The 143,529-nt window shown below is 36.9% G+C and overlaps 1 protein-coding gene across 1 annotated transcript; it reads left to right on the forward strand.

Moving 5' to 3' along the window:
* The first annotated feature begins 21,973 nt into the window (after positions 1–21,973).
* On the forward strand, positions 21,974–120,113 carry LOC149836665 (uncharacterized). The gene is made up of 16 exons (XM_090005507.1): positions 21,974–22,268; positions 30,237–30,309; positions 80,691–80,756; positions 84,935–85,000; positions 85,106–85,188; positions 85,339–85,390; positions 85,627–85,698; positions 101,488–101,555; positions 101,633–101,681; positions 101,806–101,890; positions 101,971–102,072; positions 116,562–116,613; positions 116,718–116,769; positions 116,897–117,013; positions 117,098–118,069; positions 119,004–120,113. Exons 1-16 carry the CDS (start codon positions 22,099–22,101, stop codon positions 119,772–119,774), a joined length of 2,850 nt encoding a protein of 949 aa, XP_089861633.1. The 5' UTR covers positions 21,974–22,098; the 3' UTR covers positions 119,775–120,113.
* Positions 120,114–143,529: the final 23,416 nt, after the last annotated feature.

Here is a 143,529-nt window from a genome sequence, read left to right on the forward strand (position 1 = left end):
GGGGTTTGATGTTGATAATGTAGTTATTTCACGCCATATGGAAAGATCTATATAATCTTCGATGATGATTATGTTGGTTATCTTCCGTGTATATATTGATATATTCATGACATGTAAGACTGTGGCATATTTATTGTGATGTATATCAAAATTTACGCAGAATATAAGGACCATAATCATCCTCAATCGTTGTTGTCATACCAGAGCAAACACAGATATTCTGCATGATAGACAAAGGGTGATGTTGATGACCATCTATTTGATCTATTCCTACTGTCGGACCCTCCATCGTTCGTAAATCATACATCGCAGTTAGAAAAATATATGCTTAATCTTCAATATACTTCAAGACAAATATGATGCAGTCGTGTGAGGTTCATCTTCTCTATGTGTTGGTATCCCATATAATCTGCAGTTTCGAAGCATATCACTATTTGGACGTGAGTTTCATACTGGTGATGATATCTATTTTCTTTGATGATGATGGTCATGTATTGTATTTAAGCCAAACCATTGGTCATGATGTATTGTAACTAAATACTAATATTTTTTGTAAATAAATGTAGTTGTAAATCATGTGGATTTGTAATTAAAAACTTACTGCGACAACAATATGTCTTTGCTTGTCTTTGTGAACAAAATTGATTTGTATTTAAGAAGTTAACTCGATTTGTATCGTTGAAGTTACCATGATTTATACTTTACTAATTCTAAATGGGACATCAATTTGTATCGTTGAAGCAGTCATTTTGTAAATCGTGATAGAAAATATTGTTGATAGAGACATAGTCCGTAAAAGCAAATCGCGATAGCACATAACCTTCATAGGTATAAATTATTTCAACATTTTATCAATCATTGTGTAAATCATGATAGGAAGACCGTAAAAGCAAATCATAATTTTCATTGTACACAACGCTAATCGCTTTGAAGGTCAAACATTACAATGATTTGTTTAGTAGCACTAGTGTTTTACACTTATTAAAAAAAGAATTATACAATTATAGAATTTCATGAAATATTGTGAACGAAATATAAAATATCAATTGTTACTTAAATTAATTTGCACTTTGCTAATTATAGAATGTCCTATCGCAATTTACAACCACAAATGTTTCATAGATACATCATGACCAATGGTTTGACTTTGATACAATACATGACCATCATCATCACCGACCCGACCCATTGTCCAGGTCTAAAACCCTAATCTATTTAACCTCTCTTCCTCTTTTCTGCGGCAATGCATCTTCTTCTTTTTTCTCATCTGCCTTCTTCTTCTTTCTTGTATTTTTTTTCTTCTTCTTCAATCATTGTTTTTATACTGGAGCAAGCACAGATATTATGCATGATAGACAGGGGGTGATGCTGATGACCATTTATTTGATCTATTTCTACTATCGGACCCTCCACCGTTCTTAAATCATCATTCGCAGTTGTTTGTTGGTCATGCGAAGCCTTGTATGTGCTAGATCTAAAATAAGCGAGGAGACCACGATTGGGGTGTATTTGTCATGAAGTATATCAAAGCTTATGCAAAATATAAATACCATAATCATCCTCAATCGTTATCGTTATACCAGAGATATTCTGTATGATAGACAGGGATTGATGTTGATGACCATCTATATGATCAATTCCTACTGTTGAACCCTCCATCGTTCGCAAACCATACTTCATAGTTGAAAAAATATCTGCATAATCTTCGATATACTTTATGACAAATATGCTACATTCGTGTGAGCTTCATCTTCTCCACGTGTTCGTATCTTATACATTCTGCAGCTTCGTCAGCTAAGCCTCGAAGCTTTATGCATAAGCAAGTTGTATTTCATGCGCACTTGGATTGCATTAGAAGCACATCACTATTTGGATGTATCCTCAGTTGCACACAGAATCGCTTTGCAGCAGGAAATAAACTCGACGATAAACGATATGGATGCTTTGGTAATCTCTTCTGTAAAAATAGGAGTCTCTAAAAGATAGATATGTGTTTGACGGAAATATCCTCCCATAAATAGCTGTCCACATTCTTGCGAGTCTACATTCTGGATCACCTTTTGACAATGCACCATCTGCTTTAATAGGAGTTCCCTTTGATGATGCACCCTTTGTCGTCGACTACAACGATTTACAGCATAGATAATGGTGGCAACGTCGAACCGAGTAGACAGAGAGTAGCGATTTACAGTAGAAATCAGATTGTAGTTGGAAAAATATTTGCCTAATCTTCGATATACTTCATGACAAATATGCTACAGTCGTGCCAGCTTCTTCTTCTCCACGTGTTGCTATCCCATACATTCTGCAGCTTCATCAGCTATGCCTCAAAACTTTCTGCACTAGCAAGTTGTATTTCATACGCACCTGGATTGCATTAGAAGTACATCACTATTTTGACATGGGTTTCATAACAGTGATGATATCTATTTTCTTTGATGAAGATGGTCATGTATTGTAACTAAATACTAATATTTTTTTGTAAATGAATATGGTTGTAAATCATGTGGATTTGTATTTATGAAGTTACCGCGACAACGATATGTCTTTGTGAACGAAATCGATTTGTACTTAAGAAGTTAACTCGATTTGTACTTTATTAATTCTAAATGGGACATTGACTTGTACCGTTGAAGCAGTCATTGTGTAAATCACTATAGAACATATCGTTGACATAGACAAAGCTTGTAAATGCAAATCGCGATAGGACAAATCTTTTTTGCTTTATGTTTGTTGTTGTACATGTCGTGATCAGACACTTCCTCTATGAAAAAAAATTCATGATTTGTTATAGAAAGAATTATATAATCATAAATATTATGTTACATAATGAATTATAATTGGTTACAAGTCAATCGGTGTCAAACAAATTACGATGGCATGTAGCCTTCATACGTACAAATCGTTTCAACCTTTAATCAATCATTGTGTAAATCACGATAGGAATATCGTAAAACCAAATCATAATTTCTATTGTATACAATGCTAATCACTTTTATGGTTTTTATTTTTGAAGGTCGAACATTACAATAATTTGTTCAGTGGCACTAGTGTTTTACACTTATTGAAAAAAGAATACATTGTCCAGGCCTAAAACTTGTTGTCCAAGTTGTCCATCATCACCGACCTGACTCGTTGTCCAGGTCTAAATCCTTAGTCTATTTAACCTCTCTTACTCTTTTCTGCGGCAACGCATCTTCTTCTTCATCTTTTTTTTCCTCATCCGCCTTCATCTTCTGCTTCTTCTTTTTCTTTTTTCTTGTATTTTTTTCCTTTTTCTTCAATCATTGCCGCCATACCGTAGCAAGCACAGATATTCTGCATGATAGACAGGGAGTGAAGATGATGACCATCTATTTTATCTATTCCTACTGTTAGACCCTCCATCGTTCGCAAACCATTATTCGCTTTTGGAAAAATATCTGCCTAATTTTCGATATACTTCATGACAAATATGCTACAGTCGTGCGGGCTCTATCATCTCTGCGTGTTGGGATCCATACCTTATGCAGCTTTGCCAGCTCTGCCTCAAAGCTTTCTGCACTAGCTCGCTTGCATGAACGAAGGGCTTGGTTGCATGTTGGTCATGCAAAGCCTTATATATGCTCGATCTAAAACAAACGAGGAGACCAAGACTGTGGCGTATTTATCATGAAGTATATCAAAGTTTACGTAGAATATAACAATGACAAATATGCTACAATCGCGTGGTTCCATCTTCCCTACCTATAGAAACATATCGAAAATGATGGGATCCCATACATTCTGGAGCTTCGTCAGCTCTGCCTTGAAGCTTTCTGCACTATCAAGTTTTCCTCGATTTATATCATTGAAGTTACCTCGATTTGTATCGTTTGTGTTACCTCGATTTATAGTTTACTGAGTCTAAACATCATGTTGATTTATTTATTGTTTTTCTTTTCCGTCTTTTATGAATCATTCATTATGCAAATCGTGATAGGACATATATTTCACATAGAAAAAGATCATAAAAGCAAATTGTGATAGGACAAATAATGTTAATCTATGAAACTTAAAGAATTATGGTTGTAAGTCGTTTGTATTTATCAAGTTACCTGGATTTGTAATTTATCAATAAACATTGTGTCGATTTGTTTTTTTTTTCTCTCTTTTTCACCTTTTATCAGTCATTGTGTAAATCATGATACGATAAATCATTATACATATATTATATTTTAATCGTTATACCAGATAGTATCCTATCGCGATTTACACAATGACGTCTATGTCACGTGACAACAATTTTTGTTTGCTACAAATAACAGTCTAACCTATTGACATGTTTGGTCAAATCGAGGTAATTATTGAATTTTTATTTCAACCTAGAGAGGTTTACATAATTTTTATACACAGTCATACAAAATTTGTATACAGCCTTATAAATTTTGTATACATAGTCTACAAAATCTGTTACAAATCTTTTTACATCATATTACTCCTGGGGGTCGCGTCGTTGATTGCCTTCTAGGTATTCTTTCTGTTTGAGATTTTTTCTCTTCTACAATTAGAAACTCCATCATTTTTTTTGAATAGTTCTGTGTGGAATCTTGGTATATCATCTTACAACAAAAATGTAATGTGAGACTAATATATAAATTGAGTCCCCAATAATATAGGAGAATAAAACATGTTTAAGTGTAGAGCATACAACATCAAAATCAGGTTCTCGTCCATTGTATATTGCTTCAATATACTTTATTACAAATCTGCCATAATCGATGCCATTATTTTGTAAAGGAGCATCGTGTACGCAGTAAAACCTTCACTCATCAATGTTGACACCCAAGACTTTTTTGACGAATCTCTCCTGTGGTTAATGCAGAAGCAAGTAAAGTCTGAGCCACCGTACAAGATACGATACACTTATAGATAGAAACTTACCAAATGAATAATGTCACATTGTATACCAATGTGAAAATCCAATGAGTTGTATCACCATATTTATTTTCTTCATAAATCCATCACGTATAAGACCCAATGCTAACAAGATTGCCACAATGTAGGAATCAATATCTGCAAATCGATAATAAAATATCTTACAAATTGATCTAGAATTTTATATTGATAGCTTAGAATGAACATACAAATCGATATTAAGAATCAAAACAATGTCTTAAATCAATATAATATCTTGGACAACAGGTTTCTTCACTTACCTTTTCACTTGATTAAAAGTCTATGCAGTGATCATCGTTAGCCTAACATTGTAGTCCATCTTGAAATCCAATGGTGTATGGCAATCAACGGATAAAACTCTGTTGAACAAAACATTGATAATAGTAAGGTTAAAATATGAAGCAACAAGAGTAAATCAAAAAAGAAAATAAACATATAAGAGAACTGATATAATATGAAATAAGGGGTGACGACGTGTCTAGTATTGGTTGTTGCGTTGCTTTGAATATACATGACGAAATCGTATACAGTCTGTTTGTAACAAATATGCACATGTTAACATACATACCCATGACATAAGTAAATATATAACTGATAGTGGTTTCATACGTACAAAATTACTGATAGTGTTTCCTTCTGCAAATGTATCTTGCAGCCGGTTCATGTTATCTTGGAGCCCTTTGCTGAGTTTTCGGGCACCTTTTTTTATGGATGTTCCACTAACATTAGCAGAATATTCAATAAACGATATTGTAATTTTTTTCTACAGTAGACAACACAAATCAAATATATGCCATAAAAGATATAATTTTTGAAGAAACTTGTCATGAGGTTTAGAAAATATACGCCTGATTCACCATCGCTGGTCGTGTAGCTGTCGTCGTCTCTTTCCTCACCATCGATACCCCCTTTGCGATGAAGCAGGTTATAAAAGAAACATTGGTTCATATGTTTCTTACTCATGAAGCAAAGCGAAGTGACACCCTCCTAAACTTGTGTGATGTGTCAACCATTTATAAAGAAACGTCATTTCATATACCGCTCATTTTAAAAAATCAGGCGCAAATAAATTACATTGCACATTAATAAAATTAAAAAACATTGTTTCATCGGTCTTTTACAAAAAAGAATTATAACTGGTTTCAAACCAATCGGTATCAAGCAAATCGCGATAGCACGTATCGCTACAGTGAAATCAATTTGAATTGTTACTTAAATTGATATTAAGTTATAAATCGATTTGTATTTTTAAAGTTACCTCAATTTTTATTTTATCTAGTCTAAACGTTGCCTCAATTTTTTTATTGTTTTTCTTTGTTTTCTTTTATGAATCAATCATTATGTAAATCGTGATAGGACGTATCATTCACTTAGATAAAGCTCATAAAGGCAAATCAGAATAGGATATTCAAACAAATTTGGTGAGATGGGATGTATTCGATTGCTGGATGGGTTTAGGTGGGGGAGTGATTTGATTGGGTTGGTTGTGAGACCCATTTAGCTCTCATCAAATCCAAACTCAATCTAAACTATTATATATATATATATATAGAGAGAGAGAGATTTACATATATATTTTTTATTTAATTTTATTTGTTTATCAAATAAACCCAAATTATATTTATTTAAGAGGATCCATTTGGAATTTAGATAAATCTAAAACTTAAAACCTAAACCCTAAATCTAAAACCCTAAACCATAAAACCTTAAAACCCAAAAACCTAAACCTTAAACCCTAAACCCTTAAAACCCAAAAACCTAAACCCTATAGCCTAAACCCTAAACACTAAACCCTAAACATTAAATCCTAAATTCTAAAACCCTAAACCCTTAAAATCCAAAAACCTAAAACTGAAACCCTAAACCCTAAACCCTAAACCCTGAACCCTAAACCCTAAAACCCTAAACCCTAAACGAAAAACCCTAAACCCTAAATTCTAAAACCCTAAACCATAAACCCAAAAACCTAAACCCTAAACCCTAAAACCCTAAACCCTAAATTCTAAAACCCTAAACCGTAAACCCTAAACCCTAAACCCTAAATTCTAAAACCTTAAACCCTTAAAACCCTAAACCCTAAACCCTAAACCCTAATCGCGATAGGACATATCATTCACATAGATAAAGCTCGTAAACTCAAATAGCGATAGGATAAATTATTTTTGCTTTATGTCTATTGTTTTATAGATCGTGCTAGCACACTTCTATAAATCATGATAGGAAATATCATTGACATAGACATAGCCCGTAAAAGCAAATCATGAAAGCAAGTAGCCTTCATACGTACAAATTGTTTCAACCTTTTATCAATGATTGTGTAAATCGTGATAGAAAGATCATAAAAGCAAATCATAACTTCCATTGTACACAATGATAATCGCTTCTACGATTTTTATTTACGAAGGCCGAACATTGCAAGAGCCATTTTGTAGAAACTCATCACGAGGCTTAGAAAATATATGCCTGAATCACCATCGTTGGCCGTGTAGTTGTCGTTGTCTCCTTCATCGCCATTGATACCCCCTTTACGATGAAGCAAGTTATATGTTCGACCCACGAACACATCATTTATAAAGGAAACGTTGGTTCGTCTATTCCTTACTGACGATGAAAAAAGAAGCGACACCCTATTGAACTTGTGCGACGTGTCATTCATTTACAAAGGAAATGTCGTTTCACATAACGCTCATTTTAAAAAACCGTGCAACAAAAAATTACAATTTTCATTAATTAAAAAATATCATTTCATTTGCCATTTATAAAGAAGAATTATAACTGGTGTTGATCTATAGTTTACTAAGTCTAAACATCGTGACAATTTGTTTATTGTTTTTCTTTTCCGCCTTTTATGAATCAGTCATTATATAATCGTGATATGACATATCATTCACATAGACAAAGCTCGAATAGGCAAATCGCAATAGGATTACACTTGAAGCACATCACTATTTGGACATGGGGGTGATGTTGGTGATGATGCCTATTTTCTTTGATGATGATAGTCATCTATTGTATCTAAGTCAAACCATTGGTCATGATGTATTGTAACTAAACACTCATATTTTTTATAAATAAATGTGGTTATAAATCATGTTGATTTGTAGTTATGAAGTTATCGTGACAATGATATGTCATTGTTTGTCTTTGTGAAGGATGTCAATTTGTATTTATGAAGTTATGTCGATTTGTATTTATTAAGTTACCTCGATTTATAGTTTACTAAGTCTAAAAATTGTGTATATTTATTTATTTTTTTTTATGCCTTTTATGAATCAGTATTTGTGTAAATTGTGATACGACATATCGTTCACATAGACAACTCTCGTAAATGCAAATCGAGATAGGACAATAAAGGACTTATACACTTATAGATTGTCATGTTACACAAAAGAATTATAGAATTATAAAAAACAATTATTGGGATGTCGATTTGTATTTGTGAAGTTTCTGCGAGAACGATATATCTTTGTTCGTATTTGTGAAAGATATTAATATGTAATATCGCAATTTAATCATAATTTTTGTAGTACACAATGCTAAACTCTTCTTCAAATTTTTTATGAAGGTCGAACATTACAATGATTTGTTCAGTGGTACTTGTGTGTTACACTTATTAAAAAAAGAATTACACATTTATAGAATGTTATGTTATAATTTTTTTTTATAAAATTACAATAAAGAATTATAGAATTACAATAAATAATTATCAGGATAAAAAATTTATATAATGTTTATTCAATGGCACTTGACGACTCATATGGACCATGACATACAAATCGTCTCTTTTTTTTCCTTGGTGAACTCTTTTTTCTCGGTGGCCTCTTGGTTCCATCGATCTTATTAAAACCACTGGTAATCATCTCTACCAATGTACCATATTATGATCACATTTGTCTCCCCAAATTTCTCAACTGCTTTTGTAACTCCTTATTCTCCCTCTCCAACATCTGTAACCTCTTGGCAGAGACTAGCTTCTTTTTTGTGAGTTGTGTTTGCTCCTTATCGTATACTGCAACTGAAGAAATCGTTATTGTAGCTGGAGGGAAACGATGTATATTTTTTATATGCCGGGAGACGACATGATGGGGAACAGGAGGGACACATGGGTTCCTAATATTTTCATGTTGCTTCTTCTCAATCTCCAGATTTTGACGCATGAGTTCTTAATATTTTTTGAAATAATTGGGGTCATATTGTCATTATTTATAATCATATGCTATGGCACGAACACCTCCTTTGTACCAGCTATCCAATTATTTTCAGAAGTGTTCATGCCAATTCACGTTCCTAGCCCCACCACTATTCATCATCCTTCTCACTTCCACAGGTTGATTTTGGGTAGACTGTCTCAAGCCAGCTTGTAGAAGAACTCAACTACCATGTTGCAACTCGGCTTTGGATTTGTTAAACAGACAAATATCGCGGGCAGACACTCTCACAGCCTCAACAACAAGTTCTTGGTCATCGTCCTCCCCATCTCCATACGGTCTCCACACAACCTATACATTAGAGATTATGGTTTAGGTATGGACATAATTATTCATGCTAATGAATGTTAAATATTAAAATGACTTATAATAACGAGTGCAAAATATATTATGACTGTTACTAATGAGTAATGTATATTAAAATGATTTACACTAATGAACGCTACATATTACTACGATTTACAATAGCGAATGCTAAAACGATAACGCTTTGTACTAACGAAGATAAAATTCTACAAAGATCATTACTTAAGAATGCTAAAGATTATAATGATTCACACTATTGAAAATAAATGCTAGAGTGATAACGATTTGCACTAAGGAATACAAAATCTGACAACACTCATTACTTAAGAATGTTAAACATTAGAATGATTTATACTATTTAATGCTAATGCAATAACGATTTATACTAATGAAGATGAAATCCTGCAACGATGATTATTAAAGAATGCTAAACATTTCAACGATTTATACTAATGAATGATAAATACTGAAATGATTGTAAATGATTTTAAACCATTTACCTCATTTAATTGCAGACCATCTAAAATGAACTTAGCATTATCCTCCTTGATATTTATTCTAGACCACCGAATGATCTTGGGAAAACCATAAATCACAGGGCCACACTGAGGACGCAAGGAGACAATATGTTCCCACGCTCAGGCCTACAAAATTGATATATTAGTAAGACTATAACCTTCAACAATCTTAGTCTACAACTACCAAATATGTAATAAACAATTACCTAGACAAATGGTCAAAACCCTCCGATGGTTTTTGTACACTTACTCGCACGGCAAAGTTGTTTGTACAAATGTACGAGCATAGCAGCACTTAATGCATAGTTGTCGACTTCATCTAAGTCTTTCAAGAACTGCAGCCACAGGTAACTTAACCTCGAACCAGACAATTCCAAAAATAAAATAAGTCCAAAGAAATAAACAAGGAAGCCACGCAACTCTTGGTCAGTTCTTTCAGATGCACATGTAGCAGAACAACCTTCCCATTTATAATGAAAAGAAGAAACTTTCATCGATATGGAATTGCTTACACCAGAAATACATTGATCCCAATCATCGACATTTCTAGAAGGGTTGTCCACTTGTCCCTTGCGTTATAGTTTGAATCTCCTAATAGGACAATATTTTCATAACACTTAAGACCCGTAATCCGTGCCACATCTTCTAGGGTCTTGGTGATCTCAAAATAATCAAACTAGAATGTATTCGTCTTATGATTCCACTTATTTACCAGGTGGGTCATAGTGTTCTAGCACGTTTTAAAATAATGCTGGTCAACAAGGCCGCCAAAGTGCATATTTTGTAATCGATCTTTCTGATATTCACTCAGTTGTACATACCAGGACAGAACTATAGGCCACTAACACCACCCTTTAAGCTTTTCACCTGGTGCTCTGTTTTTCTTCTGGCCTCTCTATAACACAAAATAACATATTATTCGTATCAAATCAAAATTAGTCTTATTTGTACTTTTAAATATCGTTATATACAATAATCGCTATATATAATAATCGTTGGACAATCGCTATCACAGTAATTGCTATACATAATAATGCCTATCACAGTAAATCGTTTACAATAATCACTATCACAGTAATCACTTTATATAATAATACCCATCATAATAAATCATTCCTAGTAATCTCTATCACAATAATCGTTATACATAGTAATCGCTATCACAGTAATCACTATACATAATAATATCTATAATAGTAAATCATGACAGACATGAGCGATTTACATACCTTGGTCATACTTTTCTTCTCTTCATCCCCTCCCTCCATCCTTTGTCTTTCTTGTTGCAACATCAATCGTTCTTCCTCCTCCCTTCTCTACCTTTCTTTTTCCTGTGATCGTTGAAAAAAATTCTTTCTTTTTGGGGAAAGAAAAAACTCTCGCAAGGTCCACTTGACCTTTTGAAAATATTTTGAAAAATAACTCATCATTGTTTTTAGAAAATACAGGAAAATGGGGAGATAGGGCTCGCTCCTTGGTATAAGGTTCAACCATTTCTGGCGCCTTTACCAGGGGTAATTGAACCAAGGATCAAATTTATGCCTTTAACTTACTTCAATTTACCCAAGAAACTATTATAGGTCCTAAAATGCACATAGAATCATGCTTGTGCTATGATTTTGAACTTTGAAAATATGTATGCTTTTGGAAAGATTTTAGAAATCCAAGTGATTTTGAATTGGATTTGAAAATATCCTTTAGGAAATAGAAGAATTTGTACTTGAGTTGGGAAGTTGAAATTAAGTTCGAATTGAAAACTTGAAGTTGCATTTGATTTTGAATTGAATTTGAGTTTGGAAATTAAATTTGAATTTGAAATGGATTTTGAAATTGAATGTCAAAATGGAAATGAGAGTTTGAAATTTGGAAAATGAAATTGAAAGTTGAAATTGAATTTAAAATTAAGTTTTAAAATATGAAATCGCAATTGATTAAAAATCAAATTTGGAATTGATTTTTGAATTTAAAAATCAAATCTAGAATTTTGAAATTATATTTTGAATTTTAGAATTGAAATTGAAAATCATAATTAGATTTAAAATTAGAAATTAAAATAGAATTTTGATTTGAAATTGAAGAATTAAAATCAAAAATTGGAAATAAAATTGAATTTGAAAGTTAAATTTAAAATTAAAAATTGAAATTGAAATTAAAATTTGGAAACAAAATTGGAATTTAGAATTAGGAATTCAAATGAAATTCAAAATTTAATTTGGAATCAAAATTGAGAATTGAAATGAAATTCAAAATTTAAGAATTGGAATTTAAAAATGGAAAATTTAAAATTGACATTTGAATTTGAAATGAAAATAAAATTCCAAATTTGGAATTAGAGAGAAATAGAAAATTTGAAATTGATATTTGAAATGAAATTCGAAGTTGAAATTTGAAATTCAAAAATGAAAGTTTAAAATTAAAATAAAAATCAATATTTAAAATTGGAATAGGAAATTAAAAATAATATTTGGAATTGAAATAGAATTTTAAGAATTGATATTTACTTTTCCTTTTGTTTTGGCAAAACATTTTAAAAAGAAAATTGGAAAATATTTGAAAATATTTACAACTTGAGAATGATTTTGAAAATATTTTGAATTTGTAAATGGTTTTGAATTTTGAAAATAACTTTGAATTTGAAAATGGAAATAAAAAATGACTTTGAATTTTGAAAAGAATTTTATTTTGGGAAAATCATTTCAAAAATCACTTAGAAATATGAAAATAACTTAAATAAATAAAAAATTTGATGCAATTCTATCTTAAATGATTAATATGCTCTTTTTGAAAAATCATTTGAATTTTAAGAAGAATTTTATACTTTATAGAATTAAAACAAGATTAATTTTCATATATTCATGTCTAGGGTCACAAATATACTTTAAATTAATCTTTAGTTAATATTTTAATAAAGAAAAAGAAATTTTGTGCCTTTATAGAATTAAAACAAAATTATTTTTTAATATATTCATGACTAGGGCCATAAATATATTTTAAACTAATCTTTATTTTAATTCAAATAAAGAAAGAAAAGAGACCTAGTTTTAAAAGAAATGATGATTTTCAAAATTGACCTAAAAATGTAGGTCAAATTTTTATTTAATAAAGAATAATAACTCTAAGTATTATTCGCATTCCGACTAAGGTCATAAATACAAACTTTACTTAGTTTTATTTATTCTTCATTAGATGGTGCACGTGCCATTCATGCTTTCAATAGTGTATTAAAAATAAAATGCAATAAATCAATTATAGAATTAAGCTATATGTGCATTCATTCTAAACTAAGCATAAAATAAAAATTCCTATTAATGTAATTATTTTAACCTTTGAATAAATTGAAATAATTGAAAACAAAGAAAGAAAAAAATAAAATCCTACAAAATGAGCAAACATGATAGAATGTAGGCATTTATAGATCTGCTTCAACTATTGAAAATTTGAAGAAAAACTAAAATTTAGCCTTTATATGCCCCCAAAATAAGGGAAAAATCCAAAAACAAAATAAGAGTTTATAAAATTTGATGTGAATTCCTAATAACCATAGAAATGTTTTAGAATCAGAAAATGCAGAAAAATATTAGAGAAAAAACCGATTTTTGGTTTTTTATCCAATCAAAACAAGATTTTTCAAAATGAGGATATGCAAACAGACTCTGTTTGAGAACTTTGAATGAATGAAAGTTTAAAACAACTCAAATTGAGTTAAAAATGAACCCATGGATTCCTAACTCATCAAGAAAATATTTTCTTTTTACAGATTTTGAAAATCATTTTTAAAACTCGAGTTATGACTGAAACAACAGAACCTAATTTTTAGAAACAGAGAATTGGATTTTAACAAACAAGTTTCCGTAATTTTAGAGTTTGAAAGGCTAGTCCGAATTAATTTCTCCCAAATTTATAGGAGAAGTTGCTCAATTCGACCATAAAACGACTCCAGTTTACATAATTAGAAAATCAATTCTGGTTTGGAAATAGTGACTTTAGAAAGTCACTGTTTCCCAATAGGAAATGGACTTGTTACAAAATTTGAAATTTTGTAATCAGTCTTGGTTTTTGAAAGAATTGAAATATCAAAATAGCATAAAAGTTTAGGAAATTTAACATGGATAAACTAGACACATAAAGAAAGAAAACTCTTTTACAGATCTGAAAAATGATCTTTCGTTGAGGAGATATGATTTTGGCAAAATGGATTAAAATCTTTGCAACTCAAATGATGTAGAATGATAAGAATCTGGTTTTCAATCAAAATCAGGCATGAAATGACCATAGAAATCGCTAAAAATTAGCAAAAATAAACTAGATTCAATTACAAAGATACCACTTTTTACGGATTGGATAGATCGTCTTCTATTGAAGAGATATCACTTGGGTAAGTTGATCCTTATTCGAGTAGCTATTTGCCCAAATCTAATAACAATTTGCTGAAAGACACTATAAATCGCAATAGTGATTTACTGAAGGACACTGCAAATGAAATAACAATTTGCTGAATGATACTATAAATTATAATAGCAATTTATTGAAAGACATCATAAATCGCAATAGCGATTTGTTGAAGGACATCATAAATCACAATAGCGATTTGCTAAAGAACACCGCAAACCGAACAACAATTTATTGAATGACACCATAAATCACAATAGTAATTTGTTGAAAGACACCGCAAATCGTAATAGCGATTTGTTGAAGGATGTCGCAAATTGAATGATAATTTATTGAAGGACACTACAAATCATAATAGCGATTTGCTGAAGGATACCACAAATCAAATGTCGATTTACTAAAGGATATTACAAATTGAATGACAATTTGTTGAAGTAGTTCAACATCTATAATATGGGGCCATAATCAAAATACGTACAGAATTATCCATATAGAATTAGAATATAAGGTTCTAGTATTTAATCAAAATAAAATAAAAATTAACTATAAAAATTTCTAAAAATTGACAAAGATGAACTAGAAATATAAGTGAAGAGAACCCTTTTTACAAAATTAGAAAATGATCTCCCATTAGGAAGATATGATTGCAACAATTTGATCTTGGATCTAAGCAACGTCTGGGGTTGCAGACAGATATAGTTTTAGTTTTAAATATAAATGAAATAGAAATCGACCATTGAAATTGTTAAAATTTTGCATGAACAAACTAGATTCAATCTTTGAGACATTACTTTTTACGGATCGGAGAGATCATCTTTGGTTAGGGAGATATCACTCCGGCAAGTCGATCCTGATTTTATTAAAATTTTGATGGTGCATAATAAAAGGTTTTGAATTTTAATTTTTAAAGTGGGTCAAACGGCCTCAGAACGATCTAATTTTTTGTGGAAATCCCGAAAACATATGCAGAAAGTTGCAGTAAAAATTTTAAATCAAAATGAGCTCTAATTACATACGAATTGATGAATCTAAAATGCACCAGAATTTAATATGCATCTAAAGGCAATTGAACATGATGAAAATAAATTACACATGCGTGGACGATCAAACGTGAGATCTAATATTTTAGATAATGAATGAATGCATGGATGATGAAAATTTAAGATAAATGCATTCATAAATATAATCAAAGTGTTGGAGCATAAATTGAGATTAATTTGGCCAATTGAATATGAGGTTTGATCTATAGAAGTTCAAATCTCATAATTCTAATGGCTAAAATGAAATTGCGTAAATCAAAAAGCAAATTGAATAGATAAAAAAATATAAAATCAAAAATTAATACAGAAATGAAGTAGATCTACATTGCTACATATGAAATTAGAAAGAAATTGAAAGAAGAAAAAGAGAGGAGGGGAGCAACACTTAGAGAAATAAAAAAATGAAAAAAAAACTTGTTGATAGAAGGGAGGAGAGCTTACCTTAAGGCTGAGGAACAAACTCCTTCTTCGTCACTCTAGCCACAAAGCAAAACTAATATTATCAAATATGAGAAGAGAGGAGAATTCAATATGATTGACCCCTCCCTTTTGGCTTCTATTTATAGCCTAAGGTGGGGATAGTTTAGGCATTGAAAGTTTAATAATCGGTTAGGATAGGATTGATGTAGAAAGGCCTCTGGAAGGCTCTTGCCACATGGCATTAAAAGGAGACACAAGGAGGGGAGGGGGCGGGCGCGACCTCCCCATGTGGGCATTTTAAAAATTTTGAGATGGGTAAAGTGGGTATTTTGCTAAAATATTGACACATGACACCATCTCCAAGTGTGTGCACATATGAGCTTTTAAAAACAAAGAGTGATGCTAAAATTAAGTAAAAAATAAGGTTTTTAAAGCTAGAGCAAAGTTTAAAATGAAAATCCACTTTAAATTTTGAAAAATGCCAAGCGGCGCCCCCTTTACAAAAGAGTTTTTTTTTTTCTTTTTAGAACTAACAAATATATGAGAATGAAAAAAATAAAAAGGGAAAATCTGATTTTTGAAAATGGATCTTGACTGGATCGAGGATCCATTTTGATTCTTGAAATCCAAGTTGAATTATAAATTGGATCCAGGATATTTTTTAAAAGATTTCACAAAATGTTGGATTTTGAAATCCAAGAATTGATTTTGAAATTAGGATAAAAATTGGACTTTGAAATTGGATCTGGATATGGATTCAGTTTGATATTTAAAAATCCAAATCAAGGTTTCAAAATGGATCAAGTTTTGAAATATCGATTTTGAAATAAGGAAAATACTGGATTTATTTTTGGAATAAGATGATTAGTTTTGAAAATTAAATCTTAAAAAGAATCTGGATTCGAGGTTTTAAATAAAAATTGGATTTGGATCTCGATTGAAGATAAAAATGAAGAAAATTGGTCTGAAATGGTAATCAAACCCTCAATATGGATTTTTGAAGAATTCGAAAATGAAAAACCCCAAATTCATAATAAAAATTGGTATTTGGATTTGAATCTTGGATCCAGCTCAGAGAATAGAATTGGATCTTGGATCTGAATTAGAATCTAATAAGAGAAATTGAATATCAAATGTTAGATGAATATGAGTTTAGAAATTGATTCAATTAACCTTATGAATGGATCAGAAGGTGGATCTAGACTGAAATATATCCAAAATGATTAATTGGATCTTAGATATCTGGTGAGATATTCTAGGTTAAATGAATAAATTGGACTCTAGACATGGATTTATGATTACATCAGATGAAAAATCTAGGCCCGGGATGGAAATTGGACACCAGATCCAGCATTGGATGGACTATCCAAATTGAAATGGATTGGATCTCAATGTTGATGAAATATCAGATGAAAAAATTGATCCAAGTCCGAGTTTGGCTCTAGTCCCAATTCAGAAATGGTTAGAAATGATGTTCTGAAGATTTTTTTTTTCGCCCTGAAGTGGTAGAAACACGGTAATAGACTGGTTTGGACTAGTTTGAATTTAGTTGGATTGGAATGAACTGAATTAAAAGCCAGTTATACTCATATGAACTAAATTCAGAGTTAAGACACTAGCTCAACCAACTGAAGTTAGCTCAATTTAGACTTAATTGAGCTCAAATGAGCTAAAACAAAGGTCTGGGTGTGTAAAAAGTGGCTTTGAACTGAAACTGGGTCATTCGAACTTCTGGTGAACCCAAATTAGACTCAATGGAATAAGATCTACTGGATTTGTCTGACTTGGGGATAGTCTGGCTAAAATTCGAGTTAAAAACGAGCTTATTTCGTGAGAAATAAACTAATTTTAGCTTAAATGGTCAGAAATGATTAGGATTCGCTCATCGTGAGCTTAGGGAAGCTAGAAATGACAGACATTCTAACTGTTTTGAACTTAAAAATAAACTTGATCTGGTCTGACTGACAAAAAGTCTAAGGGTGACTTAGGGATAAAATGATACTTTTATTGACAAGATGATGACAGACTGATCTCTAGACTGGGGTGGACCTAGGGGTGAGACTTGACACTATCCTGCAGGGGATTGGATCTGTGAAATGAAGGTGTCCGGAATGGACCTGAAAATTTTGGGATGTTTATTGTTCTCGATTCATTCTCTCATCCTCTGCCTTTCTTGTTGCAAACTCACTTCGCCGCCTCCCTCCTCTGCTTTTCTACTTCTTCATTCCTTTCCCTTTTCTTTGCTTCCTCCTCCTGCTTTTTCCTTTATCTGCCTCCTCCTGATTCTTCCTTTATCTTTCCTTATCTTCTTTGTCCTCCTTCTGCTTCCTTTGTTTTTCCTTCTCTTCCTCGTCCTCCTTCTAATTCTCCTTTCTTTGCCTTTCTTTCGCTTCCTCGTCCTCTTTCTCCTTCTCATTTCTTTGCCTTTCATTCTCTTGGTCATCCTCCTTCTCTTTCCTTTGCATTTCCTTCTCTTCCTCATCCTCCTCATTTTCCTTCCTTTGCCTTTTTATTTTCTTTCTCATCCTTGTGCTTTTTCCTTTGCCTTTCCTCTTCCATCTTCATCATTTGACTTTCCTTCTCTTCCTCATTTTCCCTATTCTTTCTTTGCCTTTCCCACTCCTCCTTTTTCTTTATTTGCCTTTTCTTCTTTTGCTTTTCATTCTCCTCCTCCTTTTTTCTTTGCCTTTCCCTCTCCTCCTCCTTCTCCATGTGCCTTTTCTTCATTTGCTTTTCATTTTCCTCCTCTTTCTTCCTTTGCTTTTCCTTCTCTTCATTATTCTTCTTCTTTTTCTTCTTTAGTTCTTTCTCATCCTTTTTCCTTTACTCTTTAGCCTCAATGTCTGATGGATAATGCTCTGTATTATACAATTCCAGCGCTTTGTCCTTATCTTTATCATTCTCAATCTTCATTATATTTTGGTATCTTTCATAACGCTCATATATATGGGACTGACTTATAATTTCTACAATAGTCATCACATCGAACGATAGGGGCTTTCTTGTCTTACGAGCTTTAGTCATTGCTAACATGTACAATACATAAATTTAGTCGCATCATTATATGTTAAACCGCCTCCCAAATTATATAATATTACAAATTATCTCATTCATTAAACAATCACTAACATTACAAATCATCGCAATATTTGACTTCATAAGTAAACAACATTATAAAATTTGGCAAACTTAAGTACAAATCGAGATAACTTCATAAATACACATCGATACTTCTTTAAATATATAAATTGTTGTTGCTTCAAACTTACAAATCATTGTAGAATTTGTAACCTTAATAAATACATATCGTTGTAATGTTTGGGTTTCGTAAGTAAACATCGTTGTACGATTTAACAAACTTAATTACAAATCATGGTAAACACATAAATCATAAATACTCATCGTCACTGCTTCAAACGTATAAATCGTTGCTGCATCGAACGTACAAGGCGTTACTGCATTAAATGTATAAATCATTGTTGCATTCCAACGTACAAATCATTGTTGAAATTTAGCCTTCATAAGTACGTATCATTGTAATATTTGTCCTTCATAAGAACAAATTGTGCTAACTATTTTTTGATGCCCAGAAGGTAGATAGGTACAAATCGATTTGTTTCGGTATGAAAATAAGTGTTATTTAGCATAAATAGTACAACAAATTGTAAGATTTAACATCCAGATTTACAAATTGATTTGTTTACATAACGAAAGCTTAAATGAAACTCACCGAATTGCCATGGGTTTTGGTAATCCGACTGTGAAGGAGAAACACTCAGAAGGTAGATGCAACCGATGGTGGCAATAATACTCCTACTGCGCAGACGATGGCAAATGATGCTCTCGTGACAATAGACGATGACAAAGGGTGTGTCGTCAGAGGAAACTCTTGTTATAGCAGATGGTGCAAACGTTTACTACTTAGGGCGAAAACAAAATATTTAGACTTTAAAGAGTTAACATCATCTTCTTTTTTTCTGCATGGAGAATATTTTTGTCTTTTTTTAGATGGAGTATCTTGAATTGTCATTTCACTTTTTTAGATAGAGTATCTTGAACTGTCATTTCACTTTTCACTTTTTTAGATAAAAGTCATTTTTGTCTTTTTTTTAAACCATCATTTCATGACGAGAATGACAAAAAAGGATACTCAAGTCTTTGCAACCGCATCATACTCCCATGCTAAGTGATGCAGATACACACAGAGATACAAACCCCATGTGCTTATACATGTGACACTCATTCGAACCCTTGAATACACAATGTTTGCTACAGTGTATTCTCAGGGGAGAACATATAACTTGCTTAGGTAAATATGTACCTTTCAACTTTAAAGGTCAACAATGCAATACAGAAAACCCAAGATATTCACATTTGGGGGCAGTGCCGTTGAGTATGTTAACAAATTCAGAAAAGTTAAGATCATTTTTTGAAATTACAGCTAAGATGTTGGCCTAAATGAAAATTTCCCTGTTTATAAAGCTTATTGCATCATCCGACCGACTTCCAAATAAAAAGAAGTACAAGAGACGGGAGCTCCTTTCTCAATTTGATATTCACTAGGCAGCCTGCCAAACACGTGTCAGCAGTCTCATTTGATTCGCATGTCTATAAAAGACATCCTAGTGATGGGCATTGGTTAATGGATCCGTTACTCTTCGTGATGGTATATATATATATATATATATATATATATGAGTTAATATTTTGTATTATTGAAAGTACTAAATTATATGAAATTATTGAATTAGAAATCATATGTTCAAGCTTTATCAACTTAATTTGACTACATAGATGTGTTGGGAAAGGTGTGTTTGCCATGGATCAAACATTGAATCATGTTATTCGATCCGAAAATACGATTTTTTGAGTTATAAGATTTGAGTGCATTGCAAACTGTTTAATTTTTCAAATCTCTTAAAAAATCTGCTTGTGTCACAATCATATCATTCAAAACTCATTTTCCACTAAATAAACATTGTAGATCACATAAGATTTAATTTACAAACATAAATGTAAAACTTATGATTTTCAGTTCAATAGTTCCATATAATTTGGTGCTTAATAACACCAAATATCTACTTACACACATTTGACCCCCATTATGTAACAATGTATACGTTTAGTATAAACAAGCCCGCATTTCCAATGAGCATGTCTGATTTTAAGTGGGTTAAAAATTTACCATCCACAGTGTACTGAAATTTCAACCTTCTAAACATCATATTTTTACACTGAAAAACTACTATCTAAGGACCAATTCATACTCTCTTTACCATGTTAAACACGTCCATAGCATCAGATTTCTTCAAAACAGTCACCTCCTATGAATTCCAACTAAAGCTCCTTACCCACGATAAGGGTATCAACGGGTCCGGTTTGGTTCACACCCAGGTGAAACCGGACCTGACCCTAATTTTCAGGTATGGTATCGGGTCCGGATTTGGGTCTAATCAAACCCTCCATAAGAGAAGTTATACTCAGACTCGATAAGAACTACATGAACCAGACTTGGTAAAACTAAGGTTGGGTATACCCGAACCCGACCCAAACCAAATTCTATAGGGTCTGGGTATGGTAATAAATAATAAGACCTGGTCCAAGCCCGAAGGTATGATTAATATATGGACCCATGTATAGTTTATGAAATTTGATACCAAACCTGGACCCGAGCCAAGTTCCTATTAAGACCCACAAATTCACCTGGGTTCAAACCAAACCCGACCGGTTGACATCCTTAGGTAAAACCATATTTTTTTTATCATTTTTACATTGAAAAATTGTGGGTCTTAATTAGAACTTGGGTCGGGTTAGGGTCTGGTATAAAATTTTACAAACTATACCCGGGTTGATGTATTAATAGGATCGTCGGATCCAGACTTGGGTCTTCTTATTTATCATCATATCCGGACCATATAGAGTTTGGTTCGGTCGGGTCTAGATAAGCCGACCCGTTGACACCCCTAAATATGGTCCATATCCATTGCGAGATCCCACGAAATTCCCTTTGACGAGACTCATGAGTCATGACATTGTCATGCCCGTGAGAGAAAGTTTTCGGTAATTCAAAACTTCGTCCGCGTCCTCTCGTAATAAGCGGGAACCCGACCACCGACAGAAAATAAACTTAAAAATTATTAAAGTCAGGTTTAAATGAGGAGAGAGAGAGAGAGAGAGAGAGAGAGAGAGAGGGAGAGGCGGTTGGACAGAGAGGGAGCTCTGAGCGAGCAATCGAACCGTGTCCGTACGACGCCGGTGAGGGATCGGGCGCGGTTGCCGGAGAGAGAGAGAGAGAGAGCGATGATGAGCGTCACGCCTCATCCAGCCGGCGGCGGCGCGCCGGAGAAGCGGCCGCAGATAAGTGGCAGAGAGGCGGTGCGGCTCTTCATGGATCGGATGGTGCACCAGCTCCGCGAGGGAATCTCCCTGCAGGGCGGAGATTTCTTCCAACTCTGCCTTTGGTTCTCCAAGTAAACATCCTCGTCCTCTTCTTCTTCTTCTTGGCCTTCATCATCAATTTTCTTTTTCTTATCAATGTGAATTTAGTGGAATGCGGTTCTGATAGGGGTTCGCTTTTTTCGGGGAGTTTTTTTTTTGTCGTCTTTGAATTTATGGTTCTTTTGTAGTCTTCGTGTTTTTCGTCCGGTAGCGGGGGGAAAGGGAATGAAGAGAATGCAGAATTTGGAGCGGAGTGAGGGAGCTCTTTGTCATGGATGATGGATTAGGGTTTCTGTCTCTTTGTTATGCGTTTGGAAAGAATAATTTTGGAGGAGTTTTGTTTGATAGTGGAAATTGAGGAGTGAGGAGTGCCTGGCGGGAGGGATGGTCGGTCTGATTCTCAATAGTGGTGGATAATGGAAAATGGTATGCAGAGGTTTTGGGCTTTTCACGTCTTTGCGGTCGTTGGAATTTTATTTAGGCGGGGGAATGAACGTAGGGTGCGGGGATGGCTGGGGGTTTTGTAGGTGGATGAAGGTGTGTTTTGTTGTAGGAACTTTGATGAGGCTCTAGAGTTCCGTTTGCTCTATTGAGGACTTCAGTTGCGATCTTAATGTGTATTTTTGATGGTATGATGTGTTCGTGCCTTTTCAATGTTGTCTTGTTCATCCGCATTTGTTGTTTCACATGCATGTGATGATGAACACTTAGGTGAAAAGGATCATCCTGGAAGAAACGAGAGAAAAAGAACAATGATTCAATAATATTGGGCACATTTTCTAGGTTTTTCTTCACTTAACGCCTTCATGTAGTAATACGCTACCACAACCACCACTTACTCCAAAATGTTCTATAACAACTTTGTCACCACCACTGGCTGTTCATGATGGTACTGTTGCACCACCACCATTAAGATGGTGGTTTCCATGTTGATACAACCACTTCTAGTCCTAACTTTGACATTTGATTGGAACTTTTAGGGCTCCAACTTTATCTCTCCTTTTTCCCATGTGCCCTTGTCAAATTCGCTTTTCAGATATTTTTTTAGTGTGAGATCCTTCAATTTTCTTAGATATGTTCACAAATTTCAGTAGACGGATATGGCATGCCTTCTTTGTACTAGAGGATGGTGGGGTTGGGAGGGATAACATCTTCACCCCCTCCAATTATAAAATTTATCTATTCATTTGAAATTTTGATCCTCGTACATCTCTCTTGTTTTGTTTTCCATATCGTGTTAGTCATCCAAATATTTTAAGCAAGTTTCTACATGCTTCTACAACTTTAGATGAGAATGCTTATTATAAATAGTTAGTGCCTTCTGGTGGTTTACAACAGAATTTTTAATGTTCTTAATGTCATTCTCTAGCTCCTGAATCCATGAACACAACTCATAAGCAATAGGATCTTGCTCCTTGTGTGGTGGATTGAGTATACTCTTAAGAGCTAAATTTAAACTATGTGCCACTCAAGGAGTCCAAAATATGTGAGGATATGCTGTCTCCATAGCTATACCTGCTTCTCTACGTTATTGGTGCATTGTTAGTAATCATTTGAACAACTTTGTCTTTTCTCCAACTTCCTTGGTGCATTATAAAAGCAGTCCTTTCATTTACTCTGTATTCTTGTACTCTCCGGATGTGTCTATTGATTTAAAAGACATTGACCCCTTTATTGAAGCTGCAATGAAATTTATCAAAGGGCGTCTCTGTATATTCGTCCACCCATCAGACACTATAGAAACACCACTTTTAGCCCAAGATTTTTTTTTGTATTCCAATAATTTATCGACATTTGCTCTCTCCTCTCTCAAAATGATTGTTCTTAACTTCTCAAAACCGGGATGCACATACCCACTCAAGTTAAAATTTGCCAAGGATGTAACTAGATCCTTTTAATAAGAATTTCTATCTATGTTGAATAGTGTGAAACTTGAAAAAAAAATCTTCCCCTTTGCTATCAATTTCCTCCCTTCTATGTTCATTAAATGCGCCTTCAATTGTTTTTTGGCTAACATCTAATCTCCTTCTCTTCATAGCCTCACAACTCTTATGGCTGGATAGTGGTATGTTAATACAACTCGATGCCTCCATAGACTTTCTTTTATCAACATTTTCTTGTTCCTTCCTAAACTGCTTAAGTGTGGTATCATCAACATGAGAGCACAACCTAATACGGTAATACCTTGTTTTTTTATCTTCAAGAGATGGGCTTTTACTCTTGTGGAGGATCCATTAAACTCTACAATACAAAAATTACATTTAAATTGCATATTCCCCTTCCCCCTGGTACATTTACCCAACTCTGTTACGCGGGCCCACAAACAATTCAAAGCAAAAATACCACATAAGAATAAATCAACAAACCATAGATGACAAAATCAAGAACTAACCTATGTAAACTCATATAAACTGAAAATATAAATTGAATATATCTAAATTAAATATATATTGAATACAAACTGAATATAAACTGAAAATTAGAAACTGAATATATCTAAAATATAAATTGGAATTTGAAAATATATACTGAATAGATACAAACTGAATATAAAGTTTATCCAAATCTTCTAAGTGCAAATTAATTTCCTAGTCAATCTTACAAGTAGGTACTGGTTAAAGGTCCATACAACTGTATTATACAACAAAATGATAAAACAGGTAACTTCAAAATCCCCATGTTCAACAATAAGAAAACCAATTTTTTTTCTTACGAAATAGCACACTTTTAGTAATCAAAGGAAAATAACAAAAAGTACCTCTTCACCGCCCGTTAGGGGTCGTCGAAATGTCGTCGGAGGTGAGCCATGAATATCGCCGTCGTCGACATAGAGAAGGGGAAAATGAGACTGACAATCAAAGAGGGTGGAATAAGAGGGGGGTGGGGGAGAAATGAGATGGTGAAGACGAAGGCGAGTTAGACATACGGGAAAAATGAGAGAGGGAGAGAGGGGGGGGGGGGTCGAGGGTTTCGGGGGGCTGTTTTGTTTTGTTTTGTTTTTTCTGATTCCGGTCTAAATTAGACCCGACCTGAACTGGTGCTGCGCTGGACCCGATCTATGGCGTACCCACACTGCGTTCGGTACTCGTGTCGACACGGGTACATCAGCCCGGATGCCATGTCATTGTTACATAGTTAACTACATTCTTCTTTCTTTTATACTTTTTTACTTATTTCTTGTATTATATGTATATTTTATTCTCTAAACATGTTATTTTTCTTACTTATTTCTACTATATACATATATTTTAAGTTTTTAAGCACCCATTTTTTCTCGAGATTTATCAACTAAACCTAGTCTTGATATAGCCGAGACCGATTTTTGTGACTATGATTAGTCATAGTTACCATAAGTGCTCTTACTATGTAGGAATCACGATTCTTAGGAAGATGTCCGGAATCATGCTTCCTAGTGTTAAAATGTAAAACTGTACATATATGTATATATAATAATATTATATTATTATATATATAAATACATTTTTAATTTCTTTCTTTTCTGTATTTTTTTTCCTTTATTTTTATTTTTTGTCTTTATGTCATCTAGTTCAGTTTGAACTAGAATGACTGTTGCTAGTCAAGTCCTGTCCAGACTTGACTAGCAATAGAGCTGTTGGACTGACACAGTCCAACAGCTCTTAATAGAGCTGTTGGACTGACACATTCCAACAGCTCTAAATAGAGCTGTTGGACTGTGCCCAACAGCTCTATTGAGTCCTCTTTCAGCTGTGTATATAAAGGGGTGCAGCCCCTCTTGTATTTCACTCCAATGCTTCTTAAGCAATTGGTTTTTCATATCAATAAAGAATACATTTTTATTTTTATTTTGTTTCCAGTTATACCCTTTTTAAGGGTTATGCTTTAGTGTCATTCTTGACACTTGCTCTTGTTAATCAAAGCTCGTGTTTCGAAGATCCCCATTTCATTTCACCTAGCCATGGGAATTGTGATTCCCTAACAAGGGATTTACACTTCCCATCATATGGGAATCATGATTTCCAACCATGGGAATCCTGATTCTCTTGATTGTGAGCTCTATTTCCTCCAATGCCTAGGAATTTTAATTCTTGGTTATGGGAATTCCAAATCCCAAGTTGCGGACTTTCAATTCCTCATATATAGGGATTCTAATTTCTAAAACTAAGATTAACTATTTTCCATGTGCTAAATTGAAAACTTTAAAGACATAAGAAAGTAACCATTTTCTATGTATGCCCTTTATTCTCATGAAAATCATTTCAAAAGTAATTGTGGGTTTGGAGTTGGGTCTTAGTTGGACCCGACCCAACCCACTGGCCCACATAACCATGTTGTGCCCGGTGCCCATACGTGTGTCGGGCCATGTCGATACGGGTACATGGCCTCCTATGCCGTGCCCTGCTGACAGATTGAATCCGGTCTTTCGGAATCAACTGCCTTGTTGGAGGAAGGATTATACATTGAGCAGGAATGAGAGCAGAATGAGCCTAAGAATGTACCTTCAACTCGAAAGTCTAAGCCAATAAGAGTGAGCTGTCTCCTTCCGTGTGAAAGAAGTCTCTTATCTTGTGAACGGATCCCCTGCGTGGTTTACCTTGTCAGGCTTAGTTGAAGTTCCTTAGAATTGTAATATATGTGATAACTTATGCATTAATTGCTGCACAATTTCTTTTATTATTTCAATGTTTTGTATTCAAACTCCAAAATAAATTTATTAAGTTGTTTTTAATTGTCTTGGACTTCTGTTGAATGTATATTAGTGTGTTATTCTTTTAAATGATCTAGATATTTTTTCTAATAAAATGATATAATTGTTTGTTGTAAATGTCATTTCTTAATTATTCATTAATATATTTCTCTCCTCAAAAAACTTCAATTCTTAAATTTTTTTTTCTTGCATCCATCATTTTATTAGTATTTCTCGCAATTTCATATACCACTTCCTAAACAATTCCCCCAACCGTTTGCTACTCGCTTCTCGCTCATTGAATCCTCTAAAAATTGTGAATAACCACTTCCCGATTCTGATTCCCGTTCTGACAACTATATTAATAGATCTCGTGCTACCCTTCTACTCTTGTACATATGATTATTTTAGAGAGGTATTTTTGTACTTAGTCATGAGGTCATGTAATAAACTATTTTTGTCTTTTGTGTAAGCTAAGGGGGTCGACCCCTAATTGTTGTATTTCTTCTCATTCCTTAGTTTTCAATGAAGCTACGGGTTATTCCTTCATCGTGGTTCTTCTTGTTTTTTTTTTGAAAGGCATTTTTTTGAAAGGTGATTCTTCTTCTTGCATGTTTCCATGGATTTCTGAATGCCTTTAGTCATTATTGTCACGTATAGAACCACAACACTGACACATGTTCGTCTTAGGAGAAGGTAACAAGTCACGACCACCATAGGGATTATTGAAACCACCTCTATTATAACTGCTCCTATTATTGAAACTATTTTTTGAAGTACAACAGTTTCGACCAGCATCATTGTTATAACCTTGATTATTAGACCTTCATGCATAGTTGTTATTACCAAAATATCCATTTCTTGCACGAACTTTGCCACAGTCAAAATTATTGCAAATAACACTTCTCCCTTATGCGTGTCCATCACAACCAAAATTATTGGTATTTATTATTACTATTATTATTATTAGTAGTAGTTGTAGTAGTATTGTTATTATTTGTAATTAATGCTTTATGACCATTGCTTGGGGAGGTTACTTCAGACATCTGGGGGTCAAGAAAAAGTGACTCATATTGAAGGAACATGGGCTTCAACTGGACTAAATAGGGATATAGTGGCATAGTAGTAGTCACAAAGCTATATGATAATGGTTACTCAAGCCGCTGAGTACATGATAAACTTTTTCTGAATCTGTTACCATCTGTTAAATTGAAATGAACTGATCGTATATTCACTTGATCTCAACAAAGTACTTAGGCATGGACTTGTTCACTTTCTTGCACGAACTGCTCTTTCAGATGCATAATAGTTGCGTGAGATACATTGAAATAGGAATCATGAAGTTTGTGCCATAGTTCAGCTGCATTGCCAATATCAATCACCTGGGTTAGTATCTCTTGTGATGGCACTGATTTGATCCAGCCAATCCTTGATCTTTAGCAATCTAATCTTTGAGTTCCAAATTCCAAATCAACTTGATCTTGGTCTGTCCTTTTTTAACTCTCTATTCGAGTCAGACTCATATTTGGGTGGTATTGGTGTTCCATCATCACAATTTCCCATCTTTAGGTACCTAATATACGGTACCATACATCTTTTCCTACTGAAGAAATTTGGAGTTAACTTGATGCCGACCTTGGAAAAAGGGATATGATGACTCACCCTAACATTGTTTAATGAAGATGAAGGGTTCATAGTTAAGGAGATTTACACCCAAAACAAAACGAACACTGTATGCGAAATTAGGGTCATATCAAAGGAAAACGGTGTTGCAAGGTACAGTACTACTGATGTTAGGAGGTGGTAAGGCGACTTCAGCAGGATGACATCAACAGCACGGGTTATGATGTCAGCAAACTGATGAAACCTAATCAATGTGGAGATCAACAAGAATGAGAAAGAGAGAAAGAAAAAGAGAGGAAATAAGGAAAGGAATAAGAAAGAAAAAGATGCCACTCATGTGCCATCCCATAATACTAACAAGTGAAGAGATCAACACACCACCCATTAGAAAGAAAAGAAGAAAAATGAAGAAGAGTGCTCAAGCAAACCTGTGATCCCAAATGTGTTCTCAATGGTGAGAGGTCAGCACCATTTAGATTCTTATTTATTAAAATGGTCCTAGCCATGATGAGCAGTTACAAAAGAATATAGCAAAAGGGTAAATAAAAATGAAAATTGCGTACATACCACCCATATGGCATTCCATAATAATAACAGAGTTACCATAATTACAAAATTGTCACCTATAGGACCATAGTCACAAATCTCTCTGATATTTTGAATATCGTGCGAAAAAACATGAAATATTACTAAAACGAAAAGTAAACATTTAAAATGCTGTATTTCCAAAAAAATGCTAAATTTTAATTTCTCACAATTTTATCACGACTTCTTGATAAATACATGATCAAATACATGCTCCTAATTTTCTCATGAAGGGGTTTTTTGTCAATAGACAAAATGCCCCTTAAATTTTCACGATTCTCAATAAAAAAGAACCTTGAAAATGAAAGAGTTTTTGAATTAATTCAAAAGCAGCTTTTTTTTTGTGTTTTCATGGTTCCCAGTAAAGATAACCATGCTATTTGTGAATGGAAAGAAGGGAATGGGAGGCTTTTTATAAATCATTATAGGGTGCTCTTTTTTCCTCATTGATATGGGACTAAAACTTGTCTTTTTACATAAACTACAACACATTCTAATAAAGCCAAAGCCTTACTTTAATTCATAGTTAGATTGTAATGGAATAGAAAACCTTATATTTGTTCTTAAATGACCCCATCATGATTTTAATGAATTTGTAAGCAACTATTTTTTTAAAATTTCAATGTGTTTAATAAGTTTTTCAATATGCTTCATATTTTTTCAGATCATGAATGTGCCGAGATTTTTCCGAGAAAAATATGAAACTTGAATTTCTTGTGAGATTTTCACTTGCCAGGAAAAACCCGATAACGAGATTTGTGACTATGTATTCGACGACTACTCAAGAATGACAAAAAATATAAAGAACAATACAAAAAATTTGAAATGTGCCACTGCGTGATCCTTAATTAAAAGGACTTGCTGTTTTTCAAAGCAATTAAAAATGGAAAATAAAAAGTTTGCCTCATTGTTGGTGCATATTGTATTCATGGTTCCAGAGATCATAGTGTCGCATATGACCTGAATTTTATTTTTTTGGTTTCTTTCATCTTTGCTTATTTATATGACTGGTTTACTTTGAAAAGAATGTTTGCTATGATTGCATCATCATCGTCATCATCAGACCTTATCCCAACTACATGGGTCGGCTTTGCTATCATTGCACTTCTAATAAATGAAATTTCAGGGCTATTGATGCTGCAGTTGCAAATAATGACCTGCCTGCTAAAGTTCATGATCTACCTCAGCTACTAAAAAAGGTATACACTTTAAACACACATACTGTAGATATTACCAAATCTTTGTTGCATTCTCATCTGGTTAGGAATTGTTTATTTTTGTCTCATTACCTTCCCAAAGGTTTCAGCAGCTGTTTGTGCATTTTACACAATCCAACACTTAATTGGGGCCTATTTGTTGTGATTCTATGAGTTAATTCTTTTCATTTTGGGTAGGTTCATGCAAAATTTCTATCCAATAATTACTGGTTTATACAATAATAACTAATGTCAAATGGATTAGTTGTAATATTTAGTGATGGAGGCGAAAATAGCTTTTTTCTCATCTGAAAATTTGCGACCTTGGTAAGTGTGCCTTTCCTATGGGTGGGTGATTACTCAAATGTGGGTATGGGCAACTCTCACACTTTTCATTTTTTGGGGGAGGGGATTGGCTACCAGCCATATCACATGGGTGCAATTGAGGATGGTGGGTGCAACACATAAATTTCTAAAAACATAGGCACAAGGGTGCAGCCATATATATATATATATGTGTGTGTGTGTGTGTGTGCGCGCGAGAGAGAGAGAGAGAGAGAGAGAGAGAGAGAGAGAGAGAGAGAGAGAGAGAGAGTTGCTACAAATGGGCCTTTGGATCATCATAGTGCAGGTTGTTTTTATCCAACCAGACCTCTAAGATGGATTCAACATGTCTAAAGATGTTCAATTGTGTTTTTTTATGAAAAAACACGATTTTATGACCTGATAAAGTATCACACCTTTTAGGCCATTGATTTTTGAAGCATTATTAAAACCTGCCTACATGTTGTAATCAAATGATCTAAGAGCCGACTCTTGGTAAAATTGTATATACAACAACAACTACTACGCCTTCATCCCAAAACAGTATGTATATGCACTAGGTACATATATAAATATATATACATATATTTATGTATTCTCTATATATACATATATATTGTAATGTAACTAGGATAGCTATATTTTTACTTTTTGGTTTCTTTTGAACTAGTCAACACAAGGTTGACTAGTCAACAAGAGACGTTGGGGCTGGCCCAACGGCTCTAAATAGAGCCGTTGGACTTGCTCCAACGTCTCTATGAGACTCATTTGATGTATATAAATAGGGGACGATTCCTCTCTTCAATGTAATGCTTCTTGCACGAGTGTGACTTCAATAAAATATTATTTTTATAATTTGTGGGCATCTTTTGTTTGCCCCTTTGTGGGTTTTGTAAGTGAACCTATTTTGTGGTTCTTTGTGTGATCACTTTGGTGATTTGGTAGATCTTGTTGTGGCTCTTTTATGTGTACACCTTGGTGATTTTGTGAACTTTGTTGGAGGCTCTCATTTATTTACACGGTATCAGAGCTTGGTGGTTCCAAGCTTGTTGATGTTCGTGTGATTGTGGTTGCACACTTTAAGATTCAAATCCAAGTGGTCATGTGATCTTTTAGTGGTGCTTGATCGGTGTTGCCTCTACTTCAAAGTTTTTGTGGAGGAATGATCATGCTTGCTTTCTCTTTTGTTCTTTTCCTCTCTATCTATGTCTTTTCTCTCTATATTTCTATTCTCTTTCTCACCCTTGTAAAATGGATGACAAAGAAAGTGTCACTATTGTGCCCATGAAACATAATGATTCTAACTATGTAACATGGTCTTCATTCATGAAGCGCCATATTTGGGGGGAAAGGGTTGTGGGGAATAGTGGATGGGTCCGATCCGAAGCCTCTAAATTAGTCCTCACTAAAGTAGAAAAGGAGAAGGAAGTTTCCTCTTACAGCGGATGACAAATCCAAAGCTTTAGCTACTTATGAGAAAAAATGGAAACAATAGAGGATGGGACATACCAAGATCATGTCTTGGCTTATTAGTAGCATTGATATAAAAAAATTCTCAAAGCTCTCAAAGTTTAAGAATATCTTAAGAAAATGTATTAACTTGAGGATATTGCATATATGTGCAATTTACAAGATAAAATTCGTACTATGACTCTAGAGGAAAGAAGTATTAGAGAAAATTATAATTATTCGATCTTTGGGAGGAGTTGACTCTTCTTAAGCCTAGATGGCATTGTCCTAAGGACATAGAACTCCGCCAAAAACAAATGGATGTGGAGAACTTTGCTCAATTTGTGAATGGTCTAAGACTGGAATTTGAGTCCACAAAGTCAGATCTCCTATATAGAGGGAAAGTCCCTTCTATTGAAGACACAATTGAGGAGTTAAGTACGGAGGAAAATAGGCTTAAGAAGTGGACTTCTAAGAGTGATGATGACTCTGTTCTAGCAGTATTTAGGCCACAAAACTATGTTTATATTTATAAACCACCACAATTGTAACGACCCCAACTCATACCCCTTGAAAACTGCGATTTTTTTTAAACCATTGCAGAAAACTTCTCAGAGACCTGGGGTTCTTACAGTTCCAATTTCAGCTGGATAACCACACACCACAAACGAACTTACATTTATCATCCATAACCAAACAACCAAACTCTTTATTAATGAATCAATAACGGTCTCATACTCAAGTCAAAAGTGGAGTAACAACTGCAGGAAGTAAAAAGAACTAAAAGAAGCAAAAGTAGAGACACTCTGTCTGTAGGTGAAGCAGTCTGATGCAAGTGTGACCCTCGTATACTCTTAGAAATTAGTCGACTTCACTGATCATCTGCAGGTGCGAAAAACTATAGAAGTAGGGTGTCAGAACCGAAATCCTGAGCACATGTACTTCTAATGAAACAAGTGAGCTAAAGAATACATATAAGACTTTATACAATAATTTAGAGAAATGCAATGATGACAAGTATATAATTCGATTTAAGCATTCATGTAAAAGTGAACAATTTCTAAGCATGAAGAAACATTTAAGCAATAACAGAGATCACAATTTAAATAAGCCAGGCATTAGTGATTAAACATCATGCATTCACCAACATATAACAATTAAGAGAACAAATAACATATGCATGTTATAATGAATAACAGGAATATGCATGATTTATATGCATTTCATGGACATTTCATTATCTTTCATTAAAGTTTCTTTTTTTTTCTTCATATGCATGCCCTATTAAATGCATATAATTTAAGTTCATTTTTTTAATTACCGTTGCCCGCGGATACACCAAACAGGTAAAATCTCCGAGGTCAAGTTAGGTTTTCTGGGTAGCTTAACACACAATTTGTATTTTATTACTGGATTTCAAACTTAGCCCTCGATCGATATCAGGAAACAACACAATCCATCGAAACATTGGAAAACAACATCCAATGTTGGGGACACTATGGAAAACAATATCCACTGGTGCCACTTTCTTGGTATACCAAAATAACAACAGCTGTGTCAAACACACCACCTCCAGGCAAAGTGGCAGACTCTCCCTAAAACCATGATCATGATAAGAACCTCAATATCAGGTTCAGGAGCAATAACAACGCACACAGTTTTTATATCCTGAAGGTTTTTCCCAAACCGCAACCTCCAAGATTCCCACACTAAAGAAGGGACATCAAGCAAACATAAATTACACTGTTTTTTACTTTTTTTTATCTTGTTATTAATTCATCTCTTTTACATTTGCAAATCAACATGCAAAATTAATAACATAAGTTTGCAAATCAACATGCAACCATAAGCTCGCAAATCAGCATGCGTAGCTCTTCACTATTTACCACCCATGGCAACAATAGAACAACACAATTAAAACCATAATATAAATATGATTTTTATGATGCATTTAAACAATTAAAGAAAGAGCAACCAAAGCTTAAGGCTCTCCAGGCCTGTGATGATTCATTTAGACCATCGATGCATCATACGCAAAAACCATAACAACTTGCAATCATGCTTACAAATGCATATTTATATATGTCAATTTAACCATGTGCATGATATGTCACATTCATATGCATGTGCTCACCATTCATGTGCTTGTTCCTTTACGAAATCATTCCACGTACATGCATTCACTCATGAATCATCTCAATTGGGACAAGTGAATAACTTATGCATTTATGTACATGCGAAACACACTTCAATGTATGTATGCACATGCATTTGAAATAAACTTTCTATAGTATGATGCTTAAGCACGTCACATCAAGTCAAAACATATAAATAATTTCAAATCTTGACATGTCTCAAGAACCAAAATACGTGCACATGTCCATACATTCATGTGCGTAGAAAGAAAAACTAAATCTTTAACACATATAAACCAGGGGATAACAAGAACACTTTTCATATGAGAATATGTATATAGCCATATGCAATTTGCTGAGTCAATGAACTTAAAAACAAATTTGGCAATCCTAATCACCACCTAAGCATTGATCATGTCATTCAAACTATATCCAGCATGAAGCCAATTCAAGAACAGAAAACGCAGATTAAGGTATATATATATATATATATATATATATAAGCATAAATCTTGATCATAACAAACAGAAATAAATCTCGATCATAACTCAATATGAGTCCGTTTTTATATAAAAACCCTGTACACAAAATTTTTACGTGTAAAAGAACCAAATACACATATAAAAGAGGGTCTATGGATCCTCATCCATGTAATCTAGAGTGAACACATAAAATCACTCTTTAACCATGGATTTGCACTAAATATTGCATGGAAATCGAATCAGTATTCGATTTCTCATATGATTCAAAAGAAAGAACCCGTACCTCAAAATCGATGCTTGGGAAAAGCTCAGGGATGCCGATGGAGAGGAATGACTCAATCAAGGGTCGTCGGAGGTGTCAACCGAACATAGAGAGAAAATCACAGCTAACGTAACAAGTAGATCTTGAGTTTGATTTAGAGAGATCATTTTAACAGCAAGACTTCGTGCCCAAAAACAAATGCAAGTTGGTCCGTCATAGGGTCTGGACCTGGTACAAAAATAAAATTTTTTTGGCAGAAAAATGAAGAAAAACCAGAGTTGCCAGTCGAGGAAGCGGGAGCGGGAAGCGATACGGGAAGCGGAAGCGGGAAGCGAGGCACTTTCAAAAATTTCGGAAGCGGGAAGCGTGGGACCACTCGGAAGTGACATAGGAAGCGTCTCGGAAGCGTCTCGGAAGCGAACCGGAAGCGACCTAAGAAGCTATAAATTTCTAAATTGTAAATTATAAGCTACAAAGTTCTAAACTCTAAGTCTAACCTTAAAATTAACATAATCCACTACTTCACTTCATCATGCAAGATTCAAAATAAAAGTATACCAAAAAAATATTATAAAACCATGACAAAAAAGTAACATAAAAGTTTTTAAGTTGGATTACTCCAACTACATCATAAAAAAAAATAATAATTCAAGAGTTCATTAATCTGTCATCTTTCTCTTCCCCTTCAAGTCAGCAATAGATCGCGAACTTTCTGCATCATCACGTGCATCTTGTCCTCCACGACCATGTCTTCTGCTCCTTCCTTCATTTCCTATAATGAATACGTTAAAAAGTTAAAATGTTCAAAAACCATAATTTAAAATATAAAAAACACAATATCAACATACCTTGCCTAGGTCTCCGGCTAAAGAAACGATCAATCCGACCATGAGGAACTGATGGTCGCTCTTGTATATCTGCAGTTCTACTAGCTCTGATGGATTGATTTGTATCCTCTTCAACTTCATTTGTACGTATAATTATTGGAGGTAATGGAGCTCTTGGTTGTGCATCTTTATGTTTGGATTTGGAAATAGTGCTTGATTGTTGTGCACTTTCATCCAAATTTCTCCATCGCATATCCTCTAATCTCAACGTATTTTCTTCTACAATAGGAAGTTCTGGATTGATATCCCATTTTCGACTAGGCCCTTCTTTATAGCGATTGTTGCACCTTTTATAACAAGAATATAAAATATGAATGTTAATAAACAATCAATGATAAAAAAAGAGAAAAAAAATACCAAAACAAAAGTACAACACAGTTTAATTATACCTGTCAATCAATCGAAGATTGGAATGAATATACACTAAGGTATCAGCACGATCTTCATTGAGCCTATTTCTTTTAACATTGTGAATGTAAGTATAGGTGCTCCACGCTCTTTCTGCAGAAGATGTGCTAATAGGTTGAGATAAAACCTTAATGGCTAATGCTCTCAACTCCGGTGTATCACCACCATAAAAACGCCACCAATTAAGCACTGACATTGTAGGATTCAGTGCATCTATTCGTGCTGCATTTCGGCTAAATCTTCCACTTCTTGATGCAAAAGCCACAAGTTGTGACCTATAAAGTGTAGATAACTCTTCATTTCCAGAAGATATGACTTCAAGCGCAAGCATTGTGCCGTCTAAGATATCATTATCCTTTTCTGCAAAAAAAAATGTTTAGTAACTATAACAAGAGAAATGCAAATGAAATAATAAAATAATTAAATCATTTAACTTTAAACTTTATTAAATAGATAGAATTAAATTTTTACCAGGAGAAACTCGTTTGACCCCTCCTGCTGCTGGGATTTTGAGATACTCCGACTCGTAATATTTTGGAGTAAGCATGTGGGCTAGACTATGGAGAGGCACATTCATTCTATCCATCTATTTGAGACAATCTTATGAATCTTTTCATATAAATCTGGTTGTCCTTTTAGATTGTCTTTGATTTCCCCCAACATGTTGTCCATGCCTTCATACACTTCACCAATTATAGGGCCTTCCTGATCACAAAATTTAATCATCTTATAGATGGGTTTTGTAATCAATAATGCTAAACGTACAGAATCCCAATATTCTTCATCAAGAACAGTTGTTTCTGTTGTAACAACCCTTTTTTTCATAATTTCATCCGTGCATGATTGCTTCCAATCGCTCCATCTATCTGAAATTACTGTGAGCCTTAAACTCTCCCTCACATCAAGCAAGCGTTTCAAAGTAGTATAATGTGAAGCAAACCTTGTTTTTGCAATCTTTATTAATTCTAATTTTTCATTGCTTCTAAAGATTGCTAGTGCTTTTGAATGATTTGTGATATACTTCACAATTTCTTTACTCTGCAAATATGTTTCTCCCAACCAATGAAACTCATGTGCCAAATCCTTGAAGATCAAATTAAGTGTGTGCACAACACAAGGTGACCAAAAAATATACTTGTACGTTTGTTTTAATTCTTCACCTGCTAACTTGCAATTTGCTGCATTGTCTGTAATCACTTGCACTACATTAGAAGGCCCCACAAGTTTAAATCCCGTCTTAAAAAACTCGGCAATGTTTGCAGCTGACTGTTGCACATTAGAAAAATCGCTTGCATATAAGAACATCGAGCCAAAACAGTTTGAGGCAAGTATATTTATCAAGTGTTTGTTCTTGATATTTGTCCAACCGTCTGAGACAATGGAAACTCCAAACTCCTCAAACTTTTCTCGAAATTCATTTAACTCCCTGTGAACACACTCTTTCTCACTGTCAAGCAACATTGTTCGCGCTTTTTCATATGATGGGGGTTTATATTCGGGCACTTTACTAACTGCAGATATCATCCCTTCCCAATATGGTGATCGAAGCACATTGAAAGGTATGCCATTTGCACACAAAAATCTGATAATTTTGTGATCTACATCATCTCTTTCTACCTTTTTAAAGGTATCACGAATATCAACTGTTTTTCGGCTTCCACTAGATGATGTAGTCATACTAATAGGCTTCTTTGGAGTATCAATTCTTGATCTCATCAACTCAAATGCACTTGATGAAACCTCCACTCGACGAACTTGCCTCTTAATTTTTTTTGCCAATTCTGCATTTTTTGCAACTACAGGGCAAAAGGCAATCCCAACACTTTGTCCCTTTGGAGATCCCATGGGATGTGCAAAAACTCGAGTATATGACCCATGATAAATATTTTTTGCAGTGCCTGCACATAAAAACTTGGGTTCCACCTTGCTTTCCTTGCCCACTCTTCTTTTGTTTCAATACATGGCGCCATAGCACTGTTGTTTTATGCATGCTAGGTGGTTCATCATCTTGGTCATCTTCAGAATAGTAGTCATCCAAGTCATATTCTTCTTCATCTTCCTCATCAAAACAATTTTCGTTTCGGTCCTCAAACTGATATGGACAAGCAGAAGACCTCTTCTTGCCCTTCCCAACACCACTAGATGATTCATGCTCCAAATTGTACAAAGAATCATCATCGTCATCAGAATTATCGTGATCATAGCTTGAGATGGTCATTAATGAAGCAAAGAACATGCAAATATATTTGCATCATAAAAGTATCAGAATCAACCTAAAACACTTTAAAGAAGCTATTATTAACAGTAAATATTGGAGAGTGAAGAACACAAATCATTACTCATAATTTACCAATTACTAAAACAAAAAAATAAACATCATTTAAGGAGGTGAAAGATCTATGATTCTATAATATACTATGATAAAGCAAACAAAATTTTAAAAAAAAAAGTTCTTTCAAAAGTTTGCATTTATGAAAAAAATGCCAAAATAAGATAACATAACAACAAAGAAAAACAAAATTCATATTGGCCGACTGTTACTAGCAATAATGATATTTATTTAAAATTTTAAACAACTAGCTACAACATACTAGTTGCCCCACTCTTCTGATAGAGTAAATGAGCCGAGCTTGGGTGTGCCCACGCTCAGTATATCAAAGAATTCATACTTAATAGGGATGATAAGCTCAATCATGCTTGGTATACATTTTGTATAATATGTTTTTATAATATGAATTCAAGAATTTTCCTATAATATATTTTTTATATATTATAGGATACTTATAAGTATCTCTTTTGTTTTGTTTCTTTTATCATGCTTGGTTCACTTGATCAACATGTAAGTTCAGAATTCACATAAAGCAAAATCACTTCAAGAGATCAAGGAGAGAATAGATTCTAGAAGTCTGCAAGATCAAACACCATAATGAAACCATAAGACAACTTGTGGAGGCAGAACATGTTTTTCATTGACTTTGAAATTTAAAACAATAAATCAATAATCCATATATATCCAACAGTAAAAGAATAATAAAAGTGATACAGTCAATCTGATCAGGAATCATGATTCAAGCAATCGTCAAAATGACTTAAAAGTTAAAACCTACAAGAATGATAAAAAAATACTTCATTAACCCTTATTTCTAAAAAAGACGACCAAATAAACTCAGTTAAACAACCACAAAATGTGAAATGTTTCTCAACCAATATACTGTTCATTCATGGGTCTCAAATAAGAATATAAATGATCATCATATGATAACACAAAACAAAAGATAAAGACCATCATGTTATTGCAACGAAAAAATGAAACAAATAGTCTCTAACAATCCCCTGTTCCTTAAATGTACTTTCTAGAGAGAATGAAGGAATCAAACCTCTGCTCACGAGCTGAACCTCCACCACACAAGTCAGACACCAGCCCTATATCACTCGAAAACTCTTCATCAAAGCAAAATATGGGCCTCCCAGTCCAGTTAAAAAAAAAATTTAAAAGCCCAGTATTAGCCCAACTCCGATTCCATATGAAATAGATTTTTATCCATTTTGTAGCCCAACCCTGACTGCAGCAAATAGTTTGATTTGTCCATATGAAATAGATTTTTATTAATAATTGTAGCCATTTTTATTTTATCTAAAAAAAAAGGAGGATGCTGCCCCTGAACCCCTATCACACCAATTTTTTTTCTTGCTACACCCCTATTTGCGCCCCCGAACCCCTATCAACAAAGTTTTGTTCATTTCTGGGTTGACCCAGTAAATGCCTGAGTGAAACCGAGTCACTAGGTTGACTCGGCCAGTTTTTAAACCATGCAATTTCATTAGATAGCGTATCATGGAGACAATAAAAAACAACCCACTGCTTCATGCAGAATGAATAAAAAAACCCGCTGCGATAATGAATCAGAAACTAAAAAAACTACAAACAAACCCTTGATCTACAGGAACAAAAAAACCCTTGATATACACCCAGAAAAAGAATCTTACACCTAGCAACCCCTGCGATAGATCTACACCGAGAAAGAAAAAACCCTTGATCACTTTCCCCAAAACTACCCTATTGGATCCCACTGGTGTTGCTGACGGGAGGGGAGCTCGCACGACAGAGAGATAGAGAGAGTGACAGAGCGTGAGAGAGGGGGGTAAGAGAAGATAGCGTACCTGAAGGTGAACATCTTCATCTTCGGAACTCGGTGGAGGCCATCAGAATTTTTTGAGGTCGCCGTAACTCGGAGCTCGCCGAAAACTCGAGAGAGAGAGAGAGAGGAGTCAGAAGATACACGTGAAAAAACAAAACCCTAAGCCCCTTTCGATTTTATTTTTTCACGGGTTTTATAAAATACCCATTTTAACCTCAGTAAAAAATAAATTCATGTGTAAAAAAAAAAATTTAAGGGCAAATTCGACCTTTCCATAATAGCGTCCCCCTTTAAAGGGGTACGCGTACCCCTTTAAAGAGGTACGCGTCTCCCATTAAAGAGGTACGCGTCTCCCTTTAAAGGGGTACGCGTCCCCCTTTAAAGGGGTACGCGTACCCCTTTAAAGAGGTACGCGCTTCCCTTTAAAGGGGGACGCACTTCCCTTTAAAGGGGGACGCGCTTCCTCAATTGAACCTGCGCTTCCCCTCGCATTTCGGAAGCGCTGCGTTTCGCGCTTCCGAAGCGCATCCCGGGGAAGCGCGCTTCCCCTATTCTATAGGCGTTTCCGGTAACTCTGAGAAAAACTGACTCAAGAAGACTCAGCTTGTGAGAAGTTCCATGAAATGCTTTCAGATCCAAGATCAGCAGTAGCAACAGAAAATCCAGACATGGAAATCAAGAACTTTCCACCTAATAAAAGTGATTCCATTGACCTGGCTTCTGTTGCAGAAACTGCAGAAGGAATCATCAGTTTGAAAGAGGTACAAGTTGAGACGAATGAAAAAGTCATGGAAGCAGAAACTTTGATCAGTACAAAATGAGTATTTAGAAATGAAGGAGAAAAAAAACATTTTGAAGGTGATGATTTTTATAAAACACCTTCAAAAGCAAAGGTGGTTTCTGTTATAGGTGCTGATGAATGTGATCCATCCTAAACTCTGGATATAAACTTGGAAGAAACTAAAGCAGAAATTTATGTCTCTGTTTTAGCTACTAAGCAGGCACCAGGGACAGAGGCCCAAATACAAAAAGAACAGAAGGAACCTGGAGCAGAGATATCTGAGATCTCAGCAGTGGGATTTCCACAGATTGCAGTGATGCAAGATGAGAATCTCGGCGGTTTAGTTGTCAAAGAGACCTCAATAGAGAGGGCCAGTGGGAAACAGCAGAAGATGACAACCTTGTGGACCCCTCTGACTGCAAAATATGAAAAGAGATGAAGGATCTGAGGAGAAATATTCTAAAGGAGTTGACACCAGTCAGAAAATCGAACAGATGAATTTGGAAGACGAGAAACCGAAGGATGTTGGGCCTTCTAGTCCAGATGCAACAGCAGAGTCCATATTACATGAAGAACAAAATTATTACAAAGAAATTAGTTTGGTGTTTGAGAATCCTACACTAAAAAAAAACAAGATGAAGGAGGGAACTTGGACACAGACCACTCATCCTCTTTGCAAAACCTGACATGGGTGAGCCAAGAAAAGTGTGAAATAGAAGATGAGGAGACCAACAAAGCCTCTGACATGGTGTTTAATAAACAGCCTCTCGAAGACAGCAGAAGAGTAGCAGATGAAGGGATGGGCAAACCTTTCAAAGAACTGCAACAAGAACACATTTTTTGAAACATCTGATGCTAGCTTACTTGCAGTGAGACCAAAAGACCACAAAATCATAGCAAAACCTTACTGTAATCCGAAATTCCCATGCTTCGACGTTTTGGGGTTTCCGACGCCTTAACCCCAAAACTGATTCCCTTTTTATCAGAAATCGGAAACCACAAAGAAGTTTGATTGGGGGAAATCCCCCAAATCGGTTTATTGGGGAGGGTTCGGACAACCCTTCAAGCCAAAATCCAAAACCCACATAGCATGCTCGACAATCCGGTATACCCGAAGAAAAGAGACAGTAGGACCTACCTGTTCCGGCGAGATGAAGGTGGTTGCAGCAAGCTGGAGGATGCTTCCACCGGCTTCGGCTGCTCTGGCGCCGTGAAGGAGTTCGAGAGGGAGGTGAGAAAAGATGGGAGAGACAGAGAGAAGGAGAACGAGGAGAGGAGAGTGGGAGAAAAGAGATTCGGGCCCCCCTTTTTTTAGGAGGTCGGCCTCCGAAAAGGAAGGGTCGTTACCCCTCTCCCCGGCGGTTGTGCAATCCCACCCCCCATCGCTACCTCCTCTGTTAGGGTTCTGAGAGAACCCTAACACCTGTCCTTATCGGGCAACCCTGTAGCGGCCTTTAACAAATTTTTTTTTAAAACCAGAAAATGGGGTGTGGATCGGGTCTGAGTCCGAGACCTGCGAGCCGATCTCGGTCCGATGCTTATTAGGGTCTGAAATTTGGACCCACGACCATTTTTGCGATGTGGATCCACAAGTTGGGTCCAAATGGATCCAACCGTGGATCCCTTACATATTTTTATTAATTTTATTTATTTATTATCTAATTTATATATATATATATATTATAATATATATGATATTATTTACACATGAATCCTGGATCCAGAGTATGGATCTCAGGCCCATATCAAATAATTTCCGCATTATGATAATAAAAAAAATTCAAACAAATAACAAAAAATACGGTTATTACACCAATATGGAAGGTCAAACAATGAGCATTATGAAAAACATGACAATGACTATGAGAAAAAAAATTGTTATTATTGTCATGAATTGGGACAAGTCAAAACCCATTGTCCTATGTTGAAAAGGTCGTATGAGAATATAGTTGCCTCAGTTGGCTATCTACAAGAGTCAAATGATGTCAAAACTGCACAAGATTCATCTATGGGGAACATGTCCTTGACACAACTAGTGGAGGTTCTTTAACCTCTACTCAAAGGAGCGTCTTCATCAACCGGAGACATGGTCTCAGTAAATCTCTTTGGCTTCTTGACTCAGATGCCTCGTTTTACATGGCACTAAATGGTGATATTTTATTCGAATGTCGTAACTCAAGTAGGTCAAATGTGTTTACTGTTGATGAGATATCTCTTGAGATAAAAGGAATAAAGAATTTTAAAAATATTTTTTAAAGTTCAAAAAAAATTTCTATTCTAAAAATTAGATATATTGCTAAATTAAATTTAAATCTTTTGTCAGTTTCTCAATTATTTGACCATGGATGGAATGTTTTCTTCTCTTCTAATGGTTGTCGGGTGCAAGATCGCTAGTTAGGAAAGCTGATTGGGGAAGGCCATAGAGAAGAATGCTTATAGTACATGAATTTTTTAGAAATACCCAAAAATACTTTTTATTGTAGTACCCAAGATTCAATATTTTTCAAAGATGAAAAACTTTTGTACTTATGAAAACTTTACATGTGAAGATTGTATTCTTGGCAAAATGAAGAGATTATCATTTCAAGAAAGAACCTTTGTTTCTTCTCAACTGCTTGAGTTAATATATTATATAATTTTTGTTGATGATTTTACTAGACATACTTGGATCTATTTCCTTAAACACAAATTTGCAGTTTTCTTACATTTTCAAATATTTCGTAATTTGGTCAAAAATAAATTCAAAGATGATATTTCTATCTTTCGCGCTGATTTATGGGGAGAATTTTTTCCAAAAGAATTTAAAGATTACCTTGCTTTAAATGCTATTACACATCAAAAATCTTGTCCTTACACTCTACAACATAATGGTTTGGCTGAAAGAAATCATAGACATATCATAAAAACAACAAGAACTTTGCTTATTACAAACAAAGTATTTAAAGTTTTTTGGGCTAAAGCCACATTGATTGTGGTTTATCTAATTATCAGAATGCCATCCTCTTCTTTGAAAAATGTAAAATTGATTGAAAAACTTTTTAAACTAATTCCTGATTATTCTAGATTGAGTCTTTGGGTGTAAATGCTTTGTTTTTACTAATAAGAATGGTAAACTTTCTCCCCATGCTATTCCTTGTGTTTTTTTGGGGTATACAAATAACTAAAAATGCTATAGATGCTTTGATTTTAAAAATAAAAAGCTATATGTTTAAAGAAATGTGTCTTCCTTAGAAAATGAAAGTTTTTTTTGAAATTGAAAAATCTAAGGAAATAACCGAGTATTTCTTTTCATTGGATCTAATTCCAAAATATGACGATTGTGATCTTGATCTTGATGAAGATCAAGAACTTAGAGATGATATAGTGAGTAACGAACATTCTCGTGATAATGAGATTAAAGTAGAGAAATCCTATAAGGATTAAAGTTGTATACAATAATCCATGCATAGTGATTCTAAACGTCTATATGCACTTGAAAGATATAATGAAAATAAAATGAAAATACAAACTAGATGATTATCTAGAGTATCAAAACTTGCTAGAAAATTTGTGTCTGATGACTCGTTTTTACTTAAGTACTAAGCTTACATTGCATTAATACATTTTTATGTATAACCCTCGACGTATGCTCAAGCAAAATAACATTCTGAATGGGTATGAGCCATGAGGGTAGAGCTAAACATCTTAGAAAGAATAAATGCTTGGACTATTCAAGACATTTTTTTAGGAAAAAAACCTATAGGTTGTAGATGAGTGTATAATGTAAAAACCAAGAGTGATGAAACTCTTGAAAAATACAAAGCTAGATTAGTTGCCAAGAGATATTTTCAAGAATATGAAATAAATTATGAATAAACTTTTGCCCCAGTTGTTAGGATGACCACAATTTGGACCTTAGTAACCCTGACCTTTGTGAGAAGATGACCCATATATCAGATGGACGTTAAGAATGCATTTCTTAATGGGGATTTAGCTGAAGAAGCTTATATGAAAGTAACACCTGGTATAACTATTTCTAGAGGAAAAATTCTTCGTTTGGATAAAGCCCTTTATGGTCTTAAACAAGCACCGAAGGCTTGGTATAGCAAATTTAGTCAAGTTATACTTGATATTGGATTTCAATCTTGTCTGACTGATACAATTTTGTTTGCTAAGTTTTTTGGTGCAAGTATGGTTATTCTTTTCCTCTATGTGGACGACATGAGTATCACAGGAGAGCACATTAAAAAACTTCTCAAAAGTCACTTTGAAATGATTGATTTGAGTTTTTTAAAATATTTTGTTGGAATTGAAGTAGCTTATTTTTCTAGAGGTTATCTATGTAAATCAGAGATCATCCAAGAATACAAGAGGAAGAGAATATTAGAGAGAGGAGAGGCTGCTGCAGACTACCCAAAAACATCAATAACAAGGACATCTAGGGTTTATATCTTTTATCATTAAGATCTGTAACTAATTACATTGCAAATGTAAATTATTGCCCCTAATCTCTAATATACAATATGACATAATGGGGGTAAAATGGATAGATAAAATACAATAATCATAACATGTTTTACAATGGATATGGATCTTCGATATGGATCTTCGATATGGATCCAGATCCGATTCCAAGATATATCACGTCCCAATAGCCTCCAAGTTGTGCATGGTCAAGATCATGGACAACTTGCCTTTGAGGAACAAAAACTGATGTTTGCTAAGCCCTTTGTAAACAGGTCAGCCACTTGTTCTTCTTTTCCTATGAATCTAGTTTTAATTTCACCATTCTCTATTTTGTTCCTGATAAAGTGATGATCTATTTTAATATACTTTGTTCTTCCATGCTGAATTGGATTGAGAGAAATTTTGATTTCTCTTTGGTTGTCACAGAACACTGAACACGATATTTTCTTATCCAATTCACCCAACAAATATCTAATCCATGTCACTTCTGAAGATGCTGCAGCCATGGCTCTATATTCGGCCTCTGTGCTAGATCGAGCTACTGTTTTTTTGTTTCTTTAGTCTCCATGAGACTAAGTTTCTTCCGACAAAAACACTGGACCTTGAAATTGACCTTCGTTTATCCGGCTCACCTACCCAATCCACATAAGAGAAGGCCATTATGGTAAACACATCTTCATGCTCATCTCTTTTCTTATAGTAAAGACCATCTCCAAGTGTACCTTTGAGATACCTAAGGATTCTCTTGACAACCTCTGCATGGTTCTCTCACAATGCATATATTGGGATACTTGATTTACTGCATAAACTACATCTGGCCGAGTAAATGTGAGGTATTGAAGCATACCTATAATCCTGTACTTAATAGGGTCTTCATATACTTCTCCTTCGTCACAACTAAGCTTTTGATTCAGAGGACTAGGAGTCAGTAGAGGTTTGCAATCTCTCTGCCAGCCTTATTCAATATGTCAATAGTGTATTTGTGTTGCATCATCAATAGCGTATCTTTTCCTTTATCAACCTCCACTCCCAAAAAATATTTGAGCTTTCCCAAGTCCATTTTGAATCTGCGACTCAGAACTTCTTTAATTTCAAGGATGTGCTTCTCTGAGTTACTTGCAACTATGATATCATCCACGTAAATGAGTAATACAGTTAACCATCGTTTACCTTCGTACATAAAAAGTGAATGATCGAGATGAGATTTGGTAAATCCATGTTTTTGAATTTCAAGGGAGAAACTTTCGAACCATGATATGGAGGCTTTCTTAAACCCTTATATAGCCCTGTTTAGCTTGCACACGTATTGGCTTGTATCCTTCTCACTTTATCCCTGAGGTTGTTCCATGTAAACTTCTTCCTTTAGATCTCTATGCAAAAACACATTTTTGACATGCAATTGACATTGTATCCATCCGTGATCTATAGCTAAAAACAAAATAATACGTATTGTTGCCATTTTGCTACGGGACTAAAAACAAACCATGTTCCTGGGTAAACCCTTTTGCTACAAGCTGAGCCTTATATCACTCTACGCTGTCATCTAGTTTATATTTAATTTTGTACACCCACTTTGATCCCACAATATTCTTATCAAAAGGCCTTAGAACAATCTCTCATGTTTGACACTCATAAAGTGCCTTCATCTATTCATTCATAGCTTCAATCCATCGATTTCACCTTAATGCATGGTTGTGGGTTTTGGGTTCTTCTTGTTTTGAGACAACCGTAAAAAATAATTGATGATATGTGCTATAATTTTCATAACTTATCCATCTTTCAACTGGTGTCTGAGTCGTCCAGGCCTTATATTTGGAGCAGTGTTGTTAAAAACGCGCCTTAGGCGCAAAAGGCGAGGCACTCTGCACCTCAAGGCGCCAGAATAAGGAATGAAGAAGAAGAATTTTTATTTCTTATTGTTTGTTGCTTCATCAATAAAGCATTTTATTTATTTATTTGTATTTTTAGATAATTTTTATATTTTTTTTGTTTATAATTTTTTAATCAATTTTTGTTTTTTCATAGCTATATAATTTGTTTCTAAGTTATATAATCAGTTTCTCAGTTACTTTTAGTATTTATTTGAGATTTTCTATTTCATATTGGTTGTTGCTTCATCAATAAAGCATTTTATTTATTTATTTGTATTTTTACATATTTTTTTAGTTTTTTTAAACTTTTCAAAAAAAAAAAAGTTTCTTAGTTGTATAATCAATTTCTCAATTGCTTTTAGTATTTATTTGAGATTTTCTATTTCTTATTGGTTGTTTCATCAATAAAGCATTTTTTTTTGTATTTTTAGATATTTTTTTTAATGTTTTCACAAAATTTTGTTTAGGTTTACGCTTTACGCATCGAGGCTTATGCCTTGCCTCAGTTTTTGGTAGAGCGCCTCGCTACGCTTTAATGCTTTTTACAACATTGCTCTTGAAGTTGTCAATTCTAAGATGAGAATTGATGATGGAGAACCGCTTGAAAATTCGATGCCGTACATATAGCTTGTCTGGGTATTTTCTTATCTTTCAATTACGAGACCTGATATATTTCTCTCACAAGATTGCTAGATGATTTGGGAGTTCAAATTGAAGGAGCATCACAAATGTGCTATAGCAAAAAAAGTTTCATACATTGCCATGAACCAAACATTTTACAAGCGTACCAAACATATTGAGATGAACTGTCACTACCTACAAGAGGAGTAGCTATATGGCACTATCGATCTTCCCTATGTTACCTCAAAATATCAGTTGACGGATTTCTTCAATAAAACTCTCACTGCTCCTAGATTTTACTTTCTCTTAGACAAACTTTCTGTTATCCAACCATAAGTTTGAGTGGGTGTTAAATTGTGTGTGTATATATATATGCATTATTTACATCTATAAATATATTTACATATATGTATGTATTCTCTCTCTAGGATAGTTTTCTTTTTACTTGGTTTCTTTTGAACTAGTCAACACAAGGTTGACTAGTCAACAAGATAAAGTCTCTATGAGACTCATTTGACGTAGGATGATTCCCCCTCTTCAATGTAATGCTTTTTGCTTGAGTGTGACTTCAATACAATATTATTTTTATAATTTGTGAGCCTCTTTTGTTTGCCCCTTTTAAGTTTTGTGAGTGAACCTGTTTTGTGATTCTTTGTGTGTTCACTTTGCTGATTTGGTGGATCTTGTTGCGGCTCTTTTGTGTGTCTACCTTGGTGATTTGGTGAACTTTGTTGGAGGCTCTCGTTTCCTTACAACTCTCACTAAGAAAAACATGTAGATCACATTTACAAGGCTAGTTACGTGGAAAATAACAAAAAAATAAAAAAAATGTGATGCATGTTTACCTACAAACATTTGTAGCTAATATACTCCTATATGCGAGTTTGTGTGTGCGTGCACACGTGTGTATTCCACAAAATGAATCTTAAAAAAAATGGCCCTAGGTGAGGTTTGATAAAACATGGGTGCAAATAGATACAACTATCACTAGACCCTGAACCACCAAGAACAAACCCAATTCTCATGAGCCTGGTTAGACTTGGGTTTGATCGTATTGATCAACCATGCTCAGACTGAGGTCTGAATCGTCTGATCAAACTCAGGTTAGATCCCAGTTCTAATCAGACCTTGAGAGAGAAAATTATCGAGAGAGATCGAGAGGGGGTGTAACGAAGTATGCAGAATTACAAATAACAAAGTGCAAAACACTTACAAGTCCAATAATGGACAATTACAAAGAAGATAGACAAGCACTCAAGTGCACACAAAAGTCCACTAAGGGACAATGCCAAAAGACTAACAAAAATTTAGTATTATTGAATATTGAGAGAAAAGGAATGGAATACATGTAGGGGTGGGGGACAAGCCTATTTGTATACAAAAGTGAGAGCGAGACCCTTGGGAACTCCCCAAATCACATAAAGGAAAAAAATCAAAGAAAAAAAGAAAGAAAGAAAAGAAACAAAAAATAGTTGTTTCTAATAAACAACTATTAACACATGTAAAAAGACAAAAATGCCCCTATTTTGTGTGTGTGTGTGTGTATATATATATATATATATATATATATATATATATATATATATATATATATATATATATATATATATATATATATATATATATGGTTCCACGTGACCTAGGTCCTGGGTTCCAGGTTAATTATCTAGAGTGAGCTCACAGGTCCAATTGGATGAGAGAGAGAGAGAGGGTTTTTTTGGGGGAGGGGGGTCTTTTCTTTTCTTTTTGGTTTCATAATTTATATCACAAAAAAGTTAAGCAAATTTATTCATGTCAGAATCGGCCTAATTATGTCTAAATGACAAAATTGGTTGAATCAACCACTTTGTTTTGTTAAGAGGCCAATTTGAAATTAATGTGCCAATTCAAATCAATTTTAATAGCATTGTCCCTACCTATGATTTATAATCCATCTTCTGCAACACAAAAAGATAAAGGTAGGGATGTCAATGGTACGGATTTATGATGGATATCTGATCGACCCTAATCAGTTTGATCAAGTTTGGTAGAAAATATGCATTTAAATATGTGCATGAGTTTGATTCATCACTGCATGCTGTAATCTGATTAGATTTGGATTTTGATGTGGTTTTACATACTGATCCGATCAGATTTTTATGGGTTGGAAATATTCCTTTGAAAATGCATGACATAAAAAGACATTTAGATAAGTGGATATCTATGTGTCCAAGGTCACTAAAATTCAATCAGTGCAGCTTTGGCCACATGGTGAGGAGTATCCACACTCTTATGCTGCCATAAATGCCGCAACAATATTTTAATAAGGTTTAACAACCTTTTCTCGCATCTTTGAATGGGGTTTGGCCACTTCATCCAGCCACTTTTTACTTTTTAAAAGCAATTGTATCCAATGGAATCCCATATTTTGATTAAGTTTCGGATTTTATTCTATTAATCAGTCCAGATTCAGTTTGAACGATTTCACATTTGACTCTGACTCCGAATTCAAATCCCATTAATTAGATTTGGTATGGCTTATATCCCAAGCAGATCCGACCCGTTTACATCCTTAGGAAATAAATCACATAAAAAAAGAAATTCTAAATTGAACATGCTAGCAGCTAGTGAGAGGAATCCAGGAAGAATATGAGAGAGAGAGAGTATTGTTTAAGGCATCCAAAGAAAATATGTTTTACATAGGCCAAGTGATTGGGAGAGTGGAATGGGGAAGTTTGATAGCAAATTGTGGAGTTTGAGACAGATTGTATTTTGATGTCAGTGATTTGCACACTTAATAGGTGGAAAGATGGGGAGGTCATAAAAGATAAGGTTGATAACTGTCAAAATTTTTTGGGTTTCATCAAAATGTTTGAGGATGGACCTGTAGTGAAACACGACAATAAACAATGGCAATTGTGTAATAGAAAAAGTGACAATTCGATTCGGTTTTCAAGGGCTTCAACAGATATTTGAAGATTTTACCTCGAGGGTTTGAACTCTGAAACATATACTATGGGTCTAGTGAAACAGAATAGTAAACAATGGCATTGTGGAATGGAAAAAGTAAGAACTCAAACTGTTATATTTGAAAATTTGACACTGTTGGTTTGAACTCCGAGACATATACTACGGGTCTAAAAATCAAAGATTGCCTGCATTCATGGACTCGGTCTGGCCAAACTCGTATTGCTTCATTGAACTGGTGGGTTCAACCAAGATCAAGCTTGATCATTGAGAAACTTATCTAGGTCTAGGCCAACATTGGTCTATGAACTCCCTATTCCAGGTCATCAGCCTTCATGTGGACCTGGTTCAGGTATGACTGAACCCAGCTCAGCTGAGCCTACAGTTATGAATCTACCATTAACAGGTAAGTGTAGGCCATAACAAACTTAAAGAAGAAAAAAATCAAACAGCAGAATTACTGACATGGACATCTCGAGTGTCATGATTTTGGGACATCTTGTAGATGTAAACTGTGCAACCTGAAAAGATAACGTCAGTTTGTTTTGTATCATTTTTATGTCTAGTATTCCAGACGTCACTTATAGGTGGACATGTAATTTTTAATTATTGTTTAAGGGTAAACTTGTACCCTAATACGTCTTGTAAGATCCATATATTCAATGAGAAAGGACGCCCAAGCTGGCTGGGTTCTTCTCTGTTTCATGTAGCCCCTTTGTTTCTATTGTCTTTCTTTCCTCTACAGGTAAAAGACTGGAGATCTGAAAATTCAGAGCACGTTAGATCTGGGTGTGGACATGATTTCCAGAAGGTATGACTGCAGAGACTCTATTTTCCAAGTCGAAAAATTTCTTCCGCAGTCTTGTCTCTCTTCTATTAAACTTCTTTTCCCGTCCTAAAATTCTTCTCTTTTACTGTTCTCTTTTGCCTTAAAATTTTTTCTGCCACAGTTTTGAAAGGTCTTTTCGTTTCAGCTTGTCGCAGATCTGTTTTTGACTTCAGATCTGAATTGTTCCAGGCTGTCGCAGTTCTGATTTTTATTTCTGATCTAAAGTTTTCTTCTTGCGTCAGATCTCCAGATCTGGAACTGTGAATCCCAGATCTGAAATTGTTGCTCTCTGCACCTATATTCCTTTTTCGCTGAATATCGTTCCTCTTTCTTAACGTTTTCTGTATTTATGTTTCTGCTCAGCAAAGAGTCACCAGATCTGCTTGTCGCCCAATCTTGCTTTCTTTCTCAACACAAAAAAATCAAAGGAGGAAGATCAGATACTTCTTCGTTTTCTACTGCACTCATCGATTGATTGAGGGTTTTCAAAGGTTCCAAACGTTTTATCTGGAATATGTCTAGTTCTAAAAAAAAAAAGAGGGGACAAATCGAGAATCACAGCTTGATATTGTTGAAGTGCAGCATTTCTCTCAATATTTTCCTTTCCATATTATTTTTATTTCCTATGGATTTCCAAGCCGCACAATCCAGTCTCTCCGCGAGTTTTCTTAACCAACTTGTGTCTGAAAAACCACATCAAATTTTTTGACCTGAAAAAGACAAATAATTCCTTTTATAAGGAGTCCGGGTCTCCTCAGTCATCTCGATGGATCCGTGCCAGCCCCTCAAGAATTTGTATCTCGTGAAGATAAGGATGACAAAGGGGCAACATCTACTGTTCTCATCAAGAACCTAGAATACCTTAATTGGGAAAAACGGGATTAGTTGATTGTGGCCCGTATCACTTCGACTCTTTCGCAGGAGGTTCTCCTTGCCATTCCATATGATTGCACAGCCGCATAGTTATGGGACAAATTGGTTCGCACATATTCTCAGATTTCAGAGGCTCGAGTTGTATTTCTCAAGCGTGAGTTTCAGATGTTGCGGAAGGATTCTTTGACCGTCATGGAATATTTGAATAAAATGAAAAGCATAGCTGATCAATTAGCCATCATTGGATGCCCCGTTAGCGATAAAGACATGGTTCAACAAATTTTGAGTGGATTGGGGGCTGATTATCATGTCCTTACGACTTCATTGTTGTGTTTGCCTAAATTACCATAGTTTGAGGATCTGCGCGCTAAGTTGTTACAATATGAGATGTCTTGAAGGGTTTGCAAGAGGAATTTCATACGCAAGGAAACACTCAGAATGTTCTTGCTACAGGAGTCAGCTATGGACGAGGGAGAGGAGGATACAATTTTCGAGGACGTGGAGGACAGGGCAGAAACGCATCAGGGGGACGTGGGCTTTTGCCCACTCCTAATGTTCTTCCGAATTCTCAAGGACAGAGAAACATGCCTACATAGGCCAACTGTTGGTTTAATCCAAGGTTGCCAAACTAGGAAGCGAAAGCGAGAAGTGAGGCATTTTAAAATTTATAGGAAGCGGGAAGCGAATATCAATTTAAAAGCAAAATATTAAAAAAATGAAGCAATATGGTAATTGAATAAGAGTCGAACAAGAAACATATAAAAACTAAAATAAAATTGATCATTCTTATATTTTGTGGTTTTTGAGTAAAAGAGTTAAATTTTTGTTAAAATCTAACAATGATGGTTACTAATTTAAAGAAAGTACATGAAAAGTGAGTGAAAGCGTGAGAGAAAATACATGAAAAACATGAAAAGAAATGTGAGAAAAGCATATAGGAAGCATAGACCATGCGTGCGGGAAGCATAGAAGAAGCGTGGGGGAATCGAGATTCCCATGAAGTTTCTGAGGCGAGGAGTATCACGCTTCCGAAGCGAGTTTCCGGGAAGCAAGCTTCCCACCTACCTAAGAAGCTTCCGGTATCTCTGGTTTAATCCACATAATAAAGGGAAAAACCAGCAAGGAGAACATAAGAATGAGACTAAATCGAATGGAGAATTAAAAGAATTGCTCATGTCAGCCCTAGCAGCGTTGAATTTGAAGCAGAATGAGCAGGGAACATGGTATGTTGATTCTGGGGCAACAACTCATGTTACTGGAGATGCGGGTGGATCCCATCACTCTATTTCTCATGTTGGAAATTCGGTTATCCCTATGTCCAAATCCATTCTCAAACTTTCCAATGTTCTTCATGCCCCAAATATAAAAAAGAATATTGTTTCTGTTTCCAAGCTTGTTGATGATAATCATGTCTCTATTGAATTCACTTCTTCGTGAATGGTCTCCACTCGAAGAAAACATTCGTTGAAGGGAAGCGACAGGGTAACATGTCCGTTTTTCAAGAGGATCCTCTTACATGTCGTCAGCCAATCTGTAATGCCTTGAAGCCTCCGTCTGTGTCTTCTTTTGTCTCCTCTGATTTTGTCTTCAGTGTCTCATATTGTAATAAGCCAGATCTATGGCATGGTCGGTTGGGTCAATGTGGTGATCATTTTGTTAAAAAACTTGTCACTAATATTCTTATTCTTAGGAAGAGTCTGAGTCTTGAAAAGAACAAACAAAAATGTTGTAGTTGTCAGCTATGTAAGAGTCATGTGCTCCCTTTTCATAATGTCAATAAAAGAGCTTCAAGGCCTTTTGAAATTATTTGTTCAGATGTCTGAGGACCTGCTCTAGTCAATTCCTGTTTTGGTATTAGATATTATCTCATTTTTGTTGATAGCTATTCTCGTTATACGTGGATATTTTTCATGAAACATAAGTCAGAAACTTTCCCCTTGTTTCAAAGATTTCGTTCTTTTGTCAAGAACCATTTTTTCGAAATATTCAGTATTTACGGTCCGATGGGGGAGGTGAATTTTCTTCTAGTGACTTTATTAGTTTTCTCCAGAATAATAGAATAGGAAGGAAGGTGTCCTTTCCACACACCCCTCAGCAAAATGGAATTGCTGAGAGGAAACACCGACACATTGTGGAAACTACAATGGTCATGATGCACGACAATAATTTACCCATGAATGTATGGACGGAAGCCTTCCATACCGTAGTTCATATTATAAATAAATTACCGATGAATATTTTGAAAAAATAATTCTTCATATTTTAGCTTACATGGAGTCCATCCCAATTATCATGATTTACGTGTGTTTGGATGTGTTTTTTATGTTCATGTTGACAACTCATTAAGGCATAAATTTCAAGATAATGCTCTAAAGTGCAGATTTGTAGGGTATGCGGATGACTACAAGGGTTACAGGTGTTATGATCCAGGGACAAAGCGCATCAAAGTCTCTAGACATGTCATTTTTGATGAGGTGAATTTTGATTCTCATCCAGGCTTCACAGATCCCTCATCGACTACTGTTGAATTCTACTGTCCATGGTTGAGCTCAGAATTATTTACTGAAGCCGATATTAGTTATCCTGTAGAGTGTAGACAGTTAACAGAGAGAGTTGAACAACATGACAATTTGAGTCACCATGAAAATTGGAGTCACCAGGAAAATGCAGAAACCTCACCACAACCAGGCAGTTACAGGGACATTGTATATACTCGACGAGAGCAACACAGGGCAACGACCAATATGCTTGATCATGCATCCTCACAAAATCCTGATCTTAGAAGGTCTAATCGAATTAGACATCCAACTGAGAGATGGTTAGTTACGAGAATTTCTCCATGGATTTTCAATTATTTTTAACTGCTTTGGACAAAGACGATGAACCCATTACTTTTCAACAAGCAATACATTCTAGACGGTGGGTTGAGGCCATGAATGATGAGATGGAGGCACTGCATGAGTGTGGAACTTGGGAGATTGTTCCAAGACCATCAAATAAAAATGTTGTTGGGTCAAAGTGGTTATACAAAATCAAATACAAGCCAGATGGCACTATTGAACGATATAAGGCGAGGCTTGTGGCTAAAGGCTTCACCCAAGAACATGGGCTACATTATGATGAAACATTTAGTCCTCTTATAAAGATGGGGACAATTCGACTTATTCTCATCACTTCCCCTCAAGCTGGAGCATAGATATCAATCATGCTTAGCTTGTCACAACATTTTGAGAAATTTGGTCTAGCAAGAGGCTTTGTAAACATATATGCAACTTGGTCCTCCAACTTTACATATTTGGTAGTGATATGACCAGCTTGAACCATATCTCTTACATAGTGGCAATCAACCTCAATATGCTTTGTCCTCTCATGAAAGACAAGATTGTTCGCTATATATGTGGCAGCCTTGTTATCGCATATCATGGTCATAGGAGAGGAAACCTTCACCTGAAGATCATTTAGAACAGTACGAACCCACATTAATTTAGCAGCTGTTTGGGCCATAGCCCTATATTCTGATTTTGCACTCGACCTAACAACCACATTTTGCTTCTTACTTCATGAAATCAGGTTATCTCCCCAAAACACAGAATCCTGTGATAAATTTTCTATCAACTATAGATCCTGCATAGTCAGCATCAGAGTAAGCCACTATCTCCAGAGTTCCACCTTTCTTGAATAATAACCCTTTTCTAGGAGAAGATTTTAAATACCTAAGAATCATTATAGCTGCATTCCAGTGTACCTCAGTTGGTTTGTCCATAAATTGACTAACTTTGCTTACTGCTAAAGCGGTATCAGGCCTGGTCACAGTTACATATAGTAGCTTCCCTACTAGTGAGCGATAACTTTTGCTATCAACCGGTTTCGACCCTTCTTCAAACAATTGAACTTTATGGTCCATGGGAATATTTGCTGGTTTAGCTCCCAACATTCCAGTTTCCTTTAATAAGTCAAGAACATTCTTTCGTTGAGACAAAACCATCCCTTCACGGCTCCTGGCAACTTCTATACCCAGAAAATATCTAAGTGAACCAAGGTCTTTTGTAACAAAGTGTTTTTGAAGATGAGCCTTTGTAGCTTCAATATCTTTCACATCTCCTGTAAGAATGATGTCATCCACATATACTACCATAACAACTATGCTTGAGTTAGTTTTCTTGATAAATAATGTATGATCTGTCGCTGACCTATTAAAGCCAAAGCGTGACATCACTTTAAACAACTTTTGAAACCATGCACACGGACTTTGTTTCAAGCCATATATCGCCTTTCTCAGTCTACACACCTTCTGACACTCCCCCTCAACCTCGAATCAAGGAGGTTGTTTCATGTAAACTGTCTCAGATAGATCCCCATATAGAAATGTATTTTTCACATCTAATTGACACAAACTCCAACCATGATTAACATCTACTGAGAGAACAAGACGAATGGTGCCATCCGTGCAACAGGAGAAAAGGTTTTAAAGAAATCAATACCATAAGTTTGAGTATACCCTTTTGCTACTAATCTGGCCTTGTACCTTTAAATAGAACCATCCGATTTGTACTTTATTGTATATACCCATTTGCATCCAACAATGTCAGCATCCATTTCTTCTTGCATAGCCAGCTTCCACCTGTTATCTAGCTCTACATGTTAATAGTTCAGAGGAATGGTTTCAGCAGATAAGGCTGAAATAAAAGTTTTTATCTGATTTCCAATTCTAACATCGGACACAAAATGAGATATGGGATATAAGGTACATTGTCGTGTCCCCTTTCGTAGAGCGATTGGCCTGTTATCATCATCATGAAGATCACTGTTGTCAGTAGTACTTACCTCAGGAGAAGAAGAAGATGAAGGCATTGGAGGAGGTGGAGCTCTACGCACATATACCAATGGAGGATTATTAAATCGTGAAGTGGATGGAGTTTGGTTCGGTAATGAGGGCACAAATTCCAAAGGAAAAGGAGGTATATGTAATGGAAAAGCCTCAGCTGGATCAACTTGCATCTGAGAACCGATACTAGAGTAATATGGAATGGATTCCAAGAAAGATACATCCGCACTGACATACTCTCGGCGAGAAATTGGATCATAACATTAATATCCCTTTTGATTTTTTTGGATAACATATAAATATGCATTTTGTAGCTTGAGCATCTAATTTATCACAGTCAGGGCTAAGTTTGTGTACAAAACAAACACATCTAAATATTTTAGGTGAGATAATGAAGAGTGGGGCATTAAGTTTTAGGATATGTAATGGAATTTGATCTCCCACAGAAGATGAAGGCATGCGGTTGATCAGATAACTGAAATGAAATGGGGATCTTCGAAACACGAGCTTAGATTCACAAGGGCAAGTGTGAAGAATGACACTAAAGCATAACCCTTAAAAAGGGTATAACTGGAAAAAAATAAAAATAAAAATTTATTCTTTATTGATATGAAAAACCAATTGCTTAAGAAGCATTGAAATAAAATACAAGAGGGGTTGCACCCCTTTATATACACAGCTGAAAGAGGACTCAATAGAGCTGTTGCACTGTGTCCAACAACTCTATTTAGAGCTGTTGGAATGTGTCGGTCCAACAACTCTATTCCTAGTCAAGTTTGGACAGGACTTGACTAGCAACAATAATTCTAGTTCAAACTGAACTAGATGACATAAAGACAAAAAATAAAAATAAAGGAAAAAAAATTACAGAAAAGAAAGAAATGAAAAATGTATTTATATATATATATATAATAATATAATATTATTATATATATATATGTATAATTTTACATTTTAACACTCCCCCTCAAACTTACAGTACAATGAGCGAAAGTTTGTCTAAGAGAAAGTGAAATCGGGGAGCTGCAAGAGGCTTTGTAAAGAAGTCTGTTAACTGATATTCTAAAGTGACATATGGCAGATCAATTATCCCGTGTAGATATTCCTCTCTGACGTAGTGACAATCCATTTCGATGTGTTTGGTGCGTTCGTGGAATGTTCTCTTACTGGCAATGTAGATCGCACTTTTGTTGTCACAACGCATTTGTGAAGCCTTTGTTGCTTCAGCTCCCATGTCAGCAAGTAGTCGTCGGAGCCAAACTACTTTCATGGTCGTGGTTGCCATGACTCTGTATTCAACTTCGGTGGATGAGAGAGATACCTTCTGCTACTTTTTACACCTCCACGAGATCAATGATTCCCCTAAAAAGACACAAAAGCCAGTGGTTGAGTGTCTGTTATTGGGATCACCTTCCCAATCAGCATCAATATATGCAATTAAATCAAGAGAAGAGGAGGAAGATAAGAAAAGTCCTCGTGAAAGAAAGGACTTGATGTATCTGATAATACACATGACTGCTCCCATATGAACAAAAGTAGGAGCCTGTTGAAATTGACTTGCTGTGTGAACACCATGTGCTATATCTGGTCTGGTAATGGATAGATAAGAAAGTACCCCGACAAGCTGTCTGTAAGGAGTAGGGTCCGCAAGAAGTTCTCCATCATCAATCTTCATTTTAACATTAACAACTTCTGGAGTGTTAACTTTCTTATCATCAGTAATACCAGACCTGAAAACAATATCAAAAGCAAATTTAGTCTAAGATAATAAATATCCTCTAGGAGAATAAGCAACTTCAATGCCTAAAAAATATCTCAATAAGCCCAAATCAATCATTTCAAAATGAGATTTAAGAAGTGTTTTGATTGTTTCAACTTCCTGTTTATCGCTTTCGGTGATGATCATATCATCCACATAGAGAATAAGCACAATGATCCCTGCATCAGAATTCTTAATAAACAAAGCAGTGTCAGTTAAGCAGAATTGAAACCCAATATCAATCATAACACGACTAAACCTATCATACCAAGCTTTTGGTGCTTGTTTAAGTCCATAAAGAGCTTTTTCTAAGCGAAGGACTTTACCCTTAAGAATACTTAGACCAGGAGGGGGTTCCATATATACTTCTTTATGTAGCTTTCCATTTAAAAAAGCATTTTTGACATCCATTTGAAAAATAGAACATTTTTTGATAGAAGCTAAGGCAATTAAGGTTCGGACAGTTGTCATACGAGCCACCGGAGCAAAGTTTTCTTCATAATCAATCCCATATTCTTGGGCATAACCTTTGGCTACTAAACGAGCTTTATATTTTTCAAGAGTACTATCACTCTTGGTTTTAATTTTATAAACCCATCGACATTCTATAGTTTTCTTCCTTAGAGGAAGAACTTAAATATCCCATGTAGAAGCCTTTTCAAGTGCATCTAATTCAACTTTCATGGCTTCTATCCATTTGATATCATTTTTTGCTTGAAAATATGTGGATGGTTCTTCATATGCGTGAATTAATGCAATAACTGCCCTATATGTGGGTGAGAAAGACTCGTATGATACAAACTTTTCTGAAGGCCTCGAGACTCGGGTGATTGTCTTGTTGGAATGTTAGAATATTTTTCAAGTGCACATGGAGGATTAGACTCTTGTCGCTTGGAATATTGAATACTAGTATCTCTATGAACTTCTTCATTTTCAACATTAAGATCAATAATTCTTTGATCATCATCAAAGTTACAGTCAAGGTCATATTCGTTAGATGTTGACGTTAGATCTAGAAAAAAGGAGTACTCAGTGACGTCTTTTAATTTTCTAAAATCAAAGAAGCTCTCCTTTTCAAGAAAGGAAACATTTCTAGACACATATAGTTTTATTATTTTTGAAGTCAAAACGTCTATAACCTTTTTGGTTTCCAGCATATCCTAAAAAGACACAGGGAATCGCACGAGGAGAAAGTTTATCATTTTTGTCACTAAATATGAAACATTTGCACCCAAATATTCTTAGTCTAGAGTAGTCTGGAGAAATGTTCATAAGTTTTTCAATGGGAGTAATATTTTGTAAAGAACAAGATGACATCCTATTAATGAGATAGGTGACAGTTAAGGCAACTTCTGCCCAAAAGTCTTTCGGGACTTGATTTGCTATTAATAAAGTCCTTGTGGTTTCTTTAATATGGCAATGTTTTCGTTCTGCCAGTCCATTTTGTTGAGGTGTATAAGGACAAGATCTTTGATGTGTGATGCCATGCAATTTAAGATAATTTTGAAAATCTGTGGATAAAAACTCTCCCCCCTGAATCTGTGCGAAAAAAATAATATAATTTTGAAACTTGTTTTTAACCATATTATGAAAAGTTTGAAAGTATGAAAATACTTCAGACTTATGGTTGGGAAAGTACATCCACGTATGTTGGGAGAAATTATCGACAAAAATAACATAGTAAACAAATCCTGCTTTAGAAATTACTGGTGTAGGACCCCAAACATCCGAGTGTATTAATTCAAGTGGCCTTGAAGAGAAAAATGTTCTGTTCTGAAATGGTAATCTTTTCATTTTGCCGAGGATACAATCTTTACAATCAAATGATTCAGAGTTACAAAATTTTCCTAGATTTGGAAAATGTTGGATTTTGGCTATATGTGGGTGGCCAAGTCTCTTATGCCACAGTTCCAACTCTATTTTTTTGAATATTATAACTGTAGAAGAAGATGGGATGTAGAGAGAGAGAGAGAGAGACGTCTGCACAATAAAAGACTCATTAACCTCTTGATTAGGGCTTCTCTTTATATTAAATAGAGAGAGGCAAAAAGAGAAATTACATCTAAGTCCTTACGAGGACAAAATTTCAAAAGACCTCTAATATAAAAGAACTTAAACAAAGAACCACCTATTCTCAACACTCCCCCTCAAGCTGGAGCATAGATATCAATCATGCTCAGCTTGTCACAACATTTGGAGAAATTTGGCCTAGCAAGAGGCTTTGTAAACATATCTGCAACTTGGTCTTCCGACTTTAGGTATTTTGTAGTGATATGCCCAGCTTGAATCATATCTCTTACATAGTGACAATCAACCTCAATGTGCTTTGTTCTCTCATGAAAGACAGGATTGTTTGCTATATATGTTCCCGCTTTGTTATCACACATCATGGTCATTGGAGAGGAAACCTTCACCTGAAGATCATGAAGAACAGTGCGAACCCATATCAATTCAGCAGCTGTTTGGGCCATAGCCCGATATTCTGATTCTGCACTTGACCTGGAAACCACATTTTGTTTCTTACTTCTCCATGAAATCAAGTTGTCTCCCAAAAACACACAGAATCCTATGGTAGACTTTCTATCTACTACAGATCCAGCATAGTCAGCATCAGAATAGGCTACTATCTCCAGAGTTCCACCTTTCCTGAACAATAACCCCTTTCCAGGAGAAGATTTTAGATATCTGAGAATCATTATGGCTGCATTCCAGTGTACCTCAGTTGGTTTTTCTATAAACTGGCTAACTTTGCTTACTGCTAAAGCAATATCTGGTCTGGTAACAGTTACATATAATAACTTTCCTACTAGGGAGCGATAGCTTTTGCTATCAACTGGTTTTGACCCTTCTTCAAACAATTGAACTTTATGGTCCATGGGAATATTTGTTGGTTTAGCTCCCAACATGCCCGTTTCCTTTAATAAGTCAAGAACATACTTCCGTTGAGACAAAACCATCCCTTCACGGCTTCTAGCGACTTCTATACCCAGAAAATACCTGAGTGACCCAAGGTCTTTTGTAACAAAGTGTTTTTGAAGATGAGCCTTTGTGGCTTCAATAGCTTTCACATCATCTCCTGTAAGAATGATGTCATCCACATATACCACCATAACAACTATGCCAGAACTAGTTTTCTTTATAAAAAGTGTATGATCTGCTGCTGATCTATTAAAGTCAAAGCTTGACATCACTTCAAACAACTTTTGAAACCATGCATGAGGACTTTGTTTCAAGCCATAAATCGCCTTTCTCAATCTACACACCTTCTGACACTCCCCCTCAACCTCGAATCCTGGAGGTTGTTGCATGTAAACGGTCTCAGATAGATCCCCATATAGAAATGCATTTTTCACATTTAATTGGCACAAGCTCCAACCATACTGAACAACTACTGAGAGAATAAGACGGATGGGTACCATCCGTGCAACAGGAGAAAAAGTTTCAAAGAAGTCAATTCCATATGTCTGAGTATACCCTTTCGCGACTAATCTGGCCTTGTACCTTTCAATAGAACCATCAGATTTGTACTTTATTGTATATACCCTTTACATCCAACAATGTCAGCATCTGCTGGGGAATTAACTAGATCCCAGGTATGCTGAGATACTAAAGTTGTCATTTCTTCTTGTATAGACAGCTTCCAACGATTATCAAGTTCTGCCTGTTGATAGTTCAGAGGAATAATTTCAGCAGATAAGGCTGAAATAAAAGACTTCATCTGATGTCCAATTTTGGCATGTGAGATAAAATGAGATATGGGATATAAGGTACATTGTCTTGTCCCCTTTCGTAGAGCAATAGGCCTGTTATCATGATCCTGAAGATCACTATTGTCAGTAGAACTTACCTCAGGAGAAGAAGAAGATGAAGGCTCTTGCGGAAGTGGAGCTCTACGCACATATACCAATGGAGGATTATTAAATCTGGAAGAGGATGAAGTTTGGTTCGGTAATGAGGGCACAAATTCCAAAGGAAAAGGAGGTATAGGTAATGAAAAAGACTCAGCTGGATCAACCTGCAGCGGGAAACCAGAACTAGAGTAATATGGAGAGGATTCCAGGAAAGATACATCCATACTGACCTATGTCACATGGGTGCGGGTGCGACTCGGGTGCGGCGCAATTCCAAAAAATTTGGACACGGGGACTCGGCTATATATATATATATATTAAAAAATATATATTATAAATATATATATTTTAAATATTATAATTATATATATATAACAATAAATTAACACATAAAGATTGTAAATTTTAAAGCAAAAAAAAAGCAATTCTTAACAACACAAACTTACCAAAATATAACACATAAAGAAGCTTGTGAGTGTGATAAACAACAAAACTTATCATAAATCTGCCTCATCGTCTGAATTAGAAGGAAGAACACGATCGAGGTAGTCCATGTTGAGAGTATGTAAATTATGTTCTCCCTCCAAGTCAAAATCTTCTGGATTTACATCCCAATTCTTGGATGGTCTACAACTGCATCAAAAAATCACTATATTAGTATCTAACTTAAAACTTTGAATACAAATATGAAATATTTAAATACAAACTTTGAATACAAAGAAAAAAAAGTACCTATACTCTTCTTTGGTGCGGCGAGAAATTAATCGTAGATTTGAGTGAACATATACCAAATCCTCTGCTCTTTTACTAGTGAGTTTGTTTCTTTTAATGTTGTGAATTTGAGCATATGTACTCCAATTTCTTTCACAACAAGATGATGTAACAGGTTGGGATAACAACTTCATTGCAAGACGTTGCAGATTTGGTGTCTCTGATCCATATGTTGCCCACCAATTAAGGGGATCTTCCTCGTCCCTTGCCACAAGTGCTGCTAAAGAATCAAATCTTCCAGTAGAAAACTTGCCAAACTCACTATTTACAACCTTAAACATGTGAGCATCATTAAAAACTCTTCCCAAATATATCATTCTATTTCTTGATATCTCAGGATCTTCATTTGGAGAAACACGACCAACACCTGCTGTCAACCATTTTTTTGCATAGTATTTTGGATTGAGAGAGTGTGCCATGCAATGCAAAGGTGTATTGCTTTTATCCCATCTTCTCACTAAAACTGAATGTACATGATTGTAAAATTCTGAATCATCAAGTGCAATATCTTTCTTCTCATGTTTAAAAATGATACTTTGAACTTTTTCAATCATATTTTCCCACATTTCATAAATTCTATGAAGCATGGGTACATCTCTGTCAACTTCTCTCAGCATTTCCCAAATAGGCTCTGTAAATTCAACAAAATATGTAATTTTATCCCACCAAAAATCATCACAGATGCATTTTTTGATAGCTTGAGCCTTGACATCATCTTCAGTACGATAAAAATCCCAATCTTGATCAGCCATCATCATCATCAATGCATTCTTAAGTTGCTTAATTCTTTTTATCATAACAATTAGAGAAGCAAAACGAGTTTCAGCAACTTTCAGTAACTTGAGATCAGAATGCCTATTAAATATAGAAAGGGCATGATGATGGTTTACAACAAAATTTCTAATATTTCGAACATCATGCTCTATTTCCTCAATCCATAAGCACATTTCATGTGCATGTGCATCATCTTTTGATGGATTGCATATACTCTTAAGTGCCAAATTTAAACTGTGTGCTGCACAAGGAGTCCAAAAAATATGTGAATATGTATCTTCACTTGCCAAATTCATTCCTGCACGACTGCAAACTGGAGCATTGTCAGTAATGATTTGCACCACACTTTCTTCACCCACTTCTTTTATCACTTCAACAAATAATCTCTTTAAATATTCAGCATCTTTATACTCTCTAGATGCATCAACAGTCTTCAAAAAGATTGGCCCATTTAGTGAGTAAGCAATGAAGTTTATCAGTGGTCGCCTTTGTATATCAGTCCACCCATCAGAAACAATCGACACTCCATGTTGTTTCCATGCAAATTTTTGGGTCTCTAGCAAGCCTTCAATTCTATTTTTTTCCTCTGCAAGAATGACTGTTCTTAGTTTTTCTGAACTAGGAGGCACATAACCACTCAAATTGCAATCAGCCAAAGATGTAATCATATCTTTCCAGTATGGACTTCTAGCTACATTAAAAGGAATTGAGCTTGAGTAAAAGAATCGACCAATCTTTTTATCAATTTCTGCTCTTGCCATGTTTTTGAATGACGCTTGTATTGTTTTATTGCTTTCCATCTTTCTTTTCTTTAAAAGCTCTTCTTGTGTATCACTAGCAGTAGGAAAAGACAAATTAATCGAATCGCTTTTCATCTCTGCAATTTTCTTCTTTTCAGCTTCCTCTTGTTCTTTTTTTAATTGCTTTAACATGTCTTTGTCAACCCCAGAACATGCCCTAATTCCTTGACCACGAATATGCAAAAGATGTGCTTTCACACGCGTATAAGAACCTGTGAAAACAGTCTTACATAGATTACAATGAAACTGCACATTCCCACCACCACCACTACTAGCTTTTATCCCTTTTGTCACAAGCCTCCAAAGTGGTTGAGAAACATCTAATTCATGGTTAGAACTTGAACCAAATGTATTGACACTACCGCTAGAACTCGCCATTATATCTGAAAAGTGAAAACTGAAAAGAAAATAATTAAATAAGTAAATAAAATAAAGTTAATAAAACAGGGAATATTGGAGGGGCCGAGCCCCTCTTCTGCGAGCAGAGGGTGCAGGGAGGGGGGCCGAGCACCTCCTCTGCGAGCAGAGGGTGCAGGGAGGGGCCGAGCCCCTCTTCTGCGTGCAAAGGGTGCAGGGAGGGGGGCCGAGCCCCTCCTCTGCGAGCAGATGGTGCAGGGAGGGGCCGAGCCCCTCCCCTGCGAGCAGAGGGTGCAGGGAGAGGGGCCGAGCCCCTCCCCTGCGAGCAGAGGGTGCAGGGAGGGGGGCCGAGCCCCTCCCCTGCGAGCAGAGGGTGCAGGGAGGGGGGCCGAGCCCCTCCTCTGCGAGCAGAGGGTGCAGGGAGGGGGGCCGAGCCCCTCCCCTGCGTGCAAAGGGTGCAGGGAGGGGGGCCGAGCCCCTCTTCTGCGTGCAAAGGGTGCAGGGAGGGGTCGAGCCCCTCCCCTGCGAGCAGAGGGTGCAGGGAGGGAGGCTACGAGCAGGGTCGACATACCTGACGGAGGGGGAACCGGTGGCTGCCTGTCACCGGAGTTCGGATCGCCGGCGTGGTTGCAGGAGAAAGCTGCAGGGGCTGAGGGGGAGAGGCAAAATCGAGAGGGTAAGCCCCTCTCCCTGTCGATAAACCCCTTTTAGGGTTCGGCTGCCAAAAAAAATTTGGATCTGGGTCGGGTTTGGACCCGACCTGACCCGGATCCAGAACAAAATTTAAAACTCGAACTGGACAATTTTGGACTCGGTCAAAGTTGACCGAGTTCAAAATGTGGTCGGACTCGTTGACCGAGTCCGACTCAGAGTTGACCGAGTCCGGGCCGAGTCGAAAGCCGCACCCGAGTCCGTGCGTGTCGACGCGGGTGCGGCAACCCTTTAGCCGAGTCCGTGTGACATAGATACTGACATACTCTCAGCGAGAAATAGGATCATAACATCGATAGCCCTTTTGATTTTTTGGATAACCGATAAATATGGATTTTGTAGCTTGAGCGGCTAATTTATCACGGTCAGGGCCAAGTTTGTGTACAAAACAAACACATTCAAATATTTTTGGTAATAAAGAAAAAAGTGGGGCATTAGGTTTTAGGATATGTAATGGAATTCGATCACCCACAGAAGACGAAGGCATGCGGTTGATCAGATAGCAAGCAGTGGTAATCGCATCACCCCAATATAACGCAGGAACATTGGATTGAATCATAATGGTCCTGGCAACATCAAGGAGGTGCCGATGTTTTCGCTCAGCCACCCCCATTTTGTTGAGATGAATAGGCACAAGAAGTTTGGGGTTGGATGCCATGATCTTGGTAAAATTGTAACAGACCTTTTGATTTAAACTCGAGAGCATTATCAGTGCGAACAATCTTGACAATAGATTCAAACTGAGTTCCTATTTCAAGAATTAGGGATTTGATAATACTTGGAACTTCAGATCGTTCTTTTATTAAAAATACCCATGATAAGTTAGAGAAATCATCAACAATTACAAGATAATAACGACACTGAGTCCTAGTAGGAATCTTACTAGGACCCCATACATCTGCATGAAGAAGTTCAAAAACTTTATTACTAGACTGACTCTGATTCGAAGGGAACGAACTTCGATGATGCTTGCCCAACTGACATGCTTCACACTGAAATGATGTGGTGGAAGGAATCTGAGGAAAGACCGACCGAAGCTTTGACAATGAAGGATGACCAAGAAGACGATGCCACTGAATAAGACTGAATGAATGTTCAACTGCAGCATGAACAATACCCATTGGATGATGTATGTAGTAAATTCCATTTTCTTCATAGCCTCCACCAATCTTCTTCCCCGTCAGCAAATCCTGAAAATGACAACCCATTGGATCCAATATTACTCTACAGTTTTGTTATTTTATAAGGCAACTAACAGAGAGTAAACTTTGAGGAAAGTTTGGAGCATGAAGAGCATTTTTCAACTGTAATGAGGAGGATATAAAAATATTTCCCTGACCAACAACCGGGGAGGAGCTCCCATCGGCTAATGCGACTCCAAGCTGAGCCTTAATATCCTTTAGATCTGAAAAAACACGTGAATTTTCACACAAATGTCTGGATGCACTAGAGTCAATAACCCACTTACTGTCAGTCGGATGAAGATGATTTCCGGTTGAATAGGCAACACCAGCTACAGGAGGGGTGGAACTCAAAGGTCGAAGAGCTATCAGCTCATCATATTCCGCACGATTAAGGGTGATACTACTTTCATTTGCAGCGATATTCTCTTGTACATTTGTTGCCTCGATAGTAGTAACATTTGCTTTTGGAGTATATGACTTTGATGAAGAAGAGGTTGGCCGACCATGCTTATCCCAACAACGATCTTCTAAATGTCCAGATTTTTCACAGAATATACATTGAAGCTTTCCTCTGCCTCCCATACCACGTCCACGTCCTCTGATATTCTAAATATTTCCACGCCCATAACTAGATGGGACAACAAGAGCAGATGACTGAGTCACAGGCTGAGATTGTGGCAGAGAGATCGCAAGTCTACTCAGACGATTGTAAGCGTCAGCAAGAGTGAGAACATCTGATCCAGTCAACATTTGAACTTTTGCAACAGAAAAATCTGAAGAAAGACCTGTAAGAAAACGAGCAACCATGGTTTGTTCTTGATGATCCTTTTGCTTCGAGCAGCAAAGAGGCCTGTGAGCATCAAGTCTTTCAAACGCAACTTTGACAGAGTCATAGTACTGGGCCAAGTTCTGATCTCCCTGTTGCAAATTATATATTTCCTGTTCGACTTGCAGGATACGACTCACATTCGTTTCTTGTGAGTATGTATCAGGAAGATTGTCCCACATCAGTTTGGCTCTATTATAGTAGATCAATCCATCTGTAATATGGTGTTTGACACTATTCATGATCCATGACATAACTATGTCATTATCTTCATCCCAAGTAACATATTTTCTCAATTTCTCAGTGGGTTCGCCTTTCAACAAAATATGTTTTCGACGATGTCCAGATACCGGCATCATAAAAGTTCTGGACCACCTGGCATTGTTGGTTTCATTCAACATCACGGAAGAGCCATACGAGAAGGGGTTGGCAAAAGCCTTATACTCCCCAATATGTTCCATTTTGGAATCACATTTCAAAGTTTCAGCCATACTGAAGATGTGATCCAAATTAAAAAAAGATTACCTCACTTGAAGAACAAGTGTTCAAGAGGAATTTTCAACTCAGGAAATCACACCTGCTGTTTCCACAAAAAACAGCAGCCCACACACAAAACAAAATTCAACACAACAGGAAATCACACCTGCTATTTTCCACGACAGATGGGTAACTTAAGCTACCATGCTTCTTTCTAAAAAAAACAAAACTCGACACAGCAGGGAATCACGACTGCTGAAAACCACATTCTAAAATTAACCAACCCACTAAAAACAACTAAAGTTCAGGAATCATGAACATTGCTGCGCCCCTAAGTCACATGGGTGCGGGTGCGGGTACGGGTGCGGGTGCGGGTGCGGGGATTCGGCACTTCCAAAAAACCCGGGTGTGGGGGTGCGGCAAAAAAAAAAAAAAAAAATATATATATATATATATATATATATATATATATATATATATATATATATATATATATATATATATATATATATATATATATATATAAGGGGTTCGGGTTCCCCCGACGCGGGTCCTGGGCAAGGCCGTTCTATATCTTATTACCCACAATAGGGATTGTACCGCCTCCAGCCATCTTTTCTACTTTTACATTTTTATATTTCTTTATGACATATAATAAGATATTTCAGTTCTTTATGACATATAATAAATGTCAGTGCATCACGTGAAGTGGAGGGGATTTTGTGTTTTGCGCTTTTTCCTTCTGGAAGTGGAGGGGAGACTAGTTGGGGGCAATTAGTTAGTGCATCACGTGAAGGAACTTTGGTTAGAGTCCCCAACCCTGGTTGGGTGCAACACTCGAGACATGTAAAGGGTTAATGTGATGTGATTTGAAGTAATAAGGGGCAACAACGTTAGCTTTACTAATTTGTCCCAAAGGCCGAATGTTGGAAGCATGGGGGGGGAGATTGGTTGCGCATCAGAGACGGGCAGTAGTAGCGCAGGCACAGCAGGGAGCTTTGCAGGCGCAGCAGCAACAGCCTTGGCCGTGAATGATTCCCTTTAGGTTGGTGGCTTCAAAGGAGAGCTGAAGAGAGGGAAGGTATTAGTCCGGCGCCTCAAAAGCTGTCTCGCACCGACGCGTTCCCCTTTAGGATGCCTCCCTTCTCCCGTTGTGACAACAGCCCCACCTTTTATAACATTGAGGACAGGTTGAGCGATTTATACGATGTCCCTGGTGGTGCAGTTGCAGCAGGAGCTACTGCAACAATGACTCTGCAACCTTTTCCTATTGCCTTCAAATCCCCAGGTATCAACTCTAAAACAACACCCCTTCCAAAACACCATTTGCATTTTTCCGGCACCTCTGATTTGTCCAAAGAATCACCCTTGTACCATTTCATAGGGCAAACTAAAAAAAAAATCAAAAAAATGTATCAAAATGACCCTGGGTGCGTTGACCGCACCCAGGGTCGTGTTGACCGCACCCGGTGCCGCACGCGCACCCGCGTCGAGTCGCGTCGACGCGGGTGCGGCACCTGCTTTGTCGAGTCCTTGTGACATAGCTGCGCCCAAACACATCATGACCAATGATAGAATGCAGTCACAAAACAAATATTCACTACACCTGCTGTTCTCCAACATATAAGGCACGACATCCAGTAAGTCTTCAGGGCACAGTTAGACAGATCAATTATATTTCGATCACAAGCAATCAACACAGAAAATAAATCTGTATTCACGGCAGAATTTTGATCACACGCAATCAGCACAGGAAAGAACTCAGCAACAGGAGAGAACTCAGCAATCACGACAACACAGGAAATAAAGATTTCTGCTGCTCCCAAACAGCAGGAACACACCTCGACAACTCACGAACCCAAGAAAAAAAATCTCACGTCATGGCAGGAACAGGACTCGGCAACACAAGGTCGCGGCAGGAGATCCAGATGAGGAGAACAGATCTAGATCTTCTCCTTAGATCTGACGACAGATCTGGGTAACATCCCAGATCTGTTATCAGATCTTCCCCAATCAAACACCACCAAACCTGATTTTAAGAAGTCGTAGGGTTATTGCTCCTCGTTGATGAAGATCAGTCCCTGTTGATCACGCTCCCGAGATCGAGGGCTTTGATACCATGTTGAAGAAGATGGGATGTACAGCCACCTGTGTGTGTAGAGAGAGAGAGAGAGAGAGAGAGAGAGACGGCTGCACAATAAAAAACTCATTAACCTCTTGATTAGGGCTTCTCTCTATATTAAATAGAGAGAGGCAAAACGAGAAATTACATCTAAGTCCTTATGAGGACAAAATTTCAAAAGACCTCTAATATAAAAGAACTTAAACAAAGAATCTCCTATTCTCAACAATAACAAAAAGCCTTCTTCGGCTTTTCCAAAAAATTCATGTAATAGAGTCCTCCTTCTCTATGGCCTTCCTCAATCAGCTTGCCTGACTGGCGATCCTGTACCCAACAATCATGAGAAGAAAAAGAAATATTACACCCATAATCAGAAATTTGAGATACAGATAAAATATTTAAATTTAATTTGGGCACATGTCTAATTTCTGGAATAGAAAATTTCTTTGTTTTATAATTTTTTTCAAAATTTCCTATTCCTTCTGTTTCAAGAGAAGTCCCATCAGCAGTAAAGACCTTTGACACACTTGTTTTATTTTTAACACATTTGGATAGACTTTGATTATTTGGAGTCATATGAAAAGATGCACCCCAGAGTCAAGGAGCCAAGAAATTTTACTTAGATCAGAAAAAGATGAGGCTGCTGCGCCGGTTGAAGCTTCAGATGAGGAAGAGACACCTTTGATGAGAGGCTGAAGAATCTCCATTAGTTGGGCCAGGGAAACTGGTGCATCCTGATCTTTAGGCTTTGATCCAGCAATTGCAGCTATTTTTCCTCTCAGCTCCTTAAGTTTGGAACATTGTGGCCTGTAGTGTCCCGGTTCATGACAGTGATGACAAATAACTTTCTTCTTATCATAGTCACCATTTTGTCGGTTAAAGTGAGGAGGCCTATATGATCGAACATGATTCCCTGGTCTAGACACGGCTAAAACGGAATCATCTTCAATTTTTAAAGAACCTTTCCGGAGACGATTTTCTTCCATTGTTAACTCTTCAATAGTTTCAACAATAGAAGAAATTTTTCCCCGGTGAAGTAGGGCCGATTTAGTGGTTTCAAATTCCGGCCTTAATCCAGTGATAAACTGGTAAAAATGTTCAGCATCGAGTTGTTTCTGACGAAGCTCGATGCCTTCGGCACAATGCCACTTTGGTTCTAAAAGGGAAAGTTCTTCCCAAAGTTCGGACAACCCATTGTAATATTCACGAATAGTTTTGTCTCCATGTGTCATCATTCGAACTTTTTCTTGGAGGTTGCACACCTGTGCAATATCTTTAAGGGAATACATATTCTTAAGGTATTCACATGCCTTATCGGCATGATCAAATTTGGCAAGACTTGAGCATTTTTTAATGTCAACGCTATTGATAAGCCATGACATTATCTTCGCATGAGATATTCTCCATTCTTTTCATTTCTTCTCGTATGAGGCAATAGCCTTGATTTTCTCTTCTTTCGATAGAGGGACCTCTTTGTCTCCCTCATTTTTAGTAAGAGATAGCTTAGGTTCCGAATCGAAACCATCCACAATCCCCCATAGGCCTTTTCCCCATATATGGTGCTTCATGATTGAAGCCCATGTTAGATAGTTCGTATCGCTTAGTTTCATAGGCATGATGGTGATTTTACCATTGTTATCCATCAATTACAAGGAGAAAAAGAATAGGGATAAAAGAGAAACAAGAAGGAAAATGAAAAAGAAAGAAGAAAAAAACAATACAACAAGATGTGAAATCTTCCCCAATGAAGTGATAAAACACTTCTCTTCAAGTGGCGAACACTTTTGTAAACAGGCACGGAAACCGAGGCAGCTTTTCCTCAAGATTTAGTACTTCTGCGGCTTTGATACCATGAAATGAAATGGGGATCTTCGAAACACGAGCTTAGATTCGCAAGGGCAAGTGTCAAGAATGACACTAAAGCATAACCCTTAAAAAGGGTATAACTGGAAACAAAATAAAAATAAAAATGTATTCTTTATTGATATGAAAAACCAATTGCTTAAGAAGCATTGGAATAAAATACAAGAGGGGCTGCACCCCTTTATATACACAGCTGAAAGAGGACTCAATAGAGTTGTTGGACACAGTCCAACACAGCTGTTGGAATGTGTGAGTCCAACAACTCTATTGCTAGTCAAGTCTGGTCAGGACTTGACTAGCAACTGTTTGAACTAGATGACATAAAGACAAAAAATAAAAATAAAGAAAAAAAATTATAAAAAAGAAAGAAATGAAAAATGTATTTATATATATAATAATATAATATTATTATTATATATATATATACGGTTTTACATTTTAACAATAACAAGCATTCATAACCGTATCACCCCAATATAACGTAGGAACATTGGATTGTATCATAAGGGTCCGTGCGACATCAAGCAGGTTCCTGTGTTTTCGCTCAGCCACACCATTTTGTTGAGATGAATAGGCACATGTAGTTTGGGGTTGAATGCCATGATCTTGGTAAAATTGTAACAGGGCTTTTGATTTAAACTCAAATGCATTATCAGTGCGAACAATCTTGACAACGGATTCAAGCTGAGTTTTTATTTCAAGAATTAAGGATTTGATAATACTTGGAACTTCAAATCTTTCTTTTATTAAAAACACCCACGACAACTTAGAAAAATCATCAACAATAACAAGATAATATCGACACTAAGTCCTAGTAGGAATCTTACTAGACTTTATGACTGGACTGACTCTGACTCAAAGGGAGCGAACTTCGATGATGCTTGCCCAACTGACATGCTTCACTTTGAAATGATGTAGTAGAAGGAATTTGAGGAAAGACATAACGAGACTTTGACAATGAAGGATGACCAAGACGACGATGCCACTGAACATGACTGGATGAGTGTTCCACTGCAGCATAAACATTACCCACTGGATGATGTAGGTAGTAGACTCTATTTTCTTTATAGCCTCCACCAATCTTCTTCCCTGTAAGCAAATCCTGAAAATGACAACCCATCAGATCAAATATCACTCTACAGTTTAGTTCTTTGGTAAGACAACTAACAGAGAGTAAACTTTGAGGACAATTGGGAGCATGAAGAACATTTTTCAACTGTAAGGAGGTGGATATAGAAATATTTTCCTGACCAACAACTGGTGAGGAAGTCCCATCGGCTAATTAGACTCCTTGATGAACAATAATATCCTTTAGATCTGAAAAGAAAAGCGAATTTTCACACAAATGTCTGGATGCACCAGAGTCAATAATCCACTTACTATCATTCAGATGAAGATAATTCTCTGTTGAGTAGGCCACACCAGCTACAGGAGAGGAGGAGCTCGAAGGGTGAAGAGCTATCAACTCATCATATTCTGCTCGACTAAGGGTGATACTGTCACTTGCAGAGGTATTATCATGTGCATTTGTTACCTCTAGTGTAGTAACATTTGCTTTTGGAGCATTTGACTTTGATGAAGAAGAAGTTGGCTGGCCATGCTTATCCCAGCAACGATCTTCTAAATGTCCAGATTTTTCACAAAATGTATATTGAAGTTTTCTTCTCCCTCCCATACCTCTGCCACGACCTCGTCCTTTGATATTCTGAATATTTCCACGCCCATAACCAGATTGGACAGCTAGAGCAGATGACTGGGACACAAGGTGGGATTGTGGAAGAGAGATCGCAAGTCTACTCAGACGATTGTATGCATCAGCAAGAGTAGGTATATCGGATCCTGTCAACATTTGTACTTTTGCAACCGAAAATTCTGAAGATAAACCTGTGAGAAATCGAGCTATCGTGGTCTGTTCTTGATGATCCTTTTTCTGCGAATAGCACAGAGGCCTGTGGGCATTAAGTCTTTCAAACGCTGCTTTGACATAGGCATAATACTGAGCCAAGGTCTGATCTCCTTGCTGCAGATTATATATCTCCTGTTCGACTTGCAGGATACGACTCACATTAGTTTCTTGGGAATACATATCTCGAAGATTATCCCACATCTGTTTTGCTGTATTGTAGTAAATTAAACCATCTGCAATATGCGGTTCGACGCTAGTCATGATCCATGACATAACTATGTCATTATCTTCGTCCAAGTACTGTATTTTCCCACCTTTTTATCAGGTTCAGTTTCCAGTAAAATATGTTTTCTACGATGTCCAGATACCGACATCATAAAAGTTCTGGACCACCTGGCATAATTTGTTTCATTCAACCTCACAGACGAACCATACGAGAAGGGGCTTGCAAAAGCTTTATAGTCCCCAATAGCCTCAATTTTGGAATCAAATTTTGAAGCTTCACCCATACTGAATAGAACTAACAGGATATGAGATATTTGATGCTAATACTGCTGCAAAAAAATTAATCAGATTCAAACTCTTGGACAATGTGTTTTATGAGCACACGTCAACCACGATCACGACAACACACGGCTGTTTCACCACATCAATCATAAATTCAAGATAGCTGACAAAGACAACATGTTTCACGATCATGCGTCAACAAATTCCACGACCACACACAACTTTTCAACCCAAATCACAATAGCTGATTCAGAAAACATGTTTCACGATCATGTCTCAGCAATTTGCACGACCACACACGGCTATTTAACCACATCATACACAATGGGAAAATCAGATCAGAAACATACATTCGAGTAAACCAGAACACGTCAAACACAGACTTCTTGTTCATGATCAGATTTAAATTTGAGTAAACCAGAACAACGTCAAATATGACTTCCTTTTCATGATTAGATTTCGGCAACTGCACTCTACACATATTCCCGCAAAGAAAACTGCTTTAATGAAACAAAATATTTACAGCCGCTCCCACGAAGAGTAATTTTTTTTTCTCGCATGACAATAAGAGGAACCACTCTGCCGTAACATCCAACCACGCTGCAGTTGATCCAGTTGCAACTCTATCATCGATCTGTAGATCTGATTACAGATCTATGTCATAACTTTTGTCAGACACCAGATTTGTGATCAGATCTATGCACGTAAATAGATAGAAAAAAATGTGACCACACCTGTTTACGCCACCTGTTCACGCTATGAGGCTCCCGAGATCCGGTAGCTCTGATACCATGTAGCGACTAGAAGGAGGAACACGAGAACCGAGGCAAGAGAGAGAGAGAACTCGTTCATACTTGATTAGGACTAATCTCTATGTTAAATAGAGAGAGGCCAATATAAAAAATTACATACAAGTCCCTTATTAAACAAGAAATATCAAATGACCTACTTTTAAGAAAACTTAAACTTAAAACCTCTTAATCTCAACAGGTACTAAGTCAACTTGATGTTAAAAGTGCCTTCCTTCACGGTGATCTAAAGGAGGAAGTTTACATGGAGCAGCCCACAAGATATGCTGAAGGAGATCCACAAAGGTATGAATGTAAGTTAAGGACAATTTATGGATTGAAACAGGCATTGCGTTCTTGGTTTGACAGATTTTCTGTAGAGATACAGAGGCACAGTTTCTCACGATCACTCTTAGATCATTCTCTGTTTATTTTTAGACAGGGAGATGTAATCACCTTGTTGCTCATATATGTTGATGATATTGTTATTACTGGGAACTCTAGAGATCATATTGAAAAGGTCAAACAACTTCTAAGTCAAAGGTTTAAGATGAAAGATTTAGGGGAGTTGTGGTATTTTCTTGGAATTGAGGTTGACAGAAAATCAGATGTCTTAATGCTCACTCAGCATAAATACACCATGGATATCTTGACTAAGGCAGGTATGAAAGAATGTAAACCTCTGAGCACTCCATGCATACTTCACCAAAAGTTAAGCTCAAAAGATGGAGATTTATATGAAGATCCTACACGATATCGAAGCTTGGTTGGCATGCTCCAGTATCTCACTTTTACTTGACCCGACATAGTTTACTCTGTCAATCAAGTGTCACAGTTTATGCATGAACCCAGGATAGGGCATATGGAAACTATTAAAAGAATCCTTCGATATTTAAAAGGGACGATTGGAGATGGTCTTCTGTCTAAACCGAGCTTGTCTGGAATGACAAAACATGAGATTGTTGTCTACACCGATGCTGATTGGGGAGGAGATCTAGATGAACGAAGGTCAGTTTCAGGTTACTGTGTTTATATTGGGCTGAACTTAATATCATGGAGTAGTAGAAAACAAAAGGTTGTTGCAAGATCAAGTACAGAAGTCGAATATAGTTCAATGACTGCTGCCATTGTTGAAGCCACTTGGATCAGACATATATTGACTGAAGTGAGACAACATATTTCACGAACACTCTTATTGTGTGACAATCAGAGTGTGATTAATGTCTTTCAACCCCATTCATCATAGTCGGGCTAAACATATTGAAATAGACCAGCATTTTGTCAGGCAAAAGGTAGAAGACAAGGAGGCTGAACCTCAATTTGTGAGAACTGAAGATCAAGTAGCAGACTTATTCACCAAAGGGTTAACAAAGGACAAATTTTGGATACAAAAAGGCAAGTTGTCCATGGTACAAGGCTATGTACAACTTGAGAGAGGGTGAAAAGATAACGTCAGTTTGTTTTGTATCTTGGATTGAATCCTTAAGATCCAGATCCAGTCATTTTTATCTCTAATATTCCAGACGTCACTTATAGGTGGACATGTAATTTTTAATTATTGTTTAAGGGTAAACTTGTACCCTAATACGTCTTGTAAGATCCATATATTCAATGAGAAAGGACGCCCATGGTGGCTGGGTTCCTCTCTGTTTCGTGTAGCCCCTTTCTTTCTATTGTCTTTCTTTCTTCTACAGGGGTAAAAGACTGGAGATCTGAAAATCTAACACAACCATCATCTCCAATCCACATTAATAAAAGCATTATCAAAGATAACTATTCGGGGCCTGAAGAATATCTGCATGTCCACATCTCAATCGAGTCATTACAATAAATTCTAAGAAAATGAGAAGGTTAACATATATGTATGTATATCTTACTGTCATTATTTCAGATGAAAAGGTCAGGTGCAATATGATTGCACAAATATTTCTTCATTAAGCACTTGATCACCCTCCATCTCGGGGACAGGGCCTGTCAGGTGTGGGACCCAAGACCTGATGGAGGGCGATCGAGTGCTTAATGCACAATTTTTTGTTCAATCATATTGCACCTGATCCGGACTCTTATTTCAGACACAATATTTACTTAGTGACATAAAAATCACCTTACAAGCATAAAGAAGATATGATCAGCAAATCTATAAAGAAAATGAAGAGTACCTATTACAACAAGCTTATAATACCAAACGAGCAGAAACCATGTTTTGAGCTTAATTTCAACTTCAGTTTTAACTATTCAATGCGTCCAATCCAATGTTCATTAACCTCTTAAGGTGTTGGCCTGAGACACAAATTATGGCCTGCGACACAAATTATCAAACAAAAAATTGCATCACTATTAGGTATTATTTCTGTTTTGACAAATGAGAAAATATATAGCCACAATATCATAGGTGGGTGGATAATTATGAGGGGGAATTAGTTACAATTAATGAAGATGTCGACGTCACAAGTGTGCAACATGCACACACATGGAAAAATAGTAGAAGAAAATCCTATAGAAAATCAAGCATAAAAGGAGAAAAAGCACTAAGAATCAATAACGGAAAAACAAGAGAAAATAGAAGCTGCTTACTTCAATCAGGTCCTTCGACGGCTGAAACTATCTGATAGCTATGTGACATGGGTGCTGGTGTGGCGGGTACAACACAGCAATTTAAAAAATTCATGGGTGCAGGGTTGCGTTTAAATTATTTGTTTTATTTCATAGAATGCATTTAAAAAGCATGCGTTGTTTGCTTTAGATTGAGACTCACAAGAGCTGCATGTAAAGTCTCCCAATAATAGATTATACGCTATTTGCGTGCACCTCGTTTGCAATTTGGACATCTTTCTGAAAGTATCACCATGGTGACCAACATGAGCTGCTACACTTAAATTTGGATTTTTTTGAGAGAAAAAAATCTAGACTTTGAGTATTCTTATGTAATAGGTTGCCTTTGTTTTCTCTTTTTGCGACTTGACAAAAACTTTTCTTCTTGCCTTGATTGGGCCTATTTACGAGCAATGTACTGGGATAGAGAACAATGCGTACCCATGCCCTCTTACTCCTCAAAAGCCAGTTCCATGTCCACATCTCATGAATATGAACTCCCTTAACCTGCAGCTTCTACGTCATTGTAATCTCTTGATAGGCTTGCTTGTTGCTTTTGATAAACTGCTGAAATTAATTTTATATTGAAGTGGGTCTGAGATCTTCAATGGAGGGTAGTAGTTCAGAGTCTTCTGACATGAAGAGTGATAATTTTCACCAAACTATTCAATGTTTGCTGAACTGTATCCTTGTTTGAGATATGTTGGTCTATCATTGCTAATTAATCAGTAATAGTTGTTCCGGCATCAACATGGATTTTTTTTCTCAAATCCTGGATAATTTCCTCTTTAACTGCATGTGTCTTGCTTTACAACCTGCATGTTGGTTTCTGCTAATCAAGCCTATAGCTGCATAGAGGTAATCATGGGGTATAACCAATCAGTACCTCTTGAGACATTGTAGGAGTGATGTAAACCAATAATGTTTGATCCCTTTCCATTCATAGGGCATAAGCCAGATTCTTAACAGATCTTGATGAAGTCACAACCCTTATTCCTTTCTCCTCACTGTAGAATATATTCCTTAGGAAAAACAACTTATATTCCTAAGACATTGGAATATATTCAATTGAAGTGCCCTATGGGCCTGCTTACCTCCTTTCTTTTATATTATGGAGGGAGCAAAAAAAGAAACTCGATGAAGAAGAAAAATGAATATGCAGTCAAACTTATAAAGAAAGAAGATTTGGGTATGCGGGGGAAATCTAAATGAAAGCAACAAGAAGGTTAAGAAAGCAATGAATTTTGAAGATGGTGATATACAAATCTATATTTAAGATATGATTAAGTGAAATTAAAGATTGATGGAGGGCAGAGGCTAACAAAGAAAGAGAGGAAATAGATGAAAGGATTGAGAAAATTATTGAAGAATAAAAGGGGAAATTACGACTGCTTGGGCATACCTGATTGAAACTTGACAAATATCTCTGATACCAAAATAGTAATACATACTTCTTTAGAAGGAAGAAGTGAAGTTAGAGAAATTGTTTGGGGCTAAAATTTGTATGATACCAAATAATGGGTTGTGTCTTCACATCTGACCTTTATACTGAAACCTGATTAAATATTGCAGATATACTGCCAGTAATTGACATTGACTCCAAACATCGTGCAACTCATCGGTCATGTATCTAAATCATCTCATCTCTCCTAATACATGTTTTTATCAATAACCCTTATATGCAATTGCATGATGTTTGCATGTTACTTCCAGCAGAGTGCTGCTTTGGCTTGTAATTAATTAATTTCACTGCGTGATTGGTTCTATTAGACATTTTCAGTTTTCTCAGCATTTTCTGTTCACACTTGCTTTTTTAGGTATGTGATCATAAAAATGATGCCTGCCTTCAGCCAGCTATCATGGTTCTCATGCTTTCTGTCAAGGTTTGTACTTCAGAATGTTTTAAGGCTTTTTGTTATCACTTTGTGGATGACCTTTGATGCTTATGTCCATGCAATAGATTTGATGTACATGTATAACTCTGATGTGTTCATTGTGTAAGTTAATCCATAGCATCTTCAATGATTTTTTCACTAAGTTTCAACTGTGTATTGATGCATAACATATGCTTCTGCAGTAGATTGCAATGCTATATTTTGGTATACCCTCTATCTGCCCCTTCATTTATATCTGTATGTTTCATTTAATGGATTCACTGTTTAATTGTTCTTTTGGGAGAAGAAATGATGTTACTATCAATATTTGTGTGATTGAACTGTAGTTTATATTCAAGATTTTATCTTCCAGTTCGTCCTTTTGTCTTGTGATTCACTTATCTCTGTCTGACACTGCAATTAGCATTTTGTGCTATTCGTGGTGGATGGCTCATCATATAAGTTTACCAAGGTTGTATTCTGTTTTCACATCACTTGCTTTGGATGATCAAGGTGTATTACTTGGCATGTATATCATTTATTACAGCAGTGCAAAAACCAATTATTTTGAAGTTATGCAGTTTATTATCTTAACTTGGTTCTTTCTCAGTATTCAAGTGTAGGTCATCCTCCCTCTTAAGTTTTAAAGATATTATATATTGCCCTCTGATAGAAATAAATGATGTCGTTTTGCAATAATTGCTTATATGGTCATTTAATGACTAATTCTGATTTTCTGTTTTTTTGGTTTCTTGCTTCTACATGGAAAAATAAAAAAAGGGGAAATGGAGTAACATGGAGTCCAATAAGGAAAAAGGAAAGATTGAAGGCCAGAAATTATAAGAAATGACATAAATGCAATATATGAATAAGTAAAGGCATTTAACACAGGATGCAACCGTTACATAAGGTGAACAGAAATGTCAAAGAGAATTGCCTATTGGATCTTCACGCATGCACGTCCATGTGAAAAAGAATTTTTTGGTTGTTTCAGGAGGCCACTTAGATTGAATTTCAGTTGCTATCATAGACAGAAAGTTTGAAGTGTTCTTGTATACAAGTATTTAAAGAATTGCATTATTTATGTAAATAACAATGTGGTGGTTTTTTATGTTATCTAGCTAACCATGGATTACAAGGAATCTATGGTTTGGCTGTTTACTTTTTGAATGGTCACTGATTTACCTGTTAATGGACTTCTATCTGTCTATCTTTGGGACTCGCATATGGTTGGGATTTATGTCAAATAGATATGGGAAGCAGCCTTTTAGGTGGTGAGTTGACCTCATCCTCTGCCATAGAGTCCACTCCGGGCAAGTCATCCAATGCGGCCTCTGTTGACTGTTCAAAAAGGCCCAAACTTCTCAAGCTCTTTGGCAGAATTGACGACTCAGCATTCACGAAATGTGAAAGATATATTGAATTTTCCAAGTTTGTTAAGGGTTGGTCAATGCTCCTCAGAATGAGATATAATCCCTTGGAAGGCTTGGGAAAAGATGACCAAGACATCTAGACTCCGATCCAGTCTTGCAAGACAAATTCAAGAGAAGGCCTGGGAATGGGATATGACAAAAAAGGTAAAAGGAAGGTGACAACCATACATATCCTGGAACCACCTCCTAGATTCGTACAAGGAGAAACTATTCACCTTAAAGCTGTCGTAGAGCCTATTCCTGAAGAAGAGGAACATATACAAAGTGAAGATGTCATCCAAGAACCACCCAAGTCCTTGGAAGAGTTAGGTCTTGAAGGTCTGACTACGTTGTTCCAAGATGTTAGCTTGTAGGACAATATGGTAGCCACCCTAAGTCGGGGAAATGTGAGTGATCCAGAAGAAACTCTCGCTCAGATGAATCTGGATCCTCACGTAGAACGCCCAAAACTGGAAGAGCAAAGGCCGTTGCAAATACAATGAGAAGTTGTCATCTTCCCGCAAAGGGCAGGATATGGTGCCTGGGGACAAAATTCAGTGCTAGATGCAGAAATTGAGTCAACTTTCCATCAATGGGTCATCTCTGTTCAAGATGACTTTGAAAGAAATGTGTCCCAAGAATCATAGGAACACTCTTATCAAAGGAGGCTGCAGTTGTTCACCCTGGAAGAATTCCAAGGCACAACAAAACTGCCACACATAACGGTGACTGATCAGCTGGGGGTTGAGAGCTCGTGGCAGAATTTTTAGTTTCGGATTTCATCTTGTATATGGCCTCCCACAAGCAATATTCCCAGCAACAATCAACAGGTTCCAATAGGTATTGCTCTTTTAGCTGACTTTCCCAATACCAGTAGTCAAACTCCTTTAAGTGCTTCTTATCTGGGTCATCCAGCCACTTGGGACACCCTCGCTACAGTAGGCAACCATGTTGATGCAATATGTGAGATCCAATATCAATAATTTTCAATTAAAATGGAGCTATATACAGATTGAAGTGGTTTTGAAGTCTTTTTGCAAAGCATTCCAAAGTGGATTGCTCTATCTTCCCACAGGTGGAAGGAGGGCACAATCATTTTGCTTTTATCCTTTTAGATTGTTTTATAGATATTTCTGACTAGAAGTTCCTGTGACATATTGGGCATTAATAATTGGTCTGGATGTCGAAAGTTCATATCTTTTTCTAAATGATAGGTCTTGGGTAGCGACTGTCATTTGTCGGAAGTGAACAGAGGAACGATGGGCTTATAATAGGTTAGCAAATTTACACCATGGATTTGCTGAAGGTCAAGCTGACTAGATATAAGCCTATTCCTTCAGAGTGATGTATATGTCTGCAAGTTTATTAGGAGTTTCTATGAACGTGAAAAGAAAACCTAATTAATATGGAAGTGGTTACATCAAAGAACTAAGAGTTGGACAGAAGCCACACATGTTAAACTCAAATTTACAATATAATCTAAAGAAATTAAATCCAAACCCAGAATACTGGGGCCTTAATCATTCAATACTCATTAGGCACCAATCTTAGCACAGTAGATCTATACGCAAGATCAGTGAAACAGAGGACACTTCACCGTGTGGCAAAATCTGTTGTCACTTTCGCATGATGAGTAGATTGATAAGCCCATTGTGAGCGACGTTTTCCCAGGATTCCTAATCTAAAGAGCTAGTCTAGGAAAGAACCTAGCCCAAGAAGATGATTCCCATTTCCAAATCACTTTAGTTGAAGGAACTTACCCCTGAGAAAACTATGCTAAATTGATCCATTTGCATGTGTATCTTTTCTTTTTACTAATGTCATTTTATTGATAATCTAGTATGATAGGCTACTCGCTGAAAGTCATATAAAACAACTGGATTATGACCAGATTGGCATGATAAGTTACTCAGTCAAAGTCATCTAAAGCAACTGAACATGACCAGATTGATCACCATCGATCAGATATAAGTTTGGATGGTACTTGTGTAAATATCTAGTGGCATTGTTTTCCGCAAATGAACTAAAACAGTAGAGGTATAAGTACCTGAAGAGCTATTTCCATGTGGTTCTTTGGGATGTTTAGTTTGAAGGGCGCCGCAGAACTGTTCCTATGTGGTATCCATGCAATAAAATAGATCTTTTTGGTAATATCATATTTTCTATTATCACCAGGGTGACATCTTGGCTTTGAGCTTCATTTCAGATTTGATAATTTTTATTCTTTCTTGTCCTTATTATGGTACCTCTGAGGTGAAGGGCCATTCCTATACTTCCATGTATACATGTGCTACCTCCTATTTCTATTTGGTCCATGATAATCACCAATATAACTTAGTAATGAGATTCATATTTTGTGATCATTCATTACGAATTATATTTTTATTGGATTAAGTCTGAAGAAAGTGATGAATTAAGAGTTGAAATATGTTCAACATGCCATCACTGATGCACTTTAAAGAAAGAATCTGAAATTCAAATTGCTCTAAGATCATGGTGCTTATCTACGAACTTCAGGTTATAAAGATAAATTATCTTTAGTGTGATATTTACCAGCTATGTGCAATCTCATAGAATCGCTTTTCTGTTAGGCAGGATGTCATAGTCCCTACTATATTATGGTTATCAAATTGTCTTCCTTGTATTCGTCAATACTTCTGCTTGTCTTCTTCTGGTGATAACATATAATATTTTTTTGAGTCACTCATATCTTATGCATTGGGCCTTAAGATTTGGTCATCCTCTATGAATTGATATTGATGGTTTTTGTGGCAGAATGCTTGTAGAAATGGGTGGTTCGGGATCTCAGATACTGATGAATTGCTTGCTCTTTCTAACGAGGTTCAAAGCTAGTTTGGATGGAGTGCTTATCATTTGATTTCATCATGACCATTATTTACTTCAGTTTTTGGTTTGATTATTTGGCTGAAGCTTTTGTTTCAACAGATATCAAGCAGCTTTTGTAGCATGGGGAATATTGCCATGGACATGAATAATGTTCTTTCTATTACTGCTCAAGTAATGCCCAGGTAATTTTATTACTTCTATTCTTTTGCATATATTTTATTTGAAATGTTCCATGTGCATTTTTTTGTTCATGTTGACAGTCAAGTTCATTTAGTATTTTTATTACTATATATTTTTGTTATTGGATAACAGCTGAGCCAATTTTACTGCAGATTCTATCCCCATTTAAGTGTGGGCCGCATAATCATTTCTGTTGATGCCAAGGTTTGTGAGAGCTTCTTCATTGATAAGTTAATGTAGGACTATGCTTTACCTCCAACCCGGGGCATGGATCGAGAGACATATGGGTTTCTGTGTGTCTTCACATGCGCACATGCATGTGTGCGTGTGCGTGCACGTGCACTTGCATGCATACATGTGTTAAAGTGATGACTATGTTTTTTTATATTTTTGTCTTACAGTTAAAATTCATCTACTAATTTATCTTTTGTATTTGTCAGCCTGGCTACAACATTCTGGTGACTGATTTTTTTATTCCCAAGAATCTTCTGACTGCTCCACGCGAAAGAATTGTAAGTATCTAAGCAAATATTATCTAATTTATTGTTTCTCTTTCTCTTTTCTTTGTTTATTTTTTCCCATATTGAGCTTACATTTTAGGACATAACATTTACTTGAATCAAGATTGTTTCCTTTTGGCATGGTTTTCTTGGGTAATCATTGCCCCTGGTCTAGCCACATTCATTAATCGGAATCTTCACCATTTATTACTTTTGATGTTGGACATTAATTCATGTATGTTCCACTCGAAACAAAATGTCCGTGTTAAATTATAAAGCTACTGTCACTTCTTTCTAACAATTACCACTGTGTTGTTTGTGCTTGTTTGATCGAGTTATGTGTCTATTTTTGTTCTTGGCATAAAAGGTGTATTTTTAGATGCTCTCCTTTCATCTGGTGAGGGCAATGGGGCTTGATGACAAATGCGGCAAGGTGAGCTGCCATGATATAACTGAGACGAGGCATTGGTTTGGAGGTGATGGGGCATACACTTTATAAATAAGTAATTAAAATGTATAGAAGCATAGTACACACGTTATGTACTGATTTTTACTTTATGGAAAAATAATAATATTTCTCAAAAATGAATGTCTTGTCTGTGAAAATATCTGATCTGAACTATTTGTTTGTGTTTGTGTGTGTGTGTGTGTGTGTGTGTGAGAGAGAGAGAGAGAGAGAGAGAGAGAGAGAGAGAGAGAGAGAGAGAGAGAGAGAGAGATGGTGGGGAAAGGGTCTCTCTGGCATGACTTTTGTGAGTCTGCAATTGAGCAGAAACATTCAGCCTCCTTCAGAATGTTTGAGGCATGCTTCTGGAGCATATCCTGGGGAAGCTCAAGGAGGTTAAATTTCTTTTTCTTGGCTGATCTGGCTGTTTTCTTGCGCAGAAAGAACAATTATCTTAGAGTCAGTGAGTTACTCATGTATGAAGGTTTCTTTTAGGCTATGTCGCAGGGACAAACTATTTTGGTGGTGTGTCCTGGGTGACACGATCCGACATGCTCGGACATGGACACCGCCACATACAAAATAATATTTTAATATTTTTTAAATGTTTTTAAAGTATTATAGGTCAATGACTTATCTTCACAGACGGACAATAAATTAAAATGACCAATTCAAATCAAGAGAGATAATTATAGAATCAAATATTCAGTAATCACAACCAAAATTGCTACCTCTCATCCCATTCAAGGCTGAAGAGAGTACCACAGTGGATCAGGGAATAAGAAGATTACTTAACTATAACAAGGGCACACTCTCGTCCTTTAAGGAGGTTAAACTTCTTTAATGGCTGATATAGGAATAAAAAGACATGAAATCCTTGAAGTGTAGTAAACCTCATGTCCTTGATTTTGGATTGACTTCTTTACAAATAGGTTTTAGAAAGAACCAAATGTATCCCGTGCTTTTTAGGCATTGAAATTTGGTAACTTTATCTATAGTTTATCTAATTTGGTAATTATTTAATAAATAATGTATATTCCCACATCCTTAGGATTTTATAATCTCTCTCTGTGTGCGGCAAATCTAAGGATTATGTATAGTTTAATTTTAGGTATCTTTTAATATAGTTGGTAAATTTAACTTTGGTAAGTAACGAACCTATAGGATTCTCTCACATCCTTATGTAGATGATTTTTCTCTATTTCTCTCACTTTGGTAAGTTGTGACCTATAGGATTGAGGGCACCATGGCAAAAATTATTGACAATTTAAAAATGTACAACCCAATAAAACCACTGTGTAATTTCTAAAAAATTTATAAAGCAAACTAGTTTGGCGTGCCAATGCTCGTCTTCCCTCGTTAAGTTGTAAGATTTCAATAAAAAAGTATTTTTTAATATTAAAATATAAAAAACAGTTTTTTATTGATTACAATTTTTAAAATTCGTGCCCTTGTGTCCTATTTTCTAAAAAAAATTCGAACTTGCGAGCCGAACCCATGTCACGTGTCCTTGTGTCTTTGTGACATAGCTTTTAGGACCTTTCAGGGGTCTTAGGGAATTTCTTCATGCATGGATCTCTCAAGCATTGGGACATTTAGGCTTTCTTAGAAAACTGGGAAGACTTTTATCGTCGTCCATGGCATCAAGGTAAATTTTTGTCCCTAATTTTTTTCTCTAAGCCAATGTTGTGAAAAGCGTTGAGGCGTAGTGAGACGCTCCACCAAAATCTGTGGTGAGGCGTAAAGCGTAAGCCTCAAAATTTTTTTAGAAATTAAAATTATAAATAAATAAAAAAAAAGCTTTATTGATGAAGCAACAACCAACAAGAAATAAAAAATCTCAAATAAATCATAACCAAATCAATCACACTCATTATTTCCACCATATCAAAGACTAAGTAACCTGCAAAAAAATGTGATGTCACAAATTATATCACTCCCAAATGTTGACCATGATGAGTTGTGGAGCCTGATTCAGAGTTTTTGCCCCGGAAGAATTTTTTTCTTGGGCTTATGTTTGAGACCCGGTTTCTTATGGATCTTACCCGACTTGTTTAGGTTTAGGGTTGTCACCCTTGCCTTGTATAAATTCTTTCTTTTCTTTTTCTCTTGTAACAACTAAACAAAAGTTATTATGGAACTGTGCTGAAACCACTACATCCAAAGAGTTATTCCCAATAAAGGAACTGTGCTGAATACCTGTGGGTTCAGATTTCTCATACACAGATTGCACCAATGTTTCTGCTAGAGTGTACAGTACAGTCGAGTGTAGTCAATATTTCCCTATTGCACACGAACGTACACACACGTAGAATTTATAACTTAATACAAAACTGCCAACAAACAGCATGCTACACCAAAGCACATTTTACAAATGAAACACAATGTTGAAACACAGGTAAATTAGATTGCGGAGAAGCAAAGACTTGATTCAAAACTATATGTGATTTAATCGCTCATTTCTTTGTTTTTAGTCCACACTTGTTACAAATCACAGTCCAAATCAGAATGCAACTGCACAAGAACTTACCAAATGCACGATTCCTAATCAGAAATACAGGAAGAATTTCCTCCAGCCATAGATGCGTCCATAGTAGTGCATCAACCAAACAAAAGTCACCTGCATTTCCTTCGTACGGGAAATGTGATAAATCGAAAATAAAATAAAATCATGAGCAGCCTCAGGCATTCGTGATGAATTAGGGTTTGCTTAAACTTTAAACCCTAATTTTTGGTCAATTGAGGGCTTTGACCAAAAGCCCCAGGTGTACACGCCTCAGTTTGAGGCGTGCCTCGCCTCGAGGCATGCGCCTCAAGGCGTATGAGGTGCACGCCTCGAGGGTTTTGCGCTTTATATACACACCTCAAGGCATAAAGCCCCTCGCCTTGAGGCGAAGCATGCTTTTTGCACCTTGAGGCGCATTTTTAATAACACTGCTCTAAGCCGAAGAGCTCCGAATAGGTAATAACAACTCTGATGGTTGATGGGAGGACATTGCGTCTAGCAAGTTTATCCGAGTTAAGGCCATCCTTTGATGTAAAGGACACATATTTTGTCACAAGCAACTAGCTCTGTAAGAGGTGCACCTTTCCCAATTTTAGAAGGAAGGTTTGTTGGAAGTATGGTCTCTCTTGGTTAAGGAGAGACTCTGATCTTGTCTTCTGCCACTCTTGCTAGTCTGGCCATGGGGACGATGCTAATACTTTGGGTGGGAACTCAGACAAGCCAAAGAGTTGTACGATGGATCCTTTCTTGCCAACGAGTTCGATGTGGATTGGATCTTATTTGAGTCCATCCCAATGTACATTGGAAAGCCAACGCCTGGTCATAAAGAGATGGCTGACGGATGCCAATGAAACGAGTGTCACATCGTCTTGCATGGGAACCTCTGGAGAATTTCCACGCATCAAAATCTGTTACCGTTTTTCTGTTCAGGTGGTCTTGCATGTGTATATATATATTATTTAAAATGATGTAATAGGTAAATACTTATTAGGGGTATTTTGGTCATTTTAGTCATTGTAATAGGTTGTGCCTATTAGGGGCACATTAGTACTTTTACTTTATTTCTTTCTTTTGTCCTTTTCTTGTTTTATAGGTACTATTTGGTCAAATACCAAATAGAGTTGTTGGGTTCTTTTTTGACTAGTCAACATAGAGTTGACTAATCAATATAGCTGTTGGAACGGTCCAACAGCTCTATTGAGGTCTCCCTCTTTCTTTGATGTGTATAAATAGGGGCTTTTATCCCCTTTCATTTCTTAATGCTTTTCTTGAGCATTCTTGCTCAATAAGATGAATATTTTTTATGTTTTGTGTTATTCTCTTTGGTTCTTTGATGTTTTGAATGCACTTAGTGCTTATGTTGTGCCTTTGTGTTCTTGTATTGTCCTTTAGTTGGACTTATATATCTGCATGAGTGTTTATAATCTTTTAAGCCTTTAGAGGCTCTCATTTTGTATTTTCACATATTTCATTACAATTATATATACATAAAAATAATACATTAATCTTAACACCCCCCTCAAACTTACGGTAGCAATTACGAAAGAAAGAGAACCCATTACATAAAATGTCTTTATTGACTTCATCAAGTCCTTCTATTCGTTGCTTCCTTAAATGGTTCTCTTGATTTTCAAATATATGCCTTATTATACAAAGAGTCTTTAGGATCTTCAATATCATCAATACTTGAGAATCCCAACTATACACATATATATCATAAAACGTAAAAGAAGATTTTAAAAAATAAACTATATTAGTTATATATGATGGAGAGAGGTTGGCCAAACACACCAAAAATACTATATATATATATATATATATATATATATATATATATCCAAAGAGACGAGTGTTAAGACAAAATGTTTTTAATCATGTAATCATTATCTAACACATAAATACAAATCCTTAAATATCACGAACAAGATTTAAAAGAGAACAAGTCAACTCACCAAGGGGTTAAATCCACACAAGGGAGAAATAAAATATTAATGAAAAGGGTTTTTCAAAACAAATTGCCATATACAAATACACAACGGAAATAATGAGGAAATTTCAATTCCCAGAACAAATCAGGAGCAATGATACTTTGCAACAATGGCAAACATGGATCAACAACTATATGAATCAATATAGATACAAAGGCATTACTTTAATGTCTCAAAGAGATGCAAGGGCTCAAACTGATCATAGCAGTTTAAATTTCAATAATAGAACAATATCTATATTCAAAATATATCAACCTATGCAACCAAGGCATATCATGATGTATAAGCATGTTAATGGACCATGTAATGATTTAGATAGAAAATAATTGAAAATGCCTACAAGGGTAATAAGATAGTAATATATAAAGGCCACTTATGGGCTAAACACTCATACACAAGAAACAAACTCACAAGCGATTATATATATATATATATATATTACATCACAATAATCAGCTTAGAAAAAAACATTAATTAAATTCATGCAAAACATGCTAGACAACCAACATGGAACAAATCAATATATATACACACACATGACATGCAATTAAAGCATATGCAATGCACATAAAAATTCATGAAAATATTTCAATGAATAAACATTTCCCATACAATGGCAAACGAGTAGTAAAAGTTTAAAAATTTTATGGAGAGATTTAAAAAATCCCACATAACACAAGGAATGATATTGCAAATCCCAACACCAATTTTTTCACCACAAGCAACCACCTCTTTGACCTCCAACTCAAAATTCTCAAAATTCAAGTGTATCAGCTTATAGGACAAGAGATCAATCACAATGCCACTTAGGAGTCTAATACTAGCTACGACCACAAGAGGTGCACATCCCTTATCTCACAAATAATTGTAAAACTGTATCAGCTACAACGGGTGCACAACTCACCATAGCCATGATCCTAAAAAAAATCCATTATCCAATAAAAAGAGGTCACTCAAATAAGACAGTTGAGTGGAGAAACCAACGAAGTAAATAGAGCTTGGGAATGAAATCAAACTAATGTCATCAAGAAGACAAGAAAAAAAGATCTACAAATAAAGGCAGGGATATTAAATTTTACAAACTGTTGAAACACCATGTTTTCAAAAATAGTTAGCCATCACTTATGAACATAATAATAAGCTTCCATGATAATAACAATGGCCAAACATACAAATGAGTGACACAACACATTCACAAAACTAGAGGTCAGCCAACCTCAGTTAGAACCAAACTACAAGCTGAAAATCTAAAATGACAAAAATCGAAGTGCACACAACTCACCCCAACAAACATCTCTGGTTCAACGGAATCTATATGGATCAAGGGGCCAATCAACTATCAATCAAACGACGTGTTATTACGACACTCATAAACTTGATAATTCAGACTGATAAGATGACTTGAGGTTCACACATAACTCACCTTAAGAGTTAACTTTTACCCAATAATAAGGCTAAAAAGAAATGATGCATCATATAAAAATTTGTGATGGAGAAAACAAGTGCCATAAGAAGCGATATAAGCACATGGAAACCAATTTTCAAATAAGGGGGTTCATATATAAGAACCAATTTGGAAAACAAAATTTCAAATTAAATCCAATAAAGGTAGATGAAAAACTTAGAATGAATATAGTGCAGTCATATGCAAAATAAATGTCGATTGATAATTTTTCACAAAGGCAATCAAAATTACATCAAAATCAATGAAGAATGAGCGTGGCCAATATAAGCAAGCTATATAGAGAGATAGCTCATTCTAGATTACAAGTCTACTATGAGACAACAATGACATATAACATTATAAAGATTCTCAAAGGACCTTTTAGAAAGCCAATAGCATACACAAGTACAACTAATCATGGATACACAAAGGGATCAAAATTGATGTATATGGAATAATTTAATAACTTAAAGCTACATATCCTATACAAAAACTATGAAACTATGGTAGATCCCAAATATTTGAAACAATCATCCACCGGTATTTTCCGCTCACCAAGCTTCACTACACTCCCATCACTACTTAGTTGCTTACTAAATCGACATTCTATATATTCTGTGTTACTCTTACTCAACTTAAAACCTCTGGCTTCCAATGTCTGGCTCCATAATTCTAACTTAGCATTAACCCCAACTCTAGTCTCATTAATCAAAACAATATCATCAGCAAACAACATACACCACGGCACATTTTCTTGAATTGATCTCGTAAGCTCATCCATCACTATAGCAAATAGGAAAGGGCTTAATGCAGATCCTTGATGTAACCCAACCGTTATAGGAAAATTGGTTGTCACCCCTCCATAAGTGCGGACATTGGTTACTACTCCGTCGTACTTATCTTTAATTATACTAATGTACTTGAGAGAAACGCCTTTCTTCATCATTGACCACCAGAGAACATCCCTAGGTACTTTATCGTATGCCTTCTCCAAATCAATAAAAACCATTTGCAACTCTTTGTTCCTCTCTCTATATCTCTCAATAAGTTGTCTAAGAAGATGTATAGCTTCCATAGTTGATCTTCCAAGTATAAAACCAAATTGATTCTCCGATGTCATGACAACCTTCCTCAACCTATACTCAATCACCCTTTCCCAAAGTTTCATAGTATGACTCATGAGTTTTATACCACAATAGTTTGTGCAAACTTGTATATCACCCTTATTCTTATATAGGGGCACCAACGTATTCTTCCTTCACTCATTAGGCATCTTATTTGTCCGCCAAATCTTGTTAAAAAGATTTGTCGACCATTCTAAGCCTTTATCACCCAAGCATTTCCAAGCCTCAATAGGTATACCATCAAGGCCAACTGTCTTTCTTGGTTTCATTTTCTTCAAAGCCTCTGCAATTTCTTTCTTTTGAATCTTGCGCATGAAGTCATGAGTTATCTCATGAAAAGGAATGTAGAAGTCTCCAAGATCCTGAGCATGACTTCCATTAAAAAGCTTATCAAAATAATCTTTCCATCTCTCCTTAATCTCCTCATCTTTGACTAAAACCCTTTGCGTTTCATCTTTGATACATCTAACCATACCCAGATCCTTCGATTTCCTATCTCTCCTCTTTGCAAGCCTGTAAATATCCTTCTCGCCCTCTTTGGTATCCAACTTGTCATAAACCTCCTTATAGACCTTATCCCTCGTGTTTCACACTACTTTTTTAGCTTCCTTCTTTGCTAACATATACTTCTCTAAATTCTCATTACCACGACTCTTACTTAGATTCCTATAACACTCTCTTTTAACCTTAATAGCTAATTTGACATCATCGTTCCACCATGGTGTATCCTTATCTAGCGGTGCATCGCCTTTATATTCACCCAATACCTCTTTAGCCACCTTTCTCATGCAACACGCTATCTTATTCCACATTGATTTTGAATCCTCCTTGGTACACCAACCAACTTTCTTAACTACCTGCTCTACAAACATTCCTTGTTTAGCTCCTTTCAGTGCCCACCACTTAATTCTAGGATCTATCCTATGTCTATCCCTTTTGTGGCATTTTCGAATTCTAAGATCTAAAATTAAGACTCTATGTTGTGTAACTACACTTTCTCCCGGTATAACCTTACAATCGATGCAAAACCCCCTATCTCTCTTTGTATTAACCCCACTTTTAAATGTTACTAGGTGAGACTCCCTCTTCCTAAACCAAGTGTTTGCTAAGATCATATCATAAGACAAACCAAAATCTAAAATCCTTTCTCCACTTTCGTTTCTTTCTCCTATACCATAGCCTCCATGGATACTCTCAAATCCATCCCGACTAATGCCTACATGTCCATTTAGGTCACCGCCGATGAAAAGCTTTTCTCCATACGATATCCCTTGTACTACTCCATCTAAATCTTTTCAGAATTGACACTTAATGAAATCATCTAAACCTACTTGAGGTGCATAAACACTAATAATATTAATAATATCCGTACCTAATACTAATTTAATCAGTAAAATCTTATCACCCTTCCTACGGACCTCAACTATATTATCTATAAGCTCATGACTAATAACAATCCCTACTCCATTCCTATTCCTATATACCAAATCTTATATCCCCATGGGTCTATTACTTTTGTTTTCTCTCCTACCCATTTGGTCTCTTGTAGACATAAAATATCAATCTTTCTCCTACACATAACATCTACTAACTCTACCAGCTTACCTGTTAAAGACCCTATATTCCAAGTGGCTAACATAAGTTTATGTCCTACACATAGATTAATCTAATGCAAGATATATATGAGAAGTAACATATGATACATGACATAACAATCCACCAATAGATGATCACAAAGGCCACGAAGAGTCCATAAAATCCACTAAGGGCATACAAATTAATATTTTATAAATGAAAAGTATGCAATGAATCAAGAGCCTTCAATCAAGAACAAAAGTATCTACTAAGGGCACACTAACAAAGCCCACAAGGGCATAAACAAGAAAGCTCAAATATAAAATAAATATTTTATTCATTAAACAACATGCAAACAATCAAACCACCTTTAATCATGAACACTAAGTCCACCAAAAATGTAAAAGAGACCAAGTATTCTCTAAGGAACACACTCACAAAACCCACACAAGAAGGCACATTATAAAAAATAATATTTTATTTAATATCACAAGTGTGCAAGAAGCATGAAAAACATATAATCATAGTTTTTAGAATCCTTAAGAATCACATGCTCTCACAAAACATAATTTCCATGTTAATAATTTTCTAGAAACATACATATTCATAATTACTAAAATACTCAACACATATATTTCAAATGAACATGCTCATGCAAAAACATATATCATTAAGAAAATAATTTTTAAAAAATATAATTAAATTTGAAAGTATATTCATTTTTAACACAAAGTTTTACACAATTAAATAGCCACAATACAACAAACACTTTTTGAAATATATATCAAACATATTTCTCAAAGTATAGAATAAAAAATACATATCGGAATGTGAGAGCCTTGAATCAAAGACATTCATCAATTCAAAATTTTACCAAGATCAAAATGACTTATCTCTAATTCCATGCAACGAAATGGCACGCAAACCAAGATACTCCAAACCGAATCCCAAATGCCTAACAAAAAAGCATTTGGATACAAACAAGACACATTGACACAAATACAATATAAATATTGTGAGTGAATGATTTCATTAATAGTGAACATTAAAAATACAAAAAAGAAAAATACATAAAGTCCTCAGTATACACTCAAACACACAAAAGCCTAGAACTACCCATTACTCTCTCAACCTTCACACATACACACATCCAAACATTATAGAGAAAAAGAAGAGAGAGCAAGGAGAAGACCTACTAGTTGTTGGAGAGGGTCCAACATCTAGTTTGACTAGCGGTTGGACCTATGCCAACAATGGCTAGTCAAAGTCAACTTAAGTTGACTTAAATATATTATATATAAATATATATTATATGTTATATATATAAATATATATACATAAAAAGGATACATTAATCTTAACACCCGCAAACTAGCCGTTGGACCTATTCGAACAACGGCTAGTCAAAGTCAACTTAAGTTGACTCAAATATACAACAACAACAACAAGTGTGCCTTCATCCCAAAACAATTGGGGTCGGCGATATGAACCAACAAAGAAAATCATTCTGGGTCTTCCACATGAATCCTTCTCCTCCAATCATTTCTATCCAATGCCATGTCCTCGGTGAGGTTCAAAGCATTCATATCCTTTCCTATCATCTTCATCTAAGTCTTCCTAGGCCTACCCCGACCTCTTTTAACTAATATATTTTCTCATTTCTCCATCCTTCTAACTGGAGCATCATTAGGCCTTCGCTGAATATGTCCAAACCACCGTAAACGATTCTCTCTCATCTTATTTTCAATGGGTGCAACGCCTACCTTCTTACGTATCTCCTCGTTCTGAATCTTATCTTTTATTGTATTTTCACACATTCATCTAAACATACGCATCTCAGCTACACTCATTTTTTGAATATGATGTCTCTTGGCAGCCCAACATTTCGTACCATATAGTAAAGCGGGCCTAATAGTTGTCCTATAAAACTTTCCCTTCAACCGCAATGTCATTCTATGATCGCACAATACTCCAGTTGCACTTTTCCATTTCATCTACCCAACCTTTATCCTATGATTTACATCTCCATCAAATTCTCCATACTTTTGAATGGTAGATCCAAAATATTTGAAACAATCATCCACCTGTATTTCTTGCTTACCAAGCTTCACTATACTCCCATCACTACTTCGTTGCTTACTAAACTGACATTCCATATATTTTGTCTTACTCTTACTCAACTTAAAACCTATATATTATATGTTATATATAAATTTATATACATGTATATATTATATATGCATAAAAAGGATACATTAATCTTAACACATGTCCCTCCTTTTTACCCTTGTAGATGGCTCATTGAGGCAATGTTCTTTCTCCTTGGTCTACAGTTGAACAATCTTGCATCTTTGGAGGATCTTTTCTCGTGCATCGATGGTGCACATTGCATGGACCTACAACTTGAAAAGACATGCTACTAGGCATCTAGTGAAGGAGTCCAACTTAGGAGAGATAGCAACAATGGTTAGTCTCCATAACCCTGCTTCCATACTATTCATTAGCTGCCCAGTTTGTTGAGGATTGACATTCCGGCCAACACAATAAACTATATCGGGTGGGGAAGGGACGAAAAGCCCTATTGTGGGATTTGTTGCCTTGACTTGGAGGCACCGACCAAGTTCGCCTAGAGGAATCTGATGGATAACGAGAATCAACAACCTTAGAGTATTTCATGACTTGTGAGGTGAAGATCACCTTGTGGAATGTGAGGGGTTTAAACTTTAAAGAGGAGAGAGAACAAACTATTCTTAACAAATTTGCTTTGCACCTGTGATTTCGATGTCTTTTGGGTCATTGAATCCCAAAATGAATGTGTTCAGTAGGACCATAGTGAATACAACTTGGAGGGGTGCGACTTTACTCACCACTCTATCATCAGCAGAGTGGTTGGGGGGGGCGCGGGGATTCTAATCATGTGTCACCTTTCATTGGTTGTTTACATTCATAATCTTTATTATTAAGACTTTGAGTGCTACATAGGCAACCTGTGCATTATGCACAAAGGGAAATATGAACCCATCCCCAACCAGTTTTTTGAAGCACATGCCGATTTTTGTGTGGACAGGGACTATCATTATGTTTATTTATATGCATGCATACATCGCTCTTGGCACCTACGACCTTCATGAGCGCTTTACCCCTTGCGGTTAGATAACCAACTTTGGCACGACACTTACAAATATTATTCTTGTAACAGTAGTTTACAGAGGTATGCATAATCAATGATTACTTTTGATCGACTGCTCGGGCGTATTTAGCCGCAACGAGCACTGTCCTAACAAGGTGTAAAAACTACTTTGGGATAGCGACCCTTACGAGTACGATGCTTTTGAGGGCGAAAATGGAACAAGCCATAGTGGCAGGGTTTCAACAAGGGCATCATCGTGCCATCCATACTAGCTCAGGTGAGTATTTTGCCAAAATGTTTGGCAGCATCTCCTTTGTTTAACGTGGAAAACACTACGCTTGTTCGAGAGAACAAACATGCCATTTAGGATTCGGGTAATCATTTGCCAGAAATTTCGGTAGCATCTTCCCTGTTTAATGGGGAAAATGTTCATTTTAGTTCAAAGAGCATCTTGTCAGAAATTTTGGCAGCATCTCTCCTATTTTAACGGGGAAAATACTACCTTCGTTTTTGGATAGAGATGTGCACCGTTATGCATATGTTGCATCTCCCATGGTTTATCGAAAACCTATGACTTAGGCCTTACACTGGTTACTTAGATGTTTATGTAAATGCGGTTTTGCACAATCTGAAACCTCTGGAACCATTCAATTCCTATGAAATTTGTAGATCCATCACCATCGTGTGGGAATACTTTCTCATTGTGATTTATGGCCCGATAAATAGCTCATAGAACCGTCTTCTTTGAGGAGTTAAGCTTTGCAAATTTAGGGTACAACGTTTCCTAGACCATAGTTGGCAATACGTGAAACAACAAAAGATCATTAAATATTGAATATATTATTTGAAAGGTTTCACATTAAAAAAGACAACATAGAAAATGAGTTGCAAAAAAATTGGCAAACAATACATATAGGTTTGATTCAGTTTGAATTTTATAAAATTGGGAAAAAAGATGGACATATATAAGAGATTTTTCCTTGAAAAACTAGGTAGGGTACAAGAATCGTGAGATTCAAATTCAAAAATTGTTGTGATTCGAATTCAAGATCTAGTCCAATTGGATCCATAATTGAGTTTTTTTGAAAAGTTTTTTTGAAAAGTTTTTTTAAACATAAATTTTCATGCTGTAAGCATTTCTCTCAAAAGAGCATTTTTTTGCTGATTTTTTGAATAAGATGGAGTTTCTTTATTTTCATTTTTAAAGTTGTATTAAAAATAATATTTAAAAAAGAGAGTTTTGCTAACTATGCCCTACATTGTGTGTGGCGACTTCATTGTCATGCTGGGGAAATCTACTTTTATTAGAGGCCCTAGCTTTAGATGATTCCATCAATTCATGAACTCTAGGAATTGGTGGAAACAAGGGGGAGGGGAGGGGAATGTTTTTTCCTGGTCAAACAATGGAGTTTCATGATGTTTAAAGAAGTCGGTATGCTTTCTAGTATTAAATGACTTCCTTGAGGTGGCTTCACTACTTGGCAAAGAAAATTAACACAAGGTATGTCTTTGGTCATGGGTTGATCTCCCTTAATTTGTGGTCCAGAAAATTTCCTAGAGGTCTTTTTAACTATGAATGTTTGGTGGGAACCAATGCTATTAAAAACGCACCTTGAGGCGCAAAAGGCGCGCCTCGCCCTGAGGCGAGGCCCTCTGCGCCTAAAGGCGCTAGTCTGAGGCATGAACAAAGAAGTGACTAATATTAAATTTCATGTTTTTTTAGTGTAACAATTAAATTTTTAACATCTAACAATGATGACTACCAATTTAGAGAAAGCACCTAGAAGTGAATGAGAAGAGTGAGAGAAAACACATAAAAATATGAAAAGTTGAGTAAGATAATATATAAGAACAGATGAATTGTGTGGAAAGCATAGGAGAAGTGTGGGGGAATCGAGGTTCTCATCAAGTTTCGGAAGTGAGGAGTATCGCGCTTCCTAATCGAGTTTCGGGAAGCGAGTTTCCCGCCTATTTAAGAAGCTTCTGGTAAATTTGTTTTGTTCTATGTAACACAAACTCTTCTAATAGGGCACCACACTCGCATTGCACCCGCACGGGTGCAACACTTGGACATGACTTCCTTTGTATCAAGTGAAGTCAACCACACTGAGGTCCATTTCTGTCCAAATGTAGATTCAGTTAACCCTAACTAAGTCCAATTTTATCTATATTATATATATAAATACATAAATGCATACACATACACATAGTGTTAACTTAAAACTGTTAAAAATTATATATATATATACCCTCCCCGCACCCAAGTTTTTTTAAAGTGCCGCATCTCCGCATCCGCACCAGCTGCTATGCGACATAGGTTCTGTTGTTAACATAAGCACTTATATTCTCCCTCAAAAAGGAAAATTAAAATTTGATTTGTCTTATAATGAATTTGAATGGTTTGAATTAATGATATGAAAACCACAAAATAAACTATTTAATTGGATTAGAAACTATTTCGTGGAGACTACGGTCAGGGAATTTTGTGATAAACTAATCCAACCACTCAGATTGTTAGACTGACTAAGAAAACAAACATAACTGAGGACATGGGAGCTATATATCCTGCACATTTACTACTGCAATATTATACTTGAAAACCCTAATCAAATTCCAAAATAAAAAGCCTTTTTAAATATTTTAACAAACAGTTGCTACTTTTTTTTGTGCAATGTTTTTAATTTAATATTGACAAGCACAACAAAAAGTGTGCTGATGAAACACGTTTTAAAGAAAATACGAACAATACCATTGATGCAAATAGGAAACACTTAACCTGCAATCTAAGAGTTTTATTCTGGTATAGTGGTTTTTTTATTGTAAATGAAGAGCCTGCAAAACGAGGTTGGTCTTATTGATGTTGTGTCAGAACTAGGAAAGTGAAAGCCTTCACAAAATTTGGAGCAATTTAAAAATTTTATTAGCAAAGAAAAAATATCATGGCCTTATTTGACCTTGTGAAAAAGGCCTCATGAAGGGTGCACGTTGCCTTGAGGTGCATGCTTCATGCCTCAAGCCATGAGTGTTTGACAACAGTCCTTGGGTTTGGTTCTTGTAAGCTTCCCTCCTCTTTTGAAGTCTGCGTAGTGTGAAACATATCAAATAGTTGTACTGGGGGCATTTAAGTAAATAGTAGTCTTTAACATGTCATCATGTGCTGTGCATTCCCATACTAATGTTAAAGTGCTCTTCTTAGAATGGTGACCGAGTTTGTTTTGAAGAGGGACAGCTATTATCCCTTCCCTGATGTGTCAATCTTATATTCATGCTTATGTTTGCAAAGTTGATGCCGACCATATGGACTGATAATATCAGTGCTGTGTCTGTCACTTTAGAGAATAAGTGTTGAAAATTTTAATTGTTTCTATAATTTCAGTCGGTCATTTTGAGGCTATTTATTTATCTTTTTGACAGATAGTAGTCTTTACTTTAGTTCCTGAAAAGGAATTTTAAACTTGAATTTCACCTGTAACTTTTTTTTTACTTTAGCTCTTTTGAAAAAGAATATCCTCGTTACTGGAGCTTAGATCCTTGTTAAAAAATTGGAAAACATATTGCAGCTTTTGAGCCTGCTCTTTTTTTCCTGCAGCGGCTGTTTGTGTCCCAGGTTGACAATTTGGAGACTTCTTCATGCATTACAAGTCCACCACAAGTGAAGTAAGTTTGCTTCCTTCGGTTTTATTTCCTGCATACATGATAACAAGAAACCATAATTTAATTTGTTGTGATTGTAGTTTCTTGATAAATGGAAGAGGAGTGGAGAGAAGAACTAATGTATCAGTGGTACGTATACCAAAGTTTTTATTTTGAGAGAAAAAGAAACTATACAAGTTGCTTGACAAATTGTAATAATGTTCTGCTCATATCTTCAACTTTTACTTTCCCTGTGTGCTCTATTCTTTGCCAGGAACATGGACCACAACTTCCAACAGATGTCACTGGAATGCTTAAAGTTGGGACAAATCTTTTACAGGCTATTGGAAACTTCATTGGTATATCTAATGCAACAATAAACTGTCTTGCAGATGTATTATTATCAACTTCACTGCTTAACAACGTGATTTATCTGCAGGTAATTATATCATTGCAATTTCTGTAATGACTACTACTTCAATTCCTAGTGCCACAACACTGAAAGAATATGTGCAACCTGCAGTTTCAGCATTTCCATCAGGTGACATGATTTTTCTCTTTTAAGCCATAGGTCCATTGAATAATTAATAAGTGGTCAGTAACTTGGTGCTTGTTTTATATTTGGAAGATGGGCTACTAGAGAGCTTTCTATGTTGTAATTGGATTTAAGTATCACAAGAATGTTTTGCTTTATGTTTTGGTAATTATTTGATTATTATAGCCAACATAATCTCAGCTATGTAAAACTAGATCTATTCCTCACAATGGTTTTACATGAGATTCGTTATGTAACCTTGTAATGTTTTTATTGGTAGCTGCTGTTTGATCATGACAGATGGTCTTCATGATTGATTTTAACTAGAAGTTGTTCCTGTCTCCTTGCTTCCCGTGTTGTTGATGTGTCATTTCCACTCTTCAATAATGGTTCAAGTAGTTACTGTGGCATTTTTCTGCATTGCCAAAATGATAACCAAATGCTGAAAGTTACTCAAGATCTATTTAATGAAGTGGTTTTTCATTGATAAACGGTGCAGCAGAAGGCAAAAGTCCTTGGTAGCTGCTTGAACAATGATTACTATAGAGCACTTCCAAAAGAACAATACTTTTTGTTTCATTGAGTTCTCCACATCTTTAAAAATGTATTTATTTTGTACTTTTAAATGGAACATACTAGATAAAGTTGAATTAGAAATTTTTGAATGTGCCACTTGATGGCTTTTGGTTAAATTTTGCCGTTGATGCGCCTAAAAGAAGGCAAACAAGCTTACTTGTGATACCAATTTTTTCTGCTTAGCATTTATCTCTAGGGATACAACTGTTGTAGTCCTGTGAGTTGTCAAATGGACAGCATGTCTCAACATGGGTGTAATCAAAATTTGCAACATAAGGAATTATATATATATATGGAGAGAGAGAGAGGTATCTCCCTGACGCAAACGGACACGCGCTGAGCGTCCATCACGCACCCTGTATTAAAAAAGGGCTAAAGTTTCCAGCGGCATTTTGACCTTTTTATACACAGGGTGCATTGCTGAGCGTCAATCCCCCTCGTGCGATGGATGCTCAGCAGTGCACCCTGTGTATAAAGGGCCTTTAGTGTGCGCTTTTGAAGCACCGCTAAAGGTCACAGCGGCTTTTTGACCTTCCTCTGACACAATAATGCTTCAATTAGTATCGAGAAAAATGGTACAGAATTCCTTTCTTCCTTTCTTGTCCCCTGTATAGGCCTAAGCAAGTGCTGTTCAATAGAAAATTCCTTGTAGTATCATGTTTTACTTTTTACCGATTTTGGAATAGGATGATCTTGTTAAAATGACTTGATGACTTTTATTTTTTTATTCAATTAATTTATCTAATAATTTATGAATCATATTATCATATTCCCACAATTGGATGCAAAATCTGGACATGACTTTTCGTGGTTGTAGAAGTAGAAAAAAGGTATATATATATATATAGAGAGAGAGAGAGACACACACACACACAAACGTGCCAATGTTAAGCAGGATGGAAACTAAACGTTTCTGAACAACATATGAAATGTACAAAAAATTTAGTTTAAAATATGAGATTGAGCTTTCTGGTAATGGCTATGCATTCTAAGACACTGATGTTAAGTGTGGCTGTGCTCTCCCAGAGCAAAGCTTTAACATAATAGGAGATCCTAGGCTCCTAGCCCTTTTATGTAAGAAATGGTTGAACTGATGCAAAAATGATTGAATTGAAGCTAAAAGCACTTGCGTGGAATGTTACAAAGCTATTCAAGGTAGCTACACATGGTCTGCTATCTCAACTCTCTTTTGCCAATATTGTTTTAGGAGCTTTGAGTATGCAGCAAGCTAGATAATAACATTCACTAAGCTGATGAACTTCACCTAGTATTTCGAGCAGTGTAATGACGAAATGAATATCTTACTGAAACACCAAGTTTCATTAGAGTCCCTCCAACTAGGCAAATTCATCCTCGGACTGGCAAATAGAATTTTCAGGTTAGGTGCTTGCCAAGACTTTCTCTTAAACTTATTTTCTCTAAAACCCTTTTTATCTTCTTCTCCAAGTCAAGCTTCTCTTCACTCAAATCTTCTTTTCTCTAAAACTTTTTTCTTCAAAGGTTTGATTCCCGACTTCTCTAGTCTTGATCATCTATTTTATATTCTCTAAAATACCTTTATCTTTTAGTCCCAATATTCTTGTCATCTTTTCATCTGCGTCTAATATCAAATATTTTCTTCTACCATTTAATTTGAATAGCCCTATCGTCTCTTGGTCGTGCCTTGTTCTGATTCTAAACTTTTTTGATATTTCACAGGATTGTGCTTCTCATGGCATAGCTAACATTCTGGTGATTCTTCTTGATTTATGGTTCAGTTTCTGTGAGCTGAAAAAAAACACTGATCCTTGATTTATTGAATTTATCAATGCTGAATTGATTTGTCATTGAGAGATATTGCTAGATTATCAGTTATTTGGTTATCTGTGCTATTCCTGTGAGTAATATCATGCCCGATATTTCCAACTTGAATAAGTTTTGTGCCTATGACTTCTGTTCTTCATTTGTTTTTCTGTTTCTTTCTTTTCGTTACGTCTGTTTCATTCTTTTCCGTTATTTATGGATCCAATTTTTGTTCAATCCGGCCTTACTTCCAGTTTCCTAGCTTGTTTTCGAGAAATTGAATAAATCCAATATCTTGACTTGGAAAAGGCAAACCTCTCCTTTAATCTGGAGCTAGGATCTTTCTGGACATCTGGATGGATCGGTTGTAGTCCCAGTAGTATGTCATGCAGGAAGAGAAGGACGAAAAGGGGGTTTTGCTTTCATCTAGACTTGTTCGCAATCCACAGTATGTTGCTTGGATGAAGAGTGACCAGGCATTGGTAGCATACATCACCTCCACTTTATCCCAAGATGTTTTGATTAGGATCTTGGGTGATTGTACAACAATGCAACTATGGAATAGGCTGGTGCAGGCCTATTCGTAGATTTCTGAAGCAAGAATGATGCATTTGAATAAGAAATTCCAAGTTTTGAAGGGAAACTTGTCCATCATGGACTATATGAATAAAGTCAAAGCATCGCCAACCAGCTAGCTATGGTTGGGTGTGAAGTGCATGACAAAGATATGGTGCAATAGCCCTTAAATGGTTTGGGATCCAACTATCTTGTGTTGGCCACCACGTTGGCATGTTTGCCTCAACTGCCAAAGCTTGATGATTTTAGATCAAAGCTGAAAAGTTTATCAGGGAGTTGGATTTAGCTAATGATACTCATGAATTGCTTGTTCCTGGCACTTCATATGGTCGTGGAAGGGGAGGAGGTTTCTCACAAGGAGAGAGAGGACGTGGGCATAACCTAAATCAAGGAGGAATGGGGTTGCGCTGCTAGGACTGTTTTCTCGCGCCTAATACTCATAATGTGAATGTTGAGCCAAGCAGAAATACTGGTTTGAGGATGATCCGAGGTATAATCTTAAAGCAAGAAACAAAGGACATCAAGCTGGCCAAGAACAAAATAACCCTAAGATTAGTGCTTCTTAGCCAAGATTAGAAAATAAATCTCCTTTGTTTTATTTGGGAATCACAAGGTTGTAAGTATTGTATCGTTACCTGTATCAGTCGGGCCCAAAAAGATCCGTATTGTAGCATAGCATATTGTATCGTAAAAAATTGTAAATTTTTTTAATAATTTTTTTTCAAAAATTCCCAAAAAATCAAGAAAAGTAAAAAATAGCAAAAAATCTAAAAAAATCATAACACATGAAACAACGATGAATTGCATAAAATACAACCATAAAATCACATATGAAGCATTTATTTCTCCATGAGCTTCATAAGTCATCATCAAACATCAACTATCTCACAAGAGCAATGCAAAATATTAAATATCTTGCAATTAAGAACATGCCACAAGACTCATACTTTCATATTACATAAAAAAAAACAAAATAACCAAGTTTATGAACACTTAAGTGTTAAATAACCAAGTTTATTTAAAATTTAACCTTAAACATCATCATCATTATCATTGTCTTCTTCTATTCCTCCTTCAACATCCACATCGTCTTTAATATATGTGGGCTCTTCATCATGTACTCCTTCCACATTTATCCACTGAATGCCATATTCATTCAAAATGCCTGCTTATTTAACCATGCATCCAATGCATCAAAATGTTCTAAACTGATAGGATCAAATTGCTCTTTGTATTTCTTTGATGATAACTTTTTCATTTGCCTAAAAAGATACCTCTGTCTCAGCCGTAAGTTGTAGTGAACGTAAACGAGGTCATTAAGTCTTTTGTGCTCTAATCTATTTGTTCTTTTTGCTCAAAGATACTCCAGTTTTTTTCGTATCTACTTGCACTACATGTTTGGCTAAGAATTTGAATGACAAAAGCTCTCAAATTTGGATAACTTCCAAACTTGATCCACCACATGCATGAAAAAAACATGAAAATAAGAAATTAATAAGATCAATCATAAAAAATATCATAATTAAATAATAATAATATGAAATTAAAATTGAAATATATAAAATAAATTACTTGGACGCATTTGAAATATACAAAATAAATTACTTGGACGCATCGTGACATGATTTCACACTTCTGCAAGTCTCCCCATATCATACAATACATTATCATAAATTTTCATTTCTTTATAAATTTGATCCTGAATGTTATAATCAAGGATCAATCTTTCGATGCAATCCAAAAGTCCCTTGTTTACTTCTCTATCCATTTTAAACGTAGGAAAATATCTAAATGCAAGATGTAAATAATATGTTGGAGCATGAAGAGGTTGATGAAGTTGCCTAGTCCACCTATGATCAATGGTATTCTATATAGGCATGTATATTTTTTTTATTCAAATTATCTCTAATGGCCTCTTTTGTCTTATTCATGGCCTCATAGAGATAACCCATAGCTAGTTTGTTTTCTCTGTCAACCAATCGAAACACCTTCATCAAAGGTATAGTGATTGTCAACAACTTCACGCATGAATCTTAGAATTCACTTTTGAATACAATATCTGCAATTTTTCTTTTTTTTTGTGCTGGAGATGGGCATTCCACTCATCTTATGAAAACATTTTTTTTAGTCAATTCTATTCTTTACTAAACTTTGCACGGTCAAAAAATTCGTAGCAAATTTAGTAACTGCACTACGAATCAACTCAACATTAATAGTGTACTTTCTCATTAGGCTCAAAATCCATACATAATTGTAAGTAAATTTAGTAATTTCTTGGCAACAATCAACTGTGTGCTTTATCTCATCCATGAGTACATACATTTCTTTTCTCCCCACATGGATAAAAGTAGGTAAACAAGAATTAACTCTAACTCTCACATGATGAAAAAAAGTAAAAGATCTCGAGAAGAAAATATTTTCTATTTGACCACTCTGTATTGCTAACATCAGGAAATGGAACAATTACTAATTTTGGGTAATTGGTGAGCCGCTGAAGTAGCTAAAGTAGTGATAAATTCTGTCAATAAAATAGGTCCTATGGAAAGTTCGTCGATTCTGAATAAACAACAAGTTAGTTAACAACTTGATCATTTGTGATGATCAATCGCGATTGAAATGAGCCAATTCTTGTTCGAATGACTAGACTAAAGATCTTTAATTAGATTTCCAATACCGAAAAAGAATGGGTTAGTAATTAACTAAGCTATTCCAATGAACCAGAAAGGGCCAAAGTGATTCGATGGTAAATGATTGATAAGATTCATTAAAAATGAAAAATGGTTTCACATGAAAAAAATCTCTTATTTTGGCATCATTGTTGGAAAGCAATTCTCTCGTATTGTGCAGTCATGAGTAACTGTAATTACGGATATCTCCTAGACTTTAATTTGATCATCATAATAACATTAAACTAAATTTCATCTTTCTTTTCCTTAAATCATCAATTGTTTAAACAAGATAAATGGTACAAGAAACAAAATCTACTAATTTCATTTCTCTGTAGCCCTTTTTATATTGTCTTCTATATTAATGTCTTGTTCCTACGCTTGTAAAAAAGGAATAAATAAATTGATCAAATTACAAGAAGCTTTGTAAAGTTCTTTAGGAGTTAAACTTTCATTTGTCCATATTTCGAGAAAAAGTATATCTTGTTTTTCATTCCCATTCCCATAAGAATGAATACTATGATTCGCATTTCAAACATGCATGGATACAACATCTATAGGGTAACTTTCGTCTTGATAGTTATTGGCGATTCTCTTACAATATCCACCACCCCTCTCAAATTTTAATTCAATGTACAAATCAATCAGTTTTGTTAGGATAGCTATAGGTTGTGTAGTATCAATTATTTCTACAAAAGGTGGTGAGATGATATCTTGAGCAGTTATGTGTTTAGGTCCCTTGACACAGATGGATGCGTCGAGAGTTTCATATATGTCAGCAATAGAAGCCCAAGCTCATGGCATTGTTGATCTTGTAGCGATCGAAAATAGCGCGATCGTGCAAATTGTGTAATTAATGGGGAGATAATCATGCTTCCTCTCTTTTTTGTATTTTTTTTTCTATTTTAATAATACCGAGTCGGGTTCTTCTCCTGCCAGTATCAAATAGAACATGATGAACACGGTTTTCTTCATCTAAAACCTTCTCAATTTAGATCAGGAAAACCATGCTGATTTTATGAAACCATGTGCTATGGCTCGAATCCGTAGTCTACCGATGGGAGCAGTTGACAATGGAATCCAATTTTTCCCATTATTTTTGTATCCGTAATAGTGCAAAAGGAAGGCCTGACTCCACAATATTTTTGACCATGTGCAGGGCCTATCACAAGAATATTTTTTTATTAGGACTATAACTCTGAAAAGACAGATTACCCATATTTTCTTTCATCTCGGGAGAAATACGATCAGGGAGAGCTAATTCAAATCCTTTGGGTAAAATGGGAACAACCCTTACATTCAAACCTCCCTTTTTAGCATTAGCAAAAAATTGTTTTAGTTGCATATCGTAGGGGATTCAATGGGCAACACACAGGGTCCAAAAGAATCTGTAGATTTATCATATATGTGGGTTAGACTTCACAGGTCTCAGTAGGAATATAATAACACAATATGTATCTAAAGTACCAAGTATATATGAGCATGCATCATGCAGAACATATAGAGGCATTGCTAATTCATTCGCTCAGGACATGTACAAAACAAATCCATGCTATATCAAAAAACAATTTGGTGGACATATATAACATCATGCAATAATAATTCAGGACATGCAAATATCCATAACACAACATAATTCAGTACCGATTATCTTAATCTAAAGTTGCTCAAGGAAAGATTTTTGTTTCTCTTGCTTACCCCCTATGGGTATTTTTAGTACCCTCAAATGATTAACTGAAATGGATTCTAAAAGAAGCGGTATAATGACTGAGAGAAAATCCTTAGAGGTCAAAATAAACAAGATGCATCTGACTTTTGAGAACATAAGGGACATACCACCTAGGACCAATTGGTCGTTCAGTCCCTTAATTCCGTAGATAGGGGACCAACCGAGACATTGCCATTCGAAGCATAATAAAAGAACAGTCCAATGGAGTTTGTACCACCTACCTCTCCAAGGTAGCCCAAGACTGTGAGTTATCGGTTATATTTATTTTACTACCTCACATGTGCCTGTATAATTTAGCACCCAAGACTCAATAGTTCGAGTACCCTTCTAGGGTAACTTACCACAATTGCCTTATTGGCATGCGCCACATACTACACATTCATGGTAGTTTTATTATTTAAATTAGCTCATTCAATTTAACCCATTAAGTGTGCTCTGGTGCTTTTAAACCGGTCGAGTGCCGAAAAAGCCCCGATATGTTTTAAGCCAATCGTGCATTAATTTAGGTTATATGTGCATGTATATCAATTCTATAAATTTAGGTATACTTAGCACTTTACGGTCTTTTTCAACCATATGCCCTGCCACGGTCCATCACATGTGTGTGCTTTTTATCAAGAAAATCCAAAGAACTTGGGGACGTTGAATCAGTTGGAGACGATGGATGAGGGTGGAAGTGTGAGATTTTCCCTCTGAACCTGTTTTGTGCAAAGAGAAAGAAAGAGAAGAATAGAGGCTGCGGTTGTCACAATTTCAATAATGAAATCGTGACCTAGAACCATGTATTAATATGTGTTAGTATACAATATGGGTCCGGGTCTGGTATAACATCCAGACCCAGAATGAAATAAAGACTATACATAATATGGACCCGGGTCTGATATGATATCCAGACCCAAAAAATACAATAAGCACACTTTTTCACCTCCCCTCAAGTTGATCATGGTCTTGAACCATGAACAACTTGCCTTTAAGCATCCAAAAACGATCTTTTGTCAAGCCCTTTGTAAATATCTCTGCAACTTGTCTTTCGGTATTAACAAACTCAGGCTCGATCTCTTTTTTTTCAACTTTTTGTCTTACAAAATGTTGGTCGATCTCAATATGCTTAGCACGACTGTGATGTATTGGATTGAATGACATGTTGAGAGCACTTTGATTGTTACACAACAAGGTAGACCAAAAGATCGTTTCTCCAACTTCAGTTAGTAGATGCCTGACCCATGTGACTTCGACAGTAGCGGCAGCCATGGATCTATACTCAGCCTCAATGCTTGATCTAGCGACAGCCTTTTGTTTTCTACTACTCTAAGAGACTAAGTTTCTTCCAATAAAAACACAATATCCTTATGTAGATCTTCGTTCATTAGGTTCCCCTGCCCAGTCTGCATCACAATATACAGTAAGTTCACGCACATTCTTGCCAGACGACTGTGGAGAATATATCAACCCGTCCCCAATGGTACCTTTCAGATATCTGTGTATCCTCTTAATCGCCTCTATATGTCCAGTACGTGGTGCATGCATAAACTGAGACACTTGATTGATTGAATAAACAATATCAGGACGAGTGAATGTGAGATATTGTAACATCCCTATTAGACTGCGATACCTGGTGGGGTCCTCACACAGATCTCCATCATGAGTACTGAGTTTTTTGGTGGAGCACACTTGAAGTTCTTAGAGGCTTGCAGTCTTTCATACAGCTGAGAACATCTATGGTATACTTGTGTTGAGTGAGAGTCAAGTCATGAGCCTGGCTGTCAACTTCTACACCAAGAAAATAGCACAAGGCACCAAGATCTTTCATTTTGAACCTTTGACCTAATAGGTTTTTTACTTCTTTGATGTGAGCTTCAGAGTTTCCTGTGATGACAATATCGTCAACATAAATTAATAATAGGGTGATCACATTCTGACTTCTAAAAGTGAATAATGAGTGATCCAGTAGAGAACGAGAAAAACCATGCTTTTGAATCTCAAGTGAGAAGCTGTCAAACCAAGAACGAGATGCTTGTTTTAGTCTATAGATAGCTCTTTTTAGCCTGCACACATGGGTTTTACAGTTTTGCTCGTGATATCCAGGGGGTTTTCATGTAGACTTCTTCCAAATCCCCATGCAAGAATGCATTTTTCACATCAAGCTGACTCAGCTTCCATCCATGTTCGACGGCCAAGGAAAGAATAATTCGAACCATTCCTATTCTCACTACTGGGCTGAAGGTCTCATCATAGTCTTACCCTGCTTCTTAAGTGAATACTTTTGCCACTAGTCTTGCCTTATATCGTTCAATGGTTCCATCTGGTTTACATTTTATTTTGTAGACCCATTTGCATCCGACAACATTTTTGTCAGGTGGTCTCAGAACAATTTCCCAGGTTTCACATTCATGTAAGGTTTGCATTTCATCATTCATGGCTTCTACCTATTTGGTAGAAGTGGTTGCTTGATAGTACATAATAGGTTCATCTTCCTTATTGAGGGCAGTTAAAAAGAGTTGAAAATCTAAGGAGAAGTTATAGTTGACCCACCTATCAATAGGATGTCGCATGCGATTGGATCTTCTGACCTCAAGAGTATGAGAGGAAGTAGGATCAGCTGCTGGGGCGCAATTTAGAAGGCTTGGCGCTGTCGTTCTCTGTCTAGTATAGGAAATGCCCTTGTATTTGCCCGGTACCGATGATGGTACTTCTTCTCAATTTTGTGATCCCGTTGTACCAGTAGTCTCAAACATTTCTTCTTCCTGCTGCACACAGTCTGAAGAACAAACTTCATTGGAATTAGCAAAAAGTTCTGATTCAGCCAAGGATAATAAACTTCAGTTGTGTTAGGAGACATATCCATTATGTCAGCTTTGTGATCAAAATTTTGCTCATCAAAGACAACATTTCTTGAGATTCTGATGCGTCCGTTGGCAGGATCGTAACACCTATATCCTTTGTAGTTGTCTGCATATCCCACAAATCTACACTTCTGAGTCGTGTCCTGAAACTTGTTTCGCAGGGACCGATCAATGTGCACATAACAAACACATTCGAAGACATGTAAATCATGATAACTAAGATGAACTCCAAAAAGATAGTAATAAGGAGACTTATCTTCCAAAACAACCATAGGCAATCTATTTATCACATGTACGACAGAATAAAAAGCTTCTGTCTACAGATTAATAGGAAGATTACTGTCATGGAGCATGCTTGTGGCACTTTCGACGATATGCCTGTGTTTTCGCTCAGCAATCCCATTTTGTTGAGGTGTGTGTGGACAGGACACCCTTCTTCCTATCCCATTATTTTGTAGGAAAGAAATAAAGTCACTAGATGAGAACTCACCACCTTCATCACATTGGAAGAATTGGATGGACTCAGAGAATTGATTTTTTACGAAGGAAAGAAAGTTTTGAAACAAAAAGAAAGAAAGAGAAGAATAGAGGCTGCGACCGTGACCTAGAACCATGTATTAATATGTGTTAGTATACAATATGGGTTCGGGTCTGGTATAACATCCAGACCCAAAATGAAATAAAGACTATGCATAATATGGGCCCGGGTCGGATATGATATCCAGGCCCAAAAAATACAATAAACACACTTTTTCAGGAAGAAGAATAGAGAGGGCGAGAAAGAAGTAAGAAGGAAAGAAAGTTTGAGCGAGAGATAAGGAGTGCGTGGGAGGGGTCTCTCTATTATATAGAGATTGACTTAATGTCCAAGGGAAAATGGGAACTCTTGAGAGTTTTCTTTTCCCATAGTTAAATTTCTTATTCCAAGGTTTAATCCATTTGAGTCCTTCCTTTTAATGGAATCTCCAAAATCGTGTAAGAAGGAGGGGGTAATTCAAACTTTCCTTTTCTCATTTATTTAGAATCTTTCCCCATTATGTTTTCTCCCAAAAACGTGTGGGAAGGAGAGGATTTTCCACACTTTCCTATTTCTTCATGCCATGCTTACTTGGCATACCCTCCTTCGTATGTAGCTTCTCCCACAAAAAAAACGTTAGAGGAAGGGATCCTTTAACTTTCCTTAACATAGTCCCTATTTAGGTAGGTCTCTTATATAACCTTCTGAAATGAAATAGCAAAAAATATAAGACAAATGCCTCTAAGAGCTTACAAGATTACAAACACAAAGTGCACAAGCACAAGTCCACTATGGGACGATACAATAGCCAACAAAGGGCAACACAAAGTAAAAAATATATCTTTTTATTGAGTATATGCTTTGGATTTTACTTGAGATTCAAAGGTATGGATTTTATCGTTATCTTTTAGATCACTCTCTTTATATCTAAAGGTGAGAATGTCATCATTCTTTTGTTGATATATGTGAACGATATAATTAAAACTGGGAATTGAAGACAACATATATAAAAAATAAAGGATCTCTTGAGCAAAACATTCAAAATAAAGGGTCTCGAGAAATTGTGGTATTTTCTTGGAGTGGAAGTTGACAGAAAAGGTGGGGAACTTATTTTGACTCGGCACACATATACTACTGATTTATTGGCTAAGACAAGCATTAAGGATTGCTGATCAGTTTTAACGAGTAGTCCTATCCATCAAAGGTTGAGTTCAAAGGATGGTTAATTATATGATGATCTGACAAGATATCGCAGCATAGTTGGTATGTTATAATACCTTACCTTCACCAAATTGGATATTGTATAAGCAGTGAATCAAGTCTCTCAGTTCATGCATGTACCTAGTACTACTCATTAAAGCAGTAACGAGGATTATGAGATATCTTAAAGGGACTGTTCGGGGCAGTCTGCTGTCTAAACGAAGGTCGCATGGAAATGACATGATTACGACTATGGCCTATTCTGATGTTGACTGGGTTGGTGATCCAGATGATAAAAGGTCAATATCTGGATAGTGTTTTTATTGGAAAGAATGTAGTTTCTTGGAGTAGTAAAAAGCAAAGGTTTGTGGCTAGATCTAGTACAGAAACAGAGTATCGGTCTATGGCAGCAGTGACTGCTTAAATCACATGGATCAGATAGTTATTGAATAATCTAGATGAATTTGTCCCAAAATCGATTTTGCTTTGTGACAATCAGAGTGTGATCAAAATTTCTCTTAATCCGATTCATCATGGACAAACAAAGCATGTAGAAATAGACTAGCATTTCATCAAAAGGAAGATTGAAGATCAGGAATTGGAAGCTAAATTTATTGGGGCAAAAAATAAGTTGGCTCATCTTTTCAGAAAGAGGCTTACAAGGCGAAGATTTTGGTTTCTTAAATCCAAGTTGTCCATGATAAAGGATCATGTACAACTTGAGGGAAGCTGTTGAGACGTGTTTGGAATTGGGCCTCGGATCCCCTTATTATGCTTAGCATGTTTATGTGTTTTGTTTCGTGTTGTATTTCTTTTTTTTTACCCTTTATGTATCTTAGTTCTATTTTGTATAATTGGTTGTAATTTTGTCCATGTAATATTATGTGATTTAATATATAATGACACAGACCTAGAACATGACCCATATTGGGAATTGTGTCTTCAGCCCTCTCTATCTTTCAGTGCCATCTGCTTTGTGCTGAATATCTTGGTGTGTGCAATATTTATCAGAGCCACTCTCCCATCCATAATTATGCTTCTACTACCAATGTTATCCTTGTCATAGTTTCCTGCCATCCTTTTGCATCCACTGCTCTCCCTTCTACATAACTTTCACCACTATTTTTGCAATAAGGTTGTATTTATCAAAACCCAAACTTCTAATACCTGTATCTCCCGGTGAATTTGGCACCAAGGATTTAATGGATACTGCTTGCATTTGAGTTTCCTTTCAATGATAATGCCGGAAAAGCTTGGTTAAACATTTTTCTTGTTTATTTTTGTTGTTTCTTTGGTAAGCGGAATAAGATATGAGGTGCACAAATCAACACCTGCACTTGTTTTATTATATTAATTGGCTGTGCCATTTATGTCACACAGACACTCCATTTTGCCCTTCGTACCTGTGTCGACACGTGTGTTCCCGTCTCGACACATGTCAACACTTGGACACACCATTTTACCCTCCGTACATACAAGTTTGCATTCAATTTCTAATTTATAATTATATTTTCAGTTTATAACTTTATATTTTCAGTATATAATATATATTTTAGATATAGCATATATATTTAGATTATATTCAGTTTATTTTGAATTTATTTTGTATTTATGTTATATATATATATATATAGTTGTATCCCTGTACCCACATTTTTTGGAATTGCCTTGTCGTACCCGCACCTGCACCCGTACCCAGGTGACACAGTGTGCCATTGAAATATAATTATTACTCCAAGATTATAACTTCTTCACAAACCCTATCTTCAACCAATACCATTGTGATTTCTTGGAGCAGCCTAGGTGCAAAAATATTCACAATTAAGTGCTGGTAAATCTCCTAGGCTGCAGTGCTACATTGCAACTTGCTTCAGCCTTCAATGCCTTACGTACATTTAAGTACATCAGCATTAAACTACATTAGGGTGAACTTCCTTTCATTTCCCTGAGTATAAGGAGAACTTTCATTATTTCCAATGGTTTTGCATAAAAGTCTGCCCAAATAACCATATAGACAAAGCTTTCTTATTTGGGTCTTTAGGAGAACTTTAAAACTTGGTTTATTGAGCATTCTTCAGAAATTTAAATGATAGGTTTTTGTATGAAACAAATTTTAGCAAGTCTTTAACGGTATTTCTAGAATTAGAAATGTAGGAGAGGTTTATGATTCTAAACAGTGGGGGTATGTGCTAGGTACTTGTGTAGCTAGTTATAGGGATGAATTTGACATCACAAAATTATAATATGTGATATTATCTAACTCCTTCAGCTGTCATCTAGAAGATAATCTGTGTGTCAGGCGTTGAGTACATTTCAACATGATGTTACTAGTGGTTCTTTACAGTGTGAGGCTGAAAACTTTTTCATCTAAGTCGTCTTGCCAATTTATTTATTTTATTTGAATTTTCTAGATTCAGACCATGTATATTTGCATCCACTTGCAGTTCAACCATGATCAAATTTTTCAATAGTGAAAGGTTACTTACCTTTTCATGTGTATGCCTTAAAGACATTTTTTATATGCATCATACACGTGGTTCAGACATTTGTTTCAGTTTAAAAAAGTAGGATGATCTCACATTATTTTACTTAATTTTGCTGGTTAGATGATGAGTTAATTGAGGGTCCATCAAGAATCTCTCTTAACTGTCCCATAAGGTATCGATTGCACCCTTACCAGCAATTTTATGGTCTCATATCTTTGTTATGCTTCTCCAAGAGTTATTAACCAACTGCAATGTGTGTCTTTTCATTGTTGATAGCTTCCTGCGCATTAGAACCCCTGTTAAAGGGCAGAGTTGTAAACACCTTCAGGTAAGACTATTATCATACTGTTAAACATGTACTGAATGTTGATGCTAAAGAAGCAGTGGTGCCTTTATGATAACATATAATGTAAGGTTAAGTAATTTCTGTTTAGCTTTGTGTATTTGTCTTGTAGTGCTTTGACTATGAAAACTTTATGGAAATAAACTCAAGAAAACCATCGTGGCGTTGTCCTCATTGCAATCAGTCTGTCAGTTGCACTGACCTGCGTATTGATCAAAATATGCTGAAGGCAAGTAATCCTTTTACTCGGATTCTAGCTTCTATTTTGCATAAATGTTGCATACTTGACGATTTAGGCTGCTATTTCGTGTAGGTGTTGAGAGAGGTAGGGAACGATGTTTCTGATGTACTCATCTTGCCAGATGGGTCCTGGAAGCCCTATCTTGAACATGACATTCTTCTAGACCAATTACCCATGCATTTTTCACATGGAAGCGGGGAAGGTTCTGAGGATGGTGAATCTAAGAGATGTTCAGTTGTGGATTTGACAACAGAAGCTGAAGACAATGGTAAAAACATGGATTATACTGAGTCTGGTCTAGAAATTTCTAGACAAAACACAACTCAAAATGTATGCACAAACAGCTATGAAACCATCGACAGGAAACCTTCTCAAGAAATTCTCGGGGGCTTAGCTCATACTGTAAGTCATTCTGGGACACCATATGTTCATGATCTTGCAGAAGCAAGCCAAAGGCATGATCGGATTTTGCGAGATAACTGGGCATGGGCAGCATCAACAAACTATGTCTCTCATGATTCTACTGTTCTTCCGGTTCCTTTGGATGTCCCAAGAGATCCTTTCCATGATTCAAGTTACAGTATCAGTGACCTGGCTCCTGTGACTGCAGATGCGGTTACAAGTGCACCTAATAGAGAATCAATAGATACTCAAGGTATTTATCAACCATCAGGCATCTCCTTGCAAAGTGTACCACCTGCTAGTCAAGTTGTGGCTGCTGAGGATCTTCAGATTCAGCATTCATGGGTGGCAAGTCCAAATACTATCACTGAGTCTGGGAGACCTGCAATACCTAGAAATATCACTAGGGCACCCGTAGCAATCCAGGCATTGCCAGCTCCAACACAAATGCAAGGTGTATTATCAAGGGTAAGAAGAATCATGCCAACCTCAAACTCAACTGTAGTCAATGCACCGGTTACATCTCCATCCACAGTTGGTAACGTTGACATTGAGCGTCAACAATTACTGAGGCAGCAAATGAATCATCTTGGAGTTCCAGAACTTGTTTCAACTTCTTTGCCTCTGCACTCAAACTCACAGGTAAGTTTCCTTTTCATTTCTTTAGTACGAAAGTACTATATGGATCTGATTCATCTTTTTATTTTTTACTGTGTCATCTTTCAACTGCAGAAATACTGTTGTTGACATTTTAGCAAACATATGATTTTGTACCCATACTGTCTCTTTTATTATGTAATTGCTTGTTGCCGTTGCCTTGCATTAGTTAGAATAGAAGTTAGAACTATAGATCTGCCATATGGCTGCCAGTTATTGGCGCGAGCTTGCTCATCACAAATTTTATGAGAATACTTGGGGAAGTCTCGAAAGCTGCAATAAGTTGCATGAAAATTACAAAAACTGTCTTTCCTTCATAATTTATATATATTAGCCTCTTAAATTAATATGAAGCTAGGGTTTTTTCTATATTTTTGTGAATAGATGGCTTATTATTATTGCAATCCTTACTACTACAAATTACAATGTGATATCCAGACTTAGTGGTCACATCATCAACAGGGTACATCTGCAAGTAATATGATGATTGGCCTGCAGTTGCTGTCTCCTGACTTGGCCAACAGGAGAGGAGTCACTTATGTTACCATTATTTTGCAACAGACAAATGGACATCATTATCATACCGTTTCAAGTGTCTTAGTTTAGTCCGACCTTTCTAGTTGCTATTCATGATGGACTAAACTCTTAGTACATGTCATCGTTCTGGTTCATTATGCTGATTTATGTGCAGGTTGGACTATTTTGTTTATCATTTTGCATCAATATCTGGACCTTTCATCATTTTGGAAATTTTTCTATGGATAACATCTTTCACTTTATAACAAAGAAATGAATTTTCGCTCTGAATTTTGTGTATAGCTGTTATGATACCTGTTGTGCTGAACATTGATCATTTCCCTTTATAGCCAAAAACCTGTTTTGCATTTTTTTAACAGTGTCTATGTAATGATACCATCAGGAACGCCAGCATCATCCAAACCAACCCTTTCAATCTATCGTTGGCCTTCCAGCCATGAGCCAAGCTGGTTTAGGGAATTCCCTGGACCACCAAAGAATGAGAGTTCGCATTACTCAAGCCGGCGCCCTCCAGGACCAACAAAGCATGCATTATCAGCATAATCCTAACATGATTCCTCAAACAAGTATTCAATCTGAAAGCATTGTTCGACAAGTCCCCTCACATCCATCATTCCCTGTTCGGCTACCCCGACATCCTGGTGTAGTCCTTGGCACAACTGCTGCTCCACCTTTGGCAACAGTTCCTACTGCAAACCAGCAAAGTCTTTTGATGCAAAATGTGGTGCCTTCAACTCATACGACCAGGCCATCACTATCCTCAGTATTGTCAATTCCTAGAAGTGCTGAAAATACTAGACTGGCTACTGATCAGCGGTGGAACAACCCTGTTGCACCAATATCTCGGTCTGAAACTTCACTCGGTATGACTTCTGAACAGAATTGGAGGCCTACTGGGCGGATGAGAGGAAGCATAGACATAAGCAACATGAATTTGGCTGGTGGTCGGGTCAATCCTAGTGTTGTAAGCCAATATCTGACTCAGCAACATGTTCAAAGCCAATATCTGACTCAGCAACATGCTCAACAAGTTCAGCCAAGATCATCTGCGGTACCATCCACTGGGGCATCACAGCTGCCTGTTATAATCGCAAATAATCTCACTGCCCACAGGCCTCAAACTCATGCATGGACTGGAAATACTGCAGAATGATGAACACAAGTATTGCCTGGCAAGCTTGGACTATCTCCATGATGAGCAATTTTGGCCTTTGTTTTCTTTTAGTTTTCAAGTAGCCATTTCATTATAGAATTCAGTGGTGGTTGGTTCAATCAGTAGCTGTTGCACTGAAGATGCGTGGGAGGCCAAGTTTGATATAGAGGGGGCTGACCGCATTTGATTGTTTTGGGTATTCTGTGAAGAGCTTTGTTGTATCATTTGGTATTGCCTATAGTTGTAGATAACCTGCATCTCCTTTGTTGGTGCGTTTTCCGTACCAATTGTAGCCTTGTAAATCCTTGCCCATTTTAAAAATATCTCTCTCTCTCTCTCTGGTACGTTGATGAGTCTGTTGAATTTTTTTTTGAAAGGCAAGCTGGGGGCAGACCCCTACCAGTTATACAACTATACCATTGGGTTTTGAACCTGCAAAGTCCCAACACAAGGTGACGTGCACTAGCTGCTACTACCAGACAATCAGATCCCCCGTTGGTGCCTGCCTTGAATTTTGGTTAAATTTCCTATTTAAACTCAATCGCCCTTTACAAAAAGTTGATCGCAACAAAACTTTCTCAATGTGCGCATGTCAAAATGAGAGAAACATGCCCAAAATGAATATTTTAAGTAGAAAAAAAATACAGCTACCAAAAGCGCTAAAAGAACTTTAAGGGTGGTGTGGTGGTAAACTGTATAAGCAATTAGAGTTGCTCTAGATGTGTACTTAGCTTAGCTATAGCTTCACCAACAGGTCTCCGCTTGTTTGGTAGGAGCTGTTAGTGCAGGTCACCATGTTTTGGGATGCTGCAAGTTCAAAATCCAATGGTATGTTGTTTTACTGGTGGGGTCTGCCTAACCCCAGCTTGCCTTTCAAAAAAATACTTGGTGTAGCTTTTTTGATAAGATATTATGATATCTCCTATTCACGATTTGTAGAGCATTTATAAGCGCAGGATGAGTGCAAGCAACTAAGAAAGATCCACGGCAATCAAATGCACCCTCAGTGTTTGTGATGGTGCTAATAGTAGGTTCAAGAGGCAAATCTCCAGTGCGTTTGTGGAGCTTGTTACAGATCCACAGCGATCAAATGCATCCTCAGTGTTTCAAACCTAAGATCCCTTGGTTAAGATTGTAATGGGATTACTGGGTATGCACTAAAGGAAGAAAAACCTGTAATTTAACAATGCAATAAACATGAGCATTTTCAATTGTGGTGCATTTTAAACTTGGAAAATGTTAGTACTGTACAGCAAAAATGATTGCTTTCTCGAAAAACCTTACAATTGCGAAAATCTGTACGGCAGGGTATTGTTTATCCATTTCCGAAAAATATCATTGTATAGAAAGTCATCCCAGCTGAATGCGACTCTAGCAACTAAGGCCATTCAAGATAAAATCATGATATTGCTACATTATAATACAAACACACAGACATCTATAACTCAGGGCACAGATTACCTGATGGTGAATTGAGCCTCTGCAGAACAGACGCCTCTCTTATATTACAAAGATGTCAATTTAATAAATAGATTCAGCTTTTAAAAGCAGGATTTTAATTTTTTTTTAGACAGTATTTCAAAAACCAAATATCGTTTCTTCCAATTGCCTCTACCAAACAGTAGAAATATACCAATAGCACAAAACCAATGGAGAGAGCAATAATTTATTTATCTTCAAGCGTGAGGTGATAAACCAAACAAATACATATTTAAGTTCCCCATTCACAAATATTATATGGGCAATTGTTGGATTTTGTATGGCCTTGCTTAAATTTTTTAATAAAATCCATGGATATTCAAATGAATAAATTTATGTTTTGTTCATGAACAATTATAAATCATTGTGTACAATTGTGGCTTGTATAAGTTTATATTGTTATACTAACCGGTTATTTGTAGGATGAGCTTATCTAAAATTTAAACATGACATGTCATTTTGACACAAGAAACCCCAATCTCATTGATGTCTTACATATCAGGTTAGGGGTAAATCTTGAGTGAGTTTGGGTGATGCATGTCTTTGTATATTTTTTTGCAGTAGAATCTTTTGAAAAAGGGACTTTAAGGAGATAAACCTGTTCACGATGTCAGTATGTGAAAATCACTCTAGGACTCGACAAAAAATTGTGAAGCATGCAACACACATACTCGCAGGAGACTCCCGTTGTCTTTCTATATCGGTCAAACATTTTTTTGGGGTGCGAAGTCTGGCAACTGTATAGTGAGACGATGGTTAACAACCATACTCCTTGATGACCTTCGAGTTGGAATTGGTAAGTGAACTTTGGTTTTGGACAATTAACATGTCAATTATTGGTTCGCATGTTCATATACTAGGTAAGCAAGACTTTTCCAATACTCGTTACTGTAACGCCCTAAAATTTCAAGCTTGCGAACCTTTCAGAAAACATGCAAGAGACTAGAAAAAATCTCTTTTCTTTCAGAGTTTGTTTATGAAATCAGCGGAAGACTATTCTTTTATTAAATTCAGAAAGGCAAGTTGACAACCTTTAGCGCGTTAGCTAAAAGAATCAAAACTCACAATCCATATTACTTGCAAAACACTTGGAAAAGCCACTTTCATTAAAAGAAGTTTCCAAATAGTACAAAATTTGGATATCCTAAAGAATATTCGTTACAAAACCCAAAACGTACAGGACGCGAGCTAAGAGCAAGAAAAAGAAAGTCTTGAAGTCATCTCGCAATCGTGTCATCGCCTGTGGTGTACCTAATCATCACTTGTACCCATAGAATGTGTTAGTTTCACGAAAAACTAGTAGGTGCACAAGAGAGACTACAAAAAACTGAATTAAGTATATTTAATTCAGCATGCTAAGCAGTTTAAAGCAGATATGCAGTTAAACAGGTAAGCAGTTCATAGCAAGTAAGCAGTGCAAAATAGGTAAACAGTTCAAAGCAGGTAAGCAGTGCAATTGTCAACACGCAGCATGACGATTCATTTGATCGTAAGTTGTGAACTACCGCACAACAAGCAAGTCTCTATGACCCATCGACCAGTGTGAACAGACTTTATGTTTCGATATTACTGGCTTGCGGGTATGCGCAGCCAAAATGTAGAAACAACTGAGACTAGTTCGGGCGTCTGTTATTTTATGTATTTTAAATAACCCAAATAGCTAGTTGAGTCCGCTCCTAAGGGGACAGATATAGCCGAGAGAGGATTCCCCAAAGGCAGGTAAGTGGCAACGAATGCATCAAACTTCTGCAGAAGTCCATAGGATCTACCACCTAGGATAATGTCTGGTAGTCCCTTTATCTAACTCCAATGACTGGGGAGGCTGGATCTTTGCCTGTGGGGTGGTTGTTAACAACCTGTCCATTGGAGTTTCATACCGATCCATCATCTCCCTTGACAGAAACACAAGGGCGAATGAGCACGTCAGGGGTAAATTAACTGACTACTCATTCTATATGCTCTGGTCTTTTGACCAGATGAGCATCTTGCCTGTGAAGGTGATCACATTTTTAATGTGTTTATAACATTATGCATTTTGCACTGTTCGAGATCGCACGACCATCTCATCCGATCATCGCAGTACTAGCGTATAGTGCATGACTACAAGTACTCTAGGATAAAAGGGGTATAACTCATCAATAGAAGCCTCAACAGAAGTGTTTTACAAAAATATAATGTTTCTCAAACTTTACTTTTGACATTCTTTATCTTGTGAAACAGCCAACAACTTGTGTCAACATTTGGCATGCGATTTTCTAGAATCTTATTCGCTATCGTAGTATCTACATGCCTCGCATGACTCGATACCGGCCTTGATAGACGGGATACAGGTTTCTGCATAGAACCCCCGTTAAAAATTGCACTCAAGTCTACTTTGCAGGACTGTTTGCTCGCAAAACTAGGATCCTTGCGAGGTATCTCTTTCCTGAAACGAAGGTATATCGTTAAGCCCCAGACTCAACTCTTATCACAAGAGGGAGAGTGGTAAAAGCCTCTTGCATCCTACACGAGGATGCCTGATATAACATGCAATGAGTGAAAACCTAAGCATCATCTGCAATGGCAAGGCATTAATGAAACATTTACAAAAGCAAAAACCTGGACGTAAAGCGTGATGGCAAAGTAAAGACTGTAAGCAGGAGTGCAAACGCAAAGCCTGAGCGCAAAGCGTGACGGCAAAGTAAAGACTGAAAGCAAAAATGCGTAAGAGAAACCTAGGCGCAATGCACGACGATAAAGTAAAGACCGAAAGCAGGAATGCGTAAGCGAAGCCTAGGCGCAATGCGCGGTGGCAAAAGGAAGACATGACAGAAAGTAAAGGACAAGGATCGTAAAATCGCGTCCTTGAGTTAAATGCATACTCGTATAAATATATAAATATATATATTTAATTATCCTTTTTAGTTAATTGAACTTAATTCAATTGTTCAAGTCCTCCGTACAATCTTTCCCTACCTTGGGGTATCGCGAGAAGGTAGTCGCTTGCGAGCGTAAGAGATTGTCGGTTTGGTTCGCGGGGAGCGAACGGGCTCCGTTGCGCAACTGCAAATATGCGATATCAGCAAACAAGCAAAAAAAATAGGGAGAAGTCTCGGCTTCTCTGCAATGCAAGGCATGGATCAACAGTCCTTGCTGACTTGAAAAAAAAATGAGGCAGAGTCTAAAGACACATGCTGCCCAAAAGAACAGATGCAGGGGCCATCAACCCCTGTCAGATATTTAAAGAAGGGCAGGGGCTGTTGGCCCCTGTCGGGCTGCAAAAATAAGCGAGGCAGGGGCCATATCGGCCCCTGCCAGACTTTAGAGAGAAAGGCAGGGGCCTTTGGCCCTTGCTGGGTTTTCAAGAAGAGGGGCAGGAGTTGAAGGCTCCTGCCATATTTAAAAGAAGGGCAGGGGCCTATGGCCTCTGCTAAAATGAGATAAAGGACAGGGGGTGATGGCCCCTGCTGCTGGAAAACTAAAAAGGGCAGGGGCCTTCGATCCCTGCTGGAAAATATGAAGGGCAGGGGGCATCGACCTTTGCTGAAACAAATAAAAGGGCAGGGGCCATCGGCCCCTGCCAGGAAAATGAGCAGAGAGAGAGAGAGAGAGAGAGAGAGAGGGCTAATGACCCCCCCTGCGGCCATTTGGAAGAGAAGGCAAGGGCCAATGGCCTCTGTCAGCTTGCTTGACAGAGAAACAAGACAGGGGCCAAAGGCCTCCTGTCGGTTTCTTATAGGAACAGGGGGCGGAGCCCCCTTATCAACCAGAGGTGACGGCAGGGGGGCTTCGACCCCCTATCGACCAACCAAGGACAGTGGCAGGGAAGAGAGACCCCCTGCCAGCAAAACAAGTGGGACAGAGGGAGAGGAACCCTCTGTCGACAAGGCAAACGACAGGAGGGTGGAGCTCCCTGTCGACGAGCCAAACAAGAAGGAAGAGAGGGGGAGAGGAGAGAAAATAGGAGAAAAGAGAGGAGTTGTACCTGGTGGTCGCCGTTGGCATCGGCGTCAAAGGGAGTCACCGGTGGCAGTGGTTTGTCAGCGGTGTCCTGCGTCGCTCCCGATAGTAGGAGAGTCGAGAGAGATGCAGGGAGGAGACAAGAGAAAATCGGGGGGCGGAGAGTGCAGAGAGCGACGAGAGAGATTCGGTGAGGGAGAGAGTCGAGGGAGCGAGAGGGTGAGAGAGAAGAGACGGGAGAGCAAAGAGGGGAAAGGGGGGTTTCGAGAACCTCCCCTCCTTTGCCTCGTTGTCTGAAACAGACCCGAGGAGGCGGTGTCTCCATTGGATCTGGGTCGGGTCCAGGTCCAGATCCGAATCCAAATCCAAGTTAGATTTATTTTTTTCCTTCAAATTTTACACGTTACGGTACCCATCATCAGCACATCATGCAAGCCAAACCTTTAGTACGTCTTTCAATGTGAGTTATATTAATGTATAACAATAATTAAGTTTATTGAGTCAAAATCATGATTTATCAAACAAGTTTTCATAAATAAGTTTTTGGGGTCATGCTTTTAAAAACCAAAATTATAGGATATTATTTTGATACCCCTAAAATCACAACTTTTTTAGATGTCTTAATTTATTAATTAAAATTAATTAGTGAGTGTTTGGCTTGGTTTGGAAAAATGTGGTTGAAGATAAGGCCAACTAACTCCTGTCTTGATGGGAGAAGGGGTCCCCAACATTATAAATAAAGGTCTCACTCTTGGGGGAGCATTGCAAAATCTTTCTGAGTAGCCTAATGCAATTGAGCTAAGAGGCAAGCCCAAGGTCCGTCCCATTCGGTTTGCTCTTAAACCAAGGGTGGACACAAAACCTTGAGTCCGGTTTAATCTTTGATAGTGGCTCAAAGAAAAAATTAAATTGGTTTTATCTTGTGCTTTCTTTTTATTTTTTCAACATGTGTAGTGCGGTGAAAAGTATGTCTCATCATCTCTATTTAATTTATTTATTTTTTAGATAACTATTTTTTAAAAATTTTATGATTATCGCACAAATAGTTTGGCTAGCAAATTGGTGTAATCGGGTAAGCAATATGATCACCCTAATTAAGGGTCTTGGTGTTATCGGCATCACATGCATGTGTGTCTTGCTAATTGTTTATCCATACATACAATAACTGAATCATATTTTTTTTGTCCTTAAATAATTATATTCATGACAATTTTTATTATTATTAAGGCATGGTGTTATAATTAGTGTTATTTTGTCTTATAGTTGTATATGCATGGTTAAGTTGTTATAATGCATTAATGTGAATATTTGGGACATGATTGTAACATCCTCTCATGGCTGTCATCATGTCATACCCATTCATGTATCATGTGTCACCATGTGAATAAGTGAAACATGATATTTTGTTTTAGTAATTTCTTTTATTGATTCTTATGAATGACGCGAAAATCAAGTTGTCTTATGGTTGTTATTCATGTTTGGAAACATGTTAAGTTAAAACTAAAAGAAAATATTGTCATCCTGTCATTGTATCATTGTTTTTTTTTATACTAACAACCGTCCATATGGCTTCATTAAAACATACTAATAAATTTTTATCATATATAGTGTCTTGGTTAAATGCAAGAAGTTGCGACATTCACATCTCTTGCAATGTTAATATTATGTATAATTTAAATATATTATTTTTTAATAACATGTATATTGTTCAAATATGTCAATATAATCGATATATTTAAGTTCTATAGGTTATTTATTAATCCTAACCTATTACGTTATACAATAACATTGGATAAAAAATGCCTTTTGTACAAGGACACTGGGGGTGATGACAAATCCATTTGTAAATGCAGAAAATATATTAAAAATATATATCACCTTCGAAAATAAAAATGGTTGAAAATAAAGTGTCTTCACAGGGAATATCAATGTTAACACTGAGCTAAACATAAATGCATTTACCAGGAAGAGGCAAACTGTTCCTTGCGACTTACAGTGTACAGTTGCGCTAGAGTCTGTTTTGCTTTTGTTGAGTCTGATGTAAGCTGCCCGGTTCAGGTGAATCAATACCCCGAAGGGGCAGCCCGTATACTTGAACTGTAATAGCCTGCGGGCAAAATTGTGAATGAATTAAATGCGTTGAGCTTTCTTTTGTTCACCCTCGTTGTGATTGCTTCTTGTGATTGCAACTTCTCTCCCTCTATTCTCTCTTGCTCTCTTGCACTCTGATCATAAGCTTCCGCGACCGGCAAGCGAGCTGACGAGTAGGCTTGCGGCGGTAAGGAAGGACCGTCGCGCCGCGCTGGCCCATTGAAGGAAATAGGCCCGTGACAAGTGGTACCAGAGCCCGTTCTCGTGCTGGGGAAGGGACTCCGGAGTCGGTGTCGACAGACACGCCGACAGGCTGCGATTTGTGAGCAAGACATCGTGGCGCCTTATCAACACTTGCGCAACACCAGAGGCAAGGCAGTTGCCGAAGCTGAGAAGATGGGTTCACCTCGGGGCCAAGAAGAGTTGGCTGCAACTGTTAACAAGTTGGTGGAAGATGTGACTTCGCATGATGAAGCGATTTCACGCGCATGTGAATCATTCAATGGATTGAATGATGTGGTGGCGAGCCTGCAAGAGCAGGTGAACTTACTAATGGGGCAGGTCACTTCGTTGACGACTACAGTGACCGATCTTGAGTTGAGGAACCGTACGTTGCAGCGGACGGTGACCCTGAATGGCGAAAATGGTGAGAGACCATCAAGGATTGATGTACCTAGACCCGCAAAATTCAACGGTTCTCGTGACAGCAAGGCCATTGAGAACTTCTTGTTCCAAGTAGAAGACTACTTGGATATCCAAAATGTGACCCTTGAAGATCTGAGGATCAAGGCTGCAGCGGCCTTACTTGATGGTGATGCTATCGCTTGGTGGAGGCGGAAGCGCAATGACATGGAGAGGGGTCAATGTGTGATAGACACCTTTGACGACTTCAAATTAGAGTTGCGCAACTACTTCATGCCAAGAAATGCGCAGAGACAGGCTTACCGGATGGTTCGTGAACTCAAACATACTGGTTCGTTGCAAGACTATGTCCAAACGTTCCAGAAGCTTATGCTGAAGATACCTAACATGCCAGAAGACGAAATGCTCAACTGGTTCATTGTGGGACTTCAACCATGGGCACAGTCCGAAGTGGAAAGGAGCAACTCCCGTATTTTGGAAGATGCATATGTGGCGGCGGAGCGCTTAGTTGATACTCAGCACAAACCTTTCACCCCATCAACCAAAGTTGGGAAGAAGCCTGACCACGGAGGCAAGAAGGATGAGCAGCGCAACGATAAAGGTGAGGCGTCGACACGCCATCAATCCGAAAAGAAACAGAACTACACAAATCATAACAACAGCAACAAGGGTGCGGTTGTGACATGTTGGTTCTGTGGTGATAGACATATCGCCCGGCAATGCCCAAAGCGCCTTGTAAAGGACGACGGGCAAGCCAATGCTGCACAGGAAGAATGCAGCGATACTGAAGGCAGTGACACTGAGACCATGCAATCGAGGATGGGCGCCATGCGATCGATTAACGCAGCTAGAAGTTGCGCAGCTAAGAACATGCAGGTCAGTAAGGAACTTATGTACGTAGAAGTCATTATGAATGGAAAGTCTACTTCGGCAATGGTTGACTCCGGAGCCACACACAACTTTGTTTCGCGGGAAGAGGCAGAGTGGTTGGGCTTGAAAACTGGGCCAAAGCAGAGGACTATCAAAACAGTAAACTCTGAGGCCAAGCCCATTCTTGGTGAAGCAAGAGATGTGGCTACTCAAGTGGGGAGTTGGGTAGGCAAAGTCAACTTCTCTGTGGTGCCCCTGGACGATTTCAAGGTGATTCTGGGTATCGAGTTTCTGCGAAGCCAGAATGTGATGATGCTGCCAAAGTTTAACACGTTGACGATCATGGGATCAGACCTGTCCCACACAGTGCAGTGCCTTACGCAGAAAGGCAAGTCTTCAGTGTTATCAGCAATGCAACTAAAGAAGGGTGTCAATCATGGGGAGCAGACATTCTTAGTTGCAGTGCGTGCAGATGAAGGGAAGGTAGAAGCAGCAGTGCCGCCGACCCTAGCCCCTCTATTGGAGGAGTTTCGGGGGGTGATGCCTCCGGAATTGCCAAAGCGTCTTCCGCCAAGACGCGAGGTCGACCACAAGATTGAGTTGACCCCGGGAGCAAAGCCTCCCGCAATGGTTACATACCGTATGGGGCCAGCAGAGTTGAAGGAGTTGCGTAGGCAGCTAGACGAGATGTTGGACGCAGGCATTGTTCGTCCATCAAAAGCCCCATTTGGTGCCCCGGTCCTTTTTCAGATGAAACATGATGGCTCTAAACGGTTATGTGTGGATTATCGAGCCTTGAACAAGGTCACGGTGAAAAACAAGTACCCATTGCCATTGATAGCAGACTTGTTCGATCAGCTAGGCAGTGCCCGTATCTTTTCCAAGCTAGATTTGCGATAGGGTTACTGGCAGGTGAGGATTGCCGAAGGTGATGAGCCGAAAACAACTTGTGTCACCCGCTATGGTGCTTACAAATTTCTAGTAATGCCATTCGGGTTGACAAATGCTCCAGCCACGTTCACGATTTTAATGAACCAGATTTTCTACCCTTACTTAGACAAGTTTGTGGTAGTCTATCTGGATGATATCGTGATCTACAGCAGTAACATGGAGGAACATGTCGGGCACTTGCGAACAGTGTTTCAGGTGCTGAAGGAGAATGACCTCTGTGTTAAACGAGAGAAGTGTCTCTTCGGGCAGGAGGAGATCAGCTTCTTTGGCCACGTTGTGGGGCGTGGTGTGCTGCGTATGGATGGGCAGAAGATAAGGGACATCCAGGAATGGGTTCCGCCAAGCAAAGTGCCAGAATTGCGGTCATTCCTCGGCTTGGCAAATTATTATCGGCGTTTCATCGAAGGTTATTCCCTCATTGTTGCGCCTCTCACAGATTTGTTGAAGAAGAATCGGGTATGGCTCTGGACAGGAGCGTGCCAAGATGCCTTCGAGGGCTTGAAGAAAGCCTTAGTGAGAGAGCCAGTGCTGCGACTGCCTGATCATTCGAGACCCTTCGAAGTCCACACTGATGCCTCAGACTTTGCCATTGGCGGAGTTATTATGCAAGACGGGCATCCGATCGCATATGAGAGTCGTAAGCTGAAGGATGCAGAGAGGCGGTACACAATGCACGAACGTGAGATGACCGCCATTGTGTATTGCCTCAGGACCTGGCGGCACTACCTTTTGGGTGCCGAGTTCGTCGTCAAGACGGACAATGTGGCCACGAGCTATTTTCAGACGCAAAAGAAACTGACGCCCAAGCAAGCTCGATGGCAGATGTTTTTGGCTGAGTTCGACTTTGCCTTAGAGTACAAGGTTGGAAAAACCAATGTTGTGGCGAATGCTTTGAGTCGTAGGGCTGAATTAGCTATTGCGCGCGCAGAGCCTTCTGAAGTGCATTTGGAGGGTGCATTGCTGAGCCGCATCCGCGAGGGTACACAGCAGGATCCGACCGCACAACACCTTGTTTCTCTGGCGCAGGCAGGGAAGACTCGACGATTTTGGCTACAGGATGGCCTCCTTGTAACAAAAGGGGGACGCATCTTTGTACCAAGGTGGGGAAGCCTTCGCCGAGAGCTACTCAAGGAGTGCCATGATACACTATGGGCCGGCCATCCTGGTCAGGAGCGGACCTTAGCACTCCTTGAGCGCGGCTACTATTGGCCGCAGATGAGAGACGATGTTGAGGGGTATGTGCGGACATGCCTGATCTGCCAACAAGATAAGGGGACAAACCAGAAGGCTGCCGGTCTCCTTGAGCCTCTACCAATTCCAGAACGTCATTGGGAAAGCATCTCTATGGACTTCATTGTTAGTCTGCCAAAGGTAGAGGGCCTCAGTTCTATTTTAGTCGTGGTGGATCGTTTCTCAAAGTATGCCACCTTCATCTCAGCTTCCAAGGAGTGCCCTGCAGAGAAGACTGCAGAGTTGTTCGTAAAGCATGTGGTGAAGCACTGGGGCATACCAAAGAGCATTGTGAGCGATCGCGATGCTCGCTTCACGGGCAAGTTCTGGCGTGAAGTATTTCGGTTACTTGGCTCTGATTTGCTATTTTCAAGAAGCTTCCATCCGCAGACAGATGGGCAGACAGAGCGAATCAACGGGATACTGGAGCAGTACCTTAGGCACTTTGTTAGTGCCAATCAGAAAAATTGGGTGAAGCTCCTTGATGTGGCACAGTTTTGTTATAATCTGCAGAAGAGCGAATCTTCAGGCCACAGCCCGTTTGAGATAGCCACGGGGCAGCAGCCACTGACCCCGCACACTCTTGCCGCACAAGAAAAGGGAAGGCCATCCTTCGCCTATCAGTTTGTTCGCGACTGGCACGAGCAGAATGAGTTGGCGAAGGCATTCTTACACAAAGCGGCGAAGAGAATGAAGAAGTGGGCGGACAAACACCGTCGGCCCGCAGGGTTCCAGGTTGGGGACCAAGTGTTGGTGAAGTTATATCCTGGTCGCACAGGCATCTTCCGCGGGCGGCACCGCGGACTACTCAGAAAGTATGAGGGACCCTTCACCATCACAAAGAAGGTGGGCAAGCTGGCATATAAGCTGGAGTTGCCCCCAGACTTCAAGGTGCACCCGGTGTTCCACGTGTGCAACCTCAAGCAGTTCCATCCATATGATGGAGACCCGGAACGCAATGTGCCGCAACGCGCTCCCATCATGCAGAGGGCCCCGGCAGCACAACGGGCCGAGAAGCACCTCAGTCAGATCCTTCGCCACAAGGTCAACTACTTGGGGCAAGCGAAGAAATACTTGGTGCAGTGGGAGGAAACAGCGGAACCAACGTGGGAGCCTGCATTTCAAATGAACAGCCGCTACCCGGCTGAAGTCAGGGCTTACCACGAAACAGATGGCGCCGAGGACGGCGCATGATTTGAAGGGGGGAGCATGTTCCCTTGCGACTTACAGTGTACAGTTGCACTAGAGTCTATTTTGCTTTTATTGAGTCTGATGTAAGCTGCCCGGTTCAAGTGAATCAATACCCCGAAGGGGCAGCCCGTATACTTGAACTGTAATAGCCTGCGGGCAAAATTGTGAATGAATTAAATGCGTTGAGCTTTCTTTTGTTCACCCTCGTTGTGATTGCTTCTTGTGATTGCAACTTCTCTCCCTCTATTCTCTCTTGCTCTCTTGCACTCTGATCATAAGCTTCCGCGACCGGCAAGCGAGCTGACGAGTAGGCTTGCGGCGGTAAGGAAGGACCGTCGCGCCGTGCTGGCCCATTGAAGGAAATAGGCCCGTGACACAAACACTCCCTTGGCAAAATGGTCGAAACTACTTCATTCGACTTCAGGTAAAACTCATCCCTGCAAAAACAAGTCATTCTAAGATACAACCTGCAAGAATACTGCAAAACCAGACAACAAAACAGGACCACATGGTGGAGAAATATGCAGAAAAATCAAACTTAAGGTTGCAACTTTTCTTAGTGGTTGACTGGTGGCAGTGACCAAACTCAAAGAAAAACAATATGAGAGTTATTTGAAAGCTCGTCTTATATCGCAGTACATCATGCAGAGTAATTAAAGAGACAAATCACTACCCCCTTAAAGAAGCAAATATCAAATAAACTTTTAGCATCTATAAGGACACTAAGTTTATTTTTTCTCAGCAAAACACACCAGAAAAAAAAAGAGGTTCAAATTGACATACTAACATGTATTTTGGCTTTCTCAATGGACCTGCTAGGCTAGAATGCTCATTCCCATGTTGATATAGGAATAGATCTAAAGACCCGGGTCCAAAAAAAAGGGTTCATCTGGATCATTTTGGTTATTTGGATTTCTTGTATTTATTCAATTTGGATCATAGTTTATGATCTTGTTTTGGATTTTATTTCATATCGGATCTATCTCAGATCCATATTGATTCTTGAGTAGTGTTTGGATTATTATTTCAGATTGGATCTATCTTAGATCCATATTAAGATTAGGGTTCTAGGTTTTCCTCTTTTCATTATAAATATACATTGTAGAGAGACAAAAAGTTAGAGAGATGAATGAATTATGAGTTATTTTCAGTGGTTTTTCTTTAATTTTATGTTTTTCGTATTTTCTTAGTTTCATAGTTGTGTTAAGGTGCACAAATACTTTTGATAGAATCAGTCAAATTAATCATTTAATTACACACAAAGATATAACATTTTAAATATTAAAGTACAATATGTATATGACAATTTAATCATTGATTGAATGTAAAATTGACAATGATTGTAAACATCTTACAAACATGTATATACAAAATAACAACTGAAAAGAGTACCTATTCAAGAGCACCCAAACTTGTTCCCCACTGTGCCCCCTCCTCAGAACATCGAACATTGTTCTCTACTGCATTTGATCATGTGCACTCTCCTTCGCAACCCCAACCTTTAGCTAAGCATCTGATCCACCCACCTCTACTTCCTAAGAACTCGACAATTGGCATTCAACTTCATTCATGTTGTGCAACCAAATATCTTTTTTTGTGAGTTTTATGGCATGAACAACCACATCCACATCATCATCTTCATCTTCTCTGTAAGCGCACTATGCTACCTACATAATAAAGTTTCATTCATTAATAAATAAGTATATTACGTTATTTATAAAATTTAGATCCACTTGCTTTATTTATAAAATTTGGTTAGTATACACAACTTTGTACTCCAAAGGGCCTTTCCTATGGAATGACCATACCTTCTTTCATCTAATTCATCTTTGTTTTGTCCTTTACGTGACTTGCTCTACATAGCTATACGTGAAAACCCATGATTGGGTCACGACTAAGGGGCCTTCTAGTAGATATATGCTCATATATCCAAACTTGTAAGGATCAATATACAGATTAATACATCGATTAGTATATCAAGGATCACAAATTTATGTTTTTATATAAATAAAATCCAAACAATGAATCAATTTTCGTACATAAAAAAAAAACATGATATTTTTTTCTTTCCTGCTTCAATTGACTCAAACTTGCATATAGGTGTACAAGTGAAGCTTTTTCTCATGCAGATTTATCGACATGATTCAGGTCCTGCACGAGTTGCACATAGGATGCATGAATCTTCTTTCCACCAATGTCAATGAATGCACAAGTGCCAAATAAATAGATCAAGAAAGCCCTCAACTCCCTCTTTAGCCTATTATCTGTCTTCTCTCCCACACAGGGCCTCTTTCCCTTCAGTCTCCTTGCTTTATTGTTGTCATATGTTATCCTCAACCATGACAACTTTAGCCTATCACTTTCAAATCCATCAGTGGTTGCTTTTAATAAAACTTCGTACTTGTACTTGAAAATTTTGAACTAAGGTGCATTTACTAGCTCTATGTGGCATTTTAATCATGTGATGCATGTCACGTCTTCCAAGGTGATGGTCATCTCAAAATTGAAGAACTGAAACATGTTCATTGCGAGATTCCAAAATTGCATCATGAAATCTACGAGACTATGTCCAATAGTCTATGATGCAACTTCCATGAATCGTTGGAAGTGCACTTAATCCAGTCGATCCATGGCATTCTTCGATAGCACTAAGAACCACTCATGTGCTTGAAACCAATAGAACCTATGTGACAAGCATTATTGATCATCTACTATTTGTGGTTGTGGATCCTACAATGTCAATAGAATTTGTATGGAATCAATTACATATCACACATCAATCATTGAATATAACACTAAAATTGATTCATTTTAGTAGACTAGTTACAATTGCACGCATTAACAAGAATTTGCATGTAATCAGTTATAGATCACACATCAATAATTGAATATAAAACTAAAATTAATTTAGTAAACTAGTTACAACTGCACACATTAACAAAAATATTCATAGAATCAGTCACATATCATACATTAATTATTTAATATAACACTAAAATTGATTCATCTTAGTAGACTAGTTACAACTGTATACATTAACAATAATGTGCATCGAACCAATCACATATCACACATCAACATCTAAAACTACACATCAACAAAATACTGACCCACTATTACATATACATCAATCATTGAATACATGGTCATGAATTGCAATATTCAAATTGTCTCTCTTATAAACACGCTTCACACACACTCAATATCATAATTTAATCATTGAATATAACATTAAAATTGATTGCAAACATCTTACAAACATGCTTCACTATTCCATACACATTGATAGATTTAAAAAGTATGTGTCCGCTAGTACTGAACCCTGTGAACTGTTATGATCTCTTCGTAGGAGCATGCACTTCCTCCTTCATGAGATGATCTCCCCCCCTTCTCTACCATCTTTTCACTGTCATCCCCCCATCTCATTCCCTACCCTCTCACCAACCACACTCTCATTCTCCACCCCAGCCTTTACCTCCTTCATTCACTGAGGTTCTTTATCTACCCTCTCACCACCAACAACCTCACTCTCCACCTTAGCATTGACTTCTTTATTTGCTTGAGCCAGATCTTCTCTCTTCTTTGCACTCTCCTCCACCTTAACCCTATCATTCTTTCCTTGCTGATGTTCCTTTTATGCCCTCTCCACCTTCACGGTGTCTACTATATCCTTCTTCTCCATCTTATCATTGTTATTGTAGTTGGCTATGTCATCCAGTCGAGCTTGCAGGTTGGCAACTATTGAGGAATCCAAAATCAATGGCTTGTTACACTTCTTAACCACTGATTACTTACTAACAACCCTCTCTTTCGATGTTGCTTAGATGGAAGACATGATTATGGACACAAACGATTCAACTATTTTTGCAGCAAGATTTTTTCTTACTGAAGCCTACTTTTTTGGTGAATATGTGTGCGACTTTTTATTTGATCACAACAATCTCAGTCTCATCTTACTAATATTGTATTTTTTATGAATTATATTGGAAACCCATGCTCTTGACCACGGAGCAGGTTCCTTGTCTATCCATGTATTAACCTCTTTCGTATCTCATAATATGAAGCATCAACTAGCGAGTATTGTTTTTGAAAAAAAAAACAATATTCAAGATAAAACGATTTCACCATATTACACAAAGTTTATGATATAGAGGTTGAATTCAAATAACATTTCTGTAACATGTATATATCCTACCTCTTTCTTTAATCATGAAGTAGGTGTTGGTGCCTCTATGACAGTTTCTTCATTCGGCATCTTTATAATAAAGGATGAACAATCTCGTACACAACCAAAATTGATGATACAAGTAAACATGCGAGCAAAAGAAACCCACATGAAATCAAATTACAAAAAAAAAAGAATAAATCATTAAAAATGCAAACTTATTTTGAAAATCATGTCATTATTGTCTAGTCATCTTTATAATACAAGACAAACAACCAAATTCGAGGATAGAGACATACCAAAGTGGGCAAAAAACTTACATAAAATTAAATTAAACAAAAAAATATAATAAGCCATTGAATATGCAAAAATAACTTAAGACTCATATCCTTAACAAACGTCAAATTACAAACTCAAAATGATAAAAGATGTATGCTGACTAACCAAAGCTCCTCGACTGCAAAAAATAACAAAATTAATCTTAATGTATATAATATTAACCAAAAGACTACAAAATATAATCAAGTTGTTCAAGTGTCAAAGGACTCCTAGAATCTCACAAGACTACCAATAAACACTTCAAATTGACTCCAAATGAACTAAAAACAGTAAAGAAACACTGAGTTTTTAACAATAATCTCAATATTTTCAATGGAAATTATGTTAAAAATGTTGCACAACCACTCATAAGAATATTTTTGCAAGCAACTTTGGCATCATTATATGCACAAGTGAAATCTATCATAATGCATAGAAAAAAAAGAAGAAGCAATTCATGAATGTTAGAAACTCAAAACAATATGTTCCATGCAAAAAAAAATGTGTCGAGTTGAAGAAAAAATTATCAATGCTTGGGTCAGTTAGTTTAACATTTTTATGCCAGAGAAATGTTTAATTTACAGTTTGGTTTGTTCAATCAATATTGTCCTCTAAAACTCTTCAATATTAAGCAAAAAAGTGGGCAACAAAAACTCACATGAAATTAATATAAACAAAAAAATACAATAGCCTATTGAATATGAAAAATAACTTGAGAAACATGTCATTGTTTCACAAAATAGCTTATTCATGCCATTGTTTCAAAAAATAATCGATTCATGCTATTGTTTCAGAAAACAACAGATTCAATCATTACAAGGAGAGAAACTTATGCTTACTGAAATATCTCATTGTTGATGATGTGTCGAACGCTAAAAAAATCACATGATGTATAGTCGTGCGATGAAGATAATACAATAAAAATGGTACATCACCAAAAACACTTGTTGGGGACCACACAGGTTGGGAACTACAAAACCCTCGCTATAAACCCTAATTTCATGAAAAAATTATCCTCATATGTGAAACAGAACTTTAAAACATACAAAGCGTTACATTTAATGCCCGTACAATGGTTCACAAATATTACACAAGAGGATGAAGATATTCACAAAAATGGCATGAGAATATTTGTGAATCTCACGTGAATATGTGAATGTTCAGAATGTCTAAAACTGAGGTCAAAAGTTCCAAGTGTACGTGATGTTCGCGAGTCTTCTAGCATACGCCAAGAGTACATTCACATGATGAAATAAGGACATTTGCATCTTAATTATATTTATTTTGCATTAACATGAGTCTCGTATATAACACTTGCGAATATGGGACTTTTGCAAATGTTTGACTTTTGTGAATGTATATCCTGACATTAGTTAGTAAACATGCAAAGGTAAGGAGCATACGTCTTGTCGTTAAATAAGTTTTTAGTTAAAGAAAGTTTGCATGGAATCTACTAGGACCATCGTAAATATATGAAGTGAACCTATCGAGCTAAAACTTTTAAATTTTAGAAGGTTTACATAGGGCCTAAAAGCATCAGAAGATGTGCACATTTGATACGCTAATCTCCTTTGTTCGGATTCAATTTAGCCAGGTTCACAAATTATTTTATGTAGATTTCACAAGGTCCGCAAAATGTTTATATGAATGTCCTTGTTATTGAGATGTTGTGAGCTTCATATGACATATGTATCTATCGTGTGAACATCAACATGTTTGTTTGTGCGAAGGGTAAAATTGTTCTAAAAAGTCGAGAATCAAAATTTTGGGCATGTGGAGGAATTTGGAAAATTGTGAGGCATTTTTCAAAATCATGTCATTTTATAAGATCAATACAATCATTTTCCATTTTATCTTCATGACTTGACAAAACCTTAACCTGGTTATTAGTTATATGGGCGGGTTCGGGTCAACCCTGTCCTCGCTCCTACCCAAAGGCCTTTTTCAAAATCATGTCATTTTATAAGGTCAATACAATCATTTTCCATTTTATTTTCATGACTTGACAAAACCTTAACCCGGTTATTAGTTATATGGGCGGGTCCGGGTCAACCCTCTCCTGGCCCTCACCCAACCTGTTGACAACCCTAAGTAGTAAGTCCCACCGGGGTATGAAGATAGGGACGACATAGGGGGGATGAGTGAAACTGATTTGCAAGTTCCACAGTTGAATTTGTGATTATGAGTAGGGGTGGCAAAATCTGACATGACCCGCCAACCCGCTTCTTAGCCGGGTCCGGGTTTGGCTTAAACGGGTTTGTGTCGTAAACAGGCCAACCCGCCTAACCCGTTTATTAAATGGGTCGGGTTTGTGTTAGGGGTATGCCAACCCGCCAACCTGGCTGACCCGTTTATAAACGGGTTAGGCGGACGGGTCAACCCGTTTACCTGAACCCGACCCACCAACCCGCCCGCCAACCCGTTTGCCCGACCTGACCCGCCCGCCAACACGTTTGCCCAACCCGACCCGACCGCCAACCCGTTTACTCGTACCTGACCCGCCAACCTGTTTAGCCGACCCGCCCGCTAACCAGCCAACCCGTTTACCCGACCAGACCCGTTTATTAAAAGGGTTAACCGTGTCGTGTCGGGTTACCTGTTTAATAAACGGGTCAGGTTCGTGTTGAGGTATGCCCACCCGCCAACCCGACCCGATTGCCACCCCTAATTATGAGAGCCTTATGCTCATTTTATGTTGAATAGGCAAGATGTCCACTTATAATTAGGGTCTCTCTACTAGTGGCTAGGACTGCTAAAGGATCAGATGTGGTAGGATATCTGATCCCAGACCAATAATGTTTTTTTCAGATATGGATCCCTGAATAAGTTTTTTTACATGTAAATAAATTGTTTAGTTCTTTTGTTTTGTTGGATCCAGTATTACCACGTGTATTTGTGAATCAGATTCAATCTAACCTCTTCTGAATTGATTAAGATCTGGACCTGAATTTGGATCTACTGTTTGCATTTCATAATTGGATTCAGATATGACGGGATCTGGCCTGAATCAGATCCGTTTGCAACCCTACTAATCGCTGCTAGTCACCGAGTTCTTGTGATGTGGCAGGTGGGTGCCGTGTGAACACCATAACGTGATTCGATCCTGGGCCTTCAGCTTGACACAGGACCTCGCTGACCACACGTGTAACCACCGCAGTGGTCTTTTTAAAGCGTTTGTTGAACCGTACCGTGTTCACATTCACCCATCTTGCATGGACATGGATTTGGCAGTGGTCTTTTTAAAGCGTTTGTTGAACCGTACCGTGTTCACATTCACCCATCTTGCATGGACATGGATTTGGACTGAATTCAAATGGACCATACCCGACCTGTATCAGCAACAGGAGCTTTCCTCCAAAAATCTATGTCCCAAAGATACGCATACGATCTATGAGTATCAATTTAAAATTCCTTTTTTTTAGGACCCAACGACACAGATTGTTAAGGTTTAATCTATAAAAATCGTTTTTGATATTTGAATACATAAACATGCATTTTCGGTTAAAATATATAAAAAATGATTAAAATTAATTAAAATTGTTAAAATAATATACATATGTGTCGATGCCCGTGTCCTGCCCAAGCATGTCCGGTCGTGTCCTGTTAGATAAGGAAAAAGCGTGGTATTCCAAAACGCTGCTTAGAACGGCTATAATACCATCACACTTTTGAAACAAAACCAAATTATCGTTTAGCAGTTTAGCTGAAAATATTGTGGTTTATTGAGATGTTTATACCCGGCTAATATCGTTAAAACATTGGCCAATTTAAACTTTCATATCATTTAATGCTGGTGCTCTCTTACATATTATTATAATTTCAATTTACCGGCCTTTTCCGAGATTTTGCCGATAAAAAGAATGTTACCAAAATCGACCTGAATTGGCTCATTTAGATCGAATCGGTTCCCTTCTTAGGGGTCGATTCGATCCCCTGTAAAATCAGCCGAGTTTTTGTCTCCCTGAATCGTAACAAAATCCCGGCCTGGCGCCCCTAATCTCAATTCAAGATCGGAGCGATGTTTCCATTTTTTCAAAAATCTCACAACATTGGATAGTTAAGACCCTATGGAAAAAAGTAAATGTATCATGAGAAATTTGTGAATTCCTCCTCTAACCGAGAAAATCTGAACGGAAATTTCAAAGTTCCGATAGATGTAGCTTTTGGCAGGCATGAAGGATTACATGAACTAGACCCAGTCCATAATCGGTAAAAAATACTTTTTATCTTTTTTATATTGAAATATCACTGGTGGTCTTAATCAGAACTGGTGTCAGCCCTGGGTCTGGTATGAAATTTTATAACCCATACCCAGCTTCATTTACTAAACAGACCCTTTAGATCCGCTTTGGTTTATAATTGGTTCTCCTTTTTATCACCAATATCCAGGCCTCCAATAAAAAAAAATTAGAGAAATATGAGACTCCAATGAAATATGCCTGGATAACTGTTTAGTTATATACACTGTCTGTCTCAAGCCTGGATAACGGAGGAGGGTTGCGGTAGGCCAGTGACAGCCAGCGTAAAAACTTAGTCACACCCTATGAATATGAACCAATATGCGAATTTCATTGGGGTGTTCCCTACTAAGCGACGCTCTGGACTCTATAGGCCAGGATGCAGTGATAAGTGGGCAAGGGTAGCTAGAACATTGCCCAGAAGCGATGCGTCAAACCGGTGCCCGGAGGTGGGGTCAAATAGGCAAGGGTTCCCGCACTTTGTTGGACGGGTGAGAGTAAAAAAGATAGTTCAAGACCATGCAATTAGGTTAGCCACTTGGAACATAAGGTCTTTAACTGGTAAGTTGGTAGAGTTAGTAGATGTTATATGTAGGAGAAAGATTGATATTTTATGTTTACAAGAGACCAAATAGCTAGGTGAGAAAGCAAAAGTGATACAAGCTTGGGGATTTAAGATTTGGTATTCAGAAATACATAAGAATAGGAATGGAGTTGGGATTGTTATTAGTCGTGAGTTTATAGATAATGTAGTTGAGGTCTGTAGGAAGGGGGATAGGATTATACTTATTAGATTAGTAGTAGGTACAGATATTATTAATTGTATTAGTGTTTATGCCCTTCAATTGGGTTTAGACGATTTCATTAAGCGTCAATTTTGGGAAGATTTAGGCAGAGTAGTACAAGGGATATCTCATGGAGAAAAGATTTTCATCGGCGGAGACCTTAATGGACATGTAGGCATTAGTAGGGATGGATTTGAGAGTATCCATGGAGGCTATGGTATAGGAGAAAGAAACGAAAGTGGAGAAAAAAATTAGATTTTGGTTTATCCTATGATTTGATCTTAGCCAACACGTGGTTTAGGAAGAGGGAGTCTCACCTAGTAACATTTAAAAGTAGGGTTAATAAAAGTCAAATAAATTTTTTCCTACTCATAAAGAGAGATAGGGGTTGTTGCATCGATTGTAAGGTTATACCTGGAGAAAGTGTAGCTACACAACATAGAGTCTTAATTTTAGATCTTAAAATTAGAAAATGCCACAAAAGGGATAGACATAAGATAGATCCGAGAATTAAGTGGTGGGCACTGAAATGAGCTAAACAAGGAATGTTTGTAGAACAGGTAGCTAAGGAAGCTAATTGGTGTCTCGAGAAGGATGCATAATCAATGTGGAATAAGATAGTGGGTTGCACGCGAAAGGTGGCGAAGGAGGTTTTGGGTGAGTCTAAAGGCGGTGCACCGCTAGGTAAGGATACATCATGGCGGAAAGAAGATGTCAAATTAGCTATTAAGGTTAAAAGAGAGTGTTGTAGAAATCTAAGTAAGAATCGTGATAATGAGAATTTGGAGAAGTATATGGTAGCAAAGAAGGAAACTAAAAAAGTAGTTCGAAACGCGAGGGATAAGGTATATAAGGAGGTCTATGACAAGTTGGATACCAAGGAGGGCGAAAAGGATATTTATAGGCTTGCAAATATGAGAGATATGAAATCGAGGGATCTGGGTATGGTTAGATGTATCAAAGATGAAACACAAAGGGTTTTAGTTAAAGATGAGGATATTAAAGGGAGTTGGAAAGATTATTTTGATAAGCTATTTAATGGAAGGCATGCCCAGGATCTTGGAGACTTCTCCATTCCTTTTCATGAGATGAATAGTGACTTCATGCACAAGATTCAAAAGAAAGAAATTGCAGAGGCCTTGAAGAAAATGCAATCCAGAAAGGCAGTTGGCTCGGATGGTATACCTATCGAGGCTTGGAAATGCATGGGTGAGAAAGGTTTAGTATGGTTGGCAAATCTTTTTAACAAGATTTGGCGGACAAATAAGATGCCTAATGAGTGAAGGAAGAGTACTTTGGTGCCTCTATATAAGAATAAGGGTGATATACAAGATTGCACAAACTATCGTGGTATAAAACTCATGAGTCATACTATGAAACTTTGGGAGAGGGTGATTGAGTCTAGGTTGAGGAAGGTTGTAATGATATCGAAGAATCAATTTGGTTTTATGCCTGAAAGATCAACTATGGAAGCTATACATCTTCTTAGACAACTTATTGAGAGATATATAAAGAGAAACAAAGATTTGTATATGTTTTTTATTGATTTGGATAAGGCATACGATAGAGTACCTAGGGATGTTCTCTAGTGGACAATGATGAAGAAAAGTATCTCTCTCAAGTACATTAGTATAATTAAAGATATGTACGAAGGAGTAGTAACCAATGTCCGCACTTGTAGAGGGGTGACAAACAATTTTCCTATAACAGTTGGGTTACATCAAGGATCTGCATTAAGCCCTTTCCTTTTTGCTATAGTGATAGATGAACTGACAAGATCAATTCAAGAAAATGTGTCGTGGTGTATGTTGTTTGTTGATGATATTGTTTTGATTGATGAGTCTAGAGCTGAGGTT

Source organism: Nuphar pumila, chromosome 5, assembly GCF_984573655.1.
Source record: "Nuphar pumila chromosome 5, dmNupPumi1.hap1.1, whole genome shotgun sequence".
NCBI lineage: Eukaryota > Viridiplantae > Streptophyta > Magnoliopsida > Nymphaeales > Nymphaeaceae > Nuphar > Nuphar pumila.

Bases quoted from the DNA above. Each gene is read 5' to 3' on its own strand.
- LOC149836665 (XM_090005507.1), top strand. From the start codon at position 22,099: ATGATGAGCGTCACGCCTCATCCAGCCGGCGGCGGCGCGCCGGAGAAG. The intron at 80,757-84,934 runs GTTTGTACTTCA...TTTTTGTGGCAG, and splicing joins TTCTCATGCTTTCTGTCAAG to AATGCTTGTAGAAATGGGTG. The intron at 117,014-117,097 runs GCAAGTAATCCT...TATTTCGTGTAG, and splicing joins TTGATCAAAATATGCTGAAG to GTGTTGAGAGAGGTAGGGAA.